Source organism: Nerophis lumbriciformis, linkage group LG04 (assembly GCF_033978685.3).
Source record: "Nerophis lumbriciformis linkage group LG04, RoL_Nlum_v2.1, whole genome shotgun sequence".
NCBI classification, from domain to species: domain Eukaryota; kingdom Metazoa; phylum Chordata; class Actinopteri; order Syngnathiformes; family Syngnathidae; genus Nerophis; species Nerophis lumbriciformis.
In genome coordinates, this window is record NC_084551.2 from 1,209,543 (window position 1) to 1,332,500 (window position 122,958).

The window sequence follows — 122,958 nt, forward strand, 5'->3', positions numbered from 1 at the left end:
ACGTGCCCTAAACACCTCCCTAGGGAGGCGTTCGGGTGGCATCCTGACCAGATGCCCGAACCACCTCATCTGGCTCCTCTCCATGTGGAGGAGCAGCGGCTTTACTTTGAGCTCCCCCCGGATGGCAGAGCTTCTCACCCTATCTCTAAGGGAGAGCCCCGCCACCCGGCGTAGGAAACTCATTTCGGCCGCTTGTACCCGTGATCTTGTCCTTTCGGTCATAACCCAAAGCTCATGACCATAGGTGAGGATGGGAACGTAGATCAACCGGTAAATTGAGAGCTTTGCCTTCCGGCTCAGCTCCTTCTTCACCACAACGGATCGATACAGCGTCCGCATTACTGAAGACGCCGCACCGATCCGCCTGTCAATCTCACGATCCACTCTTCCCTCACTCGTGAACAAGACTCCGAGGTACTTGAACTCCTCCACTTGGGGCAAGATCTCTTCCCCAACCCGGAGATGGCACTACACCCTTTTCTGGGAAAGAACCATGGACTCCGGCTTGGAGGTGCTGATTCTCATCCCAGTCAGAATCAGAATCAGAATCAGAATCAGAATAGTTTTTATTGCCATTGTTTGAGAACGGGTTCACAAACTTTGTGCAACATAAAACACATATAACTCGGCTGCGAACCGATCCAGTGAGAGCTGAAGATCCTGGCCAGATGAAACCATCAGGACCACATCATCTGCAAAAAGCAGAGACCTAATCCTGCAGCCACCAAACCGGATCCCGTCAACGCCTTGACTGCGCCTAGAAATTCTGTCCATAAAAGTTATGAACAGAATCGGTGACAAAGGGCAGCCTTGGCGGAGTCCAACCCTCACTGGAAACGTGTCCGACTTACTGCCGGTCAATGCGGACCAAGCTCTGACACTGATCATACAGGGAGTGGACCGCCACAATCAGACAGTCCGATACCCCATACTCTCTGAGCACTCCCCACAGGCATACTTGCCAACCCTCCCGGATTTTCCGGGAGACTCCCGAAATTCAGCGCCTCTCCCGAAAACCTCCCGGGACAAATTTTCTCCCGAAAATCTCCCGAAATTCAGGCGGAGATGAAAGCCACGCCCCCTCCAGCTCCATGCGGACCTGAGTGACGTCTGGTGTGCAACACCACGTAAATCGTTGGCCAACCAAAAAGTAACCCAAGTACGCTATAGCCAACATTCACCAGGAGATGGCAACAGACAAACATAGATCACTATTACATTCCTCCCCTTTTAGAAATGTATAGAAGTTACTCAAAATAAACAACCCAACCAAAAAATGCAGCAGCTCAAATAAAAAACTGTACTTAAGCCACATTCTTTTTTTTTTTTTTTAGTAATGAACTCTCAACCCTCATTTGTAAACAATAACATGCTTATTATACAAACAGTATTTGTACACCTTTAACACAGATTTTTATACTGTTTTCAGAGATTCCGTTTTTTTAGGTAGTACTCGAAACCTTTCTGGGTACCTGCGAAAGGGTGTTCAGCATGGTTAGAAAAATAGTGACAGAGAATAGAACAATGAGTAGATGAGTGTTATGTGTGTGTATATGTGTAAATAAATGAACACTGAAATTCAAGTATTTCTTTTATATATATATATATATATATATATATATATATATATATATATGTATATATATATACATATATATATATATATCTAGAATTCACTGAAAGTCAAGTATTTCTTTTATATATATATATATATATATATGAAATACTTGACTTGGTGAATTCTAGCTGTAAATATACTCCTCCCCTCGTAGCCACGACCCCAACCACGCCCCCGCCCAGCCCCCCACCCCCCACCCCCTGAAATCGGAGGTCTCAAGGTTGGCAAGTATGTAATTGTTATATATTGTATATATTATATAAAAATATAATATATCAGTATATACCATATACTGTATATATAATATGTAAATATGACATATATGTTATATTTTATATTGCTACTACAGTACATTTTCAGTCTACTTTATACCTGCATTATCCTTTCCATCCTTTGTAACTCAGCTACTGTGTGGAACAGTTTCCCTTGTGGATCATTAAAGTTTGTTTAAGTCTAAGTCCACAAAACACAGACTGGTTGGGAAAAGTCCCATGCACCCCCAAGGACCCTGCCGAGAGTAAGGAGCTGGTCCACAGTTCCACGACCAGGACCAAAACCACACTGTTCCTCCTTTTAATCAAAACGAGGGAGTCAGGATTAATGGCTACAATGAGCACCTTTTGCAGTGCACAGCTTTTTGAAGCGGATTTGTGGCTTGATACCGATAAAGCATATTCCCCGGGGTCACACCACGGCCCACACTGCATAAAATACACCACCATCATATTCACAGACTTTATTATTTCACCCGACTCATGACAGATCACCTTAATGCCATCTTCTGCACAACACTGTTCCCTTCTTTGAAAAGTTATGTACAAAAATAAAGCATGTTAAAAAAAAATGGATGATACAGTACATGACAAAAAAAAAAAACTTTTTTGTAATGTTGTTATGAAGACAAATGTTTAATTAAGCTTAAAAAATATCAGGGTACTTCAGTTCATAACTTAAACCTTTTTTGTTGTTAAAAATTCCATAGCACCAGTCCAAATTGTGTCTTACATGATTGTTAGCGTTTCACATAAATAGGGGCCCATAGGCCCCGTGCAATTAAAAAAAAAAAAACAGTGAACATGTCATTCAGTCATTTCATTTAGCAATGCTATCAATCGCTCTCACCAGGAGGAGTTCCGAAGATAATTCATCCTATTTCCACTGTACTCGCAAAATAACACATTTTATTTCTTGCTGTATTGTTAGCCATTCTTTTAGTTGTTTTACTTAACGGCGGCTAATACAATCATCTATGCAGGCAGGTTTGCACAAATTAAAAGCAGTCCAGCAAAACAAGCCAGACAGACATCAATTCCACGTACAGAAAACATCATCACACTTGAGCAATTTTCTTCATTTGGACGGACGAATGCACTTCTCTTTAAATTAGAAACGACAAGAACTATTTTTATCTTTACAAAACATAACAAGTACAGTATTCAGAGTCCATCGACTCAAATACAAGGCAAGTCATGAAGGCAGATGTGCAGATAACACTAACAATTTAGCAGGTGAATGAAATGCAAAAAGACAAACATAAATATGATTCCTGGAGGCCTGCCGTATAGACGAAAAAAACTCATATTACAGATATTTTTCCAGCTGTAACAATCACAATTGCTGTACTTACATTGATTTTAGTCTCAATTGGAAGCTTGATTGTCACTATTGGGTATTAAAGCATGTACCGTATTTTTCGGACTATAAGTCGCAGTTTTTTTTTCATAGTTTGGCCGGGGGTGCGACTTATACTCAGGAGCGACTTATGTGTGAAATTATAAACACATTACCATAAAATATCAAATAATATTATTTAGCTCATTCACGTAAGAGACTATATCAGGGGTCGGCAACCCGCGGCTCTACAGCCGCATGCGGCTCTTTAGCGCCGCCCTAGTGGCTCTCTGGAGCTTTTTAAAAAATGTATGAAAAATGGAAAAAGAAGAGGGGGAAAAAATCTATTTTTTGTTTTAATATGGTTTCTGTAGGAGGACCAATATGACACAAGCCTCCCTAATTGTTACAAAGCACACTGTTTATATTAAACATGCTTCTCTGATTCGAGTATTTGGCGAGCGCCGTTTTCTCCTACTAATTTTGGCGGTCCTTGAACTCACCATAGTTTGTTTACATGTATAACTTTCTAAGACGTGTTTTATGCCACTTCTTTTTCTGTCTCATTTTGTCCACCAAACTTTTAACGTTGTGCATGAAAGGTGAGTTTTGTTGATGTTATTGACTTGTCTGGAGTGCTAATCAGACATATTTGGTCACTGCATGACTGCAAGCTAATCGATGCTAACATGCTATTTAGGCTAGCTATATGTACATATTGCATCATTATGCCTCATTTGTAGCTATATTTGAGCTCATTTAGTTTCCTTTAAGTCCTCTTAATTCAATTTATATCTCATGACACACTATCTGTATGTAATATGGCTTTTCATTTTTTGCGGCTCCAGACAGATGTGTTTTTGTATTTTTGGTCCAATATGGCTCTTTCAACATTTTGGGTTGCCCACCCCTGGACTAGACGTATAAAATTTCATGGGATTTAGCGATTAGGAGTGACAGATTGTTTGGTAAACGGATAGCATGTTCTATATGTTATAGTTATTTGAATGACTCTTACCATAATATGTTACGTTAACATACCAGTTGGTTATTTATGCCTCATATAACGTACACTTATTCAGCCTGTTGTTCACTATTCTTCATTTATTTTAAATTGCCTTTCAAATGTCTATTCTTGCTGTTGGCTTTTATCAAATACATTTCCCCCAAAAATGCGACTTATACTCCAGTGCGACTTATATATGTTTTTTCCCTTCTTTATTATGCATTTTCAGCCGGTGCGACTTATACTCCGGAGCAACTTATAGTCCGAAAAATACGGTATTGGTTCCAAAGCGAGCGCTAGCTTCATACCTCCTAAGTCCAGGGGTCGGCAACCCGCGGCTCCGGAGCCGCATGCGCCTCTTTGATCACTCTGATGCGGCTCAGCAGCTTACTTGCTGAACCCCTCAATTTTCCCGTGAGACTTCCGGATTAATATTCACCTATTTTCACCCTTACAGCTATAATAAGGGCGTGCCATGATGGTACAACATTTGGCGCCCTCTACAACCTGCATTAACAGCGTGCCAGCCCAACACTAGTTATACAAAATACATTTTCTGCTTGCACACGTACGTGACAGCAAGGCATACTTGGTCAACAGCCACACAGGTTACACTGACGGTGACCATATAAAACAACTTTAACACTCTTACTAATAATGCGCCACACTTTGAACCAAAACCGAACAAGAATGACAAACACATTTCGGGAGAACATCTGCACCGTAACACAACATAAACACAACAGGACAAATACCCAGAATCCCATGCAGCCCTAACTCTTCCGGGATACATTATACACCCCCGCTACTTTTTAGAATACGTTGCACCTCATCTCCTGTTATTACTTTACCAAAGCATTGTTCAACCCATCCTTCTGTACTGTTCCACATGTTTTTTCACCATGCTTTCTGTAACCAACCGGACCAAACTCACACGCATTACAAACATAGCAGCTAAAATCATCGGCCTACCCACACCCAACATTTCAGACATAAACCACAGGTCCATCACCCGACTGGCAAAAACAATAGTCCAGGATATCACTCACCCACTACACCAATACATCATCCCACTACCATCAGGGCGCAGGTACAGAACAATCAAATTCCGGAGGGCCCGCCTCAGGAAAAACCTGATCCCTGCAGCTATAGCCGCCCTTAAGAGCAGGCCCGGCCGACCTGTCTGACAAGCCTGTAAATGTGTGTTAGTCATGTATGATGTCTTTTTGTTATTTTTTTGTGTGTGATGTGTAATGTCTAGTGTTTAAATGTACGGCAGTGACAATGAATTTCCCCAAGGGGACCAATAAATCTAATCTAATCTAAATCTAATCTAAATCTAATCTAATGACAAACACATTTCGGGAGAACATCTGCACCTTAACACAACATAAACACAACAGAACAAACACCCAGAATCCCATGCAGCCCTGACTCTTCCGGCTACATTATACACCCCTGCTACCACCAAACCCCGCCCCCACCCCAAGCCTGCTCCCTCACACATCAACCCCCCCCTCCCCCCCGCTCCCCTCTCTGTGCGTTGGTTGAGGTGGGCGGGGTTTGGTAGCGGGGGTGTATAATGTATCCCGGAAGAGTTAGGGCTGCATGGGATTCTGGGTATTTGTCCTGTTGTGTTTATGTTGTGTTACGGTGCAGATGTTCTCCCGAAATGTGTTTGTCATTCTTGTTTGGTGTGGGTTCACAGTGTGGCGCATTATTAGTAAGAGTGTTAAAGTTTTTTTTATACCGCCACTGAAACTGGTCAAAATGGCTCTTTGACTGATAAAGGTTGCCGACCCCTGCCCTAAGTGAACAAAAGTGATGTCATTGTGGAGAAATGTGGTCGTTTTGGTGCATTCTCAGGACAGCTGGCTTGGTGGATTGAAACACTGAAGTACAGTAAAGCGATACATGATACGGGACACTTAATAAAGCATTATACAGTGTATGTACAATTGTTCAAATTGCTCACCACAGGTGACGATAAATCTCTCATTGCTCCTCCTTCCATAAAAGATGTAAGCCAAATCATTGAATTCCTTTCTGCTGAGTATCCAGTGAGATAGTATGGGTCCTACATAGCCATAGTGGTCAGGTGCTGATGCCCCATCAGCCCCTTGCGCCCGGCGCCCGCCCCTGGGTGCCCGCCTCCGTTGCCGTGGCCACAGTACTCCTGCAGGTTCTGCCGCAGCGTAACCAGCGCAGAGCCCAGACAGGCACGGTTCGGAGCCAGGACGCCCCCGGGCAGCTGAAAGAGGACGGTGGCCACACCGGCCATGCCGTCGTCCGTGGGCTCCAGGGTGATGGGCCCCACCTTGAAGGAGGAGTAGGAGAAGCCCATGAGCTGAGACAGAAAGGGGTCGGAGCGGCAGATGTTCTGGTAGCCGCTGTAGGTGGATGGGTGGTGTTGATGCGAGGCCTGGGTGCCAGTGGTGGTGCCGGCGTAGTGGTGGGTGTTCAGGTAGTGTAGCGGAAGGTGCTGGCCGTTGTTGCCCCCGCCTTGGGTGAGGTGGTGGTGGTGGTGGGCTGTGGGCCCGGAGCCGAGGTCATGTTTGTAGGACACGGCTCCGGCACGACTTCTCTGAGCCACCATCACTCCTCCTAACTTCCCGGAGCGGGCGTGGGCGAGCGACACGGTGCTGCCGCCCACCCCTCCCACGGATGACGGCAGATAGATGAGCTGAGGCTCGTCCGGCTCCAAGTATATGGTGAGCTTGGCGAAGGGCCGGGACGCCATTTTAGTCATCTCCTGGATGTGTCGGCGCTGCTCCCGCCGGAAGTCCAGGAACTGCTTGACCTTCCACAGAAGGACGCAGACAGACAGGAAGAGGAAAAAGCAGGAGAAGAAGACGGAGAAGAAGACAAACAGATCGATGTGGGCTTGGTCCTGTCGCAAAAAGAGCAGGCCTTGGGACTCGCCCTGTTTGCCGTCTGCCCCCACCCCTCTGAGAGCGATGTAGAAGCGGCTGGATTTGAGCGAGTGCACCTCGTGTGGGAAGGTGATGACCACGCGGTCCCGGACGCTGCGGACGATCAGGACTGTCTGCGGTTTCCACACCGTGATGTAGGTAATGAGGCCTTCAGAATGTTCTTCCCTAATTTCCCTCTCGGAGCCTGGAGACTTCGCTTGCAGCTGCAATGGATTGTGGGAAATGACCGGACCTAGACCAGATGAAGCGTTGGCGAAGACCTTGATAGGGGACGGGGGAGAATCCTTGTCTAACCCCGTTGCTGTCCCTCGAGCCGCAGACTCCTCCTCGATCAAGACGGTGTGGACGCCCGTGTGGCGGTCCACATCCACGATGAAAGTGTCGTGCGAGTTGGACACGTACACTTCCACCTCGCCAAAGGTGACGTCGATGGTGACCCGGATGTCCACGTTGGTGAACTTTGGCTGGGCGGCGAAGAAGACGGTGCGCCCTCGGGGCAGGTTGCGAATGGTGGGGTCGTGGAAGCAGTTGGTCTGGGAGGTGGGGTCGAAGCAGCACTCGGTATCCACGTTGAACTGGCGGTAGCACTGGCGCCCGTTCACCGGTGTGCCGTTGAAAGAGTCTTTGCACTTGGCGCACTGGAGAGATTTTTACAAAGACAAAATACGTAAAAAGGGGTACAGGTCTGTTTGGAACATTACTACCGTATTTTCCGCACTATTAGCCGCACCTAAAAACCACAAATTTACTCAAAAGCTGACAGTGCGGCTTATAACCCGGTGCGCTTTATATATGGATTAATATTAAGATTCATTTTCATAAAGTTTCGGTCTCGCAACTACGGTAAACAGCCGCCATCTTTTTTCCCCGTAGAAGAGGAAGTGCTTCTTCTTCTACGCAAGCAACCGCCAAGGTAAGCACCCGCCCCCATAGAAGAGGAAGCGCTTCTTCTTCTACTGTAAGCAACCACCCGCCCCGGTAGAAGAAGAAGAAGCGCGCGGATATTACGTTTCATTTCCTTTGTGTGTTTACATCTGTAAAGACCACAAAATGGCTCCTACTAAGCGACAGGTTTCCGGTTCATGAAAAGACGCAATCTCTCCATCCGCACACGGACTACTATTTCACAGCAACTGCCTAAAGACTTTCAAGAAAAGCTGGCTACTTTCCGTGCATATTGTAAAAACAAGATAGCTGAAAAAAAGATCCGGCCAGAGAACATTATCAACATGGACGAGGTTCCACTGACTTTTGATATTCCTGTGAACCGCACTGTGGATACAACGGGAGCACGTACGGTGAATATTCGCACCACAGGGAATGAGAAGTCATCCTTCACTGTGGTTCTAGCTTGCCATGCTAATGGCCAGAAACTTCCACCCATGGTGATATTCAAAAGGAAGACCTTGCCAAAAGAGACCTTTCCAGCCGGCGTCATCATAAAAGCTAACTCGAAGGGATGGATGGATGAAGAAAAGGTGAGCGAGTGGTTAAGGTAAGTTTACGCGAAGAGGCCGGGTGGCTTTTTTCACGCAGCTCCGTCCATGTTGATATACGACTCCATGCGCGCCCACATCACGCTGGTTTTTAATAAATTATTAAAGTTTGACTGACCTATCTGACTGTTTTTTTGACATTCCTTTAGCGCAGTTAGATGCGGCTTATAACACGGGGCGGCTTATAGGTGGACAAAGTTTTGAAATATGCCGTTCATTGAAGGCGCGGCTTATAACCCAGGGCGGCTTATGGTGCGGAAAATACGGTAGTTGTTTTTTTTCTCTTTAGTTTATTTGGAACATGAACACACTTACATCATAACGCATCACACAATTTCATATCATTTCATTTTACATCATGTCCGAAAAGGAGTAGGAAGAAGCAAAGCTTATTTAATCCTACCCCTTTCCCACTTCAAAGCGTTTACAAATATATATAATCATTTAGTGACCTTTTTATATAATAAAATAACATCTATGAATTAGTATACAACAGTTTTGTAATATGTAATTAATTAATTAATTCAGTCATTATCAGAGGTGGGTAGTAACGCGCTACATTTACTCCGTTACATCTACTTGAGTAACTTTTGGGATAAATTGTACTTCTAAGAGTAGTTTTAATGCAAGATACTTTTACTTTTACTTGAGTATATTTATAGAGAAGAAACGCTACTTTTACTCCGCTACTTTTATTTACATTCAGCTCGCTACTCGCTACTAATTTTTATCCATCTGTTAATGCACGCTTTGTTTGTTTTGGTCTGTCAGACAGACCTTCATAGTGCCTGCGTTTCAACAAATACAGTCACTGGTGACGTTCACTCCGTTCCACCAATCAGATGCAGTCACTGGTGACGTTGGACCAATCAAACAGAGCCAGGTGGTCACATGACCTGACTTAAACAAGTTGAAAAACATATTGGGGTGTTACCATTTAGTGGTCAATTGTACGGAATATGTACTGTACTGTGCAATCTACTAATAAAAGTTCCAATCAATCAAAAGTGTGAAGGAAAAAATACCCTTTTTTATTTCAACCGTACATCCCGTCAAAAGCCTAAAGACTGACTGCACAGTTCCTGTCTTCACAATAAAAGTGCCGCTCCATCGTGCCTGCGCTTTCAAAATAAGAGTCTACGAAAGCCAGCGCAAACAAGCTAGCAAGCTACGGAGTTTGCCGCCAATGTATTTCTTGTAAAGTGTATAAAAACGAATATGGAAGCTGGACAAATAAGATGCCAAAAACCAACCACTTTCATGTGGTATTAGACAGAAAGGAGGAACTTTTTTTCTCCTCTATTTGAAAACGTGGACGTTATTATCACTACTGTCTGATTACAATCAATGCAAGTCATCAGAATCAGGTAATACACCAACTTATATTCTTGTCTTCATGAAAGAAAGGAATCTATATGTGTTAAACATGCATGTATATTCATTAAAACACCTTTAACATGCAAACAAAAACGGTAAAATAAATAAATATAAATGATATACTGTATATATCTATGTATGTATGTATGTATGTATAAATATATATATATATATATATATATATATATATATATATATATATATATATATATATGTGTGTGTATGTTACTCATCAGTTACTCAGTACTTGAGTAGTTTTTTCACAACATACTTTTTACTTTTACTCAAGTAAATATTTGGGTGACTACTCCTTACTTTTACTTGAGTAATAAATCTCTAAAGTAACAGTACTCTTACTTGAGTACAATTTCTGGCTACTCTACCCACCTCTGGTCATTATTAACATACTGAGATGAAGAATATCTTATTTTCAATAAGGTTGAAAGTATTTCTCATAATTCTTCTTCTTTGTACTCTGTAAGCACGATTATTTTGAACAACCTCTTAAACTGGATCATATCAGTACAATGTTTAACTTCATTACTTAATCCATTCCATCATTTAATTCCACATACTGATATGCTAAAAGTTCTAAGTGTTGTACGTGCATATAAATGTTTTAAATAATTTTTTCCTCTAAGGTTATATTTCTCCTCTTTAGTTGAGAAGAATTGTTGTACATTCTTTGGTAGCAGGTTATAGTTTTGCTTTGTACATCATTTTAGCTGTTTGCAATTTGACCAAATCACCGAACTTTAATATTTTTGACTTAATAAATAAAGGGTTTGTGTGTTCTCTATATCCAACATTATGTATTATTCTAACTGATCTTTTTTGTAACACGGTTAGCGAATGTAGCGCACATTTGTAGTTATTTCCCCATATTTCTGCACAATAACTCAGATATGGTAACACTAGCGAGCAGTAGAGAATATGTAGTGATTTTTGGCCCTGGACATATTTTGCTTTATTCATTATTGAAATGTTTTTTGCCACCTTATGTTGTATGTTTTGTATATGAGATTTTTAGTTCATTTGATCATCTATTAATAGTTTACATTTAACCCTTGTGTAATTAGGGCCCGCATGGCCCATTGCAAAAGGACTCCCAAAGGGAGTCCTTATGCAATGGGACATAAGGACCTATTGTTTTTCTAAGGTTTTATTATAATTATTATTCCGCCGCCTCTTTGAGCACTAATTTGACCCACTTAACATGCTTCAAAACTCACCATATTTGACCCACACATCAGGACCTGCGAAAATTGTCTTTTAATAAAAAAAACAAACCCCAAAACTCAAAATTGCGCTCTAGCGCCCCCTAGGAAAAAAAAACTAGACTGCCTGTAACTCCCACTAGAAAGGTCGGAGAGACATGAAACAAAATTCTTTATGTAGGTCTGACTTACACCTACATTTCATAATAGTACATCATCGGGCAGAAATCAACAGGAAGTTGGCAATTCCCCCTTCAAGACAAAAAAGTACTAAAAACAGTCACTTTTGCCTCTTTGAGCTGTAATTTGACCCCCTTAACATGCTTCAAAACTCACCAAACTGAACACACATCAGGACTGGCTAAAATTGTGATCTAATGAAAAAACCTAACCCCAAATCTAAAAATTGTGCTCTACCGCAATTTTTTAATAAAACGCAGAAAAAACTGCTCCTCGGAAGAAAAAAATCACAAAATTGCCTGTAACTCCCACTGGGAAAGTCGGAGAGACATGAAACAAAAACCTCTATGTAGGTCTCACGTAGACCTACATTTCATAGATTGACAACCCTCAGCAAAAATCAACAGGAAATTTGCAATTTCCCCTTCAAAACAACATTTTTTTATAAACCGGTCACTTCTCTTCAAACATTATCTCCTCTGAGCGCGTTTGTCGTTTCGGCTTCAAACTAACACAGGAGAGAGATTGAACCCTTTCAAATAAAAGTTAAGAAATAATTTTTCTAACTGCTCCGGTTTTGATTTTATGAGCCTTCAAAGAACCGCTGCGCTGATGCTGCTGCGCTGATGCTGCTGCGCTGCTGTTTTCTCAAGATGGCTGCTTAAAAGCAGGAAGCACCAGCGTGGCCACACAATGCAGACAAGGTAGGTACACTAGACAAAAGTATTGGGACACTTCGGACTAAAAGTAGACAAAAGTATTGGGACACTTATGACTACCACTGGACAAAAGTATTGGGACATTTAGGCCGAAAACTGGACAAAAGTATTGGGATACTTGGGACTAAAACTTGACAAAAGTATTGGGACACTTGGGACTAAAACTTGACAAAAGTATTGGGACACTTAGGACTAGCACTTGCCAAATACGTGGGCCCGACCAATGCTGCCTGCAGCTTTAATATTCATATTGTTGTTACTCAGCCAGCGTTTGTGGGCCTGATGGACCCGTTGCATTTTGTTGCTTTTAATGCCTCACAATCAAACACTTTTATGTTAAAATACCGAACAGATGTTTACCTTATCCCAATAAACATCTGTTCAGTATTTTAACATAAAGTGTTTGATTGTGAGGCATTAAAAGCCGCAAAATGCATTGGGTCCATCAGACCCACAAACGCTGGCTGAGTAACAACAATATGAACGTTGCACAGAAAATTTCTCTGCCAGTTTCTGCATCCCACAGGGATTCTTCTTTTGTGTTTCTGCAACCTGCGGTTCCCACACAAGGTTGCAACATTGTTTGTCAACACTGTCTGCTCTCATTTTCTCGCACATTTGACCCTCTGATGTTCTGTGTACCTACCCTCTGTCCTCCTCCTGTCTAGGCCTGCTGTGTGTGTGTGTGTGTGGTACACACAACATCAATTTCCACACTTCTATTAGCCCCGGGTCCTGTGGACCCAGACATCTTATATGTAATAGAAATGTGTAGGGGGGGGTGTATGGTGTGTTGTCATTAAATATGTATTCTGATATATGTTCTTCACAGAAAATGAGCCAAAGTCAGTGAGTCTCAGCCTGAACAATTAATTAATTGTATCCTTTTTCTTTTAATAAAAAATGAAAACGGGTCCCACAGACCCGAACACCACACAAAATAAAAATGATTCTTTTTAGGGCTGTCAAAGTTAACGCAATGACGCTGTAGGAGCCTAAATGATGTTTAAGTTCATTTACATTTCATGGAAGGTGCTTTATGTTTATTCAGCCAAAAGGGGACTATTTACTTTATTTAAATAATACGAAAATGTATATATTGTATGCTTACAATAATTATAGGGTACACTTTATTTGTAATTATTACATTTGTCTGAATAATTTGATGACATACTATTTTATACTGCTTTAATACAGTGAAGATTGTGTAACTGTTTAATAGAATAAAATGGACTTTATTGTCATTATATTTGCATATAACGAGATTAAGGACTCCAACTTAAAGTGCGGTAGTAGAAACAAATATGGGATAAAAATAAATCACACAAGAAGTAATAAAGATAAAAAATAAGAATTGAAATAAACAGACTACGATCCAATAAAAATAATAAGCAATCCTGTACAATATACAGAACAAGACAAGAGTACCGGAGTAATAACAATCAGTGTCGGATGTATGGCGTAAGGATCTGTGTGGTAATATGGTTTTGGACACAATGTATTATGGGTAATGGCAGTCAGGTATGGTGGAATTGAGCCACACAGTTTTTTGAACTTACTCTTACTTTTTCTAACTCTTTCTTACTGTAACAAACTCGCTTTATTTTGCCATTCATTTGTTCCCACATCGTTATTGTTTTACGTTTTTGAATGATTAAGTTGAGAAGTAAACGATACAAAATGAAGAGGAGCGTCTGGAGTTTTGTTTGTTGTTGCCGCAGCAAGCGGAGCAGGAGAAAGTAGAAGAGCGTCAACCTAAGGGTTCATTAGGAAACTGCAGACGCGTTAACTATAAATTTCAATAAAGGCACTGATTTTTTTATCGGGTGAGTAACGTGAACACTTCCTTTTTGACACTCAGGCCATGCCGTAGCGGGTGACCTTGGCTGCAATTCACTTGCTACTGATAAGCCACCAGCGAGCAAAAATGGACAAAAGAAAGTCTACCTTATGGAAATATCAGGTTGAAAGCCATAGCGAGTTGTTCTCCCGACAAGAAAGGACTAGTTTTTGCAAACGCCCGCTGCGCTCGTCAAACGAGGTGGGTGGTGCTTCACTTCCGTGTTCAGATTAAAATTAAGGTGCAGTGATAACATAACATTTAGATTGGTACTGTGACTGATTTAGTAAGTAAAATGACATAAAAGTTCAACAGAACCTGAAAGACGGTCAGCAGGATGTCGATAGGAGACGGGTTTTTTTTTATTGCAAACAGTCGATCCGTCTTCAAAACATGTCAAGACACTTTCTCAAAACAATCACACACTTTTACGGCTTCAAAATAAACATCCGATTTAACTACATTTAGTGTTTCTCTTCATATTAACTGCCACACCTAAAATAAAGTAATATAATGTATCGTAGCGTCCAGGAGAAAACAAACAAAGTCTGACTTTCTTTTTAGACATAGACTTAGACTTCCTTTTCATTGTCATTCAAATTTGAACTTTACAGTACAAATAAGAACAACATTTCGTTACATAAGCTCATGGTAGTGCAGGATAAAAAAGCAGAAAGGTGCATATATAAATAAATAAATAAATAGGTTACTGTACAGATAAATATATTGCAGTTTTTCACATGCGTCCACGTTTATGGATGTATGTTATATTGTCTTTTTTATTCCAGCGAGTTAATCCATTTTGGGGGGAGTTGAGGGGATAATTTAATTATGATGCGTTCAAGAGCCTTATGGTCTGAGGGAAGAAGCTGTTACAGAACCTGGAGGTTCTGCTTCGGAACCTCTTTCTAGAGTCCAGCAGTGAAAAAAGTCCATACTTTTAGCTTTTATTGCCAATTTTATGATAACCACGGTCCCAATTCCAACAGGTATTTCCCCCGTGCACACACGTCTGCCTCCGCGCTTCACTTCAAGACACACAACACTTGTTCATTCTCCGCCGATACTGTGTGTTCACAGACCATGGGAATATGACCATCCTAACACAGTAACATACACATTAACACCAGCAGGTAGTTACAGTATGAATGGCTATATGTAGTTTATTATTTGCGCACTAATAACTAATGATACACCGAAAATTTGGCTGTAAAAAGACTTACTTTAATCATCGGAACAGTGCTCCCAAAACTGATGTTGTGATGACATAAGCTATACGCACGGGGTTGCCTGGAGCGGCGGCAGCGTGTCCGCGTTGTGTCTACCGCTTGTAGCCTATCTCAGCGGCATTCGGGCGGACTGTGGGGTACACCCTGGACATTAATATATTCGAGATATATACCCGTGGACAGCAATCTTCACAATTTAGGATGGCTTTTAGTGAGTGAAAGGCTCCCAGCAACGCGAAGCAAGTGTGACGTCAAGCTCGCTTTTCGTCACGGACATGGTGCGACAGAATCGAAACAGAGTCTTTAAACACTAGTTTATGGATCATCATTTGTCCCAAGTAGTCGTTGGCTCTCATGAATTTTGCAATGATTAGTATTTGTTGTTGAAAGAAATGACAAGCGCTGTGATGCGTCAGTGTAATGTTTAAAATGAGCAAAATACTTCAATAATACAGCTTATTGCAAATGTGCCAGTTACTACATTATATATACTGACTTACACCATGTATATAAAACATTGATGGAGGCTTTTGGATGTTTTTTAGAGCGCTTAATAGGCGGAATACCAATTTGCTACATTTTTATCAGTCTTTCACGAGCTGTGGAATACAAATTAGAATGCATAAAAAAGAGAAAAACACGTGTTCTAGTCTCACAAAGGGATTGTGACTGTTAGTTAAAGGGGAACTTTTTTTGTATATTTGCCTAACAGTTGACTCCATCTGTTGGCATGTTTACACTTTACACAGGTGACCAATTCACACAACTGTCTTAATCGTTTGTAAAACAAACTATATAAACCAAAGGCTGCCCTTTCGTTTGATGTCTTCCCTGTTGTCCATGCATGTTTTACAGTGGAAAGTCGATCATAAACTTTTGTTTCTGTTCCAACACATTGCACCTCGTCTACCCGCACTTTGGTGAGAACATTGGGTAACTGTTGAGAGCGATCTATTGTACGATGAATGGTGAGTAATAAATCAGTGAATGAATGAATCTCTGTCAATGTAAACAAGGAAGTGAAAAGTAAGATGTTTAATTCGATTACTCGATTAATCGAACAAATTAATCGATAGATTACCGTATTTTCCGCACTATTAGCCGCACCTAAAAACCACAAATTTACTCAAAAGCTGACAGTGCGGCTTATAACCCGGTGCGCTTTATATATGGATTAATATTAAGATTCATTTTCATAAAGTTTCGGTCTCGCAACTACGGTAAACAGCCGCCATCTTTTTTCCCCGTAGAAGAGGAAGTGCTTCTTCTTCTACGCAAGCAACCGCCAAGGTAAGCACCCGCCCCCATAGAAGAGGAAGCGCTTCTTCTTCTACTGTAAGCAACCACCCGCCCGCGTAGAAGAAGAAGAAGCGCGCGGATATTACGTTTCATTTCCTTTGTGTGTTTACATCTGTAAAGACCACAAAATGGCTCCTACTAAGCGACAGGTTTCCGGTTCATGAAAAGACGCAATCTCTCCATCCGCACACGGACTACTATTTCACAGCAACTGCCTAAAGACTTTCAAGAAAAGCTGGCTACTTTCCGTGCATATTGTAAAAACAAGATAGCTGAAAAAAAGATCCGGCCAGAGAACATTATCAACATGGACGAGGTTCCACTGACTTTTGATATTCCTGTGAACCGCACTGTGGATACAACGGGAGCACGTACGGTGAATATTCGCACCACAGGGAATGAGAAGTCATCCTTCACTGTGGTTCTAGCTTGCCATGCTAATGGCCAGAAACTTCCACCCATGGTGATATTCAAAAGGAAGACCTTGCCAAAAGAGACCTTTCCAGCCGGCGTCATCATAAAAGCTAACTCGAAGGGATGGATGGATGAAGAAAAGATGAGCGAGTGGTTAAGGTAAGTTTACGCGAAGAGGCCGGGTGGCTTTTTTCACGCAGCTCCGTCCATGTTGATATACGACTCCATGCGCGCCCACATCACGCTGGTTTTTAATATATTATTAAAGTTTGACTGACCTATCTGACTGTTTTTTTGACATTCCTTTAGCGCAGTTAGATGCGGCTTATAACACGGGGCGGCTTATAGGTGGACAAAGTTTTGAAATATGCCGTTCATTGAAGGCGCGGCTTATAACCCAGGGCGGCTTATGGTGCGGAAAATACGGTACTCGATTACTGAAATAATCGATAGCTGCAGCCCACGACTGAACAACACTTATAAAACATAGGTGGCAATAATGCTCTGTTAACATAAGTGTGCGTCGGGCATCTTAAATGGGTGAGTAGTTTGACTTTATTTTAGTTTTTTAAACTGTGGCTAACTGCTCTTAACACTTGTAGGAAAGTTAGGCATGTTAAAGTATTAATTATATTAACTAATGTGTTCAGAAATGAAACCACTGGGATTGTGCTCTAGTTCTATGATATGAACACACTTCCAGTACATACCTGTTGTCGGTAACAGTCCTTGCGGTCACTCTGAGGACTACTAAGACAGGAGGGGGTCTCCGTGTTGTTCTGGCATGGACACCCTGTGCCGTCATGCTCATTGCACGTGTCTGCGTGGCCATTACACTGACACCTGGAAACAAAGAGGGATTGAATGTGAATTGTTCAAATAATGACATGAATATGATGTAAGATTATTATTTGTTAATGGTATTGAAATCGTATCAATGGCGGTCACTCACTTGTCACACTTCCCCTGCAGCAGGAAGAAACCACTGAGACAGCTCTCACACTTGTCACCCACACTGTTGTTCTGGCAACTCACACAAACAGCGTTCTCTTCTGTGGGACCCTCAGACACCCAGTTGTGAATCTGTTGGATAAGAGACCATAGTCCATTTAGACGTCACAAGGAATAAGAACCAAGACAGGAATGACACTTACGCTGTTTGGTTCCAGGGGAAAGCGACGTGGGTTCTCTAAGGCCTTCTTGTGTTCATCCCGGGACAGACAGAGGGCGCTGTTTCCCCTGCAGAACTCTCGGCATGGACGACAGGTGCCGCCCCCTTTGGCCGAGCCCACAAACAGCGGTTTACACTTTTCGCAGTGTTTGCCCTGAGAACGCCGGAAGGGGAAATCGTCAACACGCATCGCTTGTGCGCAAATCTTCCAAGAGTGCACTTACTATGGTGTTGTTGTGGCATTCGAGGCAAATGTCCGGTTTTGCCACACTTGCGCAATTGCTGTGTTTGTTACAGCTGCACTGAGAGGAGCAGTTTTCCCCCACAAAGCCAAAGTGACAGCGGCACACACCGGGGGACACGCACGTCCCGTTCACACAGCCTTGTGCGCAAACTGGCTCACACTGACCACTGACACTAAACAGGAAAAAAGACAGCAGAGTAATGACATTAAAAACAAGAAACAAAGCTAATATAGCTAACATTAGCTGATACATGGGTCGGCAACCCAAAATGTTGAAAGAGCCATATTGGACCAAAAATACAACAACAACAAAATCTGTCTGGAGCCGCAAAAAATTGAAAGCCTTATACAAGTGTCTTTATTATCCATGTTAGACAACTATCAATATGACTTTAAAAGTCTCCTATAAGTGTTATAATGAAGGCAACACAGGATGTAAGTGTGGGGTGGGTGGTTCCCGTGGCCCCGTGCCGGGTGGTCTTGCGGCGGCCGATTTGGGTGGGGTGGCCGGGGGATGGCCTCACCGCGCTCTCCGGGGGTGGGGGGTGGGCTCGTGGGGGCCCGGTTGCCGGTGGGGCGGGGGCGGTCTTCCCGTCCAGGGGCGGGGAGTCTCTGGGTTCCTCAGACGGGGCGTCTCGCCTTTCTTCCCGTGTGGGGTGTGGTCTCTCGCTGGCTTGGGGTCTGGCTGTCCCCTGCTTTTCTCGTGCCTTGTCCTCTGCCGGGTGCGTCTGTCTGCGGCCTGCTGCTGGCCCTTGTGGGCGGTGCGGTGGGCTGGGCTCTGGGTTTCCTGTCGCTGGCCGGCTTGGCTGCGTGGGGGCGGTGGTCCCTGGTTCCCTGGGTACCACGCCTACTCTTTGTGGGTTGGGCTCTCGGGGAGGATGGGGCCGTGCTCTGGCTCCCACGTACTCTGGGAGTCGAATATATTGTACATACAAATTCACATATGCTCACATACATACATAGGTACCTACGCTCCCACATACATACACAAATACAGTACATATTTACATACTTAAAGTTCGTACACCCACACGCACATTCAATATACAAACATACACATACTGTATATATACATTCACTGTACAAACACATATACACATTCTGTACATATACATTCACTGTACAAACACACATACACATTCTGTACATATACATTCACTGTACAAACACATATACAGTACACATTCTGTACATATAAAAGTACATATGCATACTTACACTAATGCACATAATCACGTTTCATCAAACATATATTAACGTTGTTGCCCTAGGGTTAACTGGGTGTAACACATGGCACACGGACAAAGCTTAACCTATAGCTACTATAACAATCTACAAGGTTAATGCAGGTTGCTTCTCTTTCTCCCCCTCCATTTTTCTGCATTCTTTCGTATCTCAAGTTATCATTACGTATATGTATTGTTGCATTTGAACAACTGTATTGTTGATAGTGAAGGTAAAGTATTGGTATTGCTCATTATCAATAGCGCTATTTCTATTGGTATTTGAATTGCTCCATTTGTAGTGTAATAATGCTCATTGTCATTTCTGTATTATTTTTTATTTTCGCTAACTGCTTATTTGCTATTACTTTTACCATCATATTTGTACATGTCGTATTTGCTGATGTTGCTCTATTGTTGTTGTTGCTGTTTGCTGTTTTTGTCTCTCTGTCTAATCCCCCTCTTGTCCCCACAATTTCCCCCTCTGTCTTCTTTTTTTTCTCTTTCTATCCCCTCCTGCTCCGGCCCGGCTGCACCAAATGATAATATAATTTAATAAAGTCAAATACAAATAAGGCAACACGAGAAGTATCCTACACTTCTCTTTTGTAAAGTAAATCTGAACAGCCGACATGGGCATCTACATCAACTATATGATTTGCCTGAGAAGCTGGACAGGACAAAAAAAAAAAATTAGCCTACAATTAAAGGCTGACGCAAATCTTCGTTGACAGAAATGTTGTATTTTAATTTTTATTCTACAAATTTTTGCAACATTGGAAATCATTAGTAAAATTGAGGCTTCTCAGAGGGTGTGATAACTTCTGGAAATTACTGGCTCAGAATGGCCAAAGGTATAGATGTGTGTCCAAGTTAAAGGAAACGGCAGGCTGTCTTCTTCTAATGGATTCATTACAATCTTTGTAAGCTGGGTAACATTTGCTGTGGTCTGGAACAACATGAAACACAAACAACTATCTGAAATGCAGCCAATATTACATGCAGATAATGTGTCATGAGACATGCAAATATAAATGAAATACACAGAGGACACAAGTAAAGGAAATTAAATGAGCTCAAATATACCTACAAACAAGGCATAATGATGCAATATGTACATACAGCTAGCCTAAATAGCATGTTATCATTGATTAGCTTGCAGCCATGGATTGACCAAATATGCCTGCTAAACACTACAGCAAACCAATAAAATCAACAAAGCTAACCTTTGTGCATTCACGCTAAGCATAAAATGTTTGGTGGACAAAATGAGACAAAGGTGGAGTGTCATAAAACATGTCTTTCTGTGGCAGCATCGGAGAAAGTTGTACATGTAAACAAACTACGATTAGTAGGACAAAACGGTGCTAGCCAAATACTCTCATCAGTGAAGCATGTTCAATATAAACAGTGGGATTTCTAACATTTAGAAAGGTGTGCTTGTCCTCCTACAGAAACTATATTTAAACAAATACTATATTTTTTTCTTCATCTTTTTCCATTTTCACACATCTCGCCACATGTGGCTCTAGAGCCGCGGGTTGCTGACCCCCGAGTTTATACAATGAACACAAGCAATGAGATGGTGATCTGTGGCAATCTCACCTGCTGAGTATATAACCTTGTTTGCAGGTGCAGTGGTATCCTTGAGGAAGGTCGTGGCAGTCCTGTGTGCTGTTGCAGTGATGATGGCCGTTGGCGCATTCGTCCTCCTCTGGACAGTGCAGGAAGGACCAGCTGCTGTTTCTCAGGGGACAGACGCCCTCACTCAGTCCTGTGAGGACAGTATCATGTTTAAATGTAGATATATTTGCAGATGTAAATGGGATCCTAGGATTGTTGTCAGCCTTAAAATTAAAAGTTGAATGTATACCAACAATACGATTTACCCCAAATATCACTGAATTAAAGTGCAGAGTTTCATTTTCCTATATTCAAACAGAATGGTACTGTTCAAACTGGGTGTAATGTCACAGTGGCCAAAAATGCAGGAAAGTCAGAGCCCGCCGGCCAGATCCGGCACGCGACATAATTGATCTATGTCCCCCGGGATGATATTTGATTAGTATTAGAACCGGCCCACAGGCCACAGCCGCCTGCTGCTGTTTTGCACGCACCAATACTCCATCAGTGTTGGCGCTAGGACTTTTCAAAATGGGGTCCCAGGAACCCCATCAAGTCATATAAATGAGGTCCCACAGTAAATCTCTGGGGTCCCACTCTTTTGTAACCGTGTTGAAAACAAGTGATAAATGTATGCATTATCCTGTTATATCTCACATTCTATATTGTGTTTTGGAAAAAGGTTGTCATAAACGGTACTAAATTAATTTAAAAGAATTATACAAAAGAAAACACATTTTTATGCATACGTAAATGTATTCAAATCAAATCAAATCAACTTTATTTATAGAGCACATTTAAAATTTACCACAGGGGTAGCCAAAGTGCTGTACAATGAACAGGTTAAAAGATAAAACGAGTACCGAGCAAACACAACACAACACAAACAGAACACGATAAAAAATAAATAATTGAAATAGAATAAATAAAAACAGGTTCAAAGCAGGTGTATTATGGGGCGCCATTGCAGGATGGATATCACTCAGTGTTAAAAGCCATGGAATAAAAGTATGTTTTTAAGAGAGATTTAAAAACAGGAAGAGAGGAGGCTTGTCTAACACTCAGGGGTAGGTCGTTCCAGAGCTTGGGAGCAGCAACGGCGAAAGCTCTGTCACCTCTAAGCTTCAGCCTTGTGTCAGGGACCGTCAACAGCAGCTGATCGGCTGATCTTAAGGATTGGGTGGGGCAGTAAGGCTGAAGGAGGTCGGAGAGATAGGTTGGCGCGAGGTTGTTTAGACATTTAAAAACAAATAAAAGGAGTTTAAAATTGATTCGGTAACGCACAGGGAGCCAGTGAAGGGACGCTAAAATAGGGGTGATGTGCTCACGTCTGCGGGTCTGTGTTAGCAGACGAGCAGCAGAGTTCTGCACGAGCTGCAGGCGGGCGAGGGAGGCCTGGCTAATGCCTACATACAGGGCATTACAGTAGTCAAGACGAGTCGAGATAAAGGCGTGGATTAATTTCTCAAGATCATGTCCTGATAGAAGCGGTTTCACTTTCGCTATTTGGCGTAATTGATAAAAGCTTTTTTGAACGACGCTGCTGATTTGTTTTTCGAATTTAAAATCTGAGTCAAACTTTACCCCCAGGTTTGTGGCAGAGTCGCTGAGATACGGGGTCAGAGTGCCGAGGTCAACGTTGGGGGAGGGAGAGCGACTTGGACCGAACAACATAACTTCTGTTTTATCTTCATTTAGGCTCAGGAAGTTAGCTGAAAGCCAGACTTTGATGTCGTGCAGGCAGTCAATAAGACGTTGAACCGTGTTATTTTGTGCCATGGGAAAATAAATCTGGCAATCATCGGCGTAAAAATGAAATGCAATACTGTACTTCCTAAAAATAGAACCAAGGGGGAGAAGGTAAAGCGCAAATAAAATTGGGGCAAGGATTGAGCCCTGGGGGACCCCATGTGGTAAAGGAGCTGTGGACGACATAAAACTGTCTACTTTTACACAAAAACTCCTGTCGGTTAGGTACGACCGGAACCAGTTGAGGGCGGCGCCCTTAATGCCCACACAGTTCTCAAGACGAGTGATTAAGGTGGCGTGGTCGACGGTGTCGAACGCAGCAGACAGATCTAAAAGTACCAGGACAACATATTTACCAGAATCAGTGGACAGGAGGATATCGTTAAAAACTTTTAGAAGCGCTGACTCTGTGCTGTGGAGGGCTTTAAAACCGGACTGGAACAGCTCAGTGATACCATTATCCTCTAAGAAGGGCAACAACTGACTGTAGACAACCTTCTCTAATATTTTGGAAATGTATGGAAGATTAGAGATAGGTCTGAGGTTAGAGAGGAGAGAGGGGTCGAGGCTGGGTTTTTTAAGTAGAGGTCGTACCACTGCATGTTTAAACTCTACTGGAACTATTCCAGAAGAGAGGCTACTATTGATAATGTTAAGGACACTTGATCCAATAGTAGCAAGTACCTCCTTAAACAGGCGAGGTGGGAGTGTTCAGTTATAAACATTCATTCACTTTCTTCTTCCTTCATGTATCTGAACATTACCGCTGCCGGTATTTTTTTCCATATTTTTATTGTAATATTTATAATGTGTTTGTTTTAATTTTGGCCAAAATAAGACAAAAAACAATCTGAAGTTGTCTTTATTTTTTATTTTTAATGCCATGATTTTAAAAGTCCGGCCCGCGTGTGCACAGATTTTCCTCTATGCGGTCCCTGAGCTAAAATGAGTTTGACACCACTGTTTTAATGAATACTTAGGCCTACTACAGTGCTGTATTTTAATGTTAGTCATTATGGTGGTATTTGGAAAGCCAAGTGTTTTCTGAGGTACTTGGTGAAAAAAGTTTGAGAACCACTGCACTGATAGATAATTAGTGATGGGCAGCAAGCTACTTGGAAAAGGTAGTAAGCTTAACTATTAGTTACAATTAAATGTAAAACTTTAAATCAACTTTTCTTACCATTAAGTCCTCCTTGAAGGCAGTATCCCGCCCCATTGCCACCCCGTGTAGCACACCAGCCACACTGGGGTCTGGCAATGCACTGGGAGCACTGGGTGAGTTGTGAGCACTGGGGAGAGCAGGAGTCACCACCCGAGAGAAGACGACCACACTGGCCCGCTTCACAACGCAGCGGCATGAAGGACGGACTCATGCACTGCAGACAAACAATACAAGAGTTGAGTGATGTTAGTGCATAGCTGCCAACTTTTGAAATCAGAAAAACCTAGTAGCCAGGGTCCAAGGGCCGCAGGCCCCGGTAGGTCCAGGACAAAGTCCTGGTGGGGGGTTTCTTCGCCCCCCGACGCAAAATGATTATTAGCATTCAGACAGGTTAAAATGTTGCTAAAACCATCACTTTTCTATCAGTCACAGTGACTTTTCAAAACAAAAATATTACAGCAAAAATCATATGGGTTGATTGACATGTTTATTCTGTAAGCTAACTTCAATAGTTTGAAATTATTTTGACAGTTAATGCCAGTTATCCTGTCAACCTTTCACAAGACTTCAATTTGTTCATTGAAAGTATAAACACTTTTTACAGTAAACAAATGGTAAAACAGTACTAAACAATTCCATTAAAAAAAAAATTGGTGTCATTATTAACTTTCTGTCCAAGCTTGTATAATCTACTGCCTTGTTCAATTGTAAAAAATATTCTGTGCCTAAAATTCACATTTCTATCACAATTATCATACTGTAAACATGGTAAGCTAACTTCATTAAAATTAATAGTCCTGTCAATAGCATGGAATTACAATTCAAATGTAGTTTTTTTGTAAGCCTTTCAAAAGAATTCAAAATGTGAAAAATTAATGAAAATTAATTGAAGCCATCAGACACTTGAAAAGTGGCACATCACATCTCTAATGTAATCATTTGAACTTTTCAACAGAAATAGCACTGCAAAAATATTAAGGACATACTTCTGTATTTTGGTAGTTATGCTGTCAACATTTAACAAGATTTCTTCAACTTGGACTTGAAAGCATAAATAGTATAAACACTTTTAACAGTATAACAGTACTAAACAATTCCAATAGATAACATTGGTGTCATTACCTTTTTGTGGCTAAAATCTAAATTTATTCTAGTCCATGCTCAACTATTGCCTCCGTAAATAAAACTTCGGCATTTATCACATCCAAAGAATCTGTTTGGGCGACGAAAAACGTTGAAAGTTTTCCACTTGTATCGCTAGCAACGGCATTAGACTTGTGTTTTTTTGTCCCAACGTGGTCTTTTACATCGCTAATTCCTCCGTGTCCGATCGAAAAATCTTGTCTGCACAAGGTGCAATTCGCGTAGTTTTCACCCTTTTTGGAACGGATAATTATTCCCGGATAGGCTTTTGAATATTCTTCACGGAATGACTGCAGTTTTCTTTTCGGTTTAAGACTCGTTTGCGATTTTTCTCCGGCTGATTCCATGATCGTTCGCTCGTTTGGAAACAATGGCAACTGGTGCCTCGTGCTTGGCAGCGGTGCTATAAATAGCCTCGCGCATGGCATTCGGAATGGCTCGATAGGAAGTTACGGGAAGCAGTGTCGATTGTCATTGTTGTTACGCGATTTCGTGAATAAAACTTTTTTTTAATGAATGAAAAACCGTATTTTTTATCACTGCAACCGTAACCCGGAATAGGTTGATGAAAACCGTACTAATTACGGGAAAACCGGAGTAGTTAGCAGGTATGTTAGTGCAAACAACTCCAGTGTGGACATCTTACCTGCTGCAGAGCCATGCTCCACACACAGTGCTGCCAGCCCCCATCAGAGCCTCTGGACCCCAGACACAGGCTGCAGTTAAAGAGGGTGTGGCAAGGGGGTGGGCAAGGCAGCGGTGGCGAGGATTCCACCTGCATCGGTGAGACATTAAGGAGGGCGTAGCTAAAACAGGTCCAGTCGTATGTAGGGTTCACGCTCAGGATTCGTCGCGTCTCGCCTGGTGGAAATGACGAAAAGGTCAGAAGGTGAATGAGTTAAAAATAAAAAAATATTTATATTACATGCCAGTACCTGTACGCTTGAACTGGCGTGTCCACATGCATTTGCCAGATGCTGTACACTTGGGGCAATCCGATGCCTCGCAGCTGGTTTCGGTGCAGTTGCTGGAGAGGAAGATCTCTCGCTGGTTGATGCGGCAGTCGTGCTCGGACGTGCAGCTGACAGAGCTGCTGATGCACGCCCCCTCTGGACAGTTGGTGCACCACTTGCATTGGAACGCGGGCTGGAAGAGACCCGAGTTAACACAGAGGAGCCAATGGGGGAATATTTACAATACAGGGTGCGTACAACCTGTGATGGCGTGGAGAATGTTTTGGGATGTCGGGCGAGGCATTCACTGCAGGTCTTAAGTCTGCGGCACTGATCTGGCTGACGCGGGGTGGGCGAACAGGGCGACTGGCCGGATAAGCAGCCCATTCTAAAAGAAAGGGAGGACATAATTAATAACATGTCGTAGTACACATTTCACACATCAGCATTTTCATTACAGTACATAAAGTCAAGGGACATCATTTAGAGCAGTCGGTGTTCAGCTCTTATACAGGTAAAAGCCAGTAAATTAGAATATTTTGAAAAACTTGATTTATTTCAGACTCTGGGACCTCGATTTCCAAAGGAAATGCAAAATTTGCATGGTTGGGTGATGGTTTGGGGTGCCATGTCATCTGCTGGTGTCGGTCCACTCTGTTTCCTGAGATCCAGGGTCAACGCAGCCGTCTACCAGCAAGTTTTAGAGCACTTCATGCTTCCTGCTGCTGACCTGCTCTATGGAGATGGAGATTTCAAGTTCCAACAGGACTTGGCGCCTGCACACAGCGCAAAATCTACCCGTGCCTGGTTTACGGACCATGGTATTTCTGTTCTAAATTGGCCCGCCAACTCCCCTGACCTTAGCCCCATAGAAAATCTGTGGGGTATTGTGAAAAGGAAGATGCAGAATGCCAGAGCCAAAAACGCAGAAGAGTTGAAGGCCACTATCAGAGCAACCTGGGCTCTCATAACACCTGAGCAGTGCCAGAAACTCATCGACTCCATGCCACGCCGCATTAACGCAGTAATTGAGGCAAAAGGAGCTCCAACCAAGTATTGAGTATTGTACATGCTCATATTTTTCATTTTCATACTTTTCAGTTGGCCAACATTTCTAAAAATCCCTTTTTTGTATTAGCCTTAAGTAATATTCTAATTTTGTGACACACGGAATTTTGGATTTTCATTTGTTGCCACTTCAAATCATCAAAATTAAATGAAATAAACATTTGAATGCATCAGTCTGTGTGCAATGAATAAATATAATGTACAAGTTACACCTTTTGAATGCAATTACTGAAATAAATCAAGTTTTTCAAAATATTCTAATTTACTGGCTTTTACCTGTATAGCAAATATAGCACATAGCAGATATAGCACATTTTCAGTAGATTGACATCAACTGAAATGTGTCAATACACAAGAGTTATTGTCTAAATAGCTGAACACACACGAGTAGCAAGATAAGTGTGCTTTGCCTACAGTTCAGTTAAGTATAGTGGCGGTAATGTTACGTTATGCATGGGTGCTGCCGACACTGGGGAGCTACTGTTCAATGAGGTACTGATAATAATAATAATTGCTATGTGTTGAGTTAATTTCAGAGGACAGAAAATATATGCTGCTATCCAAGCTGTACACTGAATACTCTAATAAGTTTTGTTTCTATTTCATTGTCCTTTGAAAAATGATGATATAAATGTTGCTAAGATGTAAGGGCTGTAGATAGGGTACACATGGGGTTCTTAACCTTTTTGAGGGGCCCAACTTTTGCACTACATAGTGGCCTAGAGCCCACTCAATATTAACACTAAATTAGTCATCTTATTGTTTATTTTACTGTATTCAATAATCATATCTAACCTACTTACAGTTTAACAGGATAATCCTTGTCTAATGAAATGAAACAATTATTATTATCAAGGCATTGGTCAGGCAGATTACAAAAATGATTGAGAAATGGTGAATGGACTTTTCTACCTTCAAGGTACCGGTACTCAAAGCGCTTTGACACTATTTCCACATTCACAAACTGATGGCGGGAGCTGCCATGCAGGGCCTTAACCACGACCCATCAGGAGCAAGGTTGAAGTGTCTTGCTCAAGGACACAGCGGACGTGACGAGGACGGCAGAAGCTGGGGATCGAACCAGGAACCCCCAAGTTGCCGGCACGGCCGCTCTACTACCCGAGCCACACCGTCCCAAATATTAATCAAATATACTGCAAAAGAGGGCACTCAAGAAAACTGATGAAAATAAATGTACTTATAACTATGCTGTGCTAAAATAAATTAATGCCAACTAAATTAAAATTAAATAATAATAATATATGTTTCTTTAAAAAATTGTCAATAAAATTAAAGTCCATCCATCCATCTTCTTCCGCTTATCCGAGGTCGGGTCGCGGGGGCAGCAGCCTAAGCAGGGAAGCCCAGACTTCCCTCTCCCCAGCCACCTCGTCCAGCTCCTCCCGGGGGATCCCGAGGCGTTCCCAGGCCAGCCGGGAGACATAGTCTTCCCAACGTGTCCTGGGTCTTCCTCGTGGCCTCCTACCGGTTGGACATGCCCTAAACACCTCCTTAGGGAGGCGCTCGGGTGGCATCCTGACCAGATGCCCGAACCACCTCATCTGGCTCCTCTCCATGTGGAGGAGCAGCGGCTTTACTTTGAGCTCCCCCCGAATGACAGAGCTTCTCACCCTATCTCTAAGGGAGAGCCCCGCCACCCGGCGGAGGAAACTCATTTCGGCCGCTTGTACCCGTGATCTTGTCCTTTCGGTCATAACCCAAAGCTCATGACCATAGGTGAGGATGGGAACGTAGATCGACCGGTAAATTGAGAGCTTTGCCTTCCGGCTCAGCTCCTTCTTCACCACAACGGATCGATACAGCGTCCGCATTACTGAAGACGCCGCACCGATCCGCCTGTCGATCTCACGATCCACTCTTCCCTCACTCTACTCTAAAATTAAAGTGCAAATGGAAATACAGCATCACCAATTTAGTCATAATTTTTGCGCTTAAGAATCTTCTCTTTGAAATAAGATTCAGACTTTGTCTTCTTTATATTGTCATGAATGCCACAAATGGTAGAAAAGTGTATCACAACTGAGTACCGCTCCGGCCTAGATGGACCACAACTGAGAAACACATATTTTTTGGCGACACTCTCGGGGTTAAATAAACACCGGGGTACACTATAGTCCAGTTACCTTTCAGCACTATCAGAAGACGCACAAGTGCCTCTGCACCAAACGCAGCTCCCAGTGGTAGTGTTGCAGGTCTCTGGTGTGGACATCACGGCGCAGGGGTCGACGGGCACTGTTAAGTTAAGCAGGCGCCCTAAGGTGACGCCATTAAAGCCACCCGACAAGAACAGGCTACCTCCCAAGCTCGTCATGGCAAGAGACACCGAACGGTTGACTGGGTCTCCTATGGCAGAATCTAGGAGAAAGAGTTTGAGAGAGACATGGCCAAAATAGGAAATCTGAAAATGAATAGAGCCAAGATCAATATACCTGGTTGGATCCAGGTGTTACAGTTGATCTGGTACAAGGACACAGAGTTGCTGTAATCTTCTGCTTCGGTCCGTCCTCCAACGATGACCATGGTGTCTTTCATCAGGGCTGCAGCGTGGAAGAAACGCGATAAAGGCTGCAACGAGAAGAAAGCGGTTGACAATAATCGCTTGAACTATGACTTGGACGCGGTCAGGTTTTCTTACCTTATTACCCTGGGAGGGCACCAGAAGAGACCAGGTGAGGTTCGGGTAGTACAGGCTGTAAAGCTCTCCCGAGGGCTCCACGGCCTCCACGTGAAAACGGTAACCTCCAAACACGTAGACAGCGTCGGTCTGCTCGTGGTAAACAGCCGAGTGGCCGTATAAACCTGTAGGTGGCGTTCCGGTGTGGGGGGAAACGGTCCAGTTTCCAGTGTGAGGGCTGAACTCGAGCAGATGGTGGTTGAAGCCGTTTTCTGGAGAGTAACCTCCGATCAAGAGAACGGAGTTGTCCCGCCGTACAGTAAGCGTGTGGCCCGCCACAGGGGGCAGCACTGAGCTCTGCCATAGGATGAGAACATTGTTTGAAGTTGAAATATTCCACATTGAATAAGAATACATGTTTTTTTCTACCTTGTGTTCTCTCCAGACTAAACTACTGAGGTTCAGACTCCAAGTGTCCATGGCGACTGACTGCTGTGTGACACCGCCTACCACCAGCATGCAGTTGTGACTGACCCCCATTTCATGACTCGTCAGCAGGGCGGCGGCGTGGTGATAGCGAGGGACAGGTGTGGAACCCTCGTCTGCCGAGCTCGTCAACATTTGGGTCCAGCGGCGCTCGAAGACTGAATACCTAAAAGATGTAGAACCATGTTATACATACGCATTTGGACAATTACTATATTGAACTATTCATCCATCCATTTTCTACCGCTTGTCCCTTTTGGGGTGGCGGGGGGTGCTGGAACCTATTTCAGCTGCATTCGGGCGGTAGGCAGGGTACACCCTGGACAAGTCGCCACCTCATCACAGGGCCAACAAAGATAGACAGACAACATTCACACTCACATTCACACACTAGGGACTAGAGATGCGCGGTTTGCGGGCACAACCGCGGAGTCCGCGGATTATCCGCGGATCGGGTGGATGAAATTAAAAAAAATTAGATTTTATCCGCGGGCCGGGTCGGGCGGTTAAAATTAAAAAAAATTAGATTTTAAATAGATTCAGGCGGGTGGCAGTTAAACCAATTGGGAAATATATATACATAGTTAAATGTTGTTACCCACATACGAAAAACGAGCAGGCACCTGCAGCATATGCCACAACAGAAGAAGAAAAAAAAAAAGAGATGGACACTTTTACGGAGCGGAGAAGGGACGCCTCGCCGGGGTCCGGGACCGAGGCCCCTTCCCCCGAGAGGGCCCCACCGGGAGCCGTAGCTGAGGCGATCCGCGAGAAGGGCCCGACGCACGTCCAGGGTCACCACCGCGCCCACCGCACCGACACCCCGCCTCGTCCGCCTTCGCCGCGGCCGGCGTCACGCGCAGCAGGTAAGCAGCTTACCTGCCCGCCACCCCCGTGGCCGGGGGCTCGTAACAGGGGTCACTCCACACGCTCCGCCCGCGCAGCTTACCTGCCCGCCACCCCTGTTGCCGGGGGCGCGTAACAGGGGTCACTCCGCGCGCAGTGCGCTCACGAAAGGGGTGGGGCTCACCCTGGTTGATATAGACAGCAGGACGGTGGCCATGGAAGTCGGAACCCGCTAAGGAGTGTGTAACAACCCACCTGCCGAATCAACTAGCCCTGAAAATGGATGGCGCTGGAGCGTCGGGCCCATACCCGGCCGTCGCCGGCAGCGAGACGCGCTTGGAGGTGCGCTCAGCGCGGCTCCAATATGATTGCGCACTGGTGTGCGTCTGGGTCGTGACAGCGTGGCACGCGAATGTCTGTGCTGCATTGGATCAGTCTCCTTTCTTTAACAGGCAAAAGCTTTATAACCTCACTAATGCCTTGCATCGTCTATATTAGATATATAACAACAGGCGGGTGCGGGCGGGTGCGGTTCTGATCAAATGTTAGGTCGGGTGGATGGCGGATGGTTGACGACTTTCTGATGCGGTTGCGGATGAAATAATTGCCTATCCGCGCATCTCTACTAGGGACCATTTAGTGTTGCCAATCAACCTATCCCCAGGTGCATGTCTTTGGAGGTGGGAGGAAGCCGGAGTACCCGGAGGGAACCCACGCAGTCACGGGTAGAATATGCACACAGAAAGCCACCTAGCCCGGGGATCGAACCCAGGACCTTCGTATTGTAAGGCACATGCACTAACCCCTATTACGCCCCTATATTGAACTAAACTTACTAAAAAAAACATTTGGTGGCTGTAAATACTTTTACCATGATTGAAAACACCAAAAGTACAGCAGATATTTACAATTGAACACATTTGTTGTATAAAAGGATATATATTATTTAATAATAGTGTTAAAATGCATTTCAAAAAATAAAAGTCTCGTCCTGGGCAGTATGGTGTGACAGGGGTTAGTACGTGTGCCTCACAATACAAAGGTCCTGGGTTCGATCCCCAGGCTCGGGGTCTTTCTGTGTGTAGTTTGCATGTTCTCCCCGTGACTGTGTGGGTTCCCTCCCGGGTACTCCGGCTTCCTCCCACTTCCAAAGACATGCACCTGGGGATAGGTTGATTGGCAACACTAAATTGGCCCTAGTGTGTGAATGTTGTCTGTCTATCTGTGTTGGCCCTGCGATGAGGTGGCGGCTTGTCCAGGGTGTACACCGCCTTCCGCCCCAAGGCAGCTGAGATAGGCTCCAGTACCCTCCAAGACCCCAAAAGGGACAAGCAGTAGAAAATAGATGGATGGATTGAAAAGTCTCCTTCCTTACTTCTAATCAGAGGTGGGTAGAGTAGCCAGAAATTGTACTCAAGTAAGAGTACTGTTACTTTAGAGATTTATTACTCAAGTAAAAGTAAGGAGTAGTCACCCAAATATTTACTTGAGTAAAAGTAAAAAGTATGTTGTGAAAAAACTACTCAAGTACTGAGTAACTGATGAGTAACATATACACACACACATATATGTATATATATATATATATATATATATATATATATATATATATATATATAAAATCTCCTGATGATTGAGGGTACCCCCCCTCATGAAACAGGCCTGTAGAGATGAAATAGTCTTGTGATTTTTTTCCCACACATACATATATTGCGCTCTACTACGGTATCGAGCACTATTTTTTGGATAACCTTATTAATACACATATATATATATATATATATATATATATATATATATATATATATATACACACACACATATATATATATATATATATATATATATATATATATATATATATATATATATATATATATATATATACATACATTGATATATACAGTATATAATTTATATTTATTTATTTTGCCGTTTTTGTTTACATGTTAAAGGTGTTTTAATGAATATACATGCATGTTTAACACATATAGATTCCTTTCTTTCATGAAGACTAGAATATAAGTTGGTGTATTACCTGATTCTGATGACTTGCATTGATTGTAATCAGACAGTAGTGATGATAACGTCCACGTTTTCAAATGGAGGAGAAAAAAAGTTCCTCCTTTCTGTCTAATACCACATGAAAGTGGTTGGTTTTTGGCTTCTTATTCGTCCAGCTTCCATATTCGTTTTTATACACTTTACAAGAAATACATTGGCGGCAAACTCCGTAGCTTGCTAGTTTGTTAGCGCTGGCTTTCGGAGACTCTTATTTTGAAAGCGCAGGCGCGATGGAGCGGCACTTTTATTGTGAAGACAGGAACTGTGCAGTCAGTCTTTAGGCTTTTGACGGGATGTACGGTTGAAATAAAAAAGGGTCTTTTTTCCTTCACACTTTTGATTGATTGATTGGAACTTTTATTAGTAGATTGCACAGTACAGTATATATTCCGTACAATTGACCACTAAATGGTAACACCCCAATAAGTTTTTCAACTTGTTTAAGTCAGGTCATGTGACCCCTGGCTCTGTTTGATTGGTCCAACGTCACCAGTGACTGCATCTGATTGGTGGAACGGAGTGAACGTCACCAGTGACTGTATTTGTTGAAACGCAGGCACTATGAAGGTCTGTCTGACAGACCAAAACAAACAAAGCGTGCATTAACAGATCGATAAAAATTAGTAGCGAGTAGCGAGCTGAATGTAGATAAAAGTAGCGGAGTAAAAGTAGCGTTTCTTCTCTATAAATATACTCAAGTAAAAGTAAAAGTATGTTGCATTAAAACTACTCTTAGAAGTACAATTTATCCCAAAAGTTACTCAAGTAGATGTAACGGAGTAAATGTAGCGCGTTACTACCCACCTCTGCTTCTAATTGAGGCCTGGTATTCACTGCAATTAAGTAAATGGATGCTTCCGGTGATTATATAGTACATGACAATTTACACAATTTGATCTTGTGATGGTTGCTCACCTATAAATATTTCCTAAAATCCCCTCTGACAGAGAGAGTCCCCCATACATCCAAAGGTTGCCATGAGGTCCAGACACCAGAGAGTGTCCCATCCTGTGGAGGAACCTGTGGGCCTGGTTCTATAGGGTAAAAAGTGTGTTGAAATGCAAAAGTTGTGCCTTTGTTTGACGGTGTTGTTGTAACCGTGTTGTACCGCTGTCAGTTGCGTGTCCAGCAGGGTCTCCCAGACAAGGCTGTTGGAGTCGCGGGGGACAGAGCAGTCGGAGCCTGCCCAGTTCTCTGAGCACACACACACTCCGAGGGTCTAAGAATGCCATAATGTATGAATGAGACATTGCCACTCTTTAATGACTTAAATTAAGTAACATTGTCATGCTGCTTACTATATTACAAGCTCCTCTTCCCTCTGCAACGCCACAGTCCTGGGGACACAAGAGCCGATCGCAGTGGGGTCCTACATACCCTGGTGGGCACTGGCAGAGCCCGCCTTGGCACTGGGCGCCTCCTGGACACGGAGGCGACCCCTCATCGCCCTCGTTAGAGCTGTGGCGACACCGCCGCACCCAGAAAGACGCGTTGAAGCCTTGGGGCTTGCTGGACGACACGTTGGCCTCAAAGTAGACCGAGATCACACCTGGTAGGCAGAAGACGAGACGCAGCGATGTCAAGCTGTGATACAATCTTTATTTAACCAGATCAGAAATCCATTAAGATCAAGATCTCTTTCACAAGGTTGACCTGGCCAAGAGCTCAGCAGCACATGTCACATAGCAAGTACCGTATTTTCCGCACCATAAGGCGCCCTGGGTTAAAAGCCGCGCCTTCAATGAACGGCATATTTCAAAACTTTGTCCACCTATAAGCCGCCCGGTGTTGTAAGCCGCATCTAACTGCGCTAAAGGAATGTCAAAAAAACAGTCAGATAGGTCAGTCAAACTTTAATAATATATTAAAAACCAGCGTTCTAACAACTCTGTTCACTCCCAAAATGTACGCAAATGTGCAATCACAAACATACGTATATCAACATGGACAGAGCTGCGTGAAAAAAGCCACCCGGCCTCTTCGCGTAAACTTAAACTTACCTTAACCACTCGCTCATCTTTTCTTCATCCATCCCTTCGAGTTAGCTTTTATGACGCCGGCTGGAAAGGTCTCTTTTGGCAAGGTCTTCCTTTTGAATATCACCATGGGTGGAAGTTTCTGGCCATTAGCATGGCAAGCTAGAACCACAGTGAAGGATGACTTCTCATTCCCTGTGGTGCGAATATTCACCGTACGTGCTCCCGTTGTATCCACAGTGCGGTTCACAGGAATATCAGTTGCTGTGAAATAGTAATCCGTGTGCGGATGGAGAGATTGCGTCTTTTCATGAACCGGATCCCTGACGCTTAGTAGGAGCCATTTTGTGGTCTTTACAGATGTAAACACACAAAGGAAATGAAACGTACGGTATATCCGTGCGCTTTTTCTTCTTCTACGCGGGCGGGTGGTTGCTTACAGTAGAAGAAGAAGCGCTTCCTGTTCTATGGGGGCGGGTGCTTACCTTGGCGGTTGCTTGCGTAGAAGAAGAAGCGCTTCCTGTTCTACCGGGAAAAAAGATGGCGGCTGTTTACCGAAGTTGCGAGATCAAAACTTTATGAAAATGAATCGTAATATTAATCCATATATAAAGCGCACCGGGTTAAAAGCCGCACTGTCAGCTTTTGAGTAAATTTGTGGTTTTTAGGTGCGGCTAATAGTGCGGAAAATACGGTAATAAGTTAAGACATACATTTTAAAATGCATAAAAGGGAACTGTAAAACAATGAAACAATTAAGATTTACACCTTTTAAAAACACAGGCACTGTGCAAACGTCTCTAGCTGTCAGTCCCTCAGGATAAAACGGAAGGCTTCAAATGGAAGTAGTTCAGAGAGTTTCAGTTTTGTTTGTAATGTATTGCATACCAAAGGGGCAGCAATGCTAAAAGCTCTTTTGCCAAATTCAGTCCGTACCCGAGGAACAATTAAAGTATTGTTAGATTGTAATGCGTAAGAGCTGTGTTTTCTTGGTAACGAAGTACACATTAAACCTAAAAGAGCCTTATAAATGATAGTCAGCCAATGTGTGTATCTGAATGGACTCAATGAATATACGTTTGATTTCACATACAGTTGACAGTGGTGGGTTAGACCAGTGGTCCCCAACCACCGGGCTGCGGCCCGGTACCGGTCCGTGGATCGATTAGTACCGGGCCGCACAAGAAATAAAAAAAAAAAAAATTTTTTTTAATTATTTTTTTTATTGAATCAACATAAAAAACACAAGATACACTTAAAATTAGTGCACCAACCCAAAAAAACTCCCTCCTCATTCACACAAAAGGTTTGTTTCTTTCTGTTATTAATATTTCTGGTTCCTACATTATATATCAATACAGATCAATACAGTCTGCAGGGATACAGTCCGTAAGCACACATGATTGAATTTTTTTATGACAAAAAAAACAACAACCCCCCGCCCCGGGACAAATTTTCACTGGGTTAGACGACGACAGCCAGTAACAAATCTTAGTACTGAATGAAAAATATTGTCCAAAGACTGGAGGCATTTAAATGAAGCACTAAAATAAAGCACGTCTCCATAATAACTCATGGGCAAGAAAGTTGCTGTCACCAATTTCTTTCTGACATTGAGAGAAGCAGTTTTTATTTCTAAAAAAGAAACCAAGCTTTACCCTTAGTTTAGAGACAAAGTTGTTAATATGGGCTTTAATTGAAAGCTCCTGGTCAAGAGTAAAACACAAGTACCGTATTTTCCGCACTATAAGCCGCACCTAAAAACCACAAATTTTCACAAAAGCTGACAGTGCGGCTTATAACCCGGTGCGCCTTATATATGGATTAATATAAATATTTATTTTCATAAAGTTTCGGTCTCGCAACTACGGTAAACAGCCGCCATCTTTTTTCCCCGTAGAAGAGGAAGCGCTTCTTCTTCTATGGTAAGCAACTGCCAAGGTAAGCACCCGCCCCCGTAGAAGAGGAAGCGCTTCTTCTTCTACGGTAAGCAACCACCCGCCCCCGTAGAAGAAGAAGCGCGCGGGTATTACGTTTCATTTCCTTTGTGTGTTTACATCTGTAAAGACCACAAAATGGCTCCTACTAAGCGACACGCGTATAACGCAGAATTTAAACTTACATCACAGATGGTGTCAAAAAACAAGTGAAGCACACAAATACAACACTCGCCGTCATTCCGGGTGGATTAACCAAAGAACTCCAACCGCTTGATATTGGTGTCAACAGGGCATTTAAAGCACGACTGCGAACGGCGTGGGAACAATGGATGACCGAAAGTGAGCGTTATGTTTATTTTGTGTGTTGTGACATTAACGTTCGAGCAACATTATGTTGCTATTGCTCTGCACTATTTTGAATTTTACTATGTTTGTGATTGCACATTTGCACATTACCGTACATTTTGGGAGTGAACAGAGTTGTTAGAACGCTGGTTTTTAATATATTATTAAAGTTTGACTGACCTATCTGACTGTTTTTTTGACATTCCCTTTAGCGCAGTTAGATGCGGCTTATAACAAGGGGCGGCTTATAGGTGGACAAAGTTTTGAAATATGCCGTTCATTGAAGGCGCGGCTTATAACCCAGGGCGCCTTATGGTGCGGAAAATACGGTACTTGTTATTAAAAACCTGCTCTATAGGGTTTCCTTTTGATGTTAGAATATTCGGAATGTTTTCCGGTAGCACCCTTGAATGAGAGAAAACCATTAGCTTGCTTTTATCTCTATTTAAAACCAATTTAAGATCAAATAAGCAAGCCTGGATGACATCAAAGTCAGCTTGTTAAAAACTCAAAAGCCTAGGTAATGGAGGTTGAACAGCAATAAATAATGGTGTCGTCTGCATATAAATGGTACATTGCATTTGACAAATTGTTACAAAGATTATTTATGTACCGGTAGATAGAAAATAAAATGGGCCCTAGCACTGAGCCTTTGCAGAACTCTTGGTAATGTCCAGTAATGAAGAGGTTGTCCCAGCCACCTGTAGACACTCCATTTTTAGACAGTCCAATGTGGTAAAGGGCTTGAATTAACAGACTCTGGTCTACTGTGTCAAATGCTTTTGACAAATCAATAAATAGAGCGACACAATACTTCATGCCGGTTTAAGCCTCGATTAAATCATTTAGGACCTAAAGTGCAGCTGTAATAGTACTATGCTGTTTTCTGAAACCAGATTGAAACAGAGATATAATTTTGTTTGATTCTGATAAACCCTTTAGCTGGTTACTGATGATCTTCTCAATTTCACTAAAATGCATTATTTAGAAAGTGGTCTGTAATTATTTATAATTGTGGGATCACCCCCTTTTAGCAGGGGAAGAAAAAAGGCCGATTTCCAGAATTTTTGAATGATATTACCGTACTTGTCAGACTTAGGTTAAAAATATGCGAGAGAGGCTCAGCAACAAAATCAGCAGCCAATTTTAAGAAAAAGGGTTCCAGGCTCTTTAGTGCACTGTTTACCTCAGATACTGATACAGATGTGAACTCAAAAGTGCAGGTGCTGGGTCTATTTAAAGCCTGCGGTGTACTTGGTATATTAGCATTAGTCAGACCAATATTTGACAATTGAGGATGCAACGACTCAAACAAGGACCCGGCATAAATAAAATACTCATTAAAACAATTTGATACAGCTGTCTTATCAGACAAAGTACCAGATAGAGCAATTAAAAAAATTGGAAAGTCATTTGTTGTCATGTGAATGAAAGAAGCTTTTATAGTTTGCCAAAACTTTTTGGGGTCATGTATATGTTTATTGCATTGATCAGGTAAAGATCAGACTTGGCTCTCTTAAAAGGGGAGTACATTTATTTCTAAGCTCAACCTCTGTCTATGTTTTTCGAGCCCTGGCCCAAGAACTGCCAGACTAGTTTAAGATGTTTTGTTTTTTTACCTGATGTGGCCTCCACCGTGATAGGCTGGGTCCTTGTGGTGCCGCAAAACGCACCGATCAGATTGTGATCTGAATGCACGACGCCGTTGTCCAGAAAACGAGGAAGGCCGTCAAACACGTACACATATGAGCTCTGCAAACAATTAACAACTTAACACTGGTTCCACCATATACCATCAATATACCCTGAGAATAAATGCTAAAAAAAAAAAAAAGACTACCATTGTCCTAAAAAATGCACCATCCCTCCCCAAAAAACCCCCCAAAAAACACAGTACTCTCATGCTGAAAAACACATCACAACATATAGCAATTTCTCAGGAGGCTATGCAATGCTTTTATGCTTCAATTGTTTGCCAAATAATGTTAGCTCAACACAGAAAGAGCCATACTTGCCAACCTTGAGACCTCCGATTATAGCTAGAATTCACTGAAAGTCAAGTATAGAGAATAGAACAAGGATGGACAATTCAACCCTTAACTCAACAATGAGTAGATGAGTGTTATGTGTGTGTATATGTGTAAATAAATGAACACTGAAATTCAAGTATTTCTCTTTTTTATATAATGTATATATATATATATATATATATACATATATATAAAAAAGAGAAATACTTGAATATATATATATATATATATATATATATATATATATATATATATATATATATATATATATATAAAAAAGAGAAATACTTGAATTTCAGTGTTCATTTATTTACACATATACACACACATAACACTCATCTACTCATTGTTGAGTTAAGGGTTGAATTGTCCATCCTTGTTCTATTCTCTGTCACTATTTTTCTAACCATGCTGAACACCCTCTCTCAGAGGATGCATTCTGCTTCGTCTCCTTGTTGTGTGCGCAGTTGTGCACTGCACTCTCTAAAAGCCCTAGATGTTAATGTCACATATGCATGTACAGTAGATGGCAGTATTGCCCTGCTTAAGAGTGTCACAACATTGCTGTTTACGGCAGACGCACTGCTTTACGGCAGACGGAAACGTGACTGCTGTTGTTGTGTGTTGTTGCGGCGCTGGGAGGACGTTAATGAAACTGCCTAACAACAAACCCACATAAGAAACTAAGAACTCGCCCTCAATCATTCTACAGTTATAACGTCATTGTGGGAAAGCGGACGTGAAAACAGGCTGTCGACACGTCACTCAGGTCCGCCTGAATTTCGGGAGATTTCCGGGAGAAAATTTGTCCCGGGAGGTTTTCGGGAGAAGCGTTGAATTTCGGGAGTCTCCCGGAAAATCCGGGAGGGTTGGCAAGTATGGAAAGAGCTACCGTACAATGCTAAAGTCTCACTCACTTTACATTGGGTATGGGAGTCGGGGTGTAGCGTGAGGGCGACAGGGGGACACAGTTGTCTGGGGAGACAGGGTCCCAAGTTTTCAGTCACTGACAGAACCCAAAGGCAATGAGAGAGCCCTCCTTTGCGCTCTGTGCCACTTCTCCAGCCCAGGGAAGAGGAGAGAGGGACGTTGGAGGAGGAGGAGAGCAGCACTGAGCGACCCTGGCACTGCCGGTAGCACGTTCCATTATTCCTATCGGAAGAAAAGAGAGACGTCAACATAGATCGTGCAAAAACAAAAAAAGGATTGTTACAATTGTGCATACCTCGGGTCGCCGTAGTAACCGGGAAGGCAGGACTCACAGTGGAGCCCTTGAGTGTTATGTGTGCAGTAACACTGGCCTGTCTGGTTGTGGCAGTATCCCCGCATGGGATCGCCGTGGCCGTTACACTCGCACGACACGCAGCCACCGCCGCCGGCCAGGGCTGAGCCAAAGCTCCCTGGGCGGCAGTGCTCGCAGTGGGGCCCTGTGGTCCAGTCTGAAAAACACAACATGGTATTAGGAGGGCAAATATGAAAAAAAACAACTTATTTTGACAGCTGTAAATTTGTGGTTCCCTCAATAAGTTGTGGTCAAAATGCTTTGTAGGACATACTAGTACAGCGTTTCTCAAAGTGTGGGGCGCGCCCCACTGGTGGGGAATAGAGACATGACAGGTGGGGCGCGAGGAACGGGAGGAAATTTCACTTTAAACATTTTTTTTTATTATTATATTCTTAGATTATTTTTTTTACTATGCTTTCATTTTCTATACACACTGTAAATCACTTTGTGATTCTGTCTGTGAAATCCGCTATATAAATAAATGGAAATTACCGGTACTTATTTTTACTGTAGGCTTTATATTTCTCGGTAGGAGCGAAAGTTTGACAGACATAGCAACAGTAACTAATGGGGGCGGGGCTAAGCGGAACAAACTTTCGCGCGGATGGGTAGCAGGCTAATGTGTGGACCACAATTACACAAATATATACATTTGTGACTCGCACCTCAAAGGTCGTCGAGCCAGAGCCAGCGCCTGCAGAGAAACAAAAATGTGACGGGCACACACTGTGTCATTCATCGGGAAGCACTCGCGTCAAGGCAGCTCAGCCCCGAACTCAATGAGGCTTTAACATGTTGTGAGCGCGGTACATTTGATCAAAACACGACCACTGAAAGTGCGACTGTTCTCTGCACTGTGTGAAGAAATGGGAGCTGATCATACAGCCGTGCTGTTTCACAGTGAAGCAAGGTGGCTCTCCCGGGGCAAAGTGCTGTCACTTGCCCTGTCTTGCCAAATGCATAGCTCCTCCTTTTTTTTTGCAAAGATTGCAAAGTGGCACTTTTATTGTATTTATTATTGAACTTGATGCAAGTTATTTGATTTATTATTGAACTTAATGCAAGTTATAACACTTTTTTTGATTTATTATTGAACTTGATGCAAGTTAACACTTTTGTTTTATTTATTGTTGAACTTGATGCAAGTTATAACACTTTTTTTGATTTATTATTGAACTTGATGCAAGTTATTTGATTTATTATTGAACTTGATGCAAGTTATAACACTTTTATTTGATTTATTATTGAACTTAATGCAAGTTATAACACTTTTTTTGATTTATTATTGAACTTGATGCAAGTTAACACTTTTGTTTTATTTATTGTTGAACTTGATGCAAGTTATAACACTTTTTTTGATTTATTATTGAACTTGATGCAAGTTATTTGATTTATTATTGAACTTGATGCAAGTTATAACACTTTTATTTGATTTATTATTGAACTTGATGCAAGTTATAACACTTTTTTTGATTTATTATTGAACGTGATGCAAGTTATAACACTTTTTTTGATTTATTATTGAACTTGATGCAAGTTATAACACTTTTGTTTTATTTATTATCGAACTTGATGCAAGTTATAACACTTTTTTTGATTTATTATTGAACTTGATGCAAGTTATTTGATTTATTATTGAACTTGATGCAAGTTATAACACTTTTATTTGATTTATTATTGAACTTGATGCAAGTTATAACACTTTTTTTTATTTATTATTGAACGTGATGCAAGTTATAACACTTTTTTTGATTTATTATTGAACTTGATGCAAGTTATAACACTTTTTTTGATTTATTATTGAACTTGATGCAAGTTATAACACTTTTTTTGATTTATTATTGAACGTGATGCAAGTTATAACACTTTTTTGATTTATTATTGAACTTGATGCAAGTTATAACACTTTTGTTTTATTCACTATTGAACTTGATGGAAGTTATTTTATTTATTATTGAACTTGATGCAAGTTGTACCACAGCTGCACAGTTATTTTATTTATCATTGAACTTGATGCAAGTTATAACACTTTTGTTTTATTTATTATTGAACTTGATGCAAGTTATAACACATTTTTTGATTTATTATTGAACTTGATGCAAGTTATTTGATTTATTATTGAACTTGATGCAAGTTATAACACTTTTATTTGATTTATTATTGAACTTGATGCAAGTTATAACACTTTTTTTGATTTATTATTGAACGTGATGCAAGTTATAACACTTTTTTTGATTTATTATTGAACTTGATGCAAGTTATAACACTTTTTTTGATTTATTATTGAACTTGATGCAAGTTATAACACTTTTTTTTATTTATTATTGAACGTGATGCAAGTTATAACACTTCTTTGATTTATTATTGAACTTGATGCAAGTTATAACACTTTTGTTTTATTCACTATTGAACTTGATGGAAGTTATTTTATTTATTATTGAACTTGATGCAAGTTGTACCACAGCTGTACAGTTATTTTATTTATCATTGAACTTGATGTTATTTTATGTTATTGAGTTTGAATGTATACAACTTGATGTTCAATAAATTTGAAAATGTTAAAGCTTGGCATTAGCGCTCTGTTGGGGCGATGGGGGCAGGTGGGGCTTGAAAACTCCCCCTGGTCCAAAGTGGGGAATGACAAAAAAAGTTTGAGAACCACTGTACTAGTACATATGAAATACAGATATCCTCAAATTTGGTTGTTTTAAATTGATTTCGAACATGTATGCAGTTACAAGTGATATATCATATAGTTCACACATTTACATTTCTGTTTACAACATGTTCGAAAAGGTGTAAGAAGAAGCCGAGCTTATTTAATCCTACTACTTTTCCAATTCATAGCAATTTAGTAGCACATATTCACTTTCTGTCCTCATTTTGTAACACAACTTAAATCAATGAATACAGAATTTATCATCATTAAAGAAATGGTCAATGATTAGAGATGTCCGATAATATCGGACTGCCGATATTATCGGCCCATAAATACTTTAAAATGTAATATCGGGAATTATCGGTATCGGTTTCAAAAAGTAAAATTTGTGACTTTTTAAAGCGCCGCTGTACGGAGAGGTACACGGACGTAGGGAGAAGTACAGAGCGCCAATAAACGTTAAAGGCACTGCCCAGTCACATAATATCTACGGCTTTTCACACACACACACAAGTGAATGCAGGCATACTTGGTCAATAGCCATACAGGTCACACTGAGGGTGGCCGTATAAACAACTTTAACACTGTTACAAATATGCGCCACACTGTGAACCCACACCAAACAAGAATGACAAACACATTTCGGGAGAACACACCGTAACACAACATAAACACAACAGAACAAATACCCAGAAGCCCTTGCAGCAGTAACTCTTCCGGGATGCTACAATATACACCCCCCGCTACCCCCCCCCCCCCCCCCCCCCCAACCCCAACCTCCTCATGCTCTCTCAGGGAGAGCATGTCCCAAATTCCAAGCTGCTGTTTTGAGGCATGTTAAAAAAAATAGTGCACTTTGTGACTTCAATAATAAATATGGCAGTGCCATGTTGGCATTTATTTTCCATAACTTGAGTTGATTTATTTTGGAAAACTTTGTTACATTATTTAATGCATCCAGCGGGCCATCACAACAAAATTAGGCATAATAATGTGTTAATTCCACGACTGTGTATATCGGTATCGGTTGATATCGAAATCGGTAATTAAGAGTTGGATAATATCAGAATATCGGATATCGGCAAAAAAGCCATTATCGGACATCTCTATCAATGATTTATAGAAAATGTGTTGCTAAGTCCCACCAATGCCCCTAAAAAGATGTTTTCCTTAATGGCAACCATATTTTTCCATCAATCTTGCTCAAATTGCTTGACAGCCACTGAAAAGGTGTGTACCAAATTCAGGTAAACACCATAAAGTTAAAGCGTATGTTTTACAGAGCACATTAATCTGTGTGAAAATGTCAAGTCAATCCATTTTACAGAAGTCAAACTTTTGTGTACTGGTCAGAAAAATAATAACACAGACAAGGCAGTAGGGCAGCACGTGTTGACTATTTTTTTCTAATTTTTTCACATGATTAGGCCTCGGCCGATAACAAATTTTGCTGGACGATTAATTGTCCCACAAATTACTGCAGATAAAGGATATTATTGCCAGCATCATTTTGTGACCAAATTAATCACTAATTTAATCATGACATATAATAATAATAATAATGCAAGTAACCATTTAAAAGGATTTAACTTGTATTTCTTATGAGTGTAGAATTGTTTATCAATGTACTGTAGTTGGAAAGTACCGTATTTTCCGCACTATTAGCCGCACCTAAAAACCACAAATTTTCTCAAAAGCTGACAGTGCGGCTTATAACCCGGTGCGTTTTATATATGGATTAATATTAAGATTCATTTTCATAAAGTTTCGGTCTCGCAACTACGGTAAACAGCCGCCATCTTTTTTCCCCGTAGAAGAGGAAGTGCTTCTTCTTCTACGCAAGCAACCGCCAAGGTAAGCACCCGCCCCCATAGAACAGGAAGCGCTTCTTCTTCTACTGTAAGCAACCACCCGCCCCGGTAGAAGAAGAAGAAGCGCGCGGATATTACGTTTCATTTCCTTTGTGTGTTTACATCTGTAAAGACCACAAAATGGCTCCTACTAAGCGACAGGTTCCGGTTCATGAAAAGACGCAATCTCTCCATCCGCACATGTACTACTATTTCACAGCAACTGCCTAAAGACTTTCAAGAAAAGCTGGCTACTTTCCGTGCATATTGTAAAAACAAGATAGCTGAAAAAAAGATCCGGCCAGAGAACATTATCAACATGGACGAGGTTCCACTGACTTTTGATATTCCTGTGAACCGCACTGTGGATACAACGGGAGCACGTACGGTGAATATTCGCACCACAGGGAATGAGAAGTCATCCTTCACTGTGGTTCTAGCTTGCCATGCTAATGGCCAGAAACTTCCACCCATGGTGATATTCAAAAGGAAGACCTTGCCAAAAGAGACCTTTCCAGCCGGCGTCAACATAAAAGCTAACTCGAAGGGATGGATGAAGAAAAGATGAGCGAGTGGTTAAGGTAAGTTTACGCGAAGAGGCCGGGTGGCTTTTTTCACGCAGCTCCGTCCATGTTGATATACGACTCCATGCGCGCCCACATCACGCTGGTTTTTAATATATTATTAAAGTTTGACTGACCTATCCAACTGTTTTTTTGACATTCCTTTAGCGCAGTTAGATGCGGCTTATAACACGGGGCGGCTTATAGGTGGACAAAGTTTTGAAATATGCCGTTCATTGAAGGCGCGGCTTTTAACCCAGGGCGGCTTATGGTGCGGAAAATACGGTATATGACTTAAAGTTATTCTAAATTAATACATTAAAAAAACTCATCTGTGAGCAACAAATGTACTTAAATAAATATCAAACATCTAAAAGTACATTTTTGTTCTCAAGTAGGACAAACTAGGTCCAGTGTATCATGGCATTTTTGCTCAATTGTCTGTGTTGATGGGCTCATATTGCCCATCCGGTTATTACAACGAGACATTTGGTTTGTAATGATAGTTTTTCCTCTTAATGTTTGTTACTCTGCGGAACTTCTCACTAGCAGTCATGAGTAGGGAGGCGATGTCAGTGAATTCTGTGTATCTAAGCTAGCAGTCCCGCTCTCCGCCCACCGAGACAAAGATTGTGGATGCCTGAAAAGAGGGTTCACTGCATTAGCATAGCTGCCAATTTTTGAAATCAGAAAAACCTAGTAGCCAGGGTCCAGGGGCCTCAGGCCCCGGTAGGTCCAGGACAAAGTCCTGGTGGTGGGTTCAGGGGGGCGAAGCACCCCGACGCAAAATGATTATTGGCATTCAGACAGGTTAAAATGTTGCTAAAACCATCACTTTTCTATCAGTCACAGTGACTTTTCAAAACAAAAATATTACAGCAAAAATCATATGGGTTGATTGACATGTTTATTCTGTAAGCTAACTTCAATAGTTTGAAATTATTTTGACAGTTAATGCCAGTTATCCTGTCAACCTTTCACAAGACTTCAATTTGTTCATTGAAAGTATAAACACTTTTTACAGTAAACAAATGGTAAAACAGTACTAAACAATTCCATAAAAAAAAAAATTGGTGTCATTATTAACTTTCTGTCCAAGCTTGTATAATCTACTGCCTTGTTCAATTGTAAAAAATATTCTGTGCCTAAAATTCACATTTCTATCACAATTATCATACTGTAAACAAGGTAAGCTAACTTCATTAAAATTAATAGTCCTGTCAAAAGCATGGTGTAAGCCTTTCAAAAGAATTCAAAATATGAAAAATTAATGAAAATGAATTTAAGCCATCAGACACTTGAAAAGTGGCACATCACATCTCTAATGTAATCATTTGAACTTTTCAACAGAAATAGCACTGCAAAAATATTAAGGACATACTTCTGTATTTTGGTAGTTATGCTGTCAACATTTAACAAGATTTCTTCAACTTGGACTTGAAAGCATAAATAGTATAAACACTTTTAACAGTATAACAGTACTAAACAATTCCAATAGATAACATTGGTGTCATTACCTTTTTGTGGCTAAAATCCGAAAAACGTTGAAAGTTTTCCACTTGTATCGCTAGCAACGGCATTAGACTTGTGTTTTTTTGTCCCAACGTGGTCTTTTACATCGCTAATTCCTCCGTGTCCGATCGAAAAATCTTGTCTGCACAAGGTGCAATTCGCGTAGTTTTCACCCTTTTTGGAACGGATAATTATTCCCGGATAGGCTTTTGAATATTCTTCACGGAATGACTGCAGTTTTCTTTTCGGTTTAAGACTCGTTTGCGATTTTTCTCCGGCTGATTCCATGATCGTTTGCTCGTTTGGAAACAATGGCAACTGGCGCCTCGTGCTTGGCAGCGGTGCTATAAATAGCCTCGCGCATGGCATTCGGAATGGCTCGATAGGAAGTTACGGGAAGCAGTGTCGATTGTCATTGTTGTTACGCGATTTCGTGAATAAAACTTTTAAAAAAATATTTTTTTTTAATTAATGAAAAACCGTATTTTTTATCACTGCAACCGTAACCCGGAATAGGTTGATGAAAACCGTACTAATTACGGGAAAACCGGAGTAGTTGGCAGGTATGCATTAGTGAGACCTCTTTTTCCCTGTTTAAAGCAAGAGACGAAGAAAAAAAACTCACACGGACATAGCAATTTATCGACTTCAATTACGCCCGATTGTAGCTGAGATAGGCTCCAGCGACCCCGCCACCCCAAAGGGGAATAAGCGGTAGAAAATGGATGGATGGATGGATTTTCATTTTAGTTCTGTACAGTGTTAAGGTTTCACCTTGGCATTCATCACAGATCCCCGGTGCAGTGATACAGGTGGAGTGAAAGTTGCAGCCACAGTCCACATCACATTCGACACCACTCAGCACCAAGGTGGCTGGATCGGATGTCCAACCCAGGGAGCATTCGCACTCGAAGCGTGGGCTGCCACTGCACTGGCCCTCTCTGCATTCATTGTAACACCTGCAGGTGCAAGAGTCTTAGCTTCTGGAGTTCTAAACTTGAAGATCAAAGTGATCAACAACAAAGAAAAAAGGAGCGGTCTTACGTCTGATTGCAGTGCAAAGTGCCATCCCCTGTGTAGCCTCGCTCACAGTGGCACTCGTAAGAGGTGGGGGTGTTGATACAGGTGGCGAAAAGATGACAGTTATGGAGACCCAGGCGGCACTCTTCCACATCGGGGCAGGTGGGATAGGACCAGACGGCATCTTGCTCTTCATCTTCCATGTGCTCCAGCTCCATTTCCATGTCCAAAGGTCGAGGCGGAGCGGAGGTCTGCGGCTCGGGACTGGAAATGGAAACACAGTCAAACCTTTTTATAGCGAGAAACAGCAAGTGTTGCCAACTGCTCAGCAAAGAAAGTACCGTACACTGCAAAAAACTGAAATCTAAATAGATTAAATATCTCAAATAAGGGTGATATTTGCTTATTTTCTGTCTGATAAGATAATTCTTCTCACTAAGCAGATTTTATATTAGAGTGTTTCACCCCATACTCTCTGTATGGGGTATCGGACTGTCTGATTGTGGCTGTCCGCTCCCTGTACGATCAGTGTCAGAGCTTGGTCCGCATTGCCGGCAGTAAGTCGGACACGTTTCCAGTGAGGGTTGGACTCCGCCAAGGCTGCCCTTTGTCACCCATTCTGTTCATAACTTTTATGGACAGAATTTCTAGGCGCAGTCAAGGCGTTGAGGGGTTCCGGTTTGGTGGCTGCAGGATTAGGTCTCTGCTTTTTGCAGATGATGTGGTCCTGATGGCTTCATCTGGCCGGGATCTTCAGCTCTCACTGGATCGGTTCGCAGCCGAGTGTGAAGCGACTGGGATGAGAATCAAGTCCGAGTCCATGGTTCTCGCCCGGAAAAGGGTGGAGTGCCATCTCCGGGTTGGGGAGGAGACCCTGCCCCAAGTGGAGGAGTTCAAGTACCTAGGAGTCTTGTTCACGAGTGAGGGAAAAGTGGATCGTGAGATCGACAGGCGGATCGGTGCGGCGTCTTCAGTAATGCGGACGCTGTATCGATCCGTTGTGGTGAAGAAGGAGCTGAGCCGGAAGGCAAAGCTCTCAATTTACCGGTCGATCTACGTTCCCATCCTCACCTATGGTCATGAGCTTTGGGTTATGACCGAAAGGACAAGATCACGGGTACAGGCGGCCGAAATGAGTTTCCTCCACCGGGTGGCGGGGCTCTCCCTTAGAGATAGGGTGAGAAGCTCTGCCATCCGGGGGGAGCTCAAAGTAAAGCCACTGCTCCTCCACATCGAGAGGAGCCAGATGAGGTGGTTCGGGCATCTGGTCAGGATGCCACCCGAACGCCTCCCTCGGGAGGTGTTTAGGGCACGTCCAACCGGTAGGAGGCCACGGGGAAGACCCAGGACACGTTGGGAAGACTATGTCTCCCGGCTGGCCTGGGAACGCCTCGGGATCCCCCGGGAGGAGCTGGACGAAGTGGCTGGGGAGAGGAAAGTCTGGGCTTCCCTGCTTAGGCTGCTGCCCCCGCGACCCGACCTCGGATAAGCGGAAGAAGATGGATGGATGGATGGATGTTTCACTTGTTTTAAGGGTTTTGGTCCTAAATGATCTCAGTAAGATATTATCGCTTGTTGCGAAGATTTGATGACCTATATTAAGTAAAACATGCTTGAAACTAGAATATCAACTGTTGCAAAGCTGTGTCATCAACACTCACAAGTATAAAACTACTTTTTTAAAGTAATCATTTCTTATTTGAAGCATGAAAAAAAAATCATGATTTTGACAAAATTGTGTCTCATAATTATGGCAATAATTTATTAATTTATTAATTTATAATTATAAATGGCAGCCAAATGGACTTTGCTGTTTTATTTTCAATGAAACAATAGAAAATACGTACTCATATAGTAGTACAGTTGGCACAGTACAGTAAACTGAACAGAGATAGTTCATGCACATTCAGATAAATTCTTCAAAATTACAATTTAAAAAAATTTGGCCGGGTGTATATATGCGCACTAATTGACTGAAAGAGCACACACTTGGCGCGATGATGTCATGTTGTCGATGGAAAAATGCATTTTTAGACCATATGATTTGCCTGAGCGGCTAGGAGACCCCGAGAGTAACAAGAGGTTGCCTTGTTGCCTTCCATTAAGAACAATAAATTAGTTTTTAGTACAAGTTTGCTGGTTTCAAGAAATGTAATGCCGAGCGCATATCATAATGTCAAGATAATGGCACTCGCGTTTACTTAAATTAAGAATGTTTTTCAACATATTGAGCAAAAAGCTCTCTTTTTTCTTTCTACCAAAAAAGTGCACTTGTTATTAGTGAGAATATACTTATTTTAAGCTATTTTTGGGTCCATTGAGGTTAGCTAATTTGACTTGTTTTGGAAAGTCTTGACAAGCCAAATTTTCTTGTTCTATTGGCAGATAATTTGGCTTAGTTCAAATAAAATACCCCTAACTTTAGTTGTTGTTTTTTTCTTGTTTTTGAACACTGACTTTTTGCTGTGTAGCTACTGGCTGTCCTAAAAGTCTCTAGCTGACGTCATCACCTCACTTCCATAATTTATGGGAATATACGCTCTAGGAGAGATACAATCTTGAGTTAAAAAAAATTATAATTATGAATAAAACTGCAGATTATCTTTCCTCTTTTGATTCTCAGTTGTTTTAATCAGTTTTGTTCTGCATTGATAAATGTTAGAGTATCAAATTTGATCAAAAGAATGGAGGATTGTGATATTCACTAACGAACCATATCTAATGACTTGCTCATTAACATGAACGATGGAATTGGAACGTTGCAGTGATTTTATATTAGCTTGACATGACAATGAAGAAAAATGTACATCTGTACATCATTAAACCAAGGCGGAAAGAGTGGCAGCTTTGCACATGCGCATTTCATTTGTAGTCTGGAGGCGTGTGGATCTCATCTCTGCACTGACATGATGAGCTCGGGAGCGAAATGTTCAACTTTTGTCACAGGAAGACACGCACGCACGCACACAGACAATTTCGAGGTGAGTAAGTGACTGAAGCTGTGTACAATCAAATTAGAATTAGGAGTTATTATGAATTATTATTTCTTCATCTAAACGGGAAGAGATGAACATCAGTCGGCATACAAGTGAGAGCAGACATTGTACAGTAATGTTTAATTGTGTTCGTAGACTGTATTCCTTGTTTAGCACTTACCAATACTGTACTTTCTGTTTATTATAATCACTTAGCTTCTAAAACTTGTAGCTCATCAACCACATATTCAGGATCAAAAATATGAGTTTATGGATCATTATTTGTCCCAAAGTAGTCATCGTTGGCTCTCATGACGTCTGACATGATTAGTAATGGTTGTTGTCGGAAATAGCAAACGTTGTGACATGTCTGTGAAATTAATAAGTGGTTGTATGCTTAAAATGATCAAAATATGGACATATTACATTTTATTATGAATGTGCCTGGTACTACATTACATATATACTCAGAGTATGTATATAAAATGTTGCTGAAGGTTTTTGGATGTTTTTGAGAGCGCTTTATAGGCGGAATATAGAAAATCCCATTACTTCCACTGGTAGCTGACTTTTGCTAGCGTTTATTTACGAGTTAGAATGCATTAAAATAAGAAAACCAAATGTGTGCTTGTCTCACATAAGGATTGTAAATGATAGGCACATTTTTACAAAAGTGCAGTTCCTCTATAAAATAACCAAAAATGGAAATATAGAAATAAAACTGCATAATGTAATAAGAAAAAGTTAAAATGTTGATACTAATAATAAATAAAAACTCAAAGACTTATCCTAAAATATATGTATAAGATTTATTTATCATTTGTATTATCTTATTTCATTACAAATTACATTAAGTCACAAAAGCACTGTGAAGTAAAGAGATGGAAAATAATTTTTTTAAGCTAACTAATCAATGGCTGGTCATTTTTACCAGACAATTCATTGAACAAAGAAGTACGTGTTTAACTTTTGATTGATGAATAAAATATCAAGTAACAATTGTGTCCAATGTGCTTCACTGCTATAGTTCATTCATTATAGTTTAAACACTGCCAAAACTCAAAAATAATATTTTTCTCATTTCTAAGTTTCTAAGTCTATAATTCAAAATGCACATAATATTAAGTAGTAATTTCAAAATTAAACCAGTTTGTTGTTTAATATTAAGTGGAATGTCTTATTTTCTCACATATTCTTAATTGCTCTTTAACTAAGTAAAATGTGTTTTATCCGATTACAGTACTCGATTGACAGATTTTTCAGTAGAATATACAGTACAGGCCAAAAGTTTGCACACACACCATCTCATTCAATGCAATTTCTTTATTTTCATGACTAATTACATTGTAGATTGCCACTGAAGGCATCACAACAATGAATGAACACATGTGGAGTTATGTACTTAACAAAAAAAGGTGCAATAGCTGAAAACATGTTTTTTTATCCTAGTTTCTTCAAAATAGCCACCCTTTTCTCTGAGTACTGCCTTGCACACTCTTGGAATTCTGTCGATGAGCTTCAAGAAGTAGTTACCTGAAATGGTTTTCACTTCACAGGTGTGCTTGAAGCTCATCGAGAGAATGCCAAGAGTGTGCAAAGCAGTAATTAGAGCAAAGGGCAAATTTGGAAGAAACTAGAATATAAAACATGTTTTCAGTTATTTCATCTTTTTTTGTTAAATGCATAACTCCACATGTGTTTATTCATAGTTTTGATGCCTTCAGTGACAATCTACAATGTAAATAGTCATGAAAATAAAGAAAACACATTGAATGAGAAGGTGTGGCCACACTGTTGGCCTGCACTCTATGATTGCTGAAAATATTTTATGCTGCAGCCCTACAACATACCTGCCAACTTTTGAAATCAGAAAAACCTAGTAGCCAGGGTCCAGGGGCCGCAGGCCCCGGTAGGTCCAGGACAAAGTCCTGGTGGGGGGTTCAGGTTCGCCCCCCGACGCAAAATGATTATTAGCATTCAGACAGGTTAAAATGTTGCTAAAACCATCACTTTTCTATCAGTCACAGTGACTTTTCAAAACAAAAATATTACAGCAAAAATCATATGGGTTGATTGACATGTTTATTCTGTAAGCTAACTTCAATAGTTTGAAATTATTTTGACAGTTAATGCCAGTTATCCTGTCAACCTTTCACAAGACTTCAATTTGTTCATTGAAAGTATAAACACTTTTTACAGTAAACAAATGGTAAAACAGTACTAAACAATTCCATTAAAAAAAAAATTGGTGTCATTATTAACTTTCTGTCCAAGCTTGTATAATCTACTGCCTTGTTCAATTGTAGAAAATATTCTGTGCCTAAAATTCACATTTCTATCACAATTATCATACTGTAAACATGGTAAGCTAACTTCATTTAAATTAATAGTCCTGTCAATAGCATGGAATTACAATTCAAATGTAGTTTTTTTGTAAGCCTTTCAAAAGAATTCAAAATATGAAAAATTAATGAAAATTAATTTAAGCCATCAGACACTTGAAAAGTGGCACATCACATCTCTAATGTAATCATTTGAACTTTTCAACAGAAATAGCACTGCAAAAATATTAAGGACATACTTCTGTATTTTGGTAGTTATGCTGTCAACATTTAACAAGATTTCTTCAACTTGGACTTGAAAGCATAAATAGTATAAACACTTTTAACAGTATAACAGTACTAAACAATTCCAATAGATAACATTGGTGTCATTACCTTTTTGTGGCTAAAATCCGAAAAACGTTGAAAGTTTTCCACTTGTATCGCTAGCAACGGCATTAGACTTGTGTTTTTTTGTCCCAACGTGGTCTTTTACATCGCTAATTCCTCCGTGTCCGATCGAAAAATCTTGTCTGCACAAGGTGCAATTCGCGTAGTTTTCACCCTTTTTGGAACGGATAATTATTCCCGGATAGGCTTTTGAATATTCTTTACGGAATGACTGCAGTTTTCTTTTCGGTTTAAGACTCGTTTGCAATTTTTCTCCGGCTGATTCCATGATCGTTCTCTCGTTTGGAAACAATGGCCTCGTGCTATAAATAGCCTCGCGCATTTAAAAAAAATATTTTTTTTAAATTAATGAAAAAACATATTTTTTATCACTGCAACCGTAACCCGGAATAGGTTGATGAAAACCGTACTAATTACGGGAAAACCGGAGTAGTTGGCAGGTATGCTACAATGATATATTGTGAAGTGAGCAAGTGTGCCATGTTTTTAACTTTATTGATTGTATGTTTATTTCAACTGCTCTTCAGGGACCTCTTGGAAAGAACAGAATAAAGACCATTGGACGTTTATTTAAAGCACAACAAGACAACAAAGGGCCTAATAATAATGATAACAATAAAAAACAGTGTGATTTTAGTGTTGTACTTACTTAGCAGCTCGAGCTTCAGCTACAGCCACACTGCAGTTAAACACAGATGGATCATCTATTCCAGCCCAATCCCCCCTCAGACATCTAAAAATCAACGAGATGACAACAAATCTATAATATGACAAAACTATTATTGTGCACGAGGTGTCTTTGTTCCTTTGGTACTCACTTTCCAATTGTAGGATTATTGTAGTCCCCACACCAGCCACACTGGAACGTTCGCAGGCAGTCTGTGCACGTGTTTAAAGCCGAGCATTGCTTGCATTGTGGAACGGAATGCACACTGGTGTATAAGAAAAAAGCACATTGTTAGACTTTGAACAACATTTCGGGAGACAAAAACAACAAGAAGAAATATTGAATGATTGTTACCTGTCATACCAGTCCCTGCACTCCCCATATGGGTATTTAGTCAGGTAGGCAGCAAAATAGAAACAAGCCTGGGCCGACTCACACCAAGCACACTGACTGGAGTTGGAGAGGCACTCGCCACATGTCATCCGCCTGAGCAAAAAAAAGTGTGTTGTAAAGTAGTTTTTCTCTCTCTATGAAGACAATATTTGTCAACTAACTGGTTGCAGACTCTGGGACACCCCATCGGATGACGTATCGAGCCGTCCAATCTTCCTCTCCTGCTACACTGGTAGTCTCCTTTCTTACTGGAGTTGATCTGCCACTCGCAGTAAGGGTCCTGCAGGCAAAAGCAGTGGATGAGTCAGAATTAGAGCAGCAATCAAGTTCTCTAGTCAATATTGCAAGTGTCTACTTCTACAGGAATATATATAAAAAATATAATTTTGCCAAAACACTGGTTCTGGTGCTGTTTGTGATTTAAGTAGTGAGGCGTGGCTCGGTTGGTAGAGCGGCCGTGACAGCAACTTGAGGGATCCAGGTTCAATTCCCACTTCCGCTATTCTAGTCACTGTCGTTGTGTCCTTAGGCACTTTACCCACCTGCTCCCATTGCCACCCACACTGGTTTAAATGTAGCTTAAAGATGCGGATAAAGGATTTCACTATGTAAAGCGCTTTGAGTCTCTGGAGAGAAAAAAATCGCTATATAAATATAATTCACACATCAAATGATTACATTTTGAAATCAGATTAATCACACTTTCGAATTTGGGTAATCATGATTAATTACACACTTGCATATTTTAAGTTAAGTTCAAATTAACAATATTGAACACAAAATGCAATTTTATTGTCAGAATTAAAAAAAATATTCATACTTGAATTCACGTCATTTATTTTCTCCAAATTGCTAACAGCTTTAGTAAAAGCCCTACTTGGGTGCATTTTGGAGTGAAATTTGACAGCGAGCACACCAGTCTGAGTTTTGTCATTCATCTTTGACCAGACGTATGCATTGACCTGATCACTGCCCGTATAAGAACCCTTGCTGCCAACCATTCATAGTTAAGGGAAATGAGTATGTGCATTCAAAATAAATTAGGTGATTAATCTGCATTTTTATACATTATTAATGTGATACTTTTTTGTTATTTATCTTTTTGATAGCTCTCGATATAAGTATTATTATAGCACATTATATTACATTATTATTTATAAACTTTTCCATTTTACCTTTTTTCTTATTTGTCATGGGTTTAGTTTGTGAAATTAAGACTTACTTCACATACAATTGCTTAACAAAACATGATGGCTTTATTCTCATAAAAATATGACTTATTCCCCCCCTTAAATAATTGTATCGTAATAAAACCATGACTTATCATAACAGTTTAACTTTTTTAATCCTTAAATTAGGACATTGTGTCCATTAAATTATGACATTTTTCTCAAGAAGTATGACTTTTCTATATAAAATGTACCTTTACTCTTATAAAACTATGGCATTTCTCATATAGTTGTGACTTTATTCTCAGATTAGTACATACTTATTCTTGTGAAATTATTGGCTTAATTTTCATAGTATTTTGACTTTATTCACAGTTTATTTTCAGTGTGACCCTAATACTTAGTAATAAAAATAAATCCTTACGAGAATGAACTCAACCCCACATTAATTTGTTATTATTACATTAATGTACACAATAAAATGAATGGCATACCTGAGTACAAGCTGAGCAGTCTCTGTACTCTTCACACAGGGTGCAGTGATGAGGTGCTAGCAGCAGATGGCGCTGAGCTTCCCCTTTTTCTTCTCCAGGCTCCCCTTCAGGACAGGGTTTAAGTTCAGGGCCGTCCCGGAGCAGACATCGGGACAGAGTCGGGCACCAGCCGCAAGACTGGTCCGAGAGACAGGCCAGACAGGACATGTACACTGAACAGGAGCCTGAGCGATAGGGCTCCAGGAACAGGAAGGAGATTTCCTGGAGTTCAAAGATGAATATGCGGATATAAGGTGGGAGTTTTTCAGTGTTTCTGAGGATACACCGAAAAAAAAAAAAAAACTCACACTCCCTCCAGACAGAGTTCTGTTCCAGATCAGGGCCATCTCACTGGTCTGCCCTGAGCCCGAATTGTTCAGGTAGCCCTCAGCCTGGACCAGGTAGTGGTTACCTCTGGTGAGGTTGGAGAACAGTCTGCTCCCATCAGTCCGAGCCAGCAGCTTTAATTCTTTTTCCTGCTGAGCCGCCCAGCGACCCACCACCTCCTGCTCACAGACAACAAAGCAATGCCTGTGTCCCTTTTCTACAGACATCTTGACATTTATATTTCTTGCCCCCGTTTGCTCACCAGTTGGCTCGAGTTGGGGCCTGCCGCCATTCGCGCCTCAAAGTGGAGTCTCTGGATGCGAGCCCACATGGAGACAGTCTCGGTGGGAGGGGGCACTGGTGGCGGGGCCCCCCATAAAGGATGGATGAAGCCCCTGAACTGCAAGGCCACATCCATCTCGGTGGTTGGGCTGAGGATGATGGTGGTGCTGCGGAGAATGGACACCTGGCGAGAAGATGGAAAACGGTGGAGGACGGAGGGGAAGTGGAGACACATCAACAGAAATACTGAAATACTTCCAAGCCCACACAGACAAAGAAAAAGGAAAAGTGTTAAAAAGTCAAGAGCACAAAGTAGAGACAAGCAAACTCAAGGGAGTTATAGTGCCAAAGCAATACTTGAGGAAGGAAGGACGGATAAGTAGAGGGGTGGGAGAGTACACTTAAGATGGGGACTCCGTACCTTGTCAGGCTGGGAGTCGTTGCGGGGATGCTGGAAGGTGAGCAGGTGCAGTCCCGGGACAAAGTTCTCGGTGCGACAGGAGTGGAGGGAGGTTAGGAAACGGGTACGCTCCCCCCACCAGCCGTACGCCCCCGAGATCTGGTCCACACGGCACGCACTTCGCTCTGCGAGACCGAGAGGGAGAGGTCAGCAACATAACGGAATACATCTGACCTTGTGAGATCTAAAGAACAAATACAGCAGCGGAGCCTGATTGTAATGGCGAGTGGCGGGGAGTGTGTCAGAGAGTGAAACATGGCGACGTCCACTCAAACGAGTTTGGGATTGAAGAGGCGAGTCAAATGAAAGTTTGAGTGACCCCTGCAATCTCAGCTGGCCGTCGTCAAGCCGGTATTGGTTTTTTCTCAGTGTCAAGGATACTTTGTTCATAAGAGGGCTCTTCTTAAACACAAAATAGGCAACATTAATATGTGGAATATCATTCAAGACAGTTGTAAGAGGAGAACATACAAACCTACGACTAAATAGTCAATGCCAACACCAGTTCTGATTGCGTAAAAAGCATAAACTAGATCAGTCATGGTTGTAGATGACCACTGTGTAGCCGAACTGTTCATGGCTGTTTATGTACAGACAAGCTTCAATAATTAGGTATGCTTGATCATACAAAATGTAGGGATGTCCCGATCCGATATTTGGATCGGATCGGCTGCCGATATTTGCCAAAAATTGCGTATCGGCAAGGCATGGGAAAATGCCGATCCAGATCCAGTTTAAAAAAAACTCCGGTCCGTATTTTCCAACGCACCTATTTAAATAATACATTCCACTTTTCTTTTGCTCCGTAATTTCCGTTCCGCATTTTCCAGCACACCTTCAACACATCCACAATTCTCACGCAGTTGCTTTTAGCTGCTGGCATTACACGACAGGCTCTTCTCACTCTTTCCTGTGTCTCCCTCTCACAGACAGCGAGCGCACCTTCTTACACACGTCACATACTGTCACGTCATACGTCACATACGTATACGTCCTCTCCCAGCAGAGAGCGAGGTAGCGGCATGGCTAACGTTAGCTGTGATGCTAGCGCAGCCGCTAAGGTGCGCGCCTGCTCAAGCGTCCTCTGCGCACGGCAAATCTATGCCACGCACAAAATCAAATTAAAAAATAAGCGCTTAATAATTTTCGACACACGGACACGACAGAGACAACAGTTTTCGTCATCATTGTTCAAATATTGTGACGTCTGTCGAGACGCTTATCTCCGTTCGGTGCCACACGTCCACACCATCAAAATGGCAAAAAGTTCCACATCAACACCGTATGAAAAAATTTGTGATTTTTTTAGTTGTGATTTCCTTCTCTGCATGAAAGTTTAAAAGTAGCATATATTAATGCAGTATGAAGAAGAATGTTTTAATGTAGACATGCAAGCCTTGAAAGAACATTTTGAAAATCAAGACTGCATTTCCTGCAAATGGGTGCATTTCTACCCTTTATTTTAACTTTAGATTTATTCTCATATCAAACTCTTTTGGCTGTCTTTTTGACACTTTCATCCGGCGCCCCCCTCCACACCCTGGATTATAAATAATGTAAATAATTCAATGTGATTATCTTGTGTGATGACTGAATTATGATGATAGTATATATCTGATAGTATATATCTGTATCATGAATCAATTTAAGTGGACCCCGTCTTAAACAAGTTGAAAAACTTATTGGGGTGTTACCATTTAGTGGTCAATTGTACGGAATATGTACTTCACTGTGCAACCTACTAATAAAAGTCTCAATCAATCAATCAAAACACATAGAATCATCATACTGCTGTGATTATATGCATCAAGTGTTCATTCAAGGCTAAGGCAAAATATCGAGATATATATTGTGTATCGCAATATGACCTTAAAATATCGCAATATTAAAAAAAGGCCACATCGCCCAGCCCTAGTTCAATGATGCCATTTCTGTTTGTCATGTATAATTTTGTCTATTTTGTGTTTATCCTTGAAAAACAGGTCAGTTTCTTGTTACCAACCATTGTGTATTATTCAAACTCCCCTAATTCAGCTGGCTAGTTGTTATCAAGAGTACTAAAACCCTTTTCAGAATCAGAATCAGAATCAGCTTTATTGTCATTACGCAAGGTAACATGATTCTGACAACTAAGTAGGCTAAATAACTTTAAACTTTAATACATGCTCGAATAGGCCAGTATCGGTCAGTATCGGTATCGGTCAGTATCGGTATCGGTATTGGATCGGAAATGCAAAAACAATATCGGTATCGGATCGGAAGTGCAAAAACTTGGATCGGGACATCCCTAACAAAATGTAATTTGAACTTGTGTGTTTAAGCACTTCGTCATGAAGTTCCGGGTTTTAATGAAGTCCTGAATTGGATATCGCCACCCATAGCTTGATGAGCCCCCCCCGTTCACTTACATTTCAGAGTTTTTTGGCAGGCTTCACTACACATCTTAATATAAAGTTCTGCCAACTATAAGTCAGCTACAGACGTGACTATTTTTGATAATTATGTGCTTCTTCAGCTAAGACATTAACCTGGCATGAAGTTGCTTTTAAAATGTGATGTTAACGTTACATAACTATGTTAATAAAATGTGAGTCCTTCTGTCCCATTTCTTAAAGGGGACCTACATTGCAAAACCAACTTTTCTTACGTATTGGTACATGCCCAGAGAAGAGAGAGGTTTTGCAATCATTTAAAAAAGACAGACATTGTAGTGAAATGTTTGCACTGTCACACATAGCTGGCATTTCACAACAGCACTACATCAATGATAGAACATTACCAGAAATCATCCTGTGTATTTAAGGGCAGAAAACAAGCAGAAACAAGGTAAAAGTCTTTTTTGGCAATCTTATATGTTTGACTTGCATAACAAAATGTTTCATTCAAACACATGTGAGGACATGTTAGCATATACAGTTTAAATGTTATTGATAACAAGTCGTTTGTCCAAAAATCAAACAAACCTCCTCCAATTAATACCTTTTCAAATGTGTAAATGTTAAATTGTTGAATGCACTGTCAGTCAATTTATCATACTTTTAGTCTTTTTTTGAGTTTGGTTCTTGGTCATCTGGCTACACAGATTGTTTTTTTTTTACTTTTGAACTTTTTTTAGTAATATATTGTGATGATTCCATCGGTAAAAGTGAAAATTATAAATGTGAAAAATCCTTGTTTATTTCAACTATTTTCCCTAAAAGTCGCATTGAGGCTAAAAGTGTTTTCTTTGATTATTCGATTAATCGAACAAATTAATCGATTGCTTAAATAATCGATAGCTGCAGCCCTATTTTCTGTTCCAGCATCATGGCTATATTACAGAATTAAGGTCTCTCTCTGAGTCCATTTGAGGAGCCCCTCCTTGACACCGAGCAGAAACCTAAACTGTGTCATCTCTGACACACGGCGAACACAAGTCGAGTCCCTCCCATGTCAGCTCCCAACAGTCTAAGGCACAGCCTCGCTTGCACCCCTCCTCCTTCCTCCATCCCTCCCTGGGTCTCACCTGACACCGGCAGGCAGGACTCGTTCTGCACACACCAGCCGAATTCGCCGGGAGCACGGGCCAACGAGGGCGGGGTGCCGCTGAACACAAGGCACGATTGACAGTCAGACAGGAAGCGCGCCAGGCCCAGGCAACCGGTACTGCCACACTGTGAAGGATAAAAGAAGCGGAAGAGTTGCAGCAGTGATTCAACACTGACCTGGGGTGTGCGGGATTGCGCGTTTCTACAATGTTACCGGATCAGTGGGCTGATACTCTCTGCAGCGGCCTTCACACCAGCTGCATTCTGGGTTCTTCAGACACATGCTTTCATCCAGGGCCTCAGCACAAACAGCATCCTAGAAAGGCAACACAGACACATGACCACATATGTGGTTTTCCTCAGCAAAGTCTGCTTTAAACTCTACTCTTTTAACATGTAATCTCTCTCACCCTATCACCCTCTTTGCTACTGACAAACAGTGGCATTTTGAAAGCCACCAGGTCTCCAAGGGCAACGCCGCTGTAACCCCCCGCAACCAGCAGCACCCGTCCCTCTATCACAGCGGCAACGTGGGAGTAGCGCCCCTTTACACCTTCCCCATCTTCAGAGGTAAAGTAAAATCTCAGCATTTGACCCAAGAACCAAAATAGATGTGTAGATACATTGAAGAGCGACTCACTGAGAGACCATCTTTCCCCTGCAGACACCCACTGGTGACAGCCCAAATGGTAAAAGAAGATCTCCTCGTCATAGCACTTCTCTTCTTGGTAGTGGATATGAACATTTCCACCTGGTACAAATAAAAAGCCCATCAAGTCTACACACAAACACACAACTGTGATGATTTATGCACAGATCTGCTCACCGTAGACTACCATGTAATTTCCAATGACGGTGGCCGAGTGGAAAGCTCGCTCTCGGGGGCCCGTTGCCGGGTAACGGGAACGGAACAACGTCCAAAACCGCTGGTCCACGTGGAATACGTCGGTGTTGTTCACCCTCACGCTAAACCTGCAATAAAGGAGCACTTTCACTTTCGGTTTCACTGACCAGTGGTCATATTGTTAACGACAGATAACGTAAATGCTCAAAACGGCAGGGGGTCTATAAAAATGCAAAGCGGACTTTACATTAGTTGGAAATAGGCAATAACAGGAGAGAGGCTGTTGTTTCCGAAACTTGAAATTAAATATAATAAATTAATTTTAATATTGATTTGGAGTGCATGAGAAAAGTAGAGAGGAAAACACAGCTCTCTTTGACCTCTTGCTGATTTATTTATAGAGGCAAAGGTAGATAAAGCTGCACATGATACTTCAAATACAGTGACTGTTCTCTTGTGGGTGACAAATAAAATGACATTGGCCAGTTGCCTACATATATTACATACCGTATTTTCCGCACCATAAGCCGCCCTGGGTTATAAGCCGCGCCTTCAATGAACGGCATATTTCAAAACTTTGTCCACCTATAAGCCGCCCCGTGTTATAAGCCGCATCTAACTGCGCTAAAGGAATGTCAAAAAAACAGTCAGATAGGTCAGTCAAACTTTAATAATATATTAAAAACCAGCGTGATGTGGGCGCGCATGGAGTCGTATATCAACATGGACGGAGCTGCGTGAAAAAAGCCACCCGGCCTCTTCGCGTAAACTTACCTTAACCACTCGCTCATCTTTTCTTCATCCATCCATCCCTTCGAGTTAGCTTTTATGATGACGCCGGCTGGAAAGGTCTCTTTTGGCAAGGTCTTCCTTATGAATATCACCATGGGTGGAAGTTTCTGGTCATTAGCATGGCAAGCTAGAACCACAGTGAAGGATGACTTCTCATTCCCTGTGGTGCGAATATTCACCGTACGTGCTCCCGTTGTATCCACAGTGCGGTTCACAGGAATATCAAAAGTCAGTGGAACCTCGTCCATGTTGATAATGTTCTCTGGCCGGATCTTTTTTTCAGCTATCTTGTTTTTACAATATGCACGGAAAGTACCCAGCTTTTCTTGAAAGTCTTTAGGCAGTTGCTGTGAAATAGTAGTCCGTGTGCGGATGGAGAGATTGCGTCTTTTCATGAACCGGAAACCTGTCGCTTAGTAGGAGCCATTTTGTGGTCTTTACAGATGTAAACACACAAAGGAAATTAAACGTAATATCCGCGCGCTTCTTCTTCTTCTACGGGGGCGGGTGGTTGCTTACAGTAGAAGAAGAAGCGCTTCCTCTTCTACGGGGGCGGGTGCTTACCTTGGCGGTTGCTTGCGTAGAAGAAGAAGCACTTCCTCTTCTACGGGGAAAAAAGATGGCGGCTGTTTACCGTAGTTGCGAGACCGAAACTTTATGAAAATGAATCTTAATATTAATCCATATATAAAGCGCACCGGGTTATAAGCCGCACTGTCAGCTTTTGAGTAAATTTGTGGTTTTTAGGTGCGGCTAATAGTGCGGAAAATACGGTATACATACAGGCCAAAAGTTTGGACACACCTTCTCATTTCAATGTGTTTTCTTTATTTTCATGACTATTTACATTATAGTATGTCACTGAAGGCATCAAAACTATGACACCTGTGAAGTGAAAACCATTTCAGGTGACTACTTCTTGAATGCCAAGAGTGTGCAAAGCAGTATTCAGAGCAAAGGGTGGCTATTTTGAAGAAACCAGAATATTAAACATGTTTTCAGTTATTTCACTTTTTTTTGTTAAGTACATAACTCCTCATGTGTTCATTCATTATTTTGATGCCTTCAGTGACAATCTACAATGTAAATTGTCATGAAAATAAAGAAAACGCATTGAATGAGAAGGTGTGTCCAAACTTTTGGCCTGTACTGTACATATATATGTGTATATTAAGGCTGAAACGACGCGTCGACGTAGTCGACGTCATCGGTTACGTAAATACGTCGACGCCGTTTTTGTGCGTCGCCGCGTCGCATATTTACGTCACACTACTGTCATGGCGGAGCGCAAAGCAGACGATGCGAGCGAGGGGAAAAAAGCACGCCAAAAGTCGTCAAAAGTGTGGGAGTATTTCAATAAACGGCCTAATAATGTTGTTGTATGCACACTGTGTCGAGCGGAAATGGCCTATCATAGCAGCACAACGGCTATGAACGAACATTTGAAAAGAAAACCCCCGACAGCGTTCTTGCCATCACCATCAACAAGTCAATCGTCCGCGTGCGTATACGTTGTCATTATTACACAAAAACATGAATGTGTCATTTGTATCTGCGTTGTAAATTCATAAACTAAAGCACCGTTTGCTCTGAGAGGCGCGTTTGGCGTGCCTGTTCAGTGTTTACAAAGACGCACTCCTCTTTAACGCTGTGGAGAGGCGGCGGCGACGAGCGAGCGGCGAGGCGGGGCGCGCCGGGAGCGACGCCGCAAGAGACAGGGGACGACGAGCGAGCGAGGAAGAGGAGCTGAAAAGCGAGGAAAGAAAGAGAAAAGAGTTGGAAGAGAAAAGACTTTGTGTAAAATTAAAAGATTGTAAACCTGGCAAAGCCGTCTGGCGTTCAGTCTGTCGGTCCTGAAAGAACCCCACGGCACAAGACGTGTCACAAACGCTAACGTTAATTAGTTGTGCAAATACCTTTTACAACATTAACAGTTACATATACTATGTACAAACCAACAATTAACTTTCACTTTAATCATACTATCATTGTTGTGTTATTAAGCAAAATAAGCAATACTTTTACTTTTGTTGAAATGTTTACACTGTACACTTTTTTGTATTGGATGTTTAGCTTTATTTTTGCACATTTTAGCAAATAAGCAATACTTTTACTTTTGTTGAAATGTTTACACTTGTTACAGAATATTTCCGTTTTGCACTTTTTTGTTTTGGATGTTTATCTTTATTTTAGCACATTTTAAAGCAAAATAAGCAATACTTTTACTTTTTAAATGCTTATACTATTCCAGAATATTAAAATTTGCACTGGATGTTTACTTTTATATTTGCACATTAAAAAGCAAATAAGCTACTTTTAATTTTGTTAAATGTTAAAAGTTTTAAATGTTTACATTGTTACAGAATATTTTGTCATGTTGTTGTCAATGTTGACTGAGTGGCCATACTTTTTTTTTTGTAAATAAAAGCCATGCCTTTTGAAAAAACTGGCCTACATTTATTTTTTTCCTCTTCATTTTAAATAAAAAAAATAATCGGTAAAAAGAAAAATAATCTATAGATTAATCGAAAAAAAATAATCTATAGATTAACCGATTAATCGAAAAAATAATCTATAGATTAATCGATAGAAAAATAATCGTTAGCTGCAGCCCTAGTGTATATATTTAATTTTAATGCCTGGCGATCGACCATCACTCCATCCAAGATTGACTGGTAGCTTGCGATCGACGTAATGGGCTTAGGTTGTGTACCTTGCAGTGGTTGGCCTGTGGCCGCCGTACACCAGCAGTGTCCTAGAGGGGCTGTGGAACACCATGGAGTGACCAGCAGTGGCCGGAGGCTTCCCACCAGTGGGCTGAATTGTCTCCCACCGCCCAGAGCCTCTCAGACTGAACCGATAGAGGGAGGAGGAAAACATGTCTTCCTCTGTGCGACCTGGGATGTAAAAAGGAGGGGAAAAACGCAAACGGCTGTGAGGTTACAAACCTTTTCTCTGTGTGGGGGAGGAAAAAAACCCACCTCCAAACACATAGAGGTAACTATCCACTACGGCTGCTGCGTGATTGGCCAGCTTGGGGGCGCCGTCGCTTTGTGAAAAGCCGAGCTGCTGCCAGTCGTCCTGCAGAGGGCGGTACATCCAGACATCCCCTGCCAGCGAGCCATTAAGCAACTCCCCACCAAAGATGACCATGTTTCCCGCCCACTCTACAGCTGTGTGGGAATGGCGGGCCAGCTGACAACACAAAGAGCGCAGGAATATAATTAGAATTCATGACGAACTTTTTAATGTTGTTTAGTAAAACTGCTGAGGGTTGGGGATGGTCCTTAAAAATTTGAATTAAAAATGTAAGTAAATTAAAAAGTAATTCATAAAAAAATTTATTAAAGTATTAATTTAATTAATTAATAAATTAAATACACAACTTTTTTTTTTTTACATACAATCATTAACATTAATTAAGAAAGACCCGTAAAAGGCCTATAAAAAAGAGCTCTGTTCAGCAAATGCCCTCGAGGCCACACTGTCTACCTGGTGAAATAAGTAAACCAGTGGTGTTCAAAATGTTGCCAAACAACAAAAACTGTGATTTCTTTGCACCTATGGAAGTGAGAAAGTTTGGGACTGCAGAAAGGTTGTAGAGGTTTTCTGCACGCAGTAGTAATGCAGACTCCCTGGGCTTGTGGTGGCTGATCGCCGCTCTCACTCGCTCGGCGAATACTTTTGCATACCTGCCAACTTTTGAAATCAGAAAAACCTAGTAGCCAGGTTCCAGGGGCCGCAAAGTCCTGGTGGGGCGTTCAGGCTTCGCCCCCCGACGCAAAATGATTATTAGCATTCAGACAGGTTAAAATGTTGCTAAAACCATTACTTTTCTATCAGTCACAGTGACTTTTCAAAACAAAAATATTACAGCAAAAATCATATGGGTTGATTGACATGTTTATTCTGTAAGCTAACTTCAATAGTTTGAAATTATTTTGACAGTTAATGCCAGTTATCCTGTCAACCTTTCACAAGACTTCAATTTACAGTAAACAAATGGTAAAACAGTACTAAACAATTCCATTAAAAAAAAATTGGTGTCATTATTAACTTTCTGTCCAAGCTTGTATAATCTACTGCCTTGTTCAATTGTAAAAAATATTCTGTGCCTAAAATTCACATTTCTATCACAATTATCATACTGTAAACATGGTAAGCTAACTTCATTAAAATTAATAGTCCTGTCAATAGCATGGAATTACAATTCAAATGTAGTTTTTTTGTAAGCCTTTCAAAAGAATTCAAAATATGAAAAATTTATGAAAATTAATTGAAGCCATCAGACACTTGAAAAGTGGCACATCACATCTCTAATGTAATCATTTGAACTTTTCAACAGAAATAGCACTGCAAAAATATTAAGGACATACTTCTGTATTTTGGTAGTTATGCTGTCAACATTTAACAAGATTTCTTCAACTTGGACTTGAAAGCATAAATAGTATAAACACTTTTAACAGTATAACAGTACTAAACAATTCCAATAGATAACATTGGTGTCATTACCTTTTTGTGGCTAAAATCCGAAAAACGTTGAAAGTTTTCCACTTGTATCGCTAGCAACGGCATTAGACTTGTGTTTTTTTGTCCCAACGTGGTCTTTTACATCGCTAATTCCTCCGTGTCCGATCGAAAAATCTTGTCTGCACAAGGTGCAATTCGCGTAGTTTTCACCCTTTTTGGAACGGATAATTATTCCCGGATAGGCTTTTGAATATTCTTCACGGAATGACTGCAGTTTTCTTTTCGGTTTAAGACTCGTTTGCGATTTTTCTCCGGCTGATTCCATGATCGTTCGCTCGTTTGGAAACAATGGCAACTGGTGCCTCGTGCTTGGCAGCGGTGCTATAAATAGCCTCGCGCATTTAAAAAAAAATTTTTTTTTTAATTAATGAAAAACCGTATTTTTTATCACTGCAACCCTAACCCGGAATAGGTTGATGAAAACCGTACTAATTACGGGAAAACCGGAGTAGTTGGCAGGTATGCTTTTGTGACCGCTTTTGATTAACCAATATAGGCATGACGCAGGACACATCTCTCTTTCACTTTTAATATGTATCTGTACTTTCTAAATATAGCGACAGTCACAGACACACACCAGGCGTGTAGTAGATATGTTGTGAAGCTGAGACACGTCACACCTACAGTTAAGCTACACTGCCACACTTCCATTATAATTTGCTAATGGGCGAGGGTTGACCCAGAAGTGCCAAATCCGCATTTGTGACAGGCTTCCACGAATAATACTATATAGGGAACATTTGCTCATTTGTTAAGCTCTTCTTTGGCGCTGACTCGAGGAAAAAGTGTTGTACAGTTTTAGGGACTGAGGATGCTGAAAAAAGCAGGTATCAATGTATTTTTTTAGTGTTGGTATCAACATTTTTCACAACCTGTAGGAGTAGCCATGTTGTAGCTGTGTGTGTGAGTCTCCGTTAAGAAAACAATGGGGAGGGCGAAAGCTACGGAAGGTCCTGCGGGAAACGAATGTGCCAGAGAAAAAGGAGATTTTTTTTTTAATTATCAAAAAAATCAAGTTATCGATAAAAAAAAAAATTAACGCCCAGACCTACCAAGTACAGAATTTTTCGCACTATAGAGCGCACTTAAAATCCTTTAATTTTCTCAAAACTCGACGGTGCGCCTAATGTACGGAATCATTTTAGTTGTGCTTACCAACCTCGAAGCTATTTTATTTGGTACATGGTGAAATGATAAGTGTGACTTGTAGATGGCAGTCACACATAAGAGATACATGTAGACTGCCATACGATGGCAGTCACACATAAGAGCTACGTGTAGACTGCCATACGATGGCAGTCACACATAAGAGCTACGTGTAGACTGCAATATGACTCAAGTACACAACACCAAAATTGTATATGTTCCATTGAAAATATAGAACATTACACACGGCGCTCAAAAATGTATCAAAATGTTTTAGTACGACTTTGGTAAGCTATGAAGCCGCACCGCATACGAGTATTATTATGGTGTGTGTATAAGGTAAGACATTATCTGGCGTTTTGTTTTGCAATGTTATGCAAAAGCAACTTTTCTTACCTTCTGGTACCTGCTGATCTGTATTTGGGATCTGCATAATTCTGCATCCGTGCTGACACCGTAGTCGATAAGCTTCTTCTTTTTCTCTATTTTCTTGTTATGGGACATTCATCCTCCGCTGTTGCCATTTCTAATATTAATATTAAACTCGCCATGAAAGCGCTAAAACATACCGGTGTAGTGAGTTGACATTATTCACCCAAGGAACTTTAGTTATTAGAGAGTTCCGGTCGGACGGTTTTTCACGGGACACATTTCCGGCCTTATTGCACTCGGGAGCCACGAATGAGGAGATGCTACCCCGTTATTGATTTAAGTAAAGTCTGAATGTCGTTAAAACAGTTAGCTCCATCTTTTGACACTTCTTCCACTCCCGTCCTTGCACGCTCCACCGCTACAACAAAGATGACGGAGAAAAGACGCTGCCGAAGGTGAGCCACGTAAATAAGACCGCCCACAAAACGACGCATCCTGAAGCGACTGTCAAAGTGGCTTGAAGATGATCTGTAAAACATAATCTATGTAACATTTTGACCAAAAAAACACTGTTACATGTTATGTAGACCAGTGTTTTTCAACCACTGTGCTGCGGCACACTGGTGTGCCGTGAGATACAGTACGGTGTGCTGTGGGGGATTATCTAGTTTCACCTGTTTGAGTTAAAGATATTTTTTGCAAACCAGTAATTATAGTCTGCAAATGATGTGTTGTTGTTGAGTGTCGGTGCTGTCTAGAGCTTGGCAGAGTAACCATGTAATACTCTTCCATATCAGTAGGTGGCAGCAGGTAGCTAATTGCTTTGTAGATGTCGGAAACAGCAGGAGGCAGTGTGCAGGTAAAAAGGTATCTAATGCTTATACCAAAAATAAACAAAAGGTGCGTGCCCCTAAGAAAAGGCATTGAAGCTTAGGGAAGGCTATATAGAACGAAACTAAAACTGAACTGGCTACAAAGTAAACAAAAACAGAATCCTGGACGACAGCAAAGACTTACTGTGGAGCAAAGACGGCATCCACAATGTACATCCGAACATGACATGACAATCAACAATGTTCCCACAAAGAAGGATAAAAACAACTGAAATATTCTTGATTGCTGAAAACAAAGTCGATGCGGGAAATATCGCTCAAAGGAAGACATGAAACTCCTACAGGAAAATACCAAAAAAAGACAAATAGGAACGCAAGACAAGAACTAAAACACTACACACAGGAAAACTCAAAAGAAGTCACGGCGTGATGTGACAGGTTGTGACAGTACACCTACTTTGAGACAAGAGCTATATTGATGGTTATGGTTTAAAGTCATGTCCAACAATTGCGACAACAACTTTTTACTGTCAACTGAGTTTTGTTTTTTAATGATTTCTGCTGGTGGTGTGCCTCCAGATTTTTTCAACGCAAAAACGGTTGAAAAACACTGATGTACACCACAAGGAAGTGTTTTCGATTTAGAAAAAAAGAATAATAATATGACCTCTTTAATGCGCCCTATAATCCGGTGCGCCTTTTGTATGAAAATAGACCTGACTAGACCGGCTCATCGGCTTTGCGCCTTATAATCCAGTGCGCCCTATGGTTCGGAAAATACGGTATAAGAGTGATTGGGTAACCTCATATTACTTACAGGTGAGTGACCGTAAGACCTTCTCTCCCACTGGTTGGACGTGAAGTTGTATTTGTTCAAGTCACCAAGCGCTCTGTTCAGGTCGAACCCTGGAAGAAGCAACCAGACATCAGCAAGAGCCTCCACATTGTCCATCCATCCATCCATCCATCTTCTTCCGCTTATCCGAGGTCGGGTCGCGGGAGCAGCAGCCTAAGCAGGGAAGCCCAGACTTCCCTCTCCCCAGCCACTTCGTCCAGCTCTTCCTGTGGGACCCCGAGGCGTTCCCAGGCCAGCCGGGAGACATAGTCTTCCCAACGTGTCCTGGGTCTTCCCCGCGGCCTCCTACCGGTCGGACGTGCCCTAAACACCTCCCTAGGGAGGCGTTCGGGTGGCATCCTGACCAGATGCCCGAACCACCTCATCTGGCTCCTCTCCATGTGGAGGAGCAGCGGCTTTACTTTGAGCTCCTCCCGGATGGCAGAGCTTCTCACCCTATCTCTAAGGGAGAGCCCCGCCACCCGGCGGAGGAAACTCATTTCGGCCGCTTGTACCCGTGATCTTGTCCTTTCGGTCATAACCCAAAGCTCATGACCATAGGTGAGGATGGGAACGTAGATCGACCGGTAAATTGAGAGCTTTGCCTTCCGGCTCAGCTCCTTCTTCACCACAACGGACCGATACAGCGTCCGCATTACTGAAGACGCCGCACCGATCCGCCTGTCGATTTCACGATTCACTCTTCCCTCACTCGTGAACAAGACTCCGAGGTACTTGAACTCCTCCACTTGGGGCAAGATCTCCTCCCCAACCCGGAGATGGCACTCCACCCTTTTCCGGGCGAGAACCATGGACTCGGATTTGGAGGTGCTGATTCTCATCCCAGTCGCTTCACACTCAGCTGCGAACCGATCCAGGGAGAGCTGAAGATCCTGGCCAGATGAAGCCATCAGGACCACATCATCTGCAAAAAGCAGAGACCTAATCCTGCAGCCACCAAACCAGATCCCCTCAACGCCTTGACTGCGCCTAGAAATTCTGTCCATAAAAGTTATGAACAGAATCGGTGACAAAGGGCAGCCTTGGCGGAGTCCAACCCTCACTGGAAACGTGTCCGACTTACTACCGGCAATGCGGACCAAGCTCTGGCACTGATCATACAGGGAGCGGACTGCCACAATCAGACAGTCCGATACCCCATACTCTCTGAGCACTCCCCACAGGACTTCCCGAGGGACACGGTCGAATGCCTTCTCCAAGTCCACAAAACACATGTAGACTGGTTGGGCAAACTCCCATGCACCCTCAAGGACCCTGCCGAGAGTATAGAGCTGGTCCACAGTTCCACGACCAGGACGAAAACCACACTGTTCCAAGAGCCTCCACATTGTGTGTTAGGAAATTCTCCATAATACACATCACTCTCACCTCCAAACAGGTACAAGGCCCCAGTGGAGGCCAGGTACACACCAGCAGAGCCAGTCCTGGGCGACATGTAAGGGTCCCCCTCGCTGACGTGCCACCACTGCCCCGCCCCGCTGTCATCATGGAGACCCAGCTGACAACTGTGACCCAGAAAGCCCGGGTTACAAAGGCAGCGCTCTCCTTTCTGAAAATGACAAAATGAAGTATTAAAGACACCTTTAAGTTTTTACTTTGGGTGTTGATTAAGACCTTGTCACACTGGCCGTGCGCCAAGCAAGCGTGGGAGCACAGGGGCGTCGCGCAAGCCGGCCCGCCCCAACTCTGATGACAATGGCACTGTTGTGTGGACGGATCGCAGCGGCCGTGACCGTCGCACGCTCCGGGACACAGGGAGAAGGTGTAGGTGGCGTTGAAGCCCAAGAGGTTGTAGTTAGCGTCGCTGAAGAGATGAAGCAGCATCTGGAAAACAGGAAGTGAAGCATTAGCATCCAAATTCAACGCACTTGATTTGCATTACCGGTAATTTTGATTGATGAATAATATATCAAGGACCTTTCCGGACTTGGCCTCTATGGGGTGCGGCAGGGTGCTGCCACTCAGGCTGGCCAGCAGGGGGCTTTGATAGGAGTCTCCGTCATACACAAACAGGTAATCGTAAGTGCACTCTGTGTTCATGAAGGTGAAATTCAACACAATGCGATGGCTGTTGTTAGGCGCTGGAAAATATAAAAGATGCAGGGATTAGACTTAAACAAGCACTCATATCTGCGAGCGCAGGGGTATATTTACTGAGTTAAACCACAGCTCCCCAATACTAGCAAGCACTTGTGCAGCCCCAAGCCATTAAAACTACTATTTCCATGCTTCACTGTACACAAAGGCCCAATTATTTTACCACTCACTCGTGTTGCCAGCTTTTAAAACAGTAACATTTACACATTTTCAGTGGATAGTAAGTATATACTGCTATACAAACTGTACACTGACTACTCTAAAGTATGTCCAAGTTTACACGTTCAATAGTATTGCCCCTTTATGAAAATAAAGCAGTCAGTACTTAGGTATAGTACAGGGGTCGGCAACCCAAAATGTTGAAGGAGCCATATTGGACCAAAAATACAAAAACAAATCTGTCTGGAGCCGCAAAAAATTAAAAGCCATATTACATACAGATAGTGTGTCATGAGATATACATTGAATTAAGAGGACTTCAAGGAAACTAAATGACCTCAAATATAGCTACAAATGAGGCATAATGATGCAATATGTACATATAGCTAGCCTAAATAGCATGTTAGCATCGATTAGCTTGCAGTCATGCAGTGACCAAACATGTCAGATTAGCACTCCACACAAGTCAATAACATCAACAAAACTCACCTTTCATGCACAACCTTAATAGTTTGGTGGACAAAATGAGACAGAAAAAGAAGTGGCATAAAACACGTCCTAGAAAGTCGGAGAAAGTTATACATGTAAACAAACTAAGGTGAGTTCATGGACCGCCAAAATTAGTAGGACAAAACGGCGCTCGCCAAATACTCGAATCAGTGAAGCATGTTTAATATAAACAGTGTGCTTTATAACAATTAGGGAGGTTTGTGTCATGTTTGTCCTCCTACAGAAACCATATTAAAACAAAAAATTGATTTTTTTTTTCCCCCTCATCTTTTTCCATTTTTCATACATTTTTGAAAAAGCTCCAGAGAGCCACTAGGGCGGCGCTAAAGAGCCGCATGCGGCTCTAGAGCCGCGGGTTGCCGACCCCTGGTATAGTATCTGATACCGTATGCCTCTAAACAAAAGCAGCAATATTTCATTTTAGCATGCATCCAAACACTAGCGGCTTTATCTGCGAAAGGTTTGCATAAACATGTGCAAACTTGGTAGCACACGCAAAGCTGATCTACTAAATGTGTGTAATCCATTTTGCGTCTATGCCTTCATTCATACGCAAAAGATACAGTATGCTGATGGTCAGAACGCCCACAATACTGGGAGGAGAAATTGCAAATATAATTATTTAGCACATGCAGCCTGATAAACTAAATTAAAAAGTGATTGAGGCACCTAAATTTGCGTCTTTATTTAACACATATGAAAAGTACGCACGAACATACACGGCTGCAGGATCAGTGCTTCTGCTTCAAAGACAGACGATGGACAGACGAGAATCCTCCATCCTACTTGTGTGTGTCAACATATTTGGACTGACATAGAAAAAAATATTAGACATATCGTCTATTCAGCAACATCCTTTTATAATATATGCTCCATGCAGGTGACTTAAGGGGCTGCTTAAAACAAACTGAATTTATTTGGGGTCCTTCAGTATTTTTTTTAATGGTGTTCATTTATTCACATATAATATATATTATTAACATATCTCCTATATGAAAACAACTTCTTGAAGTATACATTTAAAAACGTGAATGTGCAGCAGATGACCAAGTTTTTAGTGCTTCCATATAGAGTCTACTGACAGATATACGTTCAAACTATACGCTACTTTGTGTTAGAAATGGCAACAGCGGAGGATGAATACCTCGCAACAAGAGGATAGAGAAAAAGAAGGACCTTATTGACTACGGCGTTGGTGCAGGCGCGCGCAAATTTTGGAAACTTCTGGAAATGCCAAATACTAGGGGTGTAACGGTACGTGTACTTGTATTGAACCGTTTCGGTACAGGGGTTCGGTTCGGAGGTGTACCGAACGAGTTTCCACACGGACATATTAAGTAGCGTAACGCACGAGTGTAATCAATGCACACCGAGGCACAGCACACGGCAGGCTAGCAGCTAACGGGCTACGATAGACTGACCATACGTCCTCTTTTCACCGGACATGTCCTCTTTTGCGGCGCTGTCAGGGCGGAGTTTCTTAAATGCCTCAAATGTCCGGCATTTTGAGTTAGGGTTGCGTGTATTTTCAATGTACGTTCAGGGTTAAGAAGGGGTTAAAAACAAAACAAATTGTGCGCGCAGCAGCATTGGTGAGGGAGGGGCAGAGACAGAGAGAGCGAGAGAGTTATGATAAACGCGCATGCGTCGCCAGGCTCTGCTTTTTATCTATAGATCTATTTTTTATTATCTATAGCAGGGGTGTCAAAAGTGTGCCCCGGAGGCCATTTGCAGCCCACAGCTAATGTTTTAAAAGGCCCACGGCACATTCTGAAAATACTATTAAAATGAACAAAAACATAACAAAAGTGAAATAAAAAAGCTTAAAGGTTAAATGTAATTTAGAAAAAGTTGCAATGTTGACTAATAAAACAAAGCTGTTTTTTTTCTTTCAAACTGTCATTGCTCAAAACATAATATTGAACCAAAATCAATGTTATTATTAATCATTGACCTATTCAAGGTTCCGATTACTTCACATCAAATATTCCACTAAGAAAAATATTTTTGGTGGAAGATTTTGCAAATTTGGTAAATAAATAACCCAAAAATTAATATTTCGTTATTTTCTTACTGTACCGAAAATTAACCGAACCTTGACCTCTAAACCGAGGTACATACCGAACCGAAATTTTTGTGTATCGTTACACCCTTACCAAATACACATCAGCAGCACCAAATAGGAAAGAAAAGTTGGTTTTGCATAACAGGTCGAAACAAAACGCCAGATAATGTCTCCTAATAGGTGCTATTTTGGAGTCCTTACACACACCATAATACCCGTAAGTTGAAGCACAGTACGTCTGACTATGCTAGCCGTAATGCGCCGACTATCCATTAAACGGTGGGGCTTCATAGCTTACCAAAGTCGTACTAAAACATTTTGACATATTTTTTTGTATATTCTCAATGAAACATCAAAGTTTTGGGCTTGCTTGCAAGAGTCATCTTACAGTACACATGTATCTGTCGGCTCTGGTTACCGGTCACACTTATCATTACACCATGTACAAAATAGAATTGCTTCGAGGTTAGTAAGCACAACCAGAATTATTCATACATTAGGTACAAAGGATTAACTGCACCCCCGCACACTCCAGCAACACCATCACCAAGTTTGCGGGACGAGTGGAGCAGCTGTCAATGTGGTGTTCAGACAATAACCTTGTCCTGAACACCGCCAAGAACAAGGAGCTGATCATAGACTTCAGGAAGACAGCCAAAACCAACACTCAGCCCCTATTCATCGGGGGGAAACAGGTGGAGAGGGTACCGGATTTCCGGTTTCACGGCGTGCACATACAGGAGGACTTAACTTGGAACATTAAAACCACAACCACCATCAAGAAAGCACAGCAGAGACTGTACTTTCTGAGAGTTCTCAGGAATATTAATCTGACTCAGACTCTTTTGGTGTCATTCCATCGTTGTTCCATAGAAAGCATCCTGATGTACTGCATGTGTGTGTGGTTTGCCAGCTGCACAGTGGCTAACCGAAAAGCCCTCCAAAGGGTTGTGAACACAGCCAAAAATAAATCATTGGTTGCCCACTCCCCACCCTGGATGAACTGTACAGCTCTCACTGTCTTAGTAGAGCTACAAACATTCTAAGGGATCTGTCCCACCCAGATCACAAACACTTTGAATTACTGCCATCAGGCAGACGTTCCAGGTCCATAAATGCTCGGAATTAACACTTAACAGTGCTTAACAACCAGAGGTGGGTAGTAACGCGCTACATTTACTCCGTTACATCTACTTGAGTAACTTTTGGGATAAATTGTACTTCTAAGAGTAGTTTTAATGCAACATACTTTTACTTTTACTTAAGTATATTTATAGAGAAGGAACGCTACTTTTACTCCGCTACTTTTACTCCGCTACTTTTATCTACATTCAGCTCGCTACTCGCTACTAATTTTTATCGATCTGTTAATGCACGCTTTGTTTGTTTTGGTCTGTCAGACAGACCTTCAAAATGCCTGCCTTACTGGTGACGTTTCACTTCGTTCCACCAATCAGATGCAGTCACTGGTGACGTTGGACCAATCAAACAGAGCCAGGTGGTCACATGACCTGACTTAAACAAGTTGAACAACTTATTGGGGTGTTACCATTTAGTGGTCAATTGTACGGAATGTGTACTGTACTGTGCAATCTAATAAAAGTTCCAATCAATCAATCAAAAGTGTGAAGGAAAAAATATTTATTTCAACCGTACATCCTGTCAAAAGCCTAAAGACTGACCGCACATGAGGACGTTCCTGTCTTCACAATAAAAGTGCCGCTCCATCGCGCCTGCGCTTTCAAAACAAGAGTCTCCGAAAGCCAGCGCAAACAAGCTAGCAAGCTACGGAGTTTGACGCCAATATATTTCTTGTAAAGTATATAAAAACGAATATGGAAGCTGGAAACTTTCATGTGGTATTAGACAGAAAGGAGGAACTTTTCTTCTCCTCCATTTGAAAACGTGGACGTTATCATCACTTCTGTCTGATTACAATCAACGCAAGTCATCAGAATCAGGTAATACACCAACTTATATTCTAGTCTTCATGAAAGAAAGGAATCTATATGTGTTAAACATGCATGTATATTCATTAAAACACCTTTAACATGTAAACAAAAACAGCAAAATAAATACATATAAATGATATACTGTATATATCAATGTATATGTATATATATATACATATACATACAGTATATATATATATATATATATATATATATATATATATATATATATATATATATATGATATGAGTGTGTATGTTACTCATCAGTTACTCAGTACTTCAGTAGTTTTTTCACAACATACTTTTTACTTTTACTCAAGTAAATATTTGGGTGACTACTCCTTACTTTTACTTGAGTAATAAATCTCTAAAGTAACAGTACTCTTACTTGAGTACAATTTCTGGCTACTCTACCCACCTCTGTTAACAACGCAAATACCTTTTCCTATAAATCTCCATCTGTGTTATAGTAATGATGTGCAAAGTACATGTACTCAACACCACCCTTTTCCTTATAATCACCAAATGTGTTGCACTTTACTGTTTCTGCCTCTGATGTTCAATGTCTGCAATATGTGGCTCTCTTCCCACAGGGTCTCTGCAATCTACTGTTTTTTGTTTTGTCTCCATAAGCTTCTACGGTGCGTGTGTGTGTGTGCTTGCATGTGTGTAAGATTGTCGTGTTAAATGTGTCTTTTAAAGATCCAGCCTATTCTTTTTTATGCTTTTAAAGTTAAATTATTTCTGCTCTTGATTACCGGTAGTTTGTACTGCAAATTTCATTGTACTGGTGCAATGATAATAAAGACAATTCAATTCAAGGCGCACTGTCCATTTATGAGAAAATAAAATAATTTTAAGTACGTCTTACAGTCCGATAAATAGGGTACACATCAGTTTAATACATTGGACACGTTGTTTAGCATGTGGTATTTGTATCTTAGTCAATTCAGCCCATTAATCTTTTGCTTTTTCTTCGGCTTTTGGCTACATTTATGCCAAAAAAGCAATGCAACACGCGACATCGGCATCCCTTGTGAGGGCTCCGCATACCAAGTAAAAAATTAGCTCTACTACCTTGTTTATTTCCGTACCTGACGGTTTCAGTCACAACTGTTGCCTTCCTCAGAGGTTGTCTTTTGCAATGCTGATTGTGAAATAAGTATCGGCCTCGTCAAATACACGTCACTTATTTTAAGTTATGTTTACCATTGTATGGCATCGATTTCAGTGATTTTACATTGTTAAACTGAGTTTGTTTAACAATGTAAAATCAAAAACAAAAACAAGTGGAGCTCATACACCAACAGGCTCCTTCAGCTTCGTTCCCACAGTGTTCGATTCAGGAACTCCTTCATTCCGCACTCCATCCAGCTGTATAATCACTCGCCATACAGCAATAGGCATCCGTCTATTGCCTGACCGTTTCTATGTTAGCGACCTCTCTTTGTTTATAATGTATATTTTCTGCTGGATCTACTCTCTATTTTATGCTGCCCTTTTTTTTGCTGCAGCTGTTACATATACTGTAATATTGTACATGGTAATTGGGATTTGTTATATATTGTATATATTATATAAAAATATAATATCAGTATATATTACATACTGTATATATAATATGTAAATATTACATACATGTTATATTTTATATTGCTACTATGGTACATTTTTTGTCTACTTTATACCTGCATTATCCTTTCCAACCTTACCCTTTCCATCCTTTGTAACTGAGCTACTGTGTGGAACAATTTCCCTTCACTGCAAAAAGTCAGTGTTCAAAAACAAGAAAAAAAATAAATAAATTAGGGGTATTTTACTTGAACTAAGCAAAATTATCTGCCAATAGAACAAGACAATTTGGCTTGTCAAGACTTTCCAAAACAAGTCAAATTAGCTAACCTCAATGAACCCCAAAATACCTTAAAATAAGTATATTCTCACTAATAACAAGTGCACTTTTCTTGATAGAAAAAAACAAATATGAGACCTTTTTTCTCAATATGTTGAAAAAAATGTTCTTAAATGAAGTAAATGCTAGTGCCATTATCTTGACATAATGATATGCGCTCGGCATTACATTTCTTGAAACCAGTAAAAACTTATACTAAAAACTAGTTTAGTTTTCTTAATGGAAGGCAACAAGGCAACCGCTTGTTACTCTCGGGGTCTCCTAGCCGCTCAGGCAAATCATAATGTCTAAAAATGCATTTTCCCATCGATAACATGACATCATCGCGCCAAGTGCGTGCTCTTTCAATCAATTAGTGCGCATATATATATATATATATATATATATATATATATATATATATATATATATATATATATATATATATGTATGTGTGGGGAAAAAAAATCACAAGACTATTTCATCTCTACAGGCCTGTTTCATGAGGGGGTTCCCTCAATCATCAGGAGATTTTAATGGGAGCATTCACATACCATGGTTTATATAGGGCACAGAGTGGGTGGGTACAGGCTGGCGTAGGGGCGTGGTGATTGGCTCATGTGTTACCTAGGAGGTGTTTCCGTCTGTGGCGGCATGCTGTTACAATTTCGCTGCGCTTGTTGAGGGATGACAGGTCTGGACGGTAAATAATAAACAGTTTCTCTTTCAAGCATAGGTTGCATCTTTTATTACCACTATTGTAAGGTGTGCTGGATGCAAGAATTTGCCATGTTATTGAATATTCAACATTATTGTCTTTGAGGTCCCAAATGTGTTTGCTGAGTTCTGTGGTATTCCGCAGGTTTTGGTTCCTGAAAGAAGCCTTGTGATTGTTCCATCTGGTTTTGAACTCTCCCTCGGTTAATCCTACATATGTGTCGGATGTGTTAATGTCCTTGCGTGTTACCTTAGATTGGTAGACAACTGATGTTTGTAAGCACCCCCCGTCGAGAGGGCAATCAGGTTTCTTTCGGCAGTTGCAGCCTTTGTTGGTTTTGGAGTCGCTCTGTCCGGGGGCCGACGGCTCATTTGCAATTGTTTTGTTGTGGTTTGAGATAATTTGTCGTATATTGTTCATACAGCTGTAGCTCAATTTAATGTTGTTCTTGTTGAATACTTTTCTTAGGGTGTTGTCTTTGGGAAAGTGTTTGTCAATCAGATTGAGGAATTTGTGTCCAATGTTAGTTGAGACGTTTTTGCTGTATGGGGGGTTGTACCAGATGATGTCGTTTCGTTTTCTGTTCTTTTTTGGTTGGTTTCCTGGCGTGGGTTCATAGGTGAGGGTGAAATTGTATCCGCTTTCATCAAGGGTTTTTTGGTACGGGGGGGTTGCTTGGTCAAATTCAGCTTTGCTAGATGACAGCATCGATAGCCTTTTATTAATTCCGGTAGGTATTCTTTTCGTGGTGGTGGGTGGGTGGTTGCTGTCATGGTGCACGTATTGGAGTGTTGTGTTGGATTTCGTGAATGGTTGGTAGCTGTTATTTCTCAGGTTGAAAGTGACGTCAAGGAAGTTGACGGTTTGCTTGTTGGCTTCAATCGTGATCCGTAGGCCGTTCTCTTTGAAAATTTGGCATATGCGCTTCTTGGTATTCTCGCTGCTCCTTGGCGAGGCGCGACACACTGCCAGTCCGTCATCACGGTAAATACCAAGGTTCAGATTGAGGCTAGCGAGCTGGGAGAGGAGGAAACTCCCAACGAGTTCACACGTTTCTGCTTCGTCAAAACTTCCCATAGTGACGTCAAATGTTGCATTGTTCTTTTTTTGCCATGGTGTACTGTTGTGGATGATATATATATGATATATATATATGATATATATATATATATATATATATGTATATATATATATATATATATATTTATTTATTTATTTATTTGTGCATGAACTATTTCTGTTCAAAATTGTTTGAAATGTCACATGTTAAATGTTTAAATATTAACTGTCAGTTTACTGTATTGTGCCAACTGTACTACTATATGAGTATGTGTTTTCTATTGTTTCATTGAAAAAAACCCAGCAAAGTCCATTTGGCTGTCATGTTTTAATTATGAGACACAATTGCGTCAAAGTCATGATTTTTTATTTCATGCCTGAAATAAGAAATTATTACTTTAAAAATGTAGTTGTATACTTGTGAGTGTTGATGACACAGCTTTGCAACACTTGATATTCTAGTTTCAAGCATGTTTTACTCAATATAGGTCATCAAATCTCTGCAACAAGCTGTAATATCTAACTGAGATCATTTAGGACCAAAACACTTAAAACAAGTTAAACACTCTAACATAAAATCTGCTTAGTGAGAAGAATTATCTTATCAGACAGAAAATAAGCAAATATCACCCTTATTTGAGATATTTAATCGTACTTAGATTTCAGTTTTTGCGGTGTTGTTAATCAATAAAGTTTGTCTAAGTCTAAGTGATTAAAAAAAGATTTGTTGGATTGTTTCATGTCTTACAATAACCAGTGGTTGTTTTAGTTTTAGATTTGTAAGCAGTGTTACTGTTCATTTTTATAAGACTTCCCCAATACAGCAACAGAGGAAAAACTTTGCTTTAAAAGGCAGTACTGGGAGAAAATAGGATCTAAGTAAAGTAAAATACTGTAACACACTTTGCAGTGCATTTTAACATGCATTTCTTTCTAAGAATACACACAACGCAAAATAGCACACCCGGTCCAGGGTTTCTCTGCCTTTATGTTTTACAGCGGACCAAGCAAAGCGAGATATTGATGTGCAAAAACAAAATACCTCTGATGAGCCACTCGCAGTTGCCGTTGACCGAGTAGTTCCCTGGTCCATCTGTGACGTAGCCAGGTGGTCCCCTCAAAACCTGCCGGTGCCCCTTGCAGTCACCGGCCTGGCACTGGGGCGACTTGGCCAACAGCAGGAGCGCCACAAGGAGGAAGGAGACGACGGGGAGGGGGGAGGCCATCGCTGGCACTGCCTGGGTATTTACAAAGATGTGTGTTTATTGTTTGAGTTTGACTTTATTTGGAACATGCATGCATACAACAAGATACGTCACAATTTCCAGTTTCTCTATTCAACATGTTGGAAAAGGAGTAGGAAGAAGCAGAGCTTATTTAATCCGACCCCCTTTCCTTTACATAGCAGTTGCTAAAACTTTTGTTCACTTCCTGTTCTCAATTTATTCACAATATACTCCATAAGCAATACCAATAAAAATAAATAAATAAATAATTAATAATTGGTGAAGTAAGTTATATTTCATATGGTGAGATGAGTAGGATTATTTTTGAAAATGAATGGATGAATGAAATAAATTCAGAATGTTTATCAAGTTTGAAGAGTTTCTTGAAGTGGATCATATTAGTACATTGATGTCTTTGCTTAATCCATTCCATAATTTAATTCCACATACTGATATACTGAAGGTCTTAAGTGTTAAATGTTTTAAATTACATTTTTCTCTAAGATTATATTTCTCCTATTTTGTTGATAAGAATGGTTGTATATTCTTGGGTAGCAGATTATAGTTTGCTTTGTGTATAATTTTAGCTATGTCGTGGAGTTCTCTATATCCAACATGATGTATTATTCTAACTGATCTTTTTGTAACACCGTTAGTGAATGAAGTGTACTTTTGTAGTTATTTCCCCATATTTCTGCACAATAACTCAGCTATGGTAACACTAGCTAGCAATAAAAAATATGGAGTGATTTTTGGTCTAGAACATGTTTTGCTTTATTCATTATTGTGAATGCTCCAAAGCATTCACACATATGGTTTTCTACACCAAAATTCATTTATTTATTCTTCTTCTTCTTCAGATTTTGGCGCACTCTACCTTCCACATTTTTTATCCGATTCAAACTGTTCCAACTTCAAACTGTTCAGCCAATTCGGGAATCGCGGGCTTTCCCTTGACTAATTAAAAAAATTCCCAGATTTCCCAGAATTCCAGGTTTTCTGAGACATTTTCCCCCATTCACAAAAAAATTGGCCATTTTTCAAACTTCCACCATTTCCACATTTTTCAATCTATTCAAACTATTCCATCTTCAACATATTCCACCTTTCTGGAAATTCAAACTTCCCTATTTCCACCCTTTTTCTACCCCTTCCACATTTTTCAACCCATTTACACAGTTCCACCGTCAAAACATTCCTTTTAATCAGGACAAAAAATGAAGTTGTTTTTTGAACTGGAAAAAATCCCGGTTTTCCCGAAATTCCAGGAATTCCGTAATACCATTTCCCAATTCAACATGTTACTAATTGAACATATTTCTTGACCGATTTGAAAAATTCCAACCACAACCATTTCAACTTATTCAGACCATTCAAGTGTTTTAGCATTTTCCAAATTTTGGGGAAATTCCCATTGAAATCAATGGGACATTCTTCAAAGGTCCACAACTCCCACATTTTTCATCTGATTCAAACTGTTCCAACTTTAAAATATTCAGCCTGTTTGGGAATTGTGTGCTTTACAAAAAAACTTCCAGGATTTCAGTTCAACTTCAGCATTGGAGCATTCACATGCAATTCCTTCAGGAATTGCCTCATCTAGTTATTGACGTGTTTCTTGCTACTTTATGTTGTATATTTTTTACATGAGATTTCCAGTTCAATTTATCCTCAATCATTATACCTAGAAATTTGGTTCCATTTACTCTTCCAATTTCTATTCCGTCTACTTGTATTTGTGTTTGACTTTCTATACACTGTACGTACATTACAATGCCCAGCCCTTGTCTGCTCTATGCAGCACTGCCGTGGGCTAATAAACAGCATTGGGTGGGTTAAATGTATTTTTCTCATCTTCACAGCAATCCTGTTATTTACATTGGTATGGTATGGTATGGTATGGAATGGTAATCACTATATCACAATGTAATTGAGCCATGCTTTCTTTCTAGCACCAGACTACTCTACAGAATATACATACAAAAATGGAATAGAAGGCATTCATTGTAATTATACGTCAGCACAATGAAAATAGAGCATCACCAATATCAGTGAAAAAAAATGGTGTTTTAAGAAAATAAGCAAAAAATTAGAAACATAAGCAATATAAACGGAAGTAAGGTGCATAGTTACATGGAGGTAACCTGAGATAAATATGGTGAAAAGGAGTATTAAATATGAACATTTAAATATCTTGCACACATAGAATATTGCGCATTGATGGTTTTGATTAGTTGTAGAATCTATGAAAAGTCACAGCACACAACAGTTCCGGGTGGTTATTTCTTTGGGAGAAAAAAAAAATATTATTGAGTTTGTTTGTAATGTTGTCTGTCTATCTGTCTTGGCCCTGCGATGAGGTGGCGACTTGTCTGGGGTGTACCTCGCCTTCCGCCTGAATGCAGCTTGAGATAGGCTCCAGCAACCACCGCGACCCCGAGGGGTACAAGCGGTAGAAAATTAATGGATGGTATTGATTAGTTGTAGAATCTATGAAAAGTCACAGCACACAAAAGTACCGGGTGGTTATTTATTTGGGAGAAAAAAAAAATATTATTGAGTTTGTTTGTAATGTTGTCTGTCTATCTGTGTTGGCCCTGCGATGAGGTGACGACTTGTCCGGGGTGTACCCCGCCTTCCGCCCGAGGACAGCTGGGATAGGCTCCATTGATTGATTGATTGAGACTTTTATTAGTAGATTGCACAGTACAGTACATATTCCGTACAATTGACCGCTAAATGGTAACACCCCAATAAGTTTTTCAACTTGTTTAAGTCGGGGTCCACTTGAATTGATTGATTGAAAATTTATTAGTAGATTGTACAGTGCAGTACATATTCCGTACAATTGACCGCTAAATGGTAACACCCCAATAAGTTTTTTAACTTGTTTAAGTCGGGGTCCACTTAACTTGATTGATGATACAGATATATACTATCATCATAATGCAGTCATCACACAAGATAATCATTGGAGTATGTACATTTAATTCTTTACATTATTTACAATCCGGGGTGTGGGATGTGGAGGGAGGTTAGGTTTGGTTGATATCAACACTTCAGTCATCAACAATTGCATCATCAGAGAAATGGACATTGGAACAGTTTAGGACTGACTTGGTAGGATATGTACAGCAAGTAGTGGACCAGAGGTGGGTAGAGTAGCCAGAAATTGTACTCAAGTAAGAGTACTGTTACTTTAGAGATTTATTACTCAAGTAAAAGTAAGGAGTAGTCACCCAAATATTTACTTGAGTAAAAGTAAAAAGTATGTTGTGAAAAAACTACTCAAGTACTGAGTAACTGATGAGTAACATACACACACACACATATTATATACCGTATTTTCCGCACTATTAGCCGCACCTAAAAACCACAAATTTACTCAAAAGCTGACAGTGCGGCTTTTAATCCGGTGCGCTTTATATATGGATTAATATTACGATTCATTTTCATAAAGTTTCGATCTCGCAACTTCGGTAAACAGCCGCCATCTTTTTTTCCGGTAGAACAGGAAGCGCTTCTTCTTCTACGCAAGCAACCGCCAAGGTAAGCACCCGCCCCCATAGAACAGGAAGCGCTTCTTCTTCTACTGTAAGCAACCACCCGCCCGCGTAGAAGAAGAAAAAGCGCGCGGATATACCGTACATTTCATTTCCTTTGTGTGTTTACATCTGTAAAGACCACAAAATGGCTCCTACTAAGCGTCAGGGATCCGGTTCATGAAAAGACGCAATCTCTCCATCCGCACACGGATTACTATTTCACAGCAACTGATATTCCTGTGAACCGCACTGTGGATACAACGGGAGCACGTACGGTGAATATTCGCACCACAGGGAATGAGAAGTCATCCTTCACTGTGGTTCTAGCTTGCCATGCTAATGGCCAGAAACTTCCACCCATGGTGATATTCAAAAGGAAGACCTTGCCAAAAGAGACCTTTCCAGCCGGCGTCATCATAAAAGCTAACTCGAAGGGATGGATGAAGAAAAGATGAGCGAGTGGTTAAGGTAAGTTTAAGTTTACGCGAAGAGGCCGGATGGCTTTTTTCACGCAGCTCTGTCCATGTTGATATACGTATGTTTGTGATTGCACATTTGCGTACATTTTGGGAGTGAACAGAGTTGTTAGAACGCTGGTTTTTAATATATTATTAAAGTTTGACTGACCTATCTGACTGTTTTTTTGACATTCCTTTAGCGCAGTTAGATGCGGCTTACAACACCGGGCGGCTTATAGGTGGACAAAGTTTTGAAATATGCCGTTCATTGAAGGCGCGGCTTTTAACCCAGGGCGCCTTATAGTGCGGAAAATACGGTATATATATATACATACATACAGTATATAATGTATATGTATTTATTTTGCTGTTTTTGTTTACATGTTAAAGATGTTTTAATGAATATACATGCATGTTTAACATATAGATTCCTTTCTTTCATGAAGACTAGAATATAAGTTGGTGTATTACCTGATTCTGATGACTTGCGTTGATTGTAATCAGACAGTAGTGATAATAACGTCCACGTTTTCAAATAGAGGAGAAGAAAAGTTCCTCCTTTCTGTCTAATACCACATGAAAGTGGTGGGTTTTTGGCATCTTATTTGTACAGCTTCCATATCCGTTTTTTATACACTTTACAAGAAATATATTGGCGTCAAACTCCTTAGCTTGCTAGCTTGTTTGCGCTGGCTTTCGGAGACTCTTGTTTTGAAAGCGCAGGCGCGATGGAGCGGCACTTTTATTGTGAAGACAGGAACTGTGCAGTCAGTCTTTAGGCTTTTGACGGGATGTACGGTTGAAATAAAAAAGTATCTTTTTTCCTTCACACTTTTGATTGATTGATTGAGACTTTTATTAGTAGATTGCACAGTACAGTACATATTCCGTACAATTGACCACTAAATGGTAACACCCCAATAAGTTTTTACACTTGTTTAAGTCAGGTCATGTGACCACCTGGCTCTGTTTGATTGGTCCAACGTCACCAGTGACTGCATCTGATTGGTGGAACGAAGTGAAACGTCACCAGTAAGGCAGGCACTTTGAAGGTCTGTCTGACAGACCAAAACAAACAAAGCGTGCATTAACAGATCGATAAAAATTAGTAGCGAGTAGCGAGCTGAATGTAGATAAAAGTAGCGGAGTAAAAGTAGCGGAGTAAAAGTAGCGTTCCTTCTCGATAAATATACTTAAGTAAAAGTAAAAGTATGTTGCATTAAAACTACTCTTAGAAGTACAATTTATCCCAAAAGTTACTCAAGTAGATGTAACGGAGTAAATGTAGCGCGTTACTACCCACCTCTGTAGTGGACATAGAGAGAGAGATCAGAAAGCATAAGAATAAGTATTTACATTTGATTATACACAATCCGGGGAGGTAGGATGTGGAAGGAAGGGTGTTAGTTTAGGGTTGAAGTTGCCTGGAGGTGTTCTTTTAGTGCTGATACCATGAATCAATTCATGGTATCCATGAATTGATTAACGTGGACCCGTTAAACAAGTTGGAGTGTTTACGGAATATGTACTGTACTGTACTGTGCAATCTACTAATAAAAGTTTCAATCAAACCACCGCCACCCCGAGGGGGACAAGCGGTAGGAAAAAATGGATGGATGGATGGGTGATCGGGGGTTTTTTTTTCTTTAAAAAAAAAAAGGTCTAAAATCTTCCATTTTGGTGCAAGATACTTGACAGTGAGCATGCTGCTATTGTATACTTTGGCAGTAAAATGATGACAAACAGTTAGATTCTTAGAAAGAGGTTAAAAACAGTGTGAATTAGCATCAAGGCGGCTAGCTCTGCACTAGCCCGATCGCGTTACAGCAATCATGTACCGTATTTTCCGCACTATAAGGCGCACCTAAAAACCACAAATTTTCTCAAAAGCTAACAGTGCGCCTTATAACCCGGTGCGCTTTATTACGATTCATTTTCATAAAGTTTCGATCTCGCAACTTCGGTAAACAGCCGCCATCTTTTTTCCCGGTAGAACAGGAAGCGCTTCTTCTTCTACGCAAGCAACCGCCAAGGTAAGCACCCGCCCCCATAGAACAGGAAGCGCTTCTTCTTCTACTGTAAGCTACCGCCCGCCCCCGGAAGAAGAAGAAAAAACGCGCGGATATCACCGTACGTTTCATTTCCTGTTTACATCTGTAAAGACCACAAAATGGCTCCTACTAAGCGAAAAGGATCCGGTTCATAAAAAGACGCAATCTCTCCATCCGCACACGGATTACTACCGTATTTCACAGCAACTGATATTCCTGTGAACCGCACTGTGGAACGGGAGCACGTACGGTGAATATTCGCACCACAGGGAATGAGAAGTCATCCTTCACTGTGGTTCTAGCTTGCCATGCTAACTTCCACCCATGGTGATATTCAAAAGGAAGACCTTGCCAAAAGAGACCTTTCCAGCCGGCGTCATCATAAAAGCTAACTCGAAGGGATGGATGGATGAAGAAAAGATGAGCGAGTGGTTAAGGGAAGTTTACGCGAAGAGGCCGGGTGGCTTTTTTCACACAGCTCCGAAGGCGAACACACCTTCACTAAGACGGGCAGACAGCGCCGGACGACATACGCCAACATTTGCCAGTGGATCGTAAATGCCTGGGCAGATATTTCGGTCACAACTGTGGTCCGAGCTTTCCGGAAGGCAGGATTCACAGAACTGCTGCACAACAACAGCGACACTGAATCCGATGACTTCGACGAGACGGAGCCGGCCATTTTTGGATCCCACGCTTGCGCAACTTTTCAATTCGGACACCGAAGACGAAGAATTCGAAGGATTTACGAATGAAGAATAACTTCAGAAGGTGAGCGCTATGTTTATTTTGTGTGTTGTGACATTAACGTTCGAGCAACATTATGTTGCTATTGCTCTACACCATTTTGAATTTTACTATGTTTGTGATTGCACATTTGCGTACATTTTGGGACAGAGTTGTTAGAACGCTGGTTTTCAATATATTATTAAAGTTTGACTGAACTATCTGACTGTTTTTTTGACATTCCCTTTAGCGCAGCGTAGGCGCGGTTTATAATCCGGGGCGGCTTATTGGTGGACAAAGTTATGAAATATGTAATTCATTGAAGGTGCGGCTAATAATCCGGTGCGCCTTATAGTGCGGAAAATACGGTAATCAAGTAAACACTCACTACATTACTTACATTATTTACAATCCGGGGTGTGGGATGTGGAGGGGGGTTAGGTTTGGTTGATAACAACACTTCAGTCATCAACAATTGCATCATCAGAGAAATGGACATTGGAACAGTTTAGGACTGACTTGGTAGGATATGTACAGCAAGTAGTGGACATAGAGAGAGAGATCAGAAAGCACATTTGATTATTTACATTTGATTATTTACAATCCGGGGAGGTACGATGTGGAAGGAAGGGTGTTAGTTTAGGGTTGAAGTTGCCTGGAGGTGTTCTTTTAGTGCGGATACCATGAATCAATTCATGGTATCCATGAATTGATTAACGTGGACCCGTTAAACAAGTTGGAGTTTTACCATTTAGTGGTCAGTTGTACGGAATATGTACTGTACTGTGCAATCTACTAATAAAAGTTTCAATCAAACCACCGCCACCCCGAGGGGGACAAGCGGTAGGAAAAAATGGATGGATGGATGGGTGATCGGGGTTTTTTTCTTTAAAAAAAAAGGTCTAAAATCTTCCATTTTGGTGCAAAATACTTGACAGTGAGCATGCTGCTATTGTATACTTTGGCAGTAAAATGATGACAAACAGTTACATTCTTAGAAAGAGGTTAAAAACAGTGTGAATTAGCATCAAGGCGGCTAGCTCTGCACTAGCCCGATCGCGTTACAGCAATCATTTAATCAAGTAAACACTCACTACATTATACTTGTAATATGTGCATAGTACTCTACTAATTCGATAATAACCACTGCGTCACAAAAATAACATAAAAATCAGCAGTAAAGTTTAAAGGGCTATGCTAACGATGCTAACCCCACTAGCCTTGTTAGCAGTCAGCTGTCTCTCGCTGGACACACTCCCGTTATACGTACCAATTCCCGTCTCTCTGGCGCCATGACTATTTACATTTTCCGGCAATATCCTCGTCCCGCTGCTCCATGAACCGAGAGTGACTCGGCAAAGCTAAGCCCGAATGAGCCACTAGCGAGTGGAAGTCACCAGCGGGCTCACAACGACGACGAGCGAGCGAGCGAGCTAGCGAGCTAGCTCGTTAGCGCAGCCTCGGTCCGATCCAGATGCGCAGTAGTCGGGAGCTGCGATATCAATCAACATTAATGAATGATTGACTACAAAAGCCAACACGGGGAATTATATGATCTCCACTCGGTCGCTGTGGAGACGGTTAGAGTGAAGCGCGTTTTTTTATAAGCAGCGAGGCGACAACAGATGCCTGTTGTTTTGGTTTTGGCGAGCAGGCGCTGGTGGTTGCCAAAACTAATAAAAGAGGCGCGTCTCAGCAGCGCCCCCAGTGGCGATGAGCAGAATAGACCACACATCTGGACACTGAACCTGTCACATTACAGGAGACAAAAAAAAATTCTTACAAATAAACACTTGAAGCGACGAAATACATGACGAAATAGAATAAATAATAAATCAATAATTCTGCAATAAAAACTGACCAAATTTCAAAATAAATGTCAATAATTATATTCACCGGATACATTAGTCAATGAATTAAAATGTAAAATACAGTCTGATGTACCAAAAATATGAATTTCAATTATTAGATTGTAATTAAAATAATGGAAAACAGTTTTGTGTAAATGCTGGATTAATAGAAACTGAAACAAGACAAAAAAAAGATAAAATAAAAAGGTGATAGGGATATATATATATATATATATATATATATATATATATATATATATATATATATATATATATATATACATATATATATATATATATATGTATATATATATATATATATGTATATATAAAGATGAAAGAAGACAAAAAAAGATAAAATAAAAAGGTGATAGGGATATATATATATATATATATATATATATATATATATATATATATATATATATATATATATATATATATATATATATATATATATATATGTATCACCTTTTTATTTTATCTTTTTTTGTCTATATATATATATATATATATCCCTATCCTACATGGGATATATATATATATGTATATATATATATATATGTATACATATATATATACATATACAGGTAAAAGCCAGTAAATTAGAATATTTTGAAAAACTTGATTTATTTCAGTAATTGCATTCAAAAGGTGTAACTTGTGCATTATATTTATTCATTGCACACAGACTGATGCATTCAAATGTTTATTTCATTTAATTTTGATGATTTGAAGTGGCAACAAATGAAAATCCAAAATTCCGTGTGTCACAAAATTAGAATATTACTTAAGGCTAATACAAAAAAGGGATTTTTAGAAATGTTGGCCAACTGAAAAGTATGAAAATGAAAAATATGAGCATGTACAATACTCAATACTTGGTTGGAGCTCCTTTTGCCTCAATTACTGCGTTAATGCGGCGTGGCATGGAGTCCATGAGTTTCTGGCACTGCTCAGGTGTTATGAGAGCCCAGGTTGCTCTGATAGTGGCCTTCAACTCTTCTGCGTTTTTGGGTCTGGCATTCTGCATCTTCCTTTTCACAATACCCCACAGATTTTCTATGGGGCTAAGGTCAGGGGAGTTGGCGGGCCAATTTAGAACAGAAATACCATGGTCCGTAAACCAGGCACGGGTAGATTTTGCGCTGTGTGCAGGCACCAAGTCCTGTTGGAACTTGAAATCTCCATCTCCATAGAGCAGGTCAGCAGCAGGAAGCATGAAGTGCTCTAAAACTTGCTGGTAGACGGCTGCGTTGACCCTGGATCTCAGGAAACAGAGTGGACCGACACCAGCAGATGACATGGCACCCCAAACCATCACCCAACCATGCAAATTTTGCATTTCCTTTGGAAATCGAGGTCCCAGAGTCTGGAGGAAGACAGGAGAGGCACAGGATCCACGTTGCCTGAAGTCTAGTGTAAAGTTTCCACCATCAGTGATGGTAGGCTTTACTTTGCATTTTAATTAACGTGGGATTATTTTTTGTATTTAGAAATAATAGTACCAACTTTTTTTTTTTTCTTTTTTTTTTCCAACATTTGTGGCACTGGCGTGGCGCCCCCTGATGGACGGCGCCCTTAGCATTTGCCTATACGGCCTATGCCACGGGCCGGCCCTGGTTGTGTGAAGCTATTTATTGGTAAACAACTGTGTTTACTCTTTTTAAATCAAAATGACAAAAGAAAGTACCCAAATGACCCTGATCAAAAGTTGACATACCCCAGTGACTTTGATCTGATAACATGCACAAAAGTTGACACAAACAGGTTTGAATGGCTAATCAAGGTTCCAATCCTCACCTGTGACCCATTTGTTTATAATGAATGTGTGTGTTTAAAAGGTCAGTGAGTTTCTGGGCTTCTGACAGACCATTGCATCTTTCATCCAGTGCTGCACACATGTTTCTGGATTCTGAGTCATGGGGAAGGCAAAAGAATTGTCAAAGGAAATGGATTAGAAAGGACAGATTTACAAAAAAAATAAAAATATTGTGGAAGTCTCTGAGTGTGGGAGGGTTCTCCTGGTGCCGACAGATCTTTCGTGAGCCCGGTAGACAGGTTGGAGAAAGTCTTTTATTTCTCATACACAAGTATGGTGTTCTTTCCAGCAATATATTTAAGACTTTTCAGTCCGGCGTGTCTCTGTTCGTGCTCTCTCTCTCTCTCTGTCTCCAACTCCAACAACGTGTCTCAGTCCGGCTGCTGCTAATAAAGGCGACAGGTGATTAGATAACCAGCCCCAGCTGGGCAATCCACTCACCTGCCGCTGGCTTCGAGGCCGGTCCTTATACACCCCGCTCCGCGGCAGGCCCGCAGACCACGCCCTCCTCCACAAATATATGTTTATTTTATTTTGTTGAACTTGTGCAATGACAATACAATCTGTTCAATTCTATTTCCTCTTGAGACATGAAAACATTTATTAAAAAGAGAGGGGTGCTCTCACTTTTGTACAGTAGGTTATTAGCAGAGGTGGGTAGTAACGCGCTACATTTACTCCGTTACATCTACTTGAGTAACTTTTGGGATAAATTGTACTTCTAAGAGTAGTTTTAATGCAACATACTTTTACTTTTACTTGAGTATATTTATAGAGAAGAAACGCTACTTTTACTCCGCTACTTTTATCTACATTCAGCTCGCTACTCGCTACTAATTTTGATCGATCTGTTAATGCACGCTTTGTTTGTTTTGGTCTGTCAGACAGACCTTCATAGTGCCTGCGTTTCAACAAATACAGTCACTGGTGACGTTCACTTGGTTCCACCAATCAGATACAGTCACTGGTGACGTTGGACCAATCAAACAGAGCCAGGCGGTCACATGACCTGACTTAAACAAGTTGAAAAACTTATTGGGGTGTTACCATTTAGTGGTCAATTGTACGGAATATGTACTGTACTGTGCAATCTACTAATAAAAGTTTCAATCAATCAATCAAAAGTGTGAAGGAAAAAAGACCCTTTTTTATTTCAACCGTACATCCCGTCAAAAGTCTAAAGACTGACTGCACAGTTCCTGTCTTCACAATAAAAGTGCCGCACCATCGCGCCTGCGTTTTCAAAATAAGAGTCTCCGAAAGCCAGCGCAAACAAGCTAGCAAGCTACGGAGTTTGCCGCCAATGTATTTCTTGTAAAGTGTATAAAAACGAATATGGAAGCTGGACAAATAAGATGCCAAAAACCAACCACTTTCATGTGGTATTAGACACAAAGGAGGAACTTTTTTTCTCCTCCATTTGAAAACGTGGACGTTATCATCACTACTGTCTGATTACAATCAATGCAAGTCATCAGAATCAGGTAATACACCAACTTATATTCTAGTCTTCATGAAAGAAAGGAATCTATATGTGTTAAACATGCATGTATATTCATTAAAACACCTTTAACATGTAAACAAAAACGGCAAAATACATAGATATAAATTATATACTGTATATATATATATATATATAAATGTGTGTGTGTGTGTGTGTGTGTATATATCTATCTATATATATATATATATATATATATATATATATATATATATATATATATATGTCTTAATAAGGTTATCCAAAAAATAGTGCTCGATACCGTAGTGGAGCGCAATATATGTATGTGTGGGAAAAAAATCACAAGACTATTTCATCTCTACAGGCCTGTTTCATGAGGGGGGGTTCCCTCAATCATCAGGAGATTTTAATGGGAGCATTCACATACCATGGATTATATAGGGCACAGAGTGGGTGGGTACAGGCTGGTGTAGGGGCGTGGTGATTGGCTCATGTGTTACCTAGGAGGTGTTTCCGTCTATGGCGGCATGCTGTTACAATTTCGCTGCGCTTGTTGAGGGATGACAGGTCTGGACGGTAAATAATAAACAGTTTCTCTTTCAAGCATAGGTTGCATCTTTTATTACCACTATTGTAAGGTGTGCTGGATGCAAGAATTTGCCATGTTATTGAATATTCAACATTATTGTCTTTGAGGTCCCAAATGTGTTTGCTGAGTTCTGTGGTATTCCGCAGGTTTTGGTTCCTGAAAGAAGCCTTGTGATTGTTCCATCTGGTTTTGAACTCTCCCTCAGTTAATCATACATATGTGTCGGATGTGTTAATGTCCTTGCGTGTTACCTTAGATTGGTAGACAACTGATGTTTGTAAGCACCCCCCGTTGAGAGGGCAATCAGGTTTCTTTTGACAGTTGCAACCTTTGTTGGTTTTGGAGTCGCTCTGTCTGGGGGCCGACGGCTCATTTGCAATTGTTTTGTTGTGGTTTGAGATGATTTGTCGTATATTGTTCATACAGCTGTAGCTCAATTTAATGTTGTTCTTGTTGAATACTTTTCTTAGGGTGTTGTCTTTGGGAAAGTGTTTGTCAATCAGATTGAGGAATTTGTGTCCAATGTTAGTTGAGACGTTTTTGCTGTATGGGGGGTTGTACCAGATGATGTTGTTTCGTTTTCTGTTCTTTTTCGGTTGGTTTCCTGGCGTGGGTTCATAGGTGAGGGTGAAATTGTATCCGCTTTCATCAAGGGCTTTTTGGTACGGGGGGGTTGCTTGGTCAAATTCAGCTTTGCTAGATGACAGCATCGATAGCCTTTTATTAATTCCGGTAGGTATTCTTTTCGTGGTGGTGGGTGGGTGGTTGCTGTCATGGTGCACGTATTGGAGTGTTGTGTTGGGTTTCGTGAATGGTTGGTAGCTGTTATTTCTCAGGTTGAAAGTGACGTCAAGGAAGTTGACGGTTTGCTTGTTGGCTTCAATCGTGATCCGTAGGCCGTTCTCTTTGAAAATTTGGCATATGCGCTTCTTGGTATTCTCGCTGCTCCTTGGCGAGGCGCGACACACTTACATCCAGCACACCTTACAATAGTGGTTATAAAAGATGCAACCTATGCTTGAAAGAGAAACTGTTTATTATTAACCGTCCAGACCTGTCATCCCTCAACAAGCGCAGCGAAATTGTAACAGCATGCCGCCACAGACGGAAACACCTCCTAGGTAACACATGAGCCAATCACCACGCCCCTACACCAGCCTGTACCCACCCACTCTGTGCCCTATATAATCCATGGTATGTGAATGCTCCCATTAAAATCTCCTGATGATTGAGGAAACCCCCCTCATGAAACAGGCCTGTAGAGATGAAATAGTCTTGTGATTTTTTTCCCACACATACATATATATATATATATATATATATATATATATATATATATATATATATATATATATGATATGTGTGTGTATGTTACTCATCAGTTACTCAGTACTTGAGTAGTTTTTTCACAACATACTTTTTACTTTTACTCAAGTAAATATTTGGGTGACTACTCCTTACTTTTACTTGAGTAATAAATCTCTAAAGTAACAGAACTCTTACTTGAGTACAATTTCTGGCTACTCTACCCACCTCTGATAATAATGCATGTACTTGACTGAACCAAACATATGCAATATTGTACTTATATTGAGACACATGAAATTTAACTTCAGTACTTTTTCTAGAAGTGCAAACATTGAGTAATATGTTTCCATAACAACTAACGTAAACATGTTATTCGATAAAGAGAAGAAAAAAATGAAGCACTGCAGCAAATCAGTGCTGGTCTCAGCTTGCGGCATGTTTGCATTTTATTGTTATATTTTTAGACTCATTTATTGTCCAAATACTTCTGAACCTTACTGTAATTTCAATTTTTTTGTGTTTTATTTTACTTATTTCACGAGCCAGGTGCTGGCATATCCACATCGAGGTCACGAACGTATGTATGTACTGTGAAACAAGAAGTGAAGACGAGGTGTGAAGAAAACAGGAACACGCTTACATGAGAATTTCAATAAGAGGAGCGGAAACTTGACGGTGGCAGGTGTCAGCTCTGTGCGTGAGCAGAGAATTGAGAAGAAAAAACCCCAACAAGTTATACTGATTTAAAATAGTGAAGTGCATAAACAATGTCTCAAGGGACTATATGATATACGACTCCATTCAATTTCCACCACATAGAAAATACAGCCTGAAGTCACACATGTGCACTTTGGTGACAGAGGAAAGGAAAAACTTCCTCCAAAGGAAGACACATCCACCAGAACTGTAGCCCGGATTGATGCCCACTTATCCCAGCTTTTTAAAATTTATTGGCAACACTTTCTAGCCAATCAGAATCTTGAAATCCGAAAATGTCATAATTATAACAATGTTAAAGGAGCCATATATAATAATTAATGTCAATTCATCATTAAATGGCCCTGATATGTCAAAAGGTATTAATAAATCATGTTCTTTTTGAATACCTCTATAACTGATAACAGTAGTTCAGTCGGGATATGCTCATTTCAAAATTAGATTTACAGCCCCGAAATCGTATTGTTTTCATTTCGATGCCCCGCCCTCTACCGTTTGACCAATTAGAAAGTCTGTGAGTGTGTCACATCCAGGTTGTCCGTTACGCACCGCCCTCTTCGTCTCGCTACTGCCACCGGTAAAGGTACTAAACATGTCAGACCTTAGTAAATCTAAAAGGCGTTGTTACGATTCTCAACTTATTCATGACAAAGCCAGGAACAAAACGAGGATTTGTATCGGGGATGCCTTTGAAAGAGGGAGACTATTGAAGGCAGAGAAGATTTTTTCATCTGACGCCAAACTTGCTAATTTCCTCCTTGATAGGTAAGTCAGGCATTTACGTTTTCTTCATCCATCCATCCATCCATCTTCTTCCGCTTATCCGAGGTCGGAGGGTCGCGGGGGCAGCAGCCTAAGCAGGGAAGCCCAGACTTCCCTCTCCCCAGCCACTTCGTCCAGCTCTTCCTGTGGGACCTCGAGGCGTTCCCAGGCCAGCCGGGAGACATAGTCTTCCCAACGTGTCCTGGGTCTTCCCCGCGGCCTCCTATCGGTCGGACGTGCCCTAAACACCTCCCTAGGGAGGCGTTCGGGTGGCATCCTGACTAGATGCCCGAACCACCTCATCTGGCTCCTCTCGATGTGGAGGAGCAGCGGCTTTACTTTGAGCTCCTCCCGGATGACAGAGCTTCTCACCCTATCTCTAAGGGAGAGCCCCGCCACCCGGCGGAGGAAACTCATTTCGGCCGCTTGTACCCGTGATCTTGTCCTTTCGGTCATAACCCAAAGCTCATGACCATAGGTGAGGATGGGAACGTAGATCGACCGGTAAATCGAGAGCTTTGCCTTCCGGCTCAGCTCCTTCTTCACCACAACGGATCGATACAGCGTCCGCATTACTGAAGACGCTGCACCGATCCGCCTGTCGACCTCACGATCCACTCTTCCATCACTCGTGAACAAGACTCCGAGGTACTTGAACTCCTCCACTTGGGGCAAGATCTCCTCCCCAACCCGGAGATGGCACTCCACCCTTTTCCGGGCGAGAACCATGGATTTACGTTTTCTTATTACTTGTAATAAATGGAAATGGACATTTGGAATGTACACTATATTGTCCAATACAGTCTATGATCTTGTCTAACAAAGCTAGTATGTTCGTGCAACGGATGCTTAGTGTGATGCTTAGCTTCTAGTGTAATGCTTCGCATGCTAGCCTGTTCAATGACACATCGACATATAGGCTAACGGGGGAAATATATGGCCGTTAGCCTGTATGTCGATAGGTCATCAAACTGACAGGGCACAATATATTTTCGACAAATAAAAACTATGTGCATATGGGTAGTGTCAGTGCCTATTTCGTTCTCATTATGCTGAGACGCTGAGAAAATGGGTTCCAACATTAGCACGGCTGTCATGGCAATGTGAAACGTATGGAGACAGCCAAAACACATGATCAAAGAATTCCTCATTCGTGTTTGCATATTGTGGACTACATGTACCAAGTTATATGGCAATCTCAAACGTTTGATACAGTAGCCTATAGGCATACCTTGGTAAAATGTAAGGCTGAAACGACGCGTCAACGTAGTCGACGTCATCGGTTACGTAAATACGTCGACGCCGTTTTTGTGCGTCGGCGCGTCGCATATTTACGTCACACTACTGTCATGGCGGAGCGCAAAGCAGACGATGCGAGCGAGGGGAAAAAAGCACGCCAAAAGTCGTCAAAAGTGTGGGAGTATTTCAATAAACGGCCTAATAATGTTGTTGTATGCACACTGTGTCGAGCGGAAATGGCCTATCATAGCAGCACAACGGCTATGAACGAACATTTGAAAAGAAACCCCCCGACAGCGTTCTTGCCATCACCATCAACAAGTCAATCGTCCGCGTGCGTATACGTTGTCATTATTACACAAAAACATGAATGTGTCATTTGTATCTGCGTTGTAAATTCATAAACTAAAGCACCGTTTGCTCTGAGAGGCGCGTTTGGCGTGCCTGTTCAGTGTTTACAAAGACGCGCTCCTCTTTAACGCTGTGGAGAGGCGGCGGCGGCGAGCGAGCGGCGAGGCGGGGCGCGCCGGGAGCGACGCCGCAAGAGACAGGGGACGACGAGCGAGCGAGGAAGAGGAGCTGAAAAGCGAGGAAAGAAAGAGAAAAGTTGGAAGAGAAAAGACTTTGTGTAAAATTAAAAGATTGTAAACCTGGCAAAGCCGTCTGGCGTTCAGTCTGTCGGTCCTGAAAGAACCCCACGGCACAAGACGTGTCACAAACGCTAACGTTAATTAGTTGTGCAAATACCTTTTACAACATTAACAGTTACATATACTATGTACAAACCAACAATTAACTTTCACTTTAATCATACTATCATTGTTGTGTTATTAAGCAAAATAAGCAATACTTTTACTTTTGTTGAAATGTTTACACTGTACACTTTTTTGTATTGGATGTTTAGCTTTATTTTTGCACATTTTAGCAAATAAGCAATACTTTTACTTTTGTTGAAATGTTTACACTTGTTACAGAATATTTCCGTTTTGCACTTTTTTGTATTGGATGTTTATCTTTATTTTTGCACATTTTAAAGCAAAATAAGCAATACTTTTACTTTTTAAATGCTTATACTATTCCAGAATATTAAGATTTGCACTGGATGTTTACTTTTATATTTGCACATTAAAAAGCAAATAAGCTACTTTTAATTTTGTTAAATGTTAAAAGTTTTAAATGTTTACATTGTTACAGAATATTTTGTCATGTTGTTGTCAATGTTGACTGAGTGGCCATACTTTTTTTTTTGTAAATAAAAGCCATGCCTTTTGAAAAAACTGGCCTACATTTATTTTTTCCTCTTCATTTTAAATAAAAAAAATAATCGGTAAAAGGAAAAATAATCTATAGATTAATCGAAAAAAATAATCTATAGATTAACCGATTAACCGAAAAAAATAATCTATAGATTAATCGATAGAAAAATAATCGTTAGCTGCAGCCCTAGTAAAATGTCTCCTCTTTAGTTTTGGGCATACATTAGGCTGCTAAGCATGTTGAAAGTTATTTTCACCAGTATAACCATTGCTAGTGTTGGTTGTAGTTTGTTTTAGTCTTTGTTTTCTGATAGTACTGACAATAACCATGTGATTGCCATTTGTTGTGATATTGTACGCAGGGATGGAGGGGAGATGGGTAGCTGGCAGAGGTGGGACCAAGTCATAGTTTTGCAAGTCACAAGTAAGTCTCAAGTCTTTGCCCTCAAGTCCGAGTCAAGTCCCGAGTCAAGACAGGCAAGCCCCGAGTCAAGTCCAAAGTCAAGACTGGAAAGTCTCAAGTCAAGTCCTAAGTCCTGCATTTTGAGTTTCGAGTCCTTTCAAGTCCTTTTAACCACAGACTAATATATTAACACAGATTGTGTATGCTTTTCAAACGCTGTATTTATTTATTAAAACAAGTGCATTTTAAATTGCAGGAAAGAAAATTGTGCTGACATTGCACTTTATAATAGCACTATTAACCAGTCATTTTAAACATGAACTCATTCCTTTACAGAACAAACACATTGAAAAATAAAGTGCAAATGTACTTATTTGTACAAAAGTGTTAACATTGAAAAAACATGACATATACGTGAACATAACAAAAAAGTTGTACTTTTTATATGTCAGGGCCCTATGCTGCATTGCATTTGCAAAAGACCAAATTAGCCAAGAGTCTGTCAGTCATTTGTGCACGATGGGGGCGTAGTATGATGCCACCATGGCTGAAAACTCGCTCCACTGGAGCACTGGAGGCAGGCACTGCCAAGACTATCATGGCCACTCGGAACAGTGAAGGAAGAGTCTTCATGTTCAATGCCCAGAACAAAAGGGGGGAGAGAGTTGTTTTGGGTTGGTGCACTACTTGTAAGTGTATCTTGTGTTTTTTATGTTGATTTAATTAAAAAAAAAAAAAAAAAAAAAAAAATTATTTCTTGTGCGGCCCGATACCAATCGATCCACGGACCAGTACCGGGCCGCGGCCCGGTGGTTGGGGACCACTGAGGTAAACAACCAACAGTATGTCAGAAAGCTAGCTAAAACGGTACACATATTCATAATATAGTATACATTTTAACTGACCTTTATTTGACTATTTTTGTCTTTTTTTAGGTGGCTAAAATACGCGGTGCTGCTGACCGCCGTCTAACGTTACGTGTGATATATTGACTAACGTAACCCTGCTTAAAAAAAATCACTGAACAAAAAGTATGAATAAGGTAGTGAACTGCAACAGATTCCCGTGTTTGCAATAACGTTATAACGTTAGCAGTGAGTTTACAGCCTCACTGATTTAACTACACAGCAAATAAAAGTCACGTTACTTAGCCAATAAACGTTATCTTACATTCAAAACTTACCGTTCTTTGTGCAACTTCAAATGCCGGACGAAGTTGGAAGTTGTTGCCTCTCCATCAGTAATTTTCGAAACGCATGTGTTGCATACTGCAAACCGTTTTGTGTTGACCACCTCGTAATTTTTATACCCAAACAAAATTATTTTAGGTATCATTTTTTGTTCACTGGCGTGTGGTTTGGACATGTCTTCTTCGTTGGTTGTCCTGCAATTTGATTGGATGAATGCTGTGTGATGAAAACAAAGTAGATGTAATTTGATTGGCTGTTGTACTGAGAGCACACCAGCTGACACACGCAACGCTGATAGACAAGTACACAATGAAAAATACGGAGCGCTCCCGAATAACTTTTTCATCTTTGGGTTTTGGGGAAAGTAGCAAGTCATGTCAAGTCATGTCAATTCAAAAGGCTCAAGTCCAAGTGAAGTCACAAGTCATTGATGTTAAAGTCTAAGTCGAGTTGCAAGTCTTTTTACATTTTGTCAAGTCGAGTCTAAAGTCATCAAATTCATGACTCGAGTCTGACTCGAGTCCAAGTCATGTGACTCGAGTCCACACCTCTGGTAGCTGGACAACGACACACCACAGGACACAATGAGCGCGACGGGGGAAGAACACAAAGAGAGAGGAAGCACATAGGCAAGGAAAGCTGGAGACGCAACGAGGCTTACCGTACGAGTACGATTAGCTACGTTCTGGCACTGGGACGCAAGACGTGCTGGCTTAAGAAGGCAGGTCTCTCATTACTGGCAGGTGTGTTGATTGCAGAGTGGATGCAGCCGAAGGGGAACGCCAGTGGGCGTGTCCCGAAGTGCGCTCAGCAGAATGAGAGGCGGCAGGTGAGTGATCCGTAACATAGATGGATGGACAGAAAGAAGGACAGAGAGACTGACGAGCAGATGTATCAAGCCATTGACGGACTTCAACACCTCAGCCAGCCAGATTCTTGAAGAAAGTCATAATAATAATTAATAATAATAATAATAAAAATAATAATAACAGAAATGACTCTATAGTAGTAAAAAAAAAAGATTAGGGATTATACATATGGATTGATCAGGAGTATAATTCCACAATATTACAATCATAATACTATGGATGACAATAAAACAACAATAATAATGATAATATTAGTTCATTATAATTGTGTGAATGCTCCAAAGCACATGTTTTTCTACACCAAAATTCATCTATTTATTATTATTATTCTCCATATTTTACCTCCCACATTTTTCATCTGATTCAAACCGTTTCAACTTCAAACTGTTCAGCCTATTCAGGAATTGCAGGCTTTACATCAAATTTCCCCTCGGGGATTATTAATAAAGTACTTCGGTTTCGGATTCGGATTCTGACAAATTCCAAAAACTCCCAGATTTCAAGCGTTCCGCCGCCAAAACCTTCCTCGTAATCAGGACAAAAAACGAAGTTGGTTTTTGAACTGGAAAAATTCCCGGTTTTCCCGAAATTCCAGGAATTCCGTAATACCAGTTCTCAATTAAAAATGTTACGACTTCAAGATTAGAAAAATTCCAACACCAACCATTTCAACTCATTCAGAACATTCAAGTTTTTACTCTTTTCAAATTCCCTCATCTCTTGAAATTCCCAAATTTTCAGGAAATTCCGATTTAAATGAATGGGGCATTTTTTTTAAAGTTCCACAATTCCCATATTTTTCAACCGATTCAAACCATTCCACCTTCAACATATTCCACTCATCCTGGAAATTCAAACCATAATTTTTTCAAGTTCAAAACATTTCCAGGAATTCCCAGAATTCCCGGTTTTCCAAACCCTATTTTAACCCTCTTTTTTTTTTGTCGACTACTCCTCCCACATTTTTAACCCATTCCAACCGTTCCACCGCCAAAACGTTTCTCTTAATCAGAACAAAAAACGAAGTTGGTTTTTGAACTTGAAAAATTCCCGTTTTTACCGGAAAATTCCAGGAATTCAGTAATACCATACTCAATTAAAAATGTTACGACTTCAACAATTTTTGGCCGATTACAAAAATTCCAACACCAACTATTTCAACCAATTCAGAACATTCAAGTTTTTTAGTATTTTCAAATATTTTCCTAAAATTCCCAAATTTTCAGGAAATTCCGATTTAAATGAATGGGGCATTTTTAAAAGTTCCACAATTCCCACATTTTTCATCCGATTCATTACGTTTCAACTTCCAAAATATTCAGCCTGTTCAGGAATTGTGTGTTCTCCACCAACAATTCTAAAACAATTTCCGAATTTCTCAGATTTCCCAGTTTTCAGTGACATTTTCCTCATTCAAAATGAGTTGTCCATTTTTCAAACTTCCACAATTCTCACAATTTTCGACCGATTCAAACCATTCCACCTTCAACAAATTCAACTCACCCTGGACATTGAAACTACCATATTTCCAGGTTCAACACATTTCCACACATTTTCTTTCGAATACTCCTTTCACATTTTTCAACCCATTTCAACCTTTTCTACCATCAAAACTTTACTCTTAGTCCATCCATCCATAGTCAGGACAAAAAAACAAGTTGGTTTAGAAACTAGAACAATTCCTGGTTTCCCTGAAATTCCAGGAATTCCGTAATACCATTTGTCAATTAAAAAATGGCACTTCAACATTTCTTGACCAATTAAAACCTTTCCAACACCAACCAATTCAGCTAATTCAGAACATTCATTCTATTTATCACCTTCAAAAAATTCCCGCTTTTCCTGAAATCCCCAAATTACCAGGAAGTTCCCATTTAAATGAATAAGACATTTTTCCAAGTTCCACAAGTAGTTCAAACAGCAACATGTTCAGCTCATTCATTTTATTACATGGCGCCATCTTGGAAGTATGCTAGCTGTTCCCCTGTTAGAATGCTAATTTTAGCATGCTAACATTTGATCTAATTTCTTACCTTGTAACCAAGTAATCATGGATTCTGTTACTTGGCGACAGCATAAAAGTAAGGCTTTGCATAGTAGATTTTTAACTTGCACTTACAGATGTAGCGACAAACTGTAGTTACTGACAGTGGTTTTCTGAAGTGTTCCTGAGCCCATGTGGTGATATCCTTTACAAACTGATGTGGCTTTTTGATGCAGTACCGACTGAGGGATCGAAGGTCACGGGCATTCAATGTTGGTTGAACCTTTTGATGATATTACCGACCATAGATGGTAAAATCCCTAAATTCCTTGCAATAGCTCGTTGAGAAATGTTGTTCTTAAACTGTTCAACAATTTGCTCAGGCATTTGTTCACAAAGTGGTGACCCTCGCCCCATCCTTGTTTGTGAATGACTGAGCATTTCATGGAAGCTGCTTTTATACCCAATCATGGCACCCACCTGTTCCCAATTAGCCTGTTCACCTGTGGGATGTTCCAAATAAGTGTTTGATGAGCATTCCTCAACTTTCTCAGTCTTTTTTGCCACCTTTTTTGAAACATGTTGCAGGCATCAAGTTCCAAATGAGCTAATATTTGCAAAAAATAACAAAAGTTTTCCAGTTTGAACGTTAAGTATCTTGTCTTTGCAGTCTATTCAATTGAGTTTAAAAAGATTTGCAAATCATTGTATTCTGTTTTTATTTACCATTTACGCAACGTGCCAACTTCGCCGGTTTTGGGTTTTGTACATTCTAGCAGCATTTCAGTTCAACTTCAGCTTTGAAGCATTCACACGCAATTCCTTGAGAAATTTCCTCATCTAGTTAGTAGTAGTATTATCATAATTATTGTTATCATTAATTATATCTATCAATATCATTTTCATTGGACTTTTCTGAATCAGGTGTAAATTCCCATTCAATAATAAAAGGGGATAACATAAAATATATGCAAATAAATGCATTGCATATATAGTCATATAAATGGATTTTAATGTTAAACATAGGAAGAAGCAAGAACTAATGTGTGGATGTGAATATAAAAAACAACTAATCTTATCCATGTGTCCGCCCATTACTTTACATTTACTATGAGAAATGTTTGCAGGCATTATCCTCAGCACACCTGCCTTCTGTGGTATTTTTTTTTTTTTTTTTTTACTTGAAAAAACCTCTTGCTTCCTCTCAACCACATTGGTAGTTCTTCAGTGCTTTGTTCTGCATTGAAAACCCGCTTATTGAAGACAATGTCTGCTAATATCAATCTGGTAAGTCATTAATAACTATACTTTTTTCACTACTCTTACATATATTTTTGAACTGATCAATAATGTGCAGCTTAAGAGCTTAATTAGTTCAGAGAAAGTTCAGCATAGGTTGAAGGTAAGAATGCAACCACCAAAAAAAATAACTATCATGCCTTTACAACAATACAATGTTCACTTTGGAATGACATGAGGTGTTTATTCATTCACCCGTGTAGCTAAATTTAAAATGTTTAATGCACAAAAATGACAAATGAGTCTACTTGCTGCACAATTACTTCCTGTCCTAATCGGCAAGCACGTAAAGAACTCACATTGCATTATGAGAGATTTTTAGGAGTGAATTTAAGACTCCACATCATTCAATCTAACTTTATTTATAGAGCACTTTTCATGCACAGGCAAGTTGCATCAAAGTTCTTTACACCAGTAAAAAAAAAAAAAAAGAAAAAAGAGAAGAAAACCCACATGCACACACCCTGAGGTTTGAGGAAAAATACTACCTTTGAGGCACCCACACAGAAAAATAAAATAAAATTAACGCACTGTAAAAAAAAAAAAACATATTTTAAAATATATGTAGAAATAAGATAAAGATAATAAATGAATAAAAACAAAATAGTAAGGGTGTAACAATTAAACCACTTCAATGGCCTATCGATTTATATTCCTAATCTGTGCTCGCAAATTGGCCTTCCGGAAGATATACAGGTAAAAGCCAGTAAATTAGAATATTTTGAAAAACTTGATTTATTTCAGTAATTGCATTCAAAAGGTGTAACTTGTACATTATATTTATTCATTGCACACAGACTGATGCATTCAAATGTTTATTTCATTTAATTTTGATGATTTGAAGTGGCAACAAATGAAAATCCAAAATTCCGTGTGTCACAAAATTAGAATATTACTTAAGGCTAATACAAAAAAGGGATTTTTCGAAATGTTGGCCAACTGAAAAGTATGAAAATGAAAAATATGAGCATGTACAATACTCAATACTTGGTTGGAGCTCCTTTTGCCTCAATTACTGCGTTAATGCGGCGTGGCATGGAGTCGATGAGTTTCTGGCACTGCTCAGGTGTTATGAGAGCCCAGGTTGCTCTGATAGTGGCCTTCAACTCTTCTGCGTTTTTGGGTCTGGCATTCTGCATCTTCCTTTTCACAATACCCCACAGATTTTCTATGGGGCTAAGGTCAGGGGAGTTGGCGGGCCAATTTAGAACAGAAATACCATGGTCCGTAAACCAGGCACGGGTAGATTTTGCGCTGTGTGCAGGCGCCAAGTCCTGTTGGAACTTGAAATCTCCATCTCCATAGAGCAGGTCAGCAGCAGGAAGCATGAAGTGCTCTAAAACTTGCTGGTAGACGGCTGCGTTGACCCTGGATCTCAGGAAACAGAGTGGACCGACACCGGCAGATGACATGGCACCCCAAACCATCACCCAACCATGCAAATTTTGCATTTCCTTTGGAAATCGAGGTCCCAGAGTCTGGAGGAAGACAGGAGAGGCACAGGATCCACGTTGCCTGAAGTCTAGTGTAAAGTTTCCACCATCAGTGATGGTTTGGGGTGCCATGTCATCTGCTGGTGTCGGTCCACTCTGTTTCCTGAGATCCAGGGTCAACGTAGCAGTCTACCAGCAAGTTTTAGAGCACTTCATGCTTCCTGCTGCTGACCTGCTCTATGGAGATGGAGATTTCAAGTTCCAACAGGACTTGGCGCCTGCACACAGCGCAAAATCTACCCGTGCCTGGTTTACGGACCATGGTATTTCTGTTCTAAATTGGCCCGCCAACTCCCCTGACCTTAGCCCCATAGAAAATCTGTGGGGTATTGTGAAAAGGAAGATGCAGAATGCCAGACCCAAAAACGCAGAAGAGTTGAAGGCCACTATCAGAGCAACCTGGGCTCTCATAACACCTGAGCAGTGCCAGAAACTCATCGACTCCATGCCACGCCGCATTAACGCAGTAATTGAGGCAAAAGGAGCTCCAACCAAGTATTGAGTATTGTACATGCTCATATTTTTCATTTTCATACTTTTCAGTTGGCCAACATTTCTAAAAATCCCTTTTTTGTATTAGCCTTAAGTAATATTCTAATTTTGTGACACACGGAATTTTGGATTTTCATTTGTTGCCACTTCAAATCATCAAAATTAAATGAAATAAACATTTGAATGCATCAGTCTGTGTGCAATGAATAAATATAATGTACAAGTTACACCTTTTGAATGCAATTACTGAAATAAATCAAGTTTTTCAAAATATTCTAATTTACTGGCTTTTACCTGTATATCGATCAAACATTGTTTTAAAGGGCAATCAATAGATTTGATCAATACTAGAAAAGAAAACATAGATTTAAGAATGCCAGACTCCATATGAAGTTTAACACTTTCAGTGATTGAAGTTCCATTATTAGTTTTTAAATGTCTTAATGCCCTTGCACCTTGATATCTATCTGACCTGATTTGACCGTATCAACCATCGCAGATTCTGAGGCCCTCTGGCACTGGCCTTTTAGCTTTACCAAATATCAGAACAAAGACCCCCGGTGAGGCGGCATTCAGACACCATGGCCCCCACCTGTGGAACAGCTTGCCAGAGAGCGTCAGGACTGCAGAGACCGGTTAATAAAAAAAATTATAAAAAAAATTAACAATAAAAAAGCCAAAACCTTTTTACTGATTATCTAAAACATTTTTTCAAAAATAATCTTACTCATCTCATTATATGAAATGTAACTTAATTCACAGAGTATTATTATTTATTTAATTTTATTGTGAACAAATTGAGAACAGGAAGTGAACAAAAAGTTTTAGCAACTGTTATGTAAAAGAAAAAGGGGTAGGATTAAATAAGCTCTGCTTCTTCCTACTCCGTTTCGAACATGTTGAAGAGAAACTGGAAATTGTGATGTATCATGTTGTATGCTTGAATGTTCCAAATAAACTCAAACTCAAACTCAAAAACTCTTATGTTTTTTTATTATTTTATTGTGTTGTGCTCTATTTTAATTATAATTTTTAACACTGTTATTCTCTCAACGTAATTTTTTATTAACTTTTTAAAAAATATATTTTATTTGTACTTATATTTTATCATATGTTTTATACTATTTTTTAGATGGCGTTAATTTTTGTTATTCTCCAGTGTGGACGCTTCAAAGGCGGCGTTTTTTTCCTCAAATTCTCGGTGCCATGCCGTGCTTTGTTTTGGTTTTGCTTTGTTATTGTCAATAGTGCTGTGCTTTAAACCTTAAAGGAAGTGACCGACACAACGGTAGTGATAACGGACCAGGTGGTTTAGGAAGAGGGTTAAAAATGGTGTAATGAACATAGTATATTAGTATTATTGAAAAAGTTGTCACACTTCACTAACTTTTCCAACTTTGTTCATTACACCATTTCCAACTTTCCACCTCAGTCATATGATTCATCCACCAAACTTGTTCCGCTCTCACTTCTGTTGTGTCTTTATGTCGTTGTTTTTTGGCTTAGACCAGGAGTCTGCAACCCAAAATGTTGAAAAAGCCATATTGGACCAAAAATACCCCCAAAAAATCTGTCTGGAGCCGCTAAAAATTAAAAACCTTTTAATAAGTGTTATAATGAAGGCAACACATGATGTAAGTGTCTATATTAGCCTATCAAAGGCTTCGTTAACAGAAATGTTGTATTTTAATTTTCATTCTACACATTTTTGCAACACTGGAAATCATTAGTAAAAAGGAGGCTTCTCACAGGATGATATAACTCATACTTGCCAACCCTCCCGAATTTTCCGGGAGACTCCCGAAATTCAGCGCCTCTCCCGAAAACCTCCCGGGACAAATATTCTCCCGAAAATCTCCCGATTTTCAGCCGGAGCTGGAGGGGGCGTGGCCTGAGTGAGGACAGCCTTTTTTCACTATGGGAGGACAACAGGGTGACAAGAACTAAATCATCCAGACTAGAGATAAATGTTATTATTATGTTTATCTTACCTAAAAATAAATATATTTATTAATTAAAAAAAACAACTAAATAACTAAATACATTTGTACTATATTTTGCTAAAAACATCAACATTTTTTTTTCTTTTTTCTGACTCCTTATTACATCCAGCCATAGAATTATACCGGTACATTAAAATAAACATATTTGAAATAATACATTTTAAATTATCATAATAATTCATTTAAAATGACCATATCTAATTATTAAAATAATTGCTTGTTTATCAACAACTTTAGCATTTTATTCATTACATTTTTAAGCTCTCAGAAGCCAAGTTATGTTATATTCATGCAAGTTTGAAGTATCAATTATCTAAACACAGTTTTGTTTCCATATTTTCAGGATATATATATATATATATACAGTGGGGCAAAAAAGTATTTAGTCAGCCACCAATTGTGCAAGTTCTCCCACTTAAAATGATGACAAAGGTCTGTAATTTTCATCATAGGTACACTTCAACTGTGAGAGACAGAATGTGGAAAAAAAATCCAGGAATTCACATTGTAGGATTTTTAAAGAATTTATTTGTAAATTATGGTGGAAAATAAGTATTTGGTCAATAACAAAAATTCAACTCAATACTTTGTAATATAACCTTTGTTGGCAATAACAGAGGTCAAACGATTACTATAGGTCTTTACCAGGTTTGCACACACAGTAGCTGGTATTTTGGCCCATTCCTCCATGCAGATCTTCTCGAGAGCAGTGATGTTTTGGGGCTGTCGCCGAGCAACACGGACTTTCAACTCCCTCCACAGATTTTCTGTGGGGTTGAGGTCTGGAGACTGGCTAGGCCACTCCAGGACTTTCAAATGCTTCTTACGGAGCCACTCCTTCGTTGCCCAGGCGGTGTGTTTGGGATCATTGTCATGCTGGAAGCTTTCATCTTCAAAGCTCTCACTGATGGAAGGAGGTTTTGGCTCAAAATCTCACGATACATGGCCCCATTCATTCTTTCCTTAACACGGATCAGTCGGCCTGTCCCCTTGGCAGAAAAACAGCCCCAAAGCATGATGTTTCCACCCCTATGCTTCACAGTAGGTATGGTGTTCTTGGGATGCAACTCAGTATTCTTCTTCCTCCAAACACGACGAGTTGAGTTTATACCAAAAAGTTCTATTTTGGTTTCATCTGACCACATGACATTCTCCCAATCCTCTGCTGTATCATCCATGTGCTCTCTGGCAAACTTCAGACGGGCCTGGACATGCACTGGCTTAAGCAGGAGGACACGTCTGGCACTGCAGGATTTGATTCCCTGTCGGCGTAGTGTGTTACTGATGGTAACCTTTGTTACTTTGGTCCCAGCTCTCTGCAGGTCATTCACCAGGTCCCCCCGTGTGGTTCTGGGATTTTTGCTCACCGTTCTCATGATCATTTTGACCCCACGGGATGAGATCTTGCGTGGAGCCCCAGATCGAGGGAGATTATCAGTGGTCTTGTATGTCTTCCATTTTCTGATAATTGCTCCCACAGTTGATTTTTTCACACCAAGCTGCTTGCCTATTGTAGATTCACTCTTCACAGTCTGGTGCAGGTCTACAATTCTTTTCCTGGTGTCCTTCGACAGCTCTTTGGTCTTGGCCATAGTGGAGTTTGGAGTCTGACTGTTTGAGGCTGTGGACAGGTGTCTTTTATACAGATAACCAGTTCAAACAGGTGCCATTAATACAGGTAACGAGTGGAGGACAGAAGAGCTTCTTAAAGAAGAAGTTACAGGTCTGTGAGAGCCAGAGATCTTCCTTGTTTGAAGTGACCAAATACTTATTTTCCACCATAATTTACAAATAAATTCTTTAAAAATCCTACAATGTGAATTCCTGGATTTTTTTCCACATTCTGTCTCTCACAGTTGAAGTGTACCTATGATGAAAATTACAGACCTCTGTCATCATTTTAAGTGGGAGAACTTGTACAATCGGTGGCTGACTAAATACTTTTTTGCCCCACTGTATGTATATATATATATATATATTGACTTGGTAAATTCTAGCTGTCAATATACTCCTCCCCTCTTAACCACGCCCCCAACCACGCCCCGCCCCACCCCCCACCTCCCGAAATCGGAGGTCTCAAGGTTGGCAAGTATGATATAACTTCTGGAAATTACTGGCTTATATTGGTCAAACGTATAGATGTGTGTCCAAGTTTAAGGAAACGGCACAGCATAAAACGTTTGGTGGACAAAATGGGACGGAAAACACGTCTTTCTGTGGCAGCGTCGGAAAAAGTTGTACATGTAAACGAACTACGGTGAGTTCAAGGATCGCTGAAATTTGTAGGACAAAACGATGCTTATACTCTCATCAGTGAAGCATGTTTAATATAAACAGTGGGATTTCTAACAATTAGAAAGGTTTGTTTGTTCTCCTACAGAAACTATATTTAAACAAAAACATTTTTTTTTTCCATTTTCACACATCTCTGAAAGAGGTCCAGGGCTTTGTGTCATGTTTGTCTTCCTACAGAAAATATATTAAAACAAACAAACAAAAAATTGCATCTTTTCCCATTTGCACACCGCCGCAGCTTTGAGTCACGGCTTTATGTTGTTGTGTTGTGGTCTTTGTATTTGTTGTGGCTTTTGCAATCGTGCTATAGTTGAAACTTGTTGTGTTGTGGCTTCATGTTGAGTTGTGGCGATTGCACTTGTTTTGACCTTTCACAGCTACCGTAGCGGTTTATTGAAGTGAGAGTAATAGCAGGTCAAACCGCTTGAACCACCTGAAAATGTTTGGTTGCACTTAATTTATCAGGTAAACCACCTGTTAATCCAACCTGAAGAGAAGTTGGTTGCACTTTATTTTTGATAATATTGTACAAAACCCAAAACCAGTGAAGTTGGCACGTTGTGTAAATGGTAAATAAAAACAGAATATAATGGTTTGCAAATCCTTTTCAACTTATATTCAATTGAATAGACTGCAAAGACAAGATACTTAACGTCCGAACTGGTAAACTTAATTTTTTGCAAATATTAGCTCACTTGGAAGTTTATGCCTGCAACGTGTTTCCAAAAAGTTGGCACAAGTGGCAAAAAAGACTGAGAAAGTTGAGAAATGCTCATCAAACACTTATTTGGAACATCCCGCAGGTGAACAGGCTAATTGGGAACAGGTGGGTGCCATGATTGGGTATAAAAGCAGCTTCCGTGAAATGCTCAGTCATTCACAAACAAGGATGGAGCGAGAGTCACCACTTTGTGAACAAATGCGTGAGCAAACTGTCAAACAATTTAAGCACAACATTTCTCAACGAGCTATTGCGGGGAATTTAGGGATTTCACCATCTACGCTCCGTAATATCATCAAAAGGTTCAGAGAATCTGAAGAAATCACTGCACGTAAGCGATTAAATCACGGACCTTCGATCCCTCAGGCGGTACTGCATCAAAAAGCGACATCAGTGTGTAAAGGATATCACCACATGGGCTCAGGAACACTTCAGAAAAACACTGTCAGTAACTTCAGTTTGTCGTTACATCTGTAAGTGCAAGTTAAAACTACTATGCAAAGCAAAAGCCATTTATCAACAACACCCAGAAATTATCGCTGGCTTCGTTGGGCCCAAGCTCATCTAAGATGGATTGATGCAAAGTGGAAAAGGGTTCTGTGGTCTGATGTGTCTACATTTCAAATTGTTTTTGGAAACGATGGACGTCGTGTCCTCTGGAACAAAGAGGAAAAGAACCATCCGGACTGTTATAGGCGCAAAGTTCAAAAGCCAGCATCTGTGATGGTATTGGGGTGTATTAGTGCCCAAAGCATGGGTAACTTACACATCTGTGAAGGCGCCATTAATGCTGAAAGGTACATACAGGTTTTGGTGCAACATATGTTGCCATCCAAGCAACGTTATCATGGACGCCCCTGCTTATTTCAGCAAGACAATGCCAAGCCACGTGTTACAACAGCGTGGCTTCATAGTAAAAGAGTGCAGGTACTAGACTGGCCTGCCTGTAGTCCAGACCTGTCTCCCATTGAAAATGTGTGGCGCATTATGAAGCCTAAAATAGCACAACGGAGACCCCCGGACTGTTGAACAACTTAAGCTGTACATCAAGCAAGAATGGGAAAGAATTTCACCTGAGAAGCTTCAAAATGTGGTCTCCTCAGTTCCCAAAAGAAATGCCATGTAACACAGTGGTAAAAATGTCCCTTTGCCAACTTTTTTGCAGAGGTGGGACCAAGTCATTGTTTTGCAAGTCACAAGTAAGTCTCAAGTCTTTGCCCTCAAGTCCGAGTCAAGTCCCGAGTCAAGACAGGCAAGCCCCGAGTCAAGTCCAAAGTCAAGACTGGAAAGTCTCAAGTCAAGTCCTAAGTCCTGCATTTTGAGTTTCGAGTCCTTTCAAGTCCTTTTAACCACAGACTAATATATTAACACAGATTGTGTATGCTTTTCAAACGCTGTATTTATTTATTAAAACAAGTGCATTTTAAATTGCAGGAAAGAAAGGTGTGCTGACATTGCACTTTATAATAGCACTATTAACCAGTCATTTTAAACATTAACTCATTCCTTTACAGAACAAACACATTGAAAAATAAAGTGCAAATGTACTTATTTGTACAAAAGTGTTAACATTGAAAAAACATGACATATACGTGAACATAACAAAAAAGTTGTACTTTTTATATGTCAGGGCCCTATGCTGCATTGCATTTGCAAAAGACCAAATTAGCCAAGAGTCTGTCAGTCATTTGTGCACGATGGGGGCGTAGTATGATGCCACCATGGCTGAAAACTCGCTCCATTGGAGCACTGGAGGCAGGCACTGCCAAGACTCTCATGGCCACTCGGTACAGTGAAGGAAGAGTCTTCATGTTCAATGCCCAGAACAAAAGGGGGGAGAGAGTTGTTTTGGGTTGGTGCACTACTTGTAAGTGTATCTTGTGTTTTTTATGTTGATTTAATTAAAAAAAGAAAAAATATATATATATATTTCTTGTGCGGCCCGATACCAATCGATCCACGGACCAGTACCGGGCCGCGGCCCGGTGGTTGGGGACCGCTGAGGTAAACAACCAACAGTATGTCAGAAAGCTAGCTAAAACGGTACACATATTCATAATATAGTATACATTTTAACTGACCTTTATTTTACTATTTTTGTCTTTTTTTAGGTGGCTAAAATACGCGGTGCTGCTGACCGCCGTCTAACGTTACGTGTGATATATTGACTAACGTAACCCTGCTTAAAAAAATCACTGAACAAAAAATATGAATAAGGTAGTGAACTGCAACAGATTCCCGTGTTTGCAATAACGTTATAACGTTAGCAGTGAGTTTACAGCCTCACTGATTTAACTACACAGCAAATAAAAGTCACGTTACTTAGCCAATAAACGTTATCTTACATTCAAAACTTACCCTTCTTTGTGCAACTTCAAATGCCGGACGAAGTTGGAAGTTGTTGCCTCTCCATCAGTCATTTTCGAACCGCATGTGTTGCATACTGCAAACCGTTTTGTGTTGACCACCTCGTAATTTTTATACCCAAACGAAATTATTTTAGGTATCATTTTTTGTTCACTGGCGTGTGGTTTGGACATGTCTTCTTCGTTGGTTGTCCTGCAATTTGATTGGATGAATGCTGTGTGATGAAAACAAAGTAGATCTAATTTGATTGGCTGTTGTACTGAGAGCACACCAGCTGACACACGCAACGCTGATAGACAAGTACACAATGAAAAATACGGAGCGCTCCCGAATAACTTTTTCATCTTTGGGTTTTGGGGAAAGTAGCAAGTCATGTCAAGTCATGTCAATTCAAAAGGCTCAAGTCCAAGTGAAGTCACAAGTCATTGATGTTAAAGTCTAAGTCGAGTTGCAAGTCTTTTTACATTTTGTCAAGTCGAGTCTAAAGTCATCAAATTCATGACTCGAGTCTGACTCGAGTCCAAGTCATGTGACTCGTTTCCACACCTCTGCTTTTTTGCAATGTGTTGCTGCTTCCAAGTTAATGATTATTTGCAAAAAAGAAAATGTTTCTCAATTCGAACATTAAATATGTTGTCTTTGCAGTCTATTCAATTGAATATAAGTTGAAAAGGATTTGCAAATCATTGTATTCTGTTTTTATTTACCATTTACACAACATGCCAACTTCACTGGTTTTGGGTTTTGTATATTCCACCTGAGGTTGTTTAAAATCTTGAAAAGTGCTTTCTCTGTAATATGTGGTTCAAGCACCCTGAAACAAAGTGTACTGTCTGTCTAGGCATATTTTCTAGAAGACAGTGAGGCTGTTACCTTTGATGTGGACGATCTGATCTTTGAAGGCGTCAACTTCTCAGAAGCAACTGACTTCTACACCAACGATTCGTGCAGCAGCGTGAAGGAGGGCCGGCAGTTTGAGGCGGTCTTCATCCCGGTTCTGTACTCGGTGGCTTTGGTGGTGGGCATCCCAGGGAACGCGGTGCTCCTGGGGGTTCTGGCTCGGAGCAGGAAGTGCTGGAGTGTGACGGACACCTTCATTCTCCACTTGGCTGTGGCTGATGTGTTGCTGCTGGTCACGCTGCCCTTGTTGATGGCACAGGACGCCCAAGGGGCGGGGTGGACTTTTGGTACTCCTCTCTGCAAGATCACAGGTTCTGTTTTCACGGTAAGACTAGCTTTTAAAATGATTGTCAAATCAGATAGATCAGGGGTGTCCAAACTACGGCCCGGGGGCCAAGTTTGGCGTGCCGACGTCTTCAATTAAGCCCACGAAACGACACGAGTTAATTGAGGAATCATTTTAAAAGACTGTTTTTGATGCTGCAATTTTATGGCCACTAAATGGACATTGCTAGGAATTCAGGTCAATTATACTTTGAATGGCATTAAGTGCAACATTTCACTTATATGACCCAAACAACCTTCCCTAGTCATGGTGAGAAAAAAAAAAAAAGTCCAACCAAAAACAAAAAAATCTAAATTACACCCATCTAAATCCATTACAAAGCATGATGGGAAGAATGCAAAACACTCTCCACACTTATCCATGTTTGGCACATTTTAGCTGCTTGATATTTCTGATTGATTACACAACTTTAAGGAGGTTGTCACGGGAGTAAACAAGGAAGGAGTCAAACTTTCACATACTCTTAAAATCCAATTATATTTATGATTCATTATATATCAATCATATTAACATGTACACACACGTCTGTGCATATATATCCATCCATCCATCCATTTTCTTCCGCTTATCCGAGGTCGGGTCGCGGGGGCAGCAGCCTAAGCAGGGAAGCCCAGACTTCCCTCTCCCCAGCCACTTCGTCCAGCTCCTCCCGGGGGACCCCGAGGCGTTCCCAGGCCAGCCGGGAGACATAGTCTTCCCAACGTGTCCTGGGTCTTCCTCGTGGCCTCCTACCGGTCGGACATGCCCTAAACACCTCCTTAGGGAGGCGTTCGGTTGGCATCCTGACCAGATGCCCGAACCACCTCATCTGGCTCCTCTCCATGTGGAGGAGCAGCGGCTTTACTTTAAGCTCCCCCCGGATGACAGAGCTTCTCACCCTATCTCTAATGGAGAGCCCCGCCACTCGGCGGAGGAAACTCATTTCGGCCGCTTGTACCCGTGATCTTGTCCTTTCGGTCATAACCCAAAGCTCATGACCATAGGTGAGGATGGGAACGTAGATCGACCGGTAAATTGAGAGCTTTGCCTTCCGGCTCAGCTCCTTCTTCACCACAACGGATCGATACAGCGTCCGCATTACTGTGCATATATATATATATATATATATATATATATATATATATATATATATATATATATATATATATATACGCACACACATATACATACATATAGTGTGTACATATATATATATATAAATACATCCAGCATAATATAGCATAATATATATATGCACACACATATACATACATATAGTGTGTACATATATATATATATATATATAAATACATCTAGCATAATATATATATATATATAAATATAAATATACATATACACACATATATATATATATATATATATACATACACATATACATATATATATATATATACATATATATATATATATAGAAGGGACAAGCGGTAGAAAATGGATGGATATATATATATAGTTACTATGCAGTTGGCTTTCAGCCCTCGACCAAATGTATTTATCCCAATGCGGCCCCCAAGTGAAAAAGTTTGGACACCCTGAGATAGATAGATAGATAGATAGATAGATAGATAGATGGATAGATAGATAGGTGAAATGATAGGGGGGCAGGGAGACAGACGGACAGGACTTGACAATGAATAGATTGATGGACAAATAGATGGTCAAGCAGACTAACAGCAGTCAATCAACAGACTTGATGAATGTACAGATGAAAGGTTATACTGGCTGGCAGAGGTATTGACAACATTGACAGACTGATAGCTAGAAAGTATGACTGATTGATGGTGAGACAGGTGGACGGACAGACAGAGGATTTAACAGATCGCAAGACTAGTAGATAGTTTAGTGGATGGACAGACAGAGAGACAGACTGATTGAACAACAGGGGGACAGTCAGAAATATCAACTGATTGAAGGACAGACAGGAAGCAATAGACGGAATGGGTCAATGAACAGAGAGGGACGGACTGCAGATTGCCTGGACAGATTGTTGTATCGACTGATTGACAGACTGAAGGGAGGACAGATAGATAGGACGACAAACACACTTGGAAGAACTGACAGGATGAATGCACAGATGAAAGGTCAGACAGATAGTTGGACTGACAGATGTTTAAATTGAGTGACAGCGTGGTGGTTCACTCAATGGTTAGAAAAAACTGAAATACAGGATTGATAGATCTACAGTTGGACGAACAGACGAATCAACACATGGAAGGACAGACAGACAGAGATACATTTAAAGACAGATTGACGGACTGATCCATGTATGGAAATATTGAAGGACACAAATGGTTTGAGAGCCATTATTGTTTCAATTTCAGATCAACTTCTATTGTGGAATCTTCCTGCTGGCTTGCATCAGCCTGGATCGCTACCTTTCCATTGTCCACGCCACCCAGATGTACTCCCACAGGAAACCCCACTTCATCCAGGCCAGCTGCTCGGCCGTATGGCTTTTTTCGTTCTTCCTCTCTCTCCCCGACTGGATCTTCCTGGAAGCCCTGAAAGACGCCCGACGAGACAAAACCGAATGCGTCCGCAACGTCTCCGAATCCTGGAGACTGGCCTTGCGCCTCGTCTACCACTTCGCCGGCTTCCTGGTGCCGTCATTGGTCCTGGTCTTTTGCTACTCGTGCATCATGCGGCGGCTGCGCTGCGGCTCACAGGGCCTCCAGAAACAAAAGGCCTTCAGGGTCATCGCCGCCGTGGTGGTGGTGTTCTTCATCTGCTGGATGCCGTACAACATCACGCTAATGGTAGACACTGCCTTTTCAGAGGACACCAGCCAGAGTTGTGAGTTCAGAGCGTCGCTGGGGAAGGCCATGATCATCACCCCCACCGTAGGTTACCTCCACTGCAGCCTCAACCCTGTCTTGTATGCTTTTGTGGGGATCAAGTTCCGTCGTCAGCTCCAGGACATCCTGAGGGTAATGACCTGCAAACCCAAGAAGAGCGTCAAACTTCAGTCGGCAGTGGGCAGCAGGAGAAGCTCCTTATGGTCCAACTCTGGAGACACTTCCAACTCCCTGGCGATCTGAGACAGAAGCATGCACAGACCTTCATCATTCTTCTTCGGTTGTTCTTCTCTAATGTAGTTTGGGGTTCACACAGTCATAGATCTCTTCTTTAAGATCTTTTTTTTTGTTGAGCTATGTAAATTGAATGTCTTACTGTACATTTAAACTGACAACTGTGTATACATGTATGTAATACTGTATATTGAGCCATGGCTTATACTTTTGCTCAATGATTTTAAAACTGTTGTACCACTGTTGATGCTGTACATGGGCTTCATCGAGAAATACAAAATAAAATGATATCATCGACATACACATGTAAAACAATTGAACAAATACAAATGTATTAACCACAGAATCAGTGGAATTAAATTGAAATGATCCTTAGCTCAAATATCAATGAGTATTATATGTGACAATTATCATCAGTACTGTAGTGGACATAATACTACAAAACCCAAAACCAGTGAAGTTGGCACGTTGTGTAAATCGTGAATATAAACATAATACAATGATTTGCAAAGACAAGGTACATAAAGTTCGAACCGAGAAACTTTGTTATTTTTTGCAAATATTAGCTCATTTGGAATTTCATGCCTGCAACAGGTTTCAAAAAAGCTGGCACAAGAAAATTGAGGAAAGCTCACCAAAAACTTATTTGGAACATCCCACATGTGAACAGGCTAATTGGGAACAGGTGGGTGCCATGATTGGGTATCAAAGCAGCATCCATGAAATGCTCAGTCATTCACAAACAAAGATGGGGCGAGGGTCACCACTTTGTCAACTAATGCCTGAGCAAATTGTTTAAGAACAACATTTCTCATTCAGCTAGGGATTTCACCATCTACGGTCCGTAATATCAAAAGCGTCAGAGAATCTGGAGAAATCCCTGCACGTAAGCAGCAAGGCCTGAAATCCAACATTGAATGCCCGTGACCTTCGAACCCTCAGGCGATACTGCATCAAAAAGCGAAATCAGTCTGTAAAGGATATCACCACGTGGGCTCAAGAACACTTCAGAAAAACACTGTCAGTAACTACAGTTGGTCGCTACATCTGTAAGTGCAAGTTAAAACTCTACTATGCTAAGCGAAAGCCATTTATCAACAACACCCAGAAACGCCGCCGGCTTCGCTGGGCCTGAGCTCATCTAAGATGGACTGATACAAAGTGGAAAAGTGTCCTGTGGTCTGACGAGTCCACATTTCAAACTGTTTTTGGAAACTGTGGACGTCGTGTCTTGCGGACCAAAGAGAAAAAGAACCATACGGACTGTTATAGGCGCAAAGTTCAAAAGCCAGCATTTGTGATGGTATGGGGGTGTATTAGTGCCTAAGGCATGGGTAACTACACATCTGTGAAGGCACCATTAATGCTGAAAGGTACATACAGGTTTTGGAACGACCTATGTTGCCATCCAAGCAATGTCTTTTTCATGGACGCCCCTGCTTATTTCAGCAAGACAATGCCAAGCCACATTCTGCACGTGTTACAACAACGTGGCTTTGTAGTAAAAGAGTGCGGGTACTAGACTGGCCTGCCTGTAGTCCAGACCTATCTCCCATTGAAAATGTGTGGCGCATTATGAAGCCTAAAATACCACAACGGAGACCCCCGGACTGTTGAACAACTTAAGCTGTACATCAAGCAAGAATGAGAAAGAATTCCACCTGAAAAGCTTCAGAAATTGGTCTCCTCAGTTCCCAAATGTTTACTGAGTGTTGTTAAAAGGAAAGGCCATGTAACAGTGGTAAAAATGCCCCTGTGCCAACTTTTTTGCAATGTGTTACTGCTATTAAATTCAAAGTTAATGATTATTTGCAAAAAAAAAAATACGTTTCCCAGCTCAAACATTAAATATCTTGTCTTTTCAGTCTATTCAATTGAATATAGGATGAAAAGGATTAGCAAATCATTGTATTCTGTTTTTATTTACAATTTACACAACGTGTCAACTTGACTGGTTTTGGGTTTTGTAGTTAAGGGTGTCCCGGTACAACCTTTTCCACCTCTAACACGATCCCGATATTGGAGTCTTTAGTATTGGCCGATACAATATTGACCTGATACAATATCAGCACGAATCATCCATACTTTTACTATTTAGTAGTGTGGAATGTTATAAAAGTCTTGGTCATGTGAAACTACTCAAACAAAGAACAAACAAACCATTAAGTAGAATGGACTTATGCTCTCTTAAATCAAAATTCAATTGGAGTGGTAATTTGTTTTATTAGCGACATCTAATGGTCACAATAATTCATTACATTAGGCGCATGACTCTCATGACACAGTAAATTGAAATAATGTGGACACGTTTAATACTTTCTAATAAGCTTTGTATGTGTAAGTAAAATGTAAAGACATGCACCTGGGGATAGGTTGATTGGCAACACTGAATTGACCCTAGTGTGTGAATGTTGCATAGTTACATGGAGGTAACCGGAGATAAATATGGTGAAAAGGAGTATTAATTATGAACATATAAATATATTGCACACATGGAATATTGCGCATTGATGGTTTTGATTAGTTGTAAAATCCATGAAAAGTCACAGCACACAACAGTTCCGGGTGGTTATTTATTTGGGAGAAAAAAAACTATTATTGAGTTTGTTTATAATGTTGTCTGTCTATCTGTGTTGGCCCTGCGATGAGGCGGCGACTTGTCCAAGAACAGCTGGGATAGGCTACAGCCACCCCCCCGCGACCCTGAGAGGGACAAGCAGTAGAAAATGGATGGATGGATGCAGGGCCGGCCCGTGGCATAGGCCGTATAGGCAAATGCTAAGGGCGCCGTCCATCAGGGGGCGCCACGCCAGTGCCACAAATGTTGGAGAAAAAAAAAAAGGAAAAAAAAGTTGTTACTATTATTTCTAAATAAAAAAAATAATCTCACGTTAATTAAAATGCAAAGTAAAGCCTATTTAATAGAAATATTATTTGTTACAACATTACGCCCCCCCTCCTCCCCACGCACGGTGCGCCCCCTCCCTTCCCGTATCATGACTCTTTTTGGACGTCACCACATCAAAAAATCAACACAAGATGTCAAAACGGCCAAAACTGTCAGGTGCCCAGGGAAGAAAAAAGAGAAAAGAAGAGGAGAAACGAGAAAAGACAGAGGTAGCAGGTAGGTAACGTTAGCCTACATGAAATTATTTGTCTGTTACAGAATGTGATAG

The 122,958-nt window shown here is 40.8% G+C and overlaps 2 protein-coding genes and 1 long non-coding RNA gene across 3 annotated transcripts in view; 1 reads left to right on the top strand and 2 right to left on the bottom strand.

Annotated features, from left to right (window-relative positions):
• Positions 1-5,881: 5,881 nt before the first annotated feature.
• On the bottom strand, positions 5,882-91,037 carry megf8 (multiple EGF-like-domains 8). Its single transcript, XM_061947282.1, has 43 exons — positions 90,657-91,037; positions 82,423-82,618; positions 72,845-73,008; positions 72,542-72,751; positions 72,296-72,476; positions 70,889-70,977; positions 66,172-66,385; positions 65,904-66,087; positions 62,381-62,526; positions 62,195-62,305; positions 61,965-62,116; positions 61,769-61,870; positions 61,533-61,680; positions 57,989-58,152; positions 57,548-57,751; positions 57,267-57,464; positions 56,920-57,180; positions 55,418-55,536; positions 55,218-55,349; positions 55,015-55,128; positions 54,846-54,929; positions 48,514-48,753; positions 48,244-48,428; positions 40,826-41,039; positions 40,518-40,752; positions 39,190-39,322; positions 34,608-34,858; positions 34,418-34,528; positions 34,225-34,343; positions 30,343-30,565; positions 29,935-30,270; positions 29,729-29,864; positions 29,423-29,654; positions 26,472-26,598; positions 26,193-26,403; positions 25,904-26,118; positions 24,133-24,328; positions 21,183-21,351; positions 18,335-18,527; positions 18,094-18,264; positions 17,892-18,022; positions 17,650-17,782; positions 5,882-7,806 (listed from the first exon to the last, which is right to left on the bottom strand). The coding sequence occupies exons 1-43, from the start codon at positions 90,678-90,680 to the stop codon at positions 6,313-6,315; spliced, it is 8,652 nt and encodes a 2,883-aa protein (XP_061803266.1). The 5' UTR covers positions 90,681-91,037; the 3' UTR covers positions 5,882-6,312.
• A 14,967-nt stretch (positions 91,038-106,004) lies between these two features.
• On the top strand, positions 106,005-120,043 carry cxcr3.1 (chemokine (C-X-C motif) receptor 3, tandem duplicate 1). The gene is made up of 3 exons (XM_061944453.1): positions 106,005-106,124; positions 116,349-116,732; positions 119,075-120,043. The coding sequence occupies exons 1-3, from the start codon at positions 106,104-106,106 to the stop codon at positions 119,789-119,791; spliced, it is 1,122 nt and encodes a 373-aa protein (XP_061800437.1). The 5' UTR covers positions 106,005-106,103; the 3' UTR covers positions 119,792-120,043.
• The window catches only part of LOC133591914 (uncharacterized), a 13,026-nt gene continuing 9,611 nt past the window's right edge, over positions 119,544-122,958 (bottom strand). The window contains exon 4 of the long non-coding RNA XR_009814532.2: positions 119,544-119,688. This is a non-coding gene — a long non-coding RNA (uncharacterized lncRNA). The remainder of the gene's footprint in view (positions 119,689-122,958) is intronic.

What these genes read in the sequence shown, in the direction of transcription:
- megf8 (XM_061947282.1), bottom strand. Translation starts at nt 90,680, where the DNA reads ATGGCGCCAGAGAGACGGGAATTG. An exon ending in ACTTTGCACTGCAATCAGAC is followed by an intron (nt 48,429 to 48,513) that starts GTAAGACCGCTC and finishes TTGCACCTGCAG; the next exon opens with GTGTTACAATGAATGCAGAG. An exon ending in CAAGGTTATATACTCAGCAG is followed by an intron (nt 18,528 to 21,182) that starts GTGAGATTGCCA and finishes TTTCCTGTTTAG; the next exon opens with TGTCAGTGGTCAGTGTGAGC.
- cxcr3.1 (XM_061944453.1), top strand. Translation starts at nt 106,104, where the DNA reads ATGTCTGCTAATATCAATCTG. An exon ending in TGTCTGCTAATATCAATCTG is followed by an intron (nt 106,125 to 116,348) that starts GTAAGTCATTAA and finishes CTGTCTGTCTAG; the next exon opens with GCATATTTTCTAGAAGACAG. An exon ending in TCACAGGTTCTGTTTTCACG is followed by an intron (nt 116,733 to 119,074) that starts GTAAGACTAGCT and finishes TTTCAATTTCAG; the next exon opens with ATCAACTTCTATTGTGGAAT.